At 36.5% G+C, this 140,261-nt stretch overlaps 2 protein-coding genes across 2 annotated transcripts; both read left to right on the top strand.

Annotated features, from left to right (window-relative positions):
• The first annotated feature begins 8,617 nt into the window (after positions 1-8,617).
• On the top strand, positions 8,618-10,017 carry LOC140147381 (uncharacterized). The gene is given in 4 exon segments (XM_072169158.1): positions 8,618-8,631; positions 9,162-9,612; positions 9,614-9,677; positions 9,680-10,017. Coding segments are annotated over 4 exon segments (867 nt in total).
• A 23,692-nt stretch (positions 10,018-33,709) lies between these two features.
• On the top strand, positions 33,710-134,136 carry LOC140147380 (uncharacterized). The gene is given in 25 exon segments (XM_072169156.1): positions 33,710-33,794; positions 43,299-43,386; positions 63,630-63,754; positions 81,387-81,435; positions 85,393-85,414; positions 89,351-89,413; positions 93,717-93,843; positions 93,876-95,286; positions 96,816-96,866; positions 98,026-98,125; positions 99,376-99,416; positions 101,812-101,839; positions 111,026-111,088; positions 111,815-112,009; positions 113,072-113,225; positions 113,227-113,872; positions 113,875-113,983; positions 116,169-116,270; positions 118,478-118,537; positions 121,254-121,316; positions 123,747-123,806; positions 125,240-125,395; positions 126,363-126,596; positions 127,676-127,770; positions 129,069-134,136. Coding segments are annotated over 25 exon segments (4,500 nt in total). The 5' UTR covers positions 33,710-33,746; the 3' UTR covers positions 129,479-134,136.
• Positions 134,137-140,261: the final 6,125 nt, after the last annotated feature.

Raw genomic sequence — 140,261 nt, 5'->3', positions numbered from 1 at the left:
AGGAGCTTAAAAACGGGGCTCTTAAAACTGGTACGTACTGAGAAGGTTTGAATGGTCCCCTTGGGGTCAAATGTTATAAACTTACGGTAAAACTACAACTGCGCGGATTCCTGGTTGTCCAACGAACTCATGCTGTTTCTTTGTGTAGGCCTACAGTAAGTTTATAACACATCATGCAGTTATTGTTAACTACATGTATGCACACAACACAGGGACACTCACAGTAGGCAATTGAACCCTACTGGTAGCGCTGTATCGTAGCTATTGGGGATGAACTAGTTAGTATCATATATCAAAAAGTATAAAAGCTATGATTTTAGTACTTTCTCTCTGTTTCAATTACTTATTCTTTTCCAAATATCTGAATCTTCAATCCGGTACAAGCTTTAATAACGGGGAACATACATTTTATTAAAAAGAAATCCTACCATCTATCCAAACTCGCCGTGTTATTCCAATGCACATTTTACTTCACCGGGCAGCCATTTTTTGATCGTATTTTGAAGATTGGCGTCATAAAACCGTCATAGGTACAAATTTAGTACTTTCTGTCAATCAATTATGGCTTATTCTTTAAGCTTTAAATAATTGGCATAGTCCTTATAATAACGGCACTCCGCCTTGATGAGTAAATGACAGCAAACAGCTGCAAACCAGTGAAAAATATCCCAAAACTCGGTCAGTGTGGCATGGGGCTCTGTTCGTACATGTCAATAGAGTCATTATCGATTGGATTAGTCGTCCGTAGCGGACAATTCGGTCGCTCATTGGATCAATATTATCAGGTGGTAATAAATTTGCATTGGAAAATAGATTACTAGGCCTATATAATGGTTTAGTACTGCATATATCGGTTTAATCTTCAACATGTTCAATAAGCGGGTTTATGGCTGGAAAGGTCACGGTGAATTCGCCGTGGACGTAAGTGCACTATGATTCGGCCCCAGGGTACCATTCAAACTTTCTGAGTGCGTACCACTTTTAAGAGCCATATTTTTGCTGAACCATGAAATGGTATCAGCCTATAAGAGTGTATGTTACTAGCTTACTTACTAGCTTACTTACTAGCTTGCTTACTTACTAGCTTACTTACTAAGTTACTAGCTTACTAACTAACCATTTGGTCTGAAATGGACATATCTCTAAATGCCACGAAGGTATGACCCCATGAGTGGTGTCATATGAAAGAGGAAAACATAAAGAATATAATAAAAATATTTCCAAACGTCGGAGGTCATCCAGGGGTCACAAAAAAAAAAAAAGGTCATTTTAACTGAAAATGCTCAGATTGAGCTTAAATTTAAATGTAATGATCCTTGTGACATTCTAAACATGTTTCAAACATTTAAAAATGTATTTAAGGTCATTAAGGGGTCATAAAGGGGTCAAAGGTCAAGGTTCTCAAAATGCTCCAATTGAGCTGAAATTTAAATGCAATGATCCTTATGATATTCTAAACATTTAAAAAATATTTTAAGATTCATTTAAAGTCATTAAGGGGGTCAAAGGTCAAGTTTTCCAAAATGCTCCGATTGAGCTGAAATTTAAACGCAATGATCCTTATGACATTCTAAACATGTTGAAAATATTTTCAAATTCATTTAAGGCCATTAAGGGGCAATAGAGGGGTCAAAGGTCAAGTTTTCAAAATGCCTCAATTGACCTGAAATTTAAATGCAATGATCTTTATGACATTCTTAACATGTTTTAAATATTTTAAAATTCATTTACGGTCATTAAGGGGGTCATACAGAGGTCAAAAGTCAAGTTTTCAAAATGCCAGCTTCTCACGATCAAGGTATATTAAAACGGCAATTAATGAAACAGTCTTATTAAAATTAATACTATCCTGCACAGTATTGCTGCTTGATCAGATCGTCACAGTCATCCGCCTATCTTACCTCGTGCCCTTGCAAAGGCACAGTTGCTCTAGTTTATTTTATATTCTTTACTTTTCCCAATTCATTAACACCATTCGGGTGGTCATACCTTCGTAGCATTTCGAGTTATGTCCATTACAGACTCCGGGTGACAGTGGTATAGGCCTACCACAATATACTGCCAAAGCCACATGGTTCAGCTATGGTGCGGTTATCGCTCTAGTTTAAAGCTCCTCCCACTTTCAAACTGGTAGATTACAAGTTCATTTCAGTTCTGACGAACACTTTTTGGTATTTAGGTTCAGTGAGTATCGCCTCAAACCACAATGAATTTGATAATATCAGAATAAAGTTGCTTAAATTAAGAATTTTACCCTCTGCAAAAATCAAATTCAGTCTTCTTAAATCCGCCATTTTAGGCTAATTCACTACGTTATGAGCGCATTTTCTGTTAAAGCAATTATTTTACACCATCTCCCGACACACCCCAATTAATATTTAACCCGTGCGGGTTATGCTTATGCAGACCCCTTCCAGACCAGTCTTGGAATTTTGCAAAAAGATATTCCATATTAAATGTCATGTCTGTAAAAAGCTGCGCTATGAGCGGTTGTAGCCTACTTGAAGATGAATAGTATTTAACTTTCAAATTTTTAACTTGAAGAGGCCATCAAAAAGCTTAAAAACAACAAAGCGTGTGGTTGGGATAAGATCTCAGCAGAAGTGTTGAAAGCAGGAGGACCCATGTTGAAACAAATGTTGTTGAAGATCATCAACACCGCCTGGGTTGAAGGAAAAATCCCTGAAGACTGAGTAAAGGTCTAATAACCCCTGTCATGCGCGTATTGGGGGGGCTTTGGGGGCACCAGCCCCCCCGGTCATAATAGGGGCGGCCAAAACGAAGGGGCGGCGGAAGAAGAAGGGGCGGCAAAAAGAGGGGCAGCGGAAGAAGAAGGGGCTGCAAAAAGAGTTAGTAAAGAATAAAGGGCGGAAAAATTTGAAAACGCATAAAAAAAACTGTGGAAAATGGTACTATGCATTGCTTTTAGGGCGCCAGCACCTAAAATCCTTCAGACTTCAAAGCAGCATTTGACACCATATGGAGGGAGGCCCTTTGGAAATGTCTGCGATCAGTAGGAGTAGACACCAAACTGGTGAACCTCATTGCAAAAATGTATAAGCAAACCAAAATGCTCAGTCGTGGTAAATGGAAAGATCACCGATTGGTTTGAATCCTAGTTGGTGTTAGACAGGGATGTCTTCTCTCACCATGCATCTTCAATCTATATCTGCAGTTTGTCATGAAGGACATCCAAAATCTAGGCTCAGGTGTGCAGATGGGTGACATGTGCAACAACATCCGATATGCAGATGACACCACACTCATGGATATGGACTTTGAGAACCTGCAAATATCCACTAATGAATTGGAAAAAGCACACAGCAGCTGGTGAATGAAAATTAACCCAACAAAATGCAAGATCATGTCTGACGATCCAAGAGATATCATGCTGAACCAAATGCCCATTGACAGAGTAAACAACTTTGTCTTTCTGGGTATAGTAGTGTGCCCTCAGTAGAAGAGGATATTAAACGTCGCACAAAGTTGGCAGCCTGGGCATTTGGTAGATTGAAAAATACCATCTGGTCTAACCATGACATCACCAGATCGCTGAAAGTAAGGATCTACCAGTCGCTCATCCTCCCTATTGCCACCTATGGATCAGAATCCTGGGCGTTACGTGAATCCGATATCGACACAGACTGGAGGTTTTTGAAATGCGATGCCTTAGGGCAATGCTTGGAGTTTCCCTACTTGACAAAATCGGGAACAATTCCATCAGACAGAGTCTCAACATCACTAGCTCCATCAATGATGTTATCTGCCGGAGACGTGTGAAATGGGCCGGGATGCCTCTACATCGGCTTCCCCACCAAGCCTACATTAATGACTTCAGCAAGAAAAGACCACCAGGTCGTCCACCAACCAGATGGAAGGACCAAATTCAAAGGGACTTGGGAATGACCCCACATGAAGTGAAGCAAAGATACAAGCAACAGACAGAACTGAATGGAGGAGGCTTTACTCGGCAGAGAGCAAAGGCCACAACGGCCTGTGCATAAGTCAAGTCAAATTGCCTTGTTCCCCTACTCGTAGATCCCTTTCCTTGTTTATGTACTCGTAGATTCTTTATCTTGCTTTTTTGTACTCGTAGATAATCCCTTGTCTTGTTTTATGTTCTCGTAGATCCCTTGTTTTTTGTACTCGTAGATCTCCTGTTTTTTTGTACTCGTAGATCCCTTGTTTTGTACTCATAGATCCATTATCTTGCTTTTTGTTCTCGGCGTAGATCAATTACCTTATTTTTGTACTCGTAGCCCTTACCTTGTTTTTGTACTCGTATATATCCCTTAATAGCCTCTTAATTGTGTAGTATACTCGTAGATTCCTTATCTTGGTTTTTGTTCTTATTAGATTCCTTGTTTTGTTGAACTCGTAAATCCCTGTTTTATTGTACTCGTAGATCCCATGACTCATAGATCCATTATCTTGCTTTTTTTGTACTCGTAGGTCATGCAATTATATTGTTTTTGTTTGTACTCGTAGATTTATTTTCTCGTAGATCCATTCTCTTGCTTTTTTCTGTACTCGTAGATCCCTTACCTTTTTGCACTCATAGCCTCCGTTATCTTGTTTTGCTTTGTGTGTTGTTCGGTTTTTGTGGGGTTTTTTTGGTACTCGTTGATCCTTACTTTTGTACTCGACGATCCCTTGTTTTTTGTACTCGAAGATCCCTTGTTTTTTGTACTCGTCTCGTAGATCCATTCTGTAGCCTTTTGGGTACTCGTAGATCCATTACCTTGTGTTTGTACTTGCAGATACGTTCTCTTGGGTTTTTTGTACTCGTAAATCCTTTGTTTTTGTACTCGTATAGATCCCTTATCTTGCTTTTTGTACTCGTAGATCCTTTATCCCTTAGGGGCTGTGCAATAATTATGAGCCCTGGGGAGGGTAAAATTGGGGGGGGGGGGGGGCAAGGGGCAAGCGATTTTTGGCACACATACTTGGGGCGCCTTTTAAATAAAACGCTCTAAAAAGGCTTAGGAAAACCGTACGGAAACGCTTTTTGTACTCGATTGTACTCGTAGATCTCTCACCTTGTTTTTGTACTCGTAGATCCCTTAATCTTGCTCTTTTGTACTCGTAGATCCCATACTTTTTTGTACTTGCAGATCATTTATCTTGTTTATTTACGTATTCGTGGATCCCTTATCTTGTTTTTTGTACTCGTATATCTTTGTTTTTGTACTCGTTGATCCCTTTTCATGTTTTTTGTACTCGTAGATCATTTATCTTGTTTTTTTGTACTCGTAGATTAAGTTACCTTGTTTTTGTACTCGAAGATCCTTTATCTTGTTTACGTACTCGTAGATCCCTTATCTTGTTTTTTATAGATCCCATGATTTTTGTACTCGTTTATCCCTTTTCTTGTTTGTTGTACTCTCACCTATGTTTTATTTCGGAATAAAGTTCATGGAACCCCTATTTTAATCAAAGATTGATTAAAGAGTACAATAAAATGGTGAACGACATTGCGTGGTGGCTGTCGAGCACTGATCATAAACAAATTTCCATCTACATTATTCAGATGTGTAGCCAGGAAGCCCAGGATAATACTGAATTACCATGACAGGCGATTTAGAGAGGTTTTGGAAGTTCTATACCATGTATGCAGATCGAACTTGTTTCGAATCTGGCAGCTCCGTGCAGTGTAAAATCATACACAGTGCACAGCAAAATAATACACATTTTGAGGAGGATCATGGAAGGCTTCAAGGAGTACCAACTTCCCTTAACAGTCACTTTTGTGGACTTCAAAAAGCCTTCGACTCCATCAACAGGTCCGTCATGTTTTCAGTGCTGCGGCATTATGGAATACCAAAGGTTGTGGTCAATGCCACCCAGGTGCTCTACAAAGACTCCAATAGTGCCGTTATGGTAGATGGCATTATCTCAGAGCCTTTCCAAGTAACAACTGGAGCATGATGCAGTCATGTCTACAGTAGAATTCACCACGACCTTTGCAGGACTTAAACCCCATTAAAAGCTATTAAACCAAGATAACACTCATTGAAAACAGCTCAACTGATTAAATCATATCTTCTCTGGTTAAATACACACAACATATGTTTCTGCTTTACATGTATAATGGAGCAATGAGCTGGTAATAAAGTTTCAGTTGGGTGAACGATTATAAAGCGAACGCTAGAGAACAATTCTGTGTAGGCTTTTGTTTACGAAATGTGACAAAACTCTGCTTATTGTTAACCAGCGTTCTTGAAAATGAGAAGCATGGTGGTTTGCAGACTTAACACGGTTTGGAAATAATTTCTTCATATTTTTGGTGTTATCTGTCGTTTACATATCCTTCCTAAAACACCAAAGTACGAATATTTCCAAACATCTAAATAAGCTAAAAATTTAGGACATGTTATAAAACTATATTTTCTAGAATTTTAGAAGAGTACTTTTAATATTGGCCGGTTATTTTTCACACAGCGACGTTAACTAGGCAATGTACTATTACCTATAACATACACTAAAACACCAACGTACGAATATTTCCAAACATCTAAATTAGCTAACAATTTAGGACATGTTACAAAACTATATTTTCTAGAATTTTAGAAGAGTACTTTTAATATTGGCCGGTTATTTTTCACACAGCGACGTTAACTAGGCAAATCCCCATACTTCTAACATACGCTATTTGTAGAGGTCACGCGTCAATGGTAAGAGCACTGTGTATTGTGTATAGGAAAACGGACAGTAACTGCAGTATGGTGCTTCAGGGTGATGTGTTGGCACCATTCCTGTTCATTATCCTGGTAGACTACCTTCTGATGAAATCAACTTCTGGAATTGACGCTGAAATTGTTACCTACCCACGTCGGTAAAGCAGGTATCATGCCAAGATGCTGAATGACCTGGATTTTGCTGATGACTTGCCCTGCTGGAATCTTCCATAGACCGGGCCCAGTCACAGCTTACTAGGACTACAACTGCAGCAGCAGATCTAGGCCTTGTCATCAGCGCACCTAAGACAGAATATATGACTGCAAACTGCGCCCAACAAGCACTTGAAGTCTGTGGTAGTACCATCAACCATGTCACAGACTTCAAGTATTTGGGTTCCAAGATGGGCTCTAGTGTTGGAGACCTAAAAAGAAGAAAAGCACTAGCCTGGGCAGCTTTCTGGAAACTGGAACGCCAAGCCCGTCCCTGCCAATCGAAACAAAAATCAAGCTGTTTCAGACAACGTGTGTTACTGTCTTTCTGTACGGGTGCGAGTCATGGGTAATTACCAAGGACATGGAAAACAAGATCAATGCATTTGCAACATCTTGCTACAGAGTCATGTTAAACATCAAGCGTGTGGATCGGATTCCAAATGAAACCATCTACAACCTGACCAACACCACTCCACTGGTTGCCAGAGTCAAGATTCATCAACTTAAATTTCTCGGCCATATACTGCGTCTTGAAGATGGCGAGCCTGTGAAAGAATATGCGCTTTATATTCCACCACATGGGAAGAGGAAACCGGGACGGCCGCGCACACTGTACTTACAGTATGTCCAGCACCTCCTGGGAGATACTAACTTTAGACCTGGTCTAACTCTTTCGTGCATACGGACCTTAATGACCTTTGACCCCAATTCTGTGAACGAGCCGATGCATATGTGTAAGTGAAAAGTGACGTCATTGTGCTATGTAATATGTGGTACCGGGGAGGCGGGGGACCAAATCCATGATGAGGGTAGGTGCGGGCGGCGCGACGCATCTTCCACCCCCATCGAATTCAGAGTAAAAAAATATCAAAGAAGGTCCAAAGTAAAAAAAAGAAACATTTATAAAGGGACCACTTTCATGCAAAACTGTTTAAAATAGCCCACAAAAGTTCATTTTAGATGGATTTAGTCCACTTGTCGAATTAAAGTGACTGAGTTTTTGTAGGGAAAAGGTCCACATTGGTTCTATATACAAAACCATTTTCTTGGCTAAAGAATCTATTTTTCTGTTCTGATGAAGGGTTACTTAATTAAAGGTTCTTCAAGTTTAAGGTTCACAAAAGAACCATTTTCTTGGCTAAAGAACCTTTTTTTTGTTCTGCAAAGAACACATGGAAAACCAACGGGGTTCTTTGTAGAACCAAAAAGGTTCACTAGCCAAGAAAATGGAGGCTTTGTAGAACCATGTGTGACAAGTAGTTTTTCACATCAAAGTTTTTGAAGGAATTTTGTTTGGTATAGCACCACCTCTTGTTTTTTAATTTGAGAACTAGTTCCAAAGTGTCACATTACCCTCTTCTGCTACGTGGATGGTCAGCCCAGGACAGTGCACACCCCACTTTCACTGTGCCAAGATGGTTGAACTTGACCATCAACAATATTATGGAAATAATTAAGTGTTTTGACGATGACGATGTGTTCTACCTTTGATATAATCAGGATATATTCAGCCTAAGTTGGGGTTTTATATTCCATGGTGAATTCCACTTTTGTACAACCAATAGCCGACAATAAACTGACATGTTTGAGACAAATAAACTCTTGCATCCCGTGTCCAAATCCTGTGTTACATTTTTGGCGTAGTCGGCAGGATTTTTATACAACCATTCACCAAACCCCCGGCTTGTTGGAAGGCTGAATTGAACTACTGAAGATACCAAACCATGGTTGGCGACTAGTAAGCTGGTTACAACAGAAAGATGTTGACGGGCAGACGAAGTACTACCACAACCTTTGCCATTGCCATGATTGTGCCACTCCCATGATAAGACAGGAAGATCAAGGAGCCTCAAGAGATGAACGAACTCTGTTACTCGAACTTGAATGTATATTAAACAATAAAAATTGATTATTTAATATACCTATATGATTATTTTATACCCGTGCGCATGATATGGTTTACCTGTGTGATATATCTTTTATGTACCTGTATGGCATTGTTTAATTATGCAGTTATGATCTTCATTATATTGACACCATTATGGTATGGTATAATGTAAAATATTATAGTTTATACATGTATTATGTAATGCCTACGGTTTTATCCAATGGCTAGTTTCGGTGATTGCACTGTGTAAGTAATTTAAGGTTCAAGTAAGTATGGAAGTTGATCAATTGAAACAACAATTGGCTGCTTTACAGCAAGCATTACAAGAAGAACATGACAAGGCTGCTGCTGATGCCAACAAGACAGTGATGAGGGCAAAGCCGAATTAAAGAAGACGGAAGAGAATTAAAGCTGAAAGAACTAACGAAGACAGGCGGTACAAAGCCAATCTACCTGGCACCTGGTCGACGCCTTGAAGTCTTCAAGGGCAAGGCAGTCAAAGCAACCGACCCCTCGATCTACGACTGGGTTGCTGATGTTCGAGCGCAGCTGGAACTGCGGTCTTTGACTAATACTGAGGCAGCGGCCTTCATAAAAGAGCATCTCTCTGGTGACGCCAGGAAGGAGATTTGTGGCCGGGGTGATACCATCAGCTCGAAGCCCGAAGTAATACTTCAGATATTAGTCAGAGTTTTCGGAGATGGAGACAATCTACCTCAGCTCCAGCAACGGTTTTTCAGTTACCGACAAGAACCGAACCAGGATCTTCTAAGCTGTTCCTTGGCATTAGTTCACTTGTACGACCGTATGTCATGCTTGGACGAGTCTTACAAAAGCAAGTCGGCAAATTTCACTGAAAGGGCAACTTGCAGAAGCAGTCCACGATGAGAATTTGAGACGGAGCTACGGCGCCTAAACATTGAATCACCATCATTGTCTTACTTCGATTTTCGGGATCGGGCAGTAAAGTGGTTAGGAAAATCGCCAAAGAAGACAAAGGATGTCTCTCTTAATGAGACAAGTACTGGTGAAGACAGTGTGTTGGCACTCCTGAAGAAGCAGGCAGAGCAACTGGATGCTCAACAGAAGCAGATAAATAAACTGCAGATAATGCTCCAGACGAAGAGAGAGCGCAGATGTTTCCGGTGCAACCAAGTTGGACACTTCAAGGCCAACTGCCCCAAGACGTCTAGTGAGACAACAAGGGACCAACAGCAACGTCCTTTAAACGCATAAAGCCTGCCATTTCGAGCCAAATGGTGGGCGGGTCAAACGATGGCTCCATCCTTCAAACGGCCATAGGGGACTGCCCGGAGACAGAGGTCACTGTGGGCAAGTCAAACTTACAGAGTCTGATTGACTCAGGTGCACAGGTCTCCACACTCACGGAATTATTTTACAGAGAGCACCTCGCTCACCTGGTGGAGACTGAAGACGTGTCAGAGTACCTAACTCTAACAGGAGCACAAGAACTGGAAATCCCCTATGTTGGCTATATCGGGTTGACCATGCAATATGCAGGACACACTTTTCCTGGAATGGGATTCTTCGTCGTGAAAGATCCAGCTAGCATTGCCATTGCTGTCAAGAAGGTCAGAGTACCAGGAGTCTTGGGATCCAACATTCTTCGGGACATGAAGAGGATCTTGATAGACCTGAAGTATGGTGACGAATATAGCAAGTATTTCGCCCCAATGATAAGCTAATACAGGCCTTGGCGTTATACGACAATGTGACAGCAGCGGAAGTGCATACAGATGTTTCACGCGACGAGTTGCAGGCACCAAACCAACTTTGATTCCTGCCCGAACTATAAATGGAACCACCAGACCTTCCAAGGGCATACACACTGCAATTATTGAGGGAAAACTTTGCCTATCAACTGCAAAACGGTCTAGTCGTGGCACCCACCTTCGTTAAACTAGATGAAAGTGGTGTTGTCCCTTTGCAGATTGCCAATTATTCCAACTTCGACATTTTTATTCCACCACGGACCCCTGTGGGCTTGATCACTGAGGCATGCTCGGATCAGCAAGTAGGTGTGGAAATGACATCTGATGCGATGCCAGTTGTGCAGGAGATAGCATTTCCAAGTGATACTCCCCAAGACGATTCTACAGCAGACCTGTTGTCTAAGATGGACCTTGGCACTGATTTGAAAAGCAACAAAGACAACAGTTGCAATCAGTTGTGCAAAACTACCAGTCAATATTCTCCAAGGATGATGATGACATAGGATACTGCGATGAGGTAAAGCACCGCATTATACTACAAGATGACAAACCTGTGAAGCTCCCTCATCGAAGAATTCCTCCGCCACATTGGCCAGAAGTTCGTGAACATTTGCAAAATTTAGTGCATCAGGGCATTATAAGACCGTCATCTAGTGCCTACGCTTCAGCGGTGGTCCTTGTACGAAAGAGAGATGGGAAACTAAGACTTTGTGTTGATTATAGAGCTCTCAACGCGAAGACCCACAAAGATGCGTACCCTTTGCCAAGGATCGAGGCCCGGGGGGTTCACTTCCAGTGTGGCCTGTACATCATCCGCGATAATCAACTTTTGAAAAGCACCCTAAACAAGGATTTAACCCTTGGCTAAAACGATACCCTAAACAGGGATTTTATTCCTTGCATCAAATTTCATACCATAAATTTCATTTCCGCGTATTAGCAATTGCAATTTTGATACCCTTTTTCCAATTTTTCATGTTTTTGACACCCTAAACACGTTACGCGCGTATCGTGCATATCCACGAAAAACTACCCTTTTACGCGTTTTCATTATCGCGGATGGTGTACAGGCCACAATGGGAGTGACCCCCCGGGGATCGAGGAAGCATTAGATGCACTTAAAGGCGCAAAATACTTCTGTAGCCTTGACCTTGCACACGGCTTCCACCAAGTACCCATGGCTGACGAAGACGTGGAGAAAACCGCTTTCTGGTGGACTGTACGAGTACGTACGTATGCCTTTTGGCTTATGTAATGCACCAGCGACCTTCATGCGACTGATGGATCGTGTCCTTGGGGACCAAAACTTCCAAAGTGTGCTGACCTATCTGGATGACATTCTGGTCTTTGGCTCAACCTTCGAGGAGACCTTAGAACGGTTACAAATGATGCTGGAGCGACTTACGACCTTCAAGCTGAAGGTCAAGCCCGAAAAATGCCATTTCTTCAAGTCGGAGATAAAATACCTTGGGCATATTGTTTCGGAAAGGGGAATCGCCCCCGATCCGGACAAGGTTGAAGCAGTGCTTGAATGGCAGATCCCGAAGACTGAGAAAGGACTCAGAGGCTTCCTTGGACTTTGTGGCTATTACAGACGTTTCGTCCCTGGATATGCCAAGATTGCTGGTCCACTACATGCCCTTCTTGGAGGTTCCAGCAAGAAGTCCAAAAAGAAAGCAGATCAGACGAAGCCACCAGTTGCGGAAGCCTGGACGGAAGTGCACCGAAGCAGTGGAAGCCTTAAAACAGAAGCTAACTACATCTCCTATCTTAGGCTTTCCAGACTTCACGCAGCCATACGTCCTTGAGCTAGCCACCACGGCCTTGGAGCTGTACTCTCCCATGACCAAGAAGGAAGACGGGTTGTGCTTGCGTATGCCAGCCGATCACTTAGAAGACACGAGCGCAATATGAACAACTACAGTAGCATGAAGTTTGAACTACTCGCTCTAAAGTGGGCTGTAACAGAGAAATTTCGCGACTTACTGATCTGATCTGCAAAGAGTTCACAGTCTTCACGGACAACAACCCGTTGACCTACATCAAGACCTCTGCAAAATTAGGAGCAACAGAGACTCGTTGGGTAGCGGACTTAGCACCTGTTAACTTCAACATTGTGTACCGTTCTGGCAAGTCTAATGCTAATGCGGATGCACTCAGCCGGAAGGAAGTCCATGGGCATGATCCCAGATCAGCAAGCTCTGAAGAGATTCTTCACGTAGAACCAGCACAGATCAGTAACTGTCAGCATCCACTCTAGTGCCACCTTCCTTGCGTCTTCTAATTGAGGAAGTGATATCCCTGAAAAACATCAAGGATGAAGAGCCAGATCCTAATCTTCAAGAGGCTACCCAGACAATCCCCACAATGGAGCTGGAGAAGCTACAACAAACAGATACCTCCATAGGGAGATTGCTTCATTTCTGGAGATCTGGAAAGCCAAGTTCTCGACGAAATGAAAGAATGTAAAGCTGTCAGGAAACTTCTTAAACAGTGGGATAGGCTTGCTAGTGAGAAAGGGATAATGTACAGGAAAGTTCAGCTCAATGGCGATGAAGTGAGCCAGTTGCTATTACCAGAAGCTCTACAGGCCGAAGTTCTCAAGGCAATGCATGATGATATCGGTCACCAATCTGCTCAGAAAACCCTAGAACTTATCCAACGCAGGTGCTTTTGGCCTGGAATGGCTGCTGACATCCAAGAGTATTACAACAAGTGTTCACGCTGCACCATTTCCAAAGCTGGCAAGAAAGTACATATCCTATACTGGGTTCATTTACAGCAACCAGACCATTGGAAGTTCTGGCAGTCGAGTTCACTGTCCTTGAGCCTGACAAGAACAACATCGATAATGTGCTTGTTCTCACTGACGTGTTTACAAAATATACACAAGCCATTCCCACGAAAGATCAAAAAGCCACTACTGTCGCTCGAGTACTGGTTCGTGACTGGTTTGTACGCTATGGAGTACCATGTCGCATCCACAGTGACCAAGGACGTAACTTCGAAAGCCAACTCATCAAGGAGTTATGTAATGTATATGGGATCACCAAGTCAAGAACAACACCCTATCACCCAGAAGGCAACGCCCAGTGCGAAAGGTTCAACAGAACAATGCATGATCGGCTTCGTACCTTACCACCCACAGTAAAGAGAAACTGGCCAGACTATTTACCGGAACTGGTTTATGCATACAATTGCACCCCCACTCAACAACCGGTTATGCTCCATATTATCTCTTCTTTGGTCGTGAACCGAGGCTCCCAATTGATAATGTATTGGGATTGAACATGGAATGTTGAGAAATAATGCAGGTATTCAATTGTCTAAATTAACGTCCCGTAATCAAGATATCGATAATTTCACAAACCAGCTTTTTCTCAAGCAAATTCTCCAAAATTTTCCCCCAAAACGGGCTTTTAAAATTTAATCGGTACTGTATTTGGTTCTTCCCCATGGCAACATTATTTCTTTGATCGATTTGTAGTACAATACGAAAAAGAAGAAAACAATCACTCGGCGTGGATTTATACGGGCGCACATTTGAAAAAACGTCATGGAACGTGTTTTTTGTCTTGTGAACATGGTGCGTAAAAATGCTTTAAACGAAGGATTTTCAAACTTATTCTAAAAATTTGTATATAACACACACAAAAATGTTAAGCTACATCCAATGCACCAACATTTCACTCGCTGCGATATTTGATTACTGAGAAAACTCTGTTTTAGAGAACAACTTTATACGTCTTTTATACGTTTTTTATACGTTTCTTCGTGTAACCTTAATAAAGAACCCTAAATGGTTCTAAGTAGAACAGCAAAAAGGGTTCTTTAGTCAAGAAAATTATTTTTAGGACCAAAAGGGTCAACACTCTTCACTTTTCTTAACTTTGCGATGAATTAACGAATTAGAACGTTCCTAGGCCTACGGTTCTTTATATAGCTTGTTAAGGTTCTTAATAGAACCTTAGTATTGCTTAGGGTGCTGTATACGGGACAAAAAGAAGCTTCTAGTTGCACCTTTTTTTTCCAAGAGTGAATAAAACGTTTTCATAACATTCAAAAACATTATATGATAACTTACCGCAATATATATTCTAACATATAATGTTATTTAGGGTTGAAAAATATTTGGCAAGAAATGTTTGCAAAATGTAGTTTACAATAACATTTTGAAAACATTTAAAAATATTGGTGCAGTGTGTTTTCATATAAAACGTTTTAAACCGTTTTCATGACATTTATATAACCCGACATTTAATGATTTCCGTCAATTTTTAAATGCTGAAATGATATTATAATAACTGCCGGGAAGGGGTTTTGTCCATTTCAGCTGCATGGTAAAGTGAAAGAAATCCCACTGGCTATTTTGGTCGTTTAACATGGAGTTCTATGGCGGACATAAAGTCATAATTATGACTTTATGTCAAAATTGCTCTGTTGACCTAGTACCTACGAACACAACAAATTTGGCTGATTCCATATATATATGTAAGTTGGGACATGTGTAAACATTACAAATATGCCAAAAAATTAGGTTTGAAAAAAAAAAAATTTCATATTATATAAGATCGTGCATTATGGCTTTAATGTAATTAAAATGTTTTTACCGAATCCATAACATAAACCCTAAATATAACCTGTTTTAAAGCGTTTAAAAACATTTTGCGTTTCCTCTCCTTCCTCCTTTCTCTTTTCCCCTGCACTATAAGTGGGGGGTGGGGGACAAATAGGCATTTTTTGCCAGGCAGCAATTGCCTCCCTTCCCTACGCCACTGTGTAAGAGGGGTTGTTGCTCTCCCCCTCTTGCCCCCTGTGGGATGCTGGTCGCCCTGATATGTGAGATTTTAACCCTCTTTTGTACTTTGTGGTCCACTGACGTTATTGCATGATTGATAGGCCCTTGTTTTGCAAAACAACAACAACACTTTTTAGCTCCCCTTGAGTAGTTAAAAATACCCCCCACCCCCTTCAAGAGGTCAAAACGTGTTTGGCTCCCGGCTCCCTACACCCCCACCAAGGTATTTCTGAATACTTCTTAAAATAGCCTAGTTTTTCTTTAAAGTTTTTCCAGTTTAAAGTATCCCAACTCTGCATGTAGAGCTCGTGTAAAAACTTTTCAAGTTTCAGATTGAGACACTAATTAGCAGATGACACGCGAACACCACTCGCAGACTGAAAGAGTTACTGCTGGCACAAACAAACATGTAGTTGAAATAGATAGCTACTTGAGAAATACTTTCACACCGTGTTCCGTTGAAAGGAGTTCACCCGGCACTCGCCTCTCAACTATGTAAACTATTTCCAGCTCACCCCGAACTTTTCCAAATAAGACCAGCCATGGTTAAATGTGAGTACGCCCACCCCACTTGGCGGGTGTGGAGGAGCCAGAGTCATCTGACCCCGCAGTTCACAAGTTTGGACGGAGCATCCTAAAAGTTCGTCGCGCGCCGATTATGACAAAAAGTTATCAACAAACTTTTTTTTAAAGTTCTGTAGATGTGGAAGCTGTCAAACGATGAGCATGCATCTGTTTGACACATTTCAGATTGCAATCTTTGAAATACTTGCGTATGATAAATCACGCGTAGTAATTGAATGATGGGGTTATTTTACATCTTATTTAGACAGTTAGATATGTGTAAGAATTTCTGTTTCTCTGTGTTCCGTTTCAAAAGATCGTAGCCTTTATATAGCTTTAACTACAAATGTATATACATAAATGGAATAACTGTTCAAAAGTATAAATTGCACATTGACTCTACAGTTAAAGTTTTTTCCTAATTTAACCATAGACTAGACCCGGTCTATAGACTTTCAAACGACATAAGTATTAAGGTTATATCAACTATTTTAAACTGTTGCGATTTGGTAGTTCAGAAGTTCACAGCATCTAGCATCTTGCGAATGATAGTGAGCTTTGCGAGTGTATAGAACAATTCAATTATCACAGATATACTTTTGTAGGTCCTGTGGTTCTTGAGTTATGGAAAGAGGGCTGAAACAACACTTTTGTAAAATGCTATCAACGTAACTCATTAACAAGTTCACAATAAATCAAGAAAATTTTCAAAGTATATGATTTGTAGAATGAACTTTTGCAAAACATCAAAGTGTTATTTTTCAATAATATTGATTTTGAAGAGAATAGCTTCAAAATAATGATAATAATAATAAATAATAAAAAAACATCCGTTCTATACCAAACTTCACAAAGTAAAAAAGAAATTAACAAAATAAAGATATGGCAATAACATTTTCTTTCAAACCCGTAATTGATGCATCTGATGCTGACAGTATTTTTACAATTTTATGTTTCTCATCAATCTGCAAGTCTACCTGCTGAGCGAGCAGACGAGTTGCTCAGGTATCACTTCTTCAAAAACTATTTCTGAATGGTTGAAATAACTTGGACTGACCCAGCTAACCCAAATGTACAACATTCAAACTTTTGAAACCGAAGTTTGAGTACATGCACATTTTGTGTGAATTTCCATTTTTTGATTAATTTACATTTATTGCTTTGACATCGTAGGCCGCCTGGGGTGTTTAATTTCTTCTTTGAACAAACGTGATAAAAAGGGAAAATCTGAAACAATTCTTTTCCTTAATTTATGATTACGATTAATTACATATTTTTGAATTTTGAATTCCACATAAATAGTTTTTAATGCTTATTTGCTTCATTGCTTGTTTGGTTAATATGTTTTGTTCGATTTTGTTCAGTTTTCGTTATTGAATTTATTTATTTATTTATTTATTTATTTATTTAAACTTACTATCTATTTTTCATTCAATTTATTCATTTATATATTAAATTACATTTATTTATTTGTGCATTCATTAATTTACTTACGTATTTATATATTTATTAACTTATTCATTCATTCATTTATTCATTCATTCATTCATTCATAATTTTGTCTCAAGTTGTGTTCAAATGTTTGTCTATGTACACCGTATACGCCTGTCACCTTTGCGCTATACTCACGGATACAGCTGCTAGCTCATGAGCTGTTTTAGTTTGATATATAAATACTCACCGAATAAAAGAAAAGAGAAAATGTCTGAAAAAATATTGGTAATTTTTTGCGGACAGTCCATTCCAAATAAAATATTTATTTCCCTTCCTTTTACTCGGGCTTTTACTCGATAAGAAAAAGTTTTATTTTAAAGTTTGGAACCTACCAGAAAGTTTCAGTTTCCAACCTGACAAAAAAGTTTGTATAAAACTTTACAGTGCGTGGTAATTGATTTGAGACTGCGCAGTAACTTCTGCTCCACATATTATGGGATGCATTGAACCGTGTTGTGAAAAGTTTCATATCGATCGACGTTTCGGGGTCATCGACGATCGTTACATGTAATGTACTCGGAACATATGAGGAAATAAAGTCATCAAAAACTTGTCTGATCAATCGTTCATGTTATACGAAGGTACGTAGCTATTATAAATACTATTAGGAATTGGTTTGTAAACTTTGGGGCATAGTAAGCTTATATAAAGTAGATTTTGAGTGGTGTGAAGTTGGTCGGTTTTGTTCCCCAAAACTTTTTGTTTGGCATTGGAAGTGTACAGTCATGTGAGGGATTTAGCGGTAAAAATGGTGTGGTCTCGATCTGCATAGATGCGAATAAAGTTGGATTTTGGGCAAGAACGAATTAGTGATTGAAAGATAACTTAATTGTGTGATAGTTGAAACATCATGGACCTATTTGGTATTAATATCTTGTGTTTGTTTGACTGATTTGTAACTTTAATTTGAGTGTAAAGTTCAACTAATTTTGTCACCAAGGCCATGAAACTTCTATGGCGATACATGTGCTACAAGTTTTAGGACGCTTCCATTTTCCGTGCAGGTAGGATAAAATGTTTATCAAAACTTTTGTTCATTATAAATTTGTATTGAGGCTGTAAATGCAGCCTAAATAAATACAGCATGTATTCTTTTGATATTTATTCAATATATGCATGCTTTTTTATCATTCTAAATTTAGAAATGAGAAATACAACACTTGTAAAAAAGTTTTGAAACTAATAATCTAGGTGTGGTACCCCACACGGACCAATCGATTAAACTTCAAACTTATACAGGCTGGGCTGGTATATCGCACACACTGTTGTTGTGGTATGATTGTGTGTACCTTTGTACATGAGCCATGTTCAAAGAAAAAGCATGGGGTTGTGCCATAGGCCATTGTGAGTTTATAATATAATACAACAGTTTCATTTCATCAATGTTTTATTAAACTTCTATACTTCCCTGTATGAACTAGGCCTACAGATGTGTTTTCCTGTAACTTTTTTTATACTAGGTTCAGGTTATAAAAATAAAATATTATTTTCCGAAGAAGGAAGTAAAACTTGTAAATTTGTATCAACTTTGTGGGCCGGGTAAAGTTTTTCGGAAAACATTTCATGATTATGACTTTTACTGTTGTCTATATGGAAATTTTGGTGAATTTTAGAGTCACTTGCGAAAAAAAAAGCAGCCAGACCGACCAACCCTACTTAAAAAGTCCGTCTGCTGGCAGTTTTTTCCCATCACATATTTAAAGTTAACTTGATGCTCTTGATTCTTGATCAGTTTCTGATCCATTGTGATTCACAAAAAGTTCAATGCGCCCTTGCAAACTAGTGCTGGAAAACTTTTTATATACCGTACATACTGGTACAGTGTATGTAGAACTGGTTCCAGTTCCTCGCACCCAGGAGAGGGCCTGTCATGGTCCACCAATGGTCCTGTCATGCTACATTTAACAGCCAAAAATACCGGCCCAGCCAAACGTGGAAGAATGCTAGACCTACCGTCTCTTTAGTTTTAGGGGACCGGACTATCATTTTACAAAAAGTCGGCGTCAATAAAATTGTGACCCCCTATTTTGGCAACAAAAATTTTATGATCCCCCACCTAAAATTGTATTGAAATCAGTCTATTTGAATAAAATAGACACACTATTTGAGGTCATCTTGTGACTCCCTACATTTTGGTCATTTAAAATTTTATGACACCCGTATTTTTCTTTCCAAAAATTTATGACCCCCTGGTATATTTGGGACCCTCCTTCCAAAGGAAGTGATAGCCCAGTCACCCTCTTGGGGGAGGGGGTTAATAGAGTTAACAAAGTGGTTTTTTTAAACTGAGCTTTGTTTTTTTTAACTGAGCAAGACTTATAATTTAAAGTTTGGATAATATTAGTGATAGGCTGTACAGCCCCCAAAAAAGGGTGATGTTTCAAAAAGCTTAGGGTACCAGCTGAATTGAAGCAGCTAATCCTCCTGAGCATTTTGACACCTTTTAAAAAAAAAATCGGTTGAAACATGAGACAGTGCCGGCCAAAAAACGATGCATACGGGGGATTTCTTGGGACCCCCCCTATTTTTCACTATTTTGACAATTATGGGCATTTTCTTTGCTGTTTGTTGGATTCTAATGATAATTTACATGATTTTGGGTCCCCTGGATATATTTATGCAATTTTTACACAAATCGTATGTTTCGATGCAAGTTTAAGAGCCAATTTAGGATGTGAGGGCGCTGTTCAGCCTAATAGCTGTTACGTATCCCCCCTACTAAAATTTTATCATTTCTTATTATCAAATCAAAGTTACTGATAAATAACATCTTCTGTCCAAATTTGAACTCTGAACCTTATTTCACTTGTGCGTGGTACCCATTTGAAAATGTGTAGAGACGCTTCCATCGACTTACATGTGATACAAAGTTCGTTGACCCCTGTATATTGCTATGGGCAGGTTACCCCTGTATTAAAAATTAGTGCCACGGCCACACCAAATGTGATAAATCATTAAATGGCTGAAAATTTCAGAATATGGATAATTGATGATTATCTCTAGTATGATTAAAGGCCCTTTCAGTGATTTCACAGGAACATTAAAAAAAATGGAAATTTGTCAGAGTTGCTTAGAAATAAAGAATAAGTCTACAGAATTTCATTAAACCACTTTTCCCCTGAATACATCGACAAATTAGTCAAAAAACAGAAGTTTTAGAAAGCTTTTCTACTTCAACTCAGATCGACTCGAGAAAATCGAGATTTTCGTACAGTGCGCCACCAATCGACTGGAAAAACTTCCTAGTCCAGTGTTTCTAACACAGGGAAGTAGAGTCTAAATTGATTTAAAACAGACGCTTAATTTTTGTAGTAGAAAACAAAATAAGCAATTAAAGGTCACCGAGGCAAACTAACGGTCAATTCAAATATGAAAACAGTTAAAATTGTGTATTTTGTTTAAAATAGTAGCTATACTGATGTAATACGTAGTAGAAACAATACGCAACGCGTGTTGGTACGGTGGAGAGTGATCTTCTTTCGATCTCGAGTCGGACTTTTTGTACTGTCAGTATCAAAAGTCCAGAATCATGCAAATGCTTTCTTTTGTCTAAAATACACGGCTTTCGACCGAACAACTAGCAGGCTATGTTAGCACATCTATGCCAATTACAAAGGTACCAAAATCTGAATTTTGATGATTTTTACGATCGTCCGGATGAGCAAATCACTGAATGGGCCTTTAACTTAAAAATCAAAAATGGTTGCGAAATGGGTCGCTAAAAGGTAAAGCGCCCTCACGGCCTAATTTTACCCAAAAATGTTAATTTTAAGGACACTAAAAAGTTTCATTTGACACAAACTGCAAAAATGACCTTCCTGGACCAAATAGATACCAAAATGCATTACATAATCCTTAATGTGATCAAATTCCCTTAAAACTAGAAAATAAGGGATAAATCTGCCCCCCCCTTGTGTGTCGTTATTTGGCCGGCACTGTCTCAATTTTTGGCCGATTTCAATGAAATTGGTGTCAAATTACTCAGAACACCAAGCTGCATCAAGTAAGCTGGTACCCTAAGCTGTTTGCAACTACACCCTTATACAGCCTATCACTAATAATATTGATAAAATTTGTGTGTTCATGTGATTGAAAATTTTAAGTCGAATTGCCATTTTGTAAATATAAAATCTTCCTCAAAATAAGTAAATAAATAAATAAGAAATTAAAGGTCCGTATAAACCAGGGGGCCACTCAAGTATGATAGTGTGTATGTTATATAGTATGACAAAATTTTTTGAAACACCCCCTAAATGAGTTTTACCCTACCAGCAAATTAGCTCCTGTAATTTAAAACAGTGTTCGAAATAAGCACTTATCCTCTTGTCCTCTTTTCCAAAAATCACTGGGGGCAACCACTATATTTTACCTCTTAAATATGACACATTTTGGTGACAACCAAAATGTTTTGAGGACAAGCAGAATTTATGCTTTAAATAGTTGTCCTCGGGACAACCTCCATATTTTCCTTATTTCGGACACTGCCCTCAAATGAGGTTTTTGCTAGTAAAATGAAAAAAAAAGTACCCTTTTGGACTGGCAATTTACAAAAAATTTATTCAGTTTCAGAAAAATACCCATATTCTTGAAAATCAGTGTTTTTTGGACCCTAAATGCGTCACACGCGTAACTTGCCTTGCCTAAAAGAACACCCCTTGTTACTTGCTTTGTTGGTCAGTTATATGGTCACGCATGCGTACAGACCATTTATATGAGTGCCCCTCAGATTAGTTCATAACATCTAAACAGAATATATTTTGGGCCTAAAATTTCATTGGGCTTATATGAGAAAAATATGAGTCAAAATCTCCATTTGAAAATGTGGGAGGATGAGGCTGTCGAGTATCAATCGGGTCAGCCTTCTTTTTAAAATTAAATCATTTTATAGTACATGTATGGACCAATGATGCGGGCATGGACGAAGAAAAAAAACAAAAAAAGGAGCAAAACAATAAAGCTAGACAATGATTTTGTACAGTATGCTCAAACTTGTAATTTCCAATTAAAAACTAGAAAATTATATTATAATTTATAATATATTGATAACTTTTAATTCAAAACTAGTGAAATTATAATATTCATAACTTGTAATTTCAAATTCAAATCTAGGGAATTATAGCAGCAAAATGTCAAAAAAATGTAACAATAGTGTCTGCATAACTTGTGAAACCAGGGCTTCAAAAATGCGGGGGCGATTCTCCCCCATATTTTCTAAAAATAGCCCTGGTTGAAATTATCATAGACTGTAAAAAGTACAGTCTATGAAATTATCAACACTCATGGAGGTGGTGGGTGATTTTTCAGAAGATAATTGATAACAATAGCCCCATAAATTTATTCTTTGAGGTCCCAAGTTACAATATGTGGAATATATTGAAACAGCTGTTACTGCAATTATCACTACTGGATACCTCCTTTGCTATTTTTTTTTTCAAGAATAAAGCTGAAATTCTTGTTTATTGTTGATCATAAAGTTTTACATCATTCTGTGAAAAAATATACAAATTTAATACATGTAGTACCCCAGTATATAATTATTTACATATTCATATTTTTTACAAGTGTGAACTTATGAAAATTTATTTAAAAAAATACACAGCTGATGATGTGCAAAACTAATAAATATCAAACTTGAAAAGCTGTTTATGAAGTAATTACTTTTGATGAAGTATAATTTTTAAAGGAAAAAATGTTGCCAGGGTTGTCATTTCGAAGCCTGATAATAATTTTCACCCAGTGAAAGTCATTGAAAATCATTGTTTGATTACCCAAATCAAAATGTAGTCTATTTTTATCATGATTATAGCATGACATTGAAGGAGTTGAGCAGTTTTCTGAATAATTAAGGCAATTTTGTCATCGATGTGTAATTAGTGCGCAGTTGAAGTGTTTCTCGTTGGACGGAGAAGCTGGCAACCTTCTTCTGTCGTACATGTGAAAACTCATTGAGATGAGCATGTATGACAGATGCATGGCGTAAGTCACGGTGGTTGCACTGCAGTACATGGAGTATCTAGAGGAGCTTTTGTTAGAACACACAACATCTGACTGGGAGCTCTCAGGCTTGGCTGATTAGAAAAAAAGAACCTAGTTGGTTCTTTGTTTGGGGTGACCCTGTGTGCACCCCTGAGTGTCTTTTTTGTTTGGGAAAACTTTTTATTGATAACAGTGGTTCTATATCGGACTGAATGGTGATTACGCTGCATAACCTTGCCGATTTCTTCCCATCTGCTTGTGGCAAAGTTTAAATTGTATGGTATGTTATATTTGTGTCTGACATAGTTGTTACTTTAGTTCGGATAGTTGTTTTGTTTGTTGCATGCAGTTGTCGTGCATGACCTTGAGTATATTTAAAAAGGAGATTTTGTACATTCTGAATTTGTATTTTATAAAATGTGTTATTTTTCAAAGTGGTTATTTTGAATAAGATTTGTTTGTGAAGTACATGTTGTTGGTGTAGTGAACTTGTAATTGACCTCCATCTTGGATTCTGTGTGTGTGCCTGTAATGACAGTGTGTTATTGAGGTACAATAATTAGCTCATGGACGTACGCACTTGTTTGATTTAGTCATCAGTGCTCATCTGTGGGAGGAGATGCTGCACTGTTTTAAATGATCAGATGATGATGGTAATAATTGTTTTGCTTTAAATGTCATGTCGATTGCCGATGAAGGTTGTTTTTTAGGTTGGGGAAAACATACTTTACCTACACAGTATAAAAAGTTATGAAAATGGGTATGTCCCATGGTGTGCTAGCTTGAATTGTTCATGCAAAAGTTCCTTTTCCAGTACTAGTGAGACTAGTCAGACTAACGTACTGATAATATTTTAATAGTACCGGTACCGGGTGTAATATTTTTTTTTTTGTACACGTATTGTCATGTTTTGTGATATTTGTGTTGTGTAACTGTAAAGTGTCGTTGGTTTTACTATACGCCCCAGGGGCCAGGACTTAAAAAAATCAAGTTTGAAAAATAAAGTCCATGTTAATTTAAATTATTGTTTCTGATCCTGGGTTTACACGTACCCTTCGCAATTTGAACCAAAATCCCTTCCCACATAATGTGCGTATTGTATAACAAAGGAGAGGGATTAACCTCCGAGCTGTATCTATTGTTATGCAATACGGTATGTACACCTTGTATGAAGGAATTTTGGTACAAATTGACTTCCATTACAGAAACCCAGGAGCAACAAATGGATTCTATTATCTGATCGCTTTTATCACTAATTGATTTGCCTGCTAATTCTAGGCTAATTTGATTTAATTTGCTTCAAATTAGGCCAGACTTGGGCAGGTAAAAATAATTTTAATGTACGGTATTGTGTTAGGGCTGTGCAATAATTATGAGCCCCCAGGCATGCCAGAAAATACTTCCCCCCCCCCCTCCCTCTAGGTCTCCCAAAAAATGCTTACCCCCTCACTCGGCCTGCCAAAGTATCCTTGCCCCCCCCTTGCACATGCCAAATTTTTGGGATCCCAATTTGCAAACCTTAAATGGAGTATTGCAGACCTGCCAACTGAACTGTCCCTCTTCGGGGTTTTCCAAAGTGAAAAAGAGGGACAGTCACTTCTTTCTGAAAAATTCAGGGGTTGCAAATTCAATGTAAGAACAGCAGAAAATAATGCAAATTTCACTTTTAAATTTTGCAAAACTTGGTCTGAATTTTGAAACTATCGCACACACGTACATGTACAGCCTTTTGGCCTCAATGTCCCTCTTTCTGACTTCGGTAGGTTGGCAGGTCTGATATTGCGAGCACAGTGAGTATGACAATTTGCATATTAAGCGTTTCTGGACTGTTTTTCCTTAGCCTTTTAAAAAAGGCAGTACCTGAATGTGTCGGAAATTGCCCCCCCGCTTTTGGCTGGCAAAAAACCTTTGCACCCCCCAATATGGAGTGCTATTATGCTATTTATAATTATTTCAAAATCAGGTATGGAAATTAATCCTAGATGATATGTACAGGACAGGTAAAAAAATTAGTGTCTGACCGATCAGGTCCCTATCTGAATCGGCCGATTGGCCGATCAATTCCCTCTTTGATCTGCCGATTCGATCACCGATTACCAATTCCCCAATTGTAAACAATGGCTGCCATCGCCATGAGTAAATTTCACCTGTATGTTGAAAGGGTACTTGTACGCAAAGTATTACCATAATTATGTATGCTCTGAGCACAAAACTACACTCCCGTGCTCATTTACAATACTTAATTTGACCATGATTATTCTAAGTTCAATTTACCTTTTCCCCTGATATCTGAGTCCGTCGAATCATTCGACGCCCATTTTAATATTGTGTTTACGCTCAAGTCAGTATTGAGTTTTGCACACGGCCCGTAGCTGACACGCACGTGTGTAACCCGGAAGTGTTGAGTTTTGCACGCGGCCCATAGCTCTCTCCAATCTGACACTGGCGCACGTGTGTAACCCGAAAGTATGCATGCGGGAAATTACCTGATTATCTCAGCTGCGTGCCTGAATCATGGTATGATTTTATTATATGTTTATCGCCTACAAAGCTTGTTCTTTTGCTAAATTTCGCTTGATTTAAAGAAAGAAATATACCAATAAATGAATACTTGTTAAGCTTCAACAATTACTTTCATGATATTGGGTGATCGGTGCATTACATCGGCGGATGAAGGAAAAATCGGCCGATGCAGATCACTACCGATAAGCTAATAATCGGCCCGATTAGGAAGCTCCCGATCTGATCGGTCAGTCTCTAAAAAATTTAATCAGGATTTGCACTTAAGGGGGTACTAACGCGGAATTGGTCAACCTGGGAGATTCATAGCGCCTCTTTTGTCGTCTAGCATTTGTTGATAGAAGAACAGCTTAGGCTAATAGAAATTAGTACTTTATTCGTGTTGGTGGTTTTTACAGACCAAACCATAATAACTTGTCCTTAAGCTTCCTTAAAACATGCACTCGGGCAAGGGTAATTCTTTGTTGGATTCTTTGTTGGATTTTTTTATCCTATTTGTGACCTCTTCTTATAATTTTTTATTTTATTTTTCTCACAAGTCTAAGACATAGAGCGCGGCTGCATGGGCTGTTCGCCGTGATGGCCGTGATATTTCTTATCAGCTTTATAATTTGAAGTAAATACGAAGAGAGTATGTTGTTTAGACGATGTTGAAAAAGACACTTCTGCTAGCGTAGAACGTAGAAATCACTGCTAAATTTATGAATGAACACTGTACTGGACTACTGTACAATGCATTTTGTTTACACTCGTCATGCACATCGCCAAAGCCGTCACGTCATTTGATACGGTCGACCTGGGTAAAAATCCTGGGCGTTTGCGGGCCGAATGTGGCAACACCCAAAATTTACGCTCGACCTGGGAGAAACCGATTTACGATAATTTAGGTGGTCTATCAGGTATCGATTTTTTCGATACGCTATTTTGGGTCGACCTGGGAGTTTTTTCTCCCAGCTTGACCCAAAACGCCCCTATCCAATTTTGTGCCTATTTTTGCAGTTTTCCCCAAAATTATAGCGCATTGGGGACAAGTAAGATATGTATATTATAGGGCAAGGACTACAACTACTGCACTGGAAATTTTATTTCAGCACAGACAACAGTTGTGGAGTTACAGTCAAAAATGAGGGAAAACCAATATTTGATCAATAAATCAATAACTACGTGCTTTGAGTTGCTTAATTTTCAGTACAGTAGTTGTAGTCCTTGCCCCTATAATATACATCAAACTTGTCACCAATGTGTTATAATATTTTAGTAAAATGCAAAAAATAGGCACAAAATTTGCCAGGGGTGTAGTACCTCCTTAATCCTAACAGGACCGTATACTACAAAATACTACTTGATATGCGTTGTTCGTGCGTGCATCACGTGGTGTGACTGATGGATAATCGCCTAAGTGATATATAGGCACGGTTTCGGTTTCGCTGGCCAGCAAAGCTCAAGACCCGTGGCAAAGTGTCGCTGACCCAGTGCTTGGCATACGAGGGGTCTCTCGAATCCCACCCAGAGCAAACAACTTCTTTCTTTGTTTTCTCTCTTTATTCCTTCCTTCTTTCCCTTCCCGTCGCCAAAAAGCCCTGAGGCGGTTAGGGTTAGGTTACCACTATCGAAACTCGGTATAGGCTTCCTTAACCCTAACAGGACCGTATACTATACAAAATACAACTTGATATATGCGCTGTTCGTGCGTGCATCCCACGTGGTGTGATGACGCAATCGCCCTAAGTGATATATAGGCACGGTTTCGCTGGCCAGCGAAGCCCAAGACCTGTGGCAAAGTGTCGCCGACCCAGTGCTTGGCATGCGAGGGGTCTCTGGTTCGAATCCCACCCAGAGCAAACAACTTCTTTCTTTGATTTCTCTCTTTAAATATTCCTTCCTTCTTTCCCTTCCCATCGCCAAAAAGCCCTGAGGCGGTTAGGGTTAATACATTGGCCCTTTATGTCATCTGTTTAATACACATTTACATGCTTTGAAGTTTGTACGATGTTTAGCACTTCTATAATCCGTCAACTCAGAAGTACAAAGCAAATAGACCTCGGAAACTGAATGTATGAGAATAATTATTTCAGTGCAATGTGTGCGCAAATGTCCTCTTTGGCGCACCAACTGCTGTACGAATGTACAAGTATGCATCACATTTTTTAACATGTAGTGCATGTGGTGCACAGCATCGACCCCCGATGCCACAGATTTGGTTTGAACTTCTAGGTTGAATCAGGGGTAGCGTTTTAAGGGGTCTTGGGGTCCAGGACTCCTTGATTTGGCAGGTCCCCTTAATTTTGTATGTCTGTGTAGAATTAGATGCCTGGACCCCTTTATTTGCCAATTTGGACCCCTGGACTCAGCAGGTCACCGCTAACCCTGGCAGTATAGTGACTGATTTTAATAAAAAGATAAAAACTATCCAGACGACTGAGTCCGAGGCAAACCATTTCGGTCAGTGTCCGAAATAAGGAAAATGTGGAGGTTATCCCGAGGATAACTAAAGCATAAATTCTGCTTGTCCTCAAAACATTTTGGTTGTCCCCAAAATGTGTCATACTTTCAGAGGTAAAATATAGTGGTTGTCCAGGGGATAAGTACATAGCTCAATATGGTTGTCCCCAGTGATTTTTGGACAAGAGGACAAGAGGATAAGTGCTTATTTCGAACACTGATTTTGGTGATGTGTAAGATTTATTCATTTCTTTTTCAAATGTTAGTTTCTGAATTGTTAGCCTAATTTTTACAACTCACTTTTCAATTTATTTTATGTCCCCCTCATTAGCACATTAGGGTGGATGGTGCAATAAATGGGCTCCTGGGGAGGGGGAAAATGTGGGCCAACCCAAGCCAAAGAGAGGGGAATCATTGTTGGTTCATAATATTAGAGCTTTAAAAGCACAGGAGGAAAACATGATTTTGGAAGCCAAAAAATGCACCTTGAGTGTTATGTAAGTGTTTTTGAACAGGAAATGAGTCAAGGAAGCCACAGCCCTCATTTATATAATATGTACCGTATTGCAGTTATTGAGAAATTATGACAAAATAATAATAGGCCAAAATGAAAGTTTTCGCTATTTCCCCCTCCCAGTAAAAATCATGCTCATGGGCGGGGGGAAGTAAAACCCATTAAAATGAGGTCCCAAAAAGATCAATTGTTTGGTTGTCCTCCACAACTTTTTTGGAGTAGGTGCAGGGCTACAGGCGGGTGGATTTTTTTTCTTTTCATAGATTTTAGAAGCTGCATGGAAATGGAATTATAGTCTCCTTATATCCCAATGAAGGTGCAAATAAATCTACTTTACCATTTCTTTTCATACAAATTTTAAACCAGTTTTAAAATGTAAACAAGACTTGACAACAACGCAAGATCAAAATTCTCAAAGAAAAAAACAACACTTGTTTTTGAATTCTGAAAATTAGGTGCGGTATACCGGGGCGGTATACTTTTGTACAGTAAAAACTTTTTTCCAGTTTCAAAAATTAAGGGCGGGCGGTGGAGGACAACCAAATAACTTTTTTATTTTGGGCCTGCGCCTCATCTCTAGTGGGATTCTTAATATTTGAGGAGAAACACCGCTGGCCTTTGACACTGCTCCGACTCGACTTAATTTTGTTCTCTGAAATCAGAGTAATTTAAACATATAGACCGTACAACTTTATCCAGCTTTGAAAAAAAATTATTAGCAGCTCAGTATGCTTTTCCAACCTATTTATATACCGTATATCGTCAAATAAACGCCCACCGGGGGCGTTACATTTTCCCAAGGGGCGTTTATTAGAGGTCATTTTTAGCACGACAATTCCCGTTAAAATCATTAGGTAAGCTTAAGGTGGTTCGAAAGGCAAGGTTTAGGGAAATCATGAATTCCAACATTTTTGCAAATATCTCCAAAACCTTTCATGATACAATCTCAAGTGAGTTATATGTTGGCCATGTTATGAAGGTAATAAAACCGTTGCCATGGTAACCAAGCAAAAGCTATTGGCTTCTGACCAATCACATTAAAGTTGGTTTTTCCTGTTTTTTATAAATCACTTCATTTTTCCCAATAGAAGTATACTCACATGTTGAGTCATGTTCTGCACACCTCCACTAATTTTCCCGTTAAAAAAATCCCAGTGGAGGGGGGGTCAAAGTGAAATTTTTGTTTTTTGGCCAAAAATTCCATATTACTTATAAACTTTTTACGGGAAAATCAGTGGAGGTGTGCAGGAACATGACTCAACATGTGAGTATACTTCTATTGGGAAAAATGAAGTGATTTGCGAAAAAACAGGAAAAAACCAACTTTGAATGTGATTGGTCAGAAGCCAATAGCGACTGCTTGGTTACCATGGCAACGGTTTTATTACCTTCATAACATGGCCAACATATCCCTACATAAGCACAACCTCACTTGAGATTGTATCATGAAAGGTTTTGAGATATTTGCAAAAATGTTGGAATTCATGATTTCCCTAAACCTTGCCTTTCGAACCACCTTAAAAGTCACGCTAAAATGACGAACTATGACCTTTTGACACTGACTTTTGGTTCACTTCCGGGTTTCGGATGCAGATTCTCGCCATTTATTGACGCTATTATGAACCATGTGAGCAACTTGGTAAGCTTACTACACAAGATAGCATGGAAATATCGGAATGTTTGAAACATCTTGGTAGAAAAAAGTGGTGGGGCGTTTATTTGAGGGGGGGGGCGACTATTTGACGAAATACGGTAGGGTGTAAAACTTTTTTATTCTGAAAATAAAAATAAACATTTAAAATTTTGCACTCAAAAAACCAGCAATTGCAGTTGCGAATGCAGCGATTGCATTTTCCTCCTGTGTTAGTTAGTGTCATAAGTTAGAAACACTTTTTTATATCAACCCGTTCCCCTCACAATCCCTCAAAAATTACAAGCTGGGTGCCGGCTCCACTGGGATCATGGGGTAGCGAGTAACAGACCGACCCTGCTATGTGGGATTGTGGGTTTATACAATGTAGGGTAATCAGAAGCTCTGGAAGATTTTGAATGTTGGGGAGCCCATCAATATGAGACGGATGAGACCTTCTTGGCCACACAAAATGCTGATGGGGTGGGTGAAATGCATACATTTAAAAAAAATTGTACCTTAAATTATGAAATTTACCCCAAAATTATGAATTTTACCTAATAATAAAAAATTACGAATTTTACCATAAAATTCGTAATTTTACCCTAAAATTAGGCATTTTTAATTAATACCTTTAAATTAGGAATGTTACCCTAAAATTAGGATTTTACCCTAAAATTAGGAATTATACCTTAAATTATTGTGGGCCTTAGGGTACTTTATTACCCCCCAAAAAAAAAATTGGGTGCAGCCCCAGGCATCCTGGTTCCGGAGCCACTGGTTATAATTCATGTCAGATGTCACAGATAAAAACCATTGCCTAATATATCCGTCCCACACTTCCTGATGAGGTTGTATAATTTGTGCAAAACTTATTCAGTGTCCCAGTTTTTAGTAAGAAGAGCTTTACCCCATAAAGTGATGGTAGATCACTTTGTTTGTGGTGAGGAACACATGCATTGAATTTCTTACATTCTTATATGAAGTGCAGTGCATTTAAATGGCAGTTGGTATTTCGGATATTTTCTTGTATAATGTAGTAGTACTAAAGAATAGATGTGATTCAACAGTACACATAAGAAGGGGACATCATTCGATGGGGCTATTGGGACCGGGCTGGTTACTTGCAAGTGTGATTTATTGGTTGCTTTTAGCCCAAACTTTCAGCACATAGATGTGATACAAATAATAATAAATGTGCGAGCCTTGCGAGGAGATCTGAAACGTTTACTAGGCAAATTTTTAAAATGACTATCAAATCAAATGTATAGTGTGGAGGGAGACTTCCCCTTCATAACAATATATATGTGTGAAATTACCAAGGATGGAAAATATAATTTAATGTAAAATCACTCCCTTTTCTCAGGAAAAATCAGGCTGGTTTTATATGAGTAAAGATAGTGGCATAGCTAGGACTTTTTTTTTTTGGGGGGGGAATAAAGGCAACTCTTTCAATAAGTGCAGCTGACAAAAATGGGTACAAGGCCTAAATTTAAAAAAAAAACCCCAGAACTACTTAACTACCAGGGCAGACAGCATGCCAAATGGTTGGTTAGTGCTCAGTTTTGGAAAAAAATATACCGTAAGCATGATTTTCACCTAAATTTGGTCTGAAGTGGGTCAAAATTTAAAAAATAAAATAAAAACAAAAACTGAAATCATATGTTGCTAAAATCATGCTTTATGTTTTTCTCCAAAACTGAGCATTTTTAAAATTTATCTGACATCTCAGTCAAATAATTAACTTTTGCCAATCAAAATATATAGAGTATATATTCAAAATATATAGAGCTCAGCTGTAATTAGGCCCAGAAGGGTTGATACTGGTGGGGGTGGGGGCTTGAGTATAATGATGTGCACTGTATGTTTACCAAAACAATGCCTGTGATACATTTTCATGAAAAAGGGTGGCTTTTATAGGGAACCTTTTTGTCCACTTTTTGTATCAGCTGCCACTCCAATTTTAAAAGAAGTTCCTCTTCCAAGAGATGTGAAACCTGACGTGCGCACATCAAGGTTACCAATATGTTCATTAGTCGCGTTACCAAAGAGGTCTACACTATCCGCCACCCCACCAGTTGTACGTATGTAGATCAATTAATACTATGGATCTACTTAATTGAATGTAACAGATACGGACAGTCTCAGGTAATGACATCAGACAGCGTATATGAACAACCATCTAAGATGCACTCATATACGAGGGGGTATCCAAAAGTTTTTGACATCACCCAGAAGGAAAAGAGCTATATCAATGAAATTTGGTCAGTGTAATTACTGGTCCTTATGTACATTATGGTCCAAAAATGGTCTCATAAGTATGTTTACTTTCTTCACAGGTGGCACTAGATGGGCAGTAGGCGCATAACCTGCAAGATGGTGAAAATTGAGGCACGCAGCATGATTAAGTTCCTGCATTTGGAGGCTTAGGCCTACAATGCTCAGAAAATCTACGATGAAATGAAAGCAATCTACGGTAATGATTGCCCATCATATGGCACTGTTGCTTTTTGAAAAAGGAATTTCCAAACTGGCCACATGTCCCTCACAGATGAGCCAAGAAGTGGACGTCAATCATTTACCGATGATGCGGCCACAGTGAAGAAACTCAAGAAAGTGGAGGATCTTAATCATGAATAGGTTATGCGCCTACTGCCCATCTAAGCGCACCTGTAAAGAAAGTAAACATACTTATGAGACCATTTTTGGACCATAATGTACATAAGGACCAGTAATTACACTGACAAAATGTCATCAATATAGCTCTTTTCCTTCTGGGTGATGTCAAAAACTTTAGGATACCCCCTCGTAAAAGTGCTCTTGTCACCTTGACAAACCGATTGCCTTCCATTTTCCATACCCCCAACAATAATAACATACTGTGAATGATTTCTGACTTTATTGAATGTATCATGGGCAAGTAATCCAAGTTCCGTTGTACATCTTCAGTGATTGTGGATCATTATTACAGTCTGACTCTTGGATTAAACATCCCCCCAAATAATTTAATAACTCTTGTTTTTCTTTTCATTTTTTGACACCTTGGATTTTATATTCTGTTTTGTGTGTGGTTATTTTCTTGTTTTCATTTTCTGTTCCTTTATTTTGGGAAACAAACTTTCCCTCCAAATGGTAAAATTCCCTCCAATGTCTGGATTTTACATTTTTCCAGGCATGCTGGAAAATACCTGGCTGATCAGCAATTTTCTTGATTCATTTATTTCAGGTACTATGAACAGTGTGGCGGAGTACGATGAAGACCGTGCCAGGGTCGCGGGGTCATCGGAACTAACTATGTCACCAAAGCGTAACACACGCAATAGTCCAGTCACACGCAAGAAGGTGAGTTGTGCCCTGAAGTGGGAAATATCTACATAGATCATTTGAAGTTTGATCTAGACCATTTGAAGTTGACAAATTAAGAACCCAAAAATTTGGCATGTGCAGGAGGGGCCTAAGATTTTTTGGTAGGATCTCCTTTAGTTAGAGCACTTTTGCACTTGTGTTTTAAATCTAAGCACTGGAGGAAACCGTGATCACTGTATTCGCGGCTGCAGTTGCATTTTTGGGTCAATTGCATTTGAACAAAATATTTTGAAAAAAGTTGACCCTAACTTACTTCTTATTGTTTCTATTGAACAGCCAGGGACACATTGAATTAGCATGCATTGCTAGCTGTTCAATAGAAGCAAAAGAAGATTGTGTGGTTATCATTTTGGGGCACCCTGTAAGAGATCATGAGTTGCCAGTCAAGGCTTCCAGGGGTTCTTGGTAGGCTGACCTATTTGTCATGACACATAGATGAGTGGTAATCATTTTGGGACACCCTGTAAGAGATCATGAGTTGCCTGGCAAGGCTTACAGGGTTAGTAGGCTGACCTATTTTTCATGGCACATATAGATGAGGCTGACCTATTTGTCATGACACATAGATGAGTGGTAATCATTTTGGGACACCCTGTAAGAGATCATGAGTTGCCTGGCAAGGCTTACAGGGTAGGCTGACCTATTTTTCATGGCACATATAGATGAGGCTGACCTATTTGTCATGACACATAGATGAGTGGTAATTATTTTCGGACACCCTGTAAGAGATCATGAGTTGCCTGGCAAGGCTTACAGGGTTAGTAGGATGACCTATTTTTCATGGCACATATAGATGAGGCTGACCTATTTGTCATGACACATAGATGAGTGGTAATCATTTTGGGACACCCTGTAAGAGATCATGAGTTGCCTGGCAAGGCTTACAGGGTAGGCTGACTTATTTTTCATGGCACATATAGATGAGGCTGACCTATTTGTCATGACACATAGATGAGTGGTAATCATTTTGGGACACCCTGTAAGAGATCACGAGTTGCCTGGCAAGGCTTACAGGGTTAGTAGGCTGACCTATTTGTCATGGCACATATAGATGAGTGGTAATCATTTTGGGACACCCTGTAAGAGATCCTGAGTTGCCTGGCAAGGCTTACAGGGTTAGTAGGCTGACCTATTTGTCATGGCACATAGATGAGTGGTTATCATTTTGGGACACCCTGTAAGAGATCCTGAGTTGCCTGGCAAGGCTTACAGGGTTAGTAGGCTGACCTATTTGTCATGGCACATAGATGAGTGGTTATCATTTTTGGGACACCCTGTAAGAGATCACGAGTTGCCTGGCAAGGCTTACAGGGTTAGTAGGCTGACCTATTTGTCATGGCACATATACCAGTGGTAATCATTTTGGGACACCCTGTAAGAGATCATGAGTTGCCAGTCAAGGCTTACAGGGGTTCTTGATTAGTTGACCTATAAGTCATGTTGTTGGTGAAAACAGTCAATGTATTTTATTGAAAAGTAGTTCACTCACCTGATGGTATCAAACATTTCATGGAACTGAAATATTTGGCTATTCTTTTGAAAATCCACACTCCCTAGGGTTGAGAGCTACACTAACATTCATGTATGCACATGTACAGTAGCTCTGTGTAAGGAAGGTAGGTAAGCAAAAAAAGAAGAGATCCAGTTGAGAATTTTATAAAAGAAAGGAAACACATTCCTTTTATGTTTGTTCACTTTTCCCCCTCCCACTGATTATAAATTACCTCATCCCCCTTGCCTGAACATATATTGTGGCACATGCTTCCTCTACATGCGGCATCAGTAATATGTTTAAACTTACTTTTTTCAGATGGGTATTGTCACAGCGCAAGCTTGTAGGGGGGGCTTGAAAATGACCATCTCTGCAACCTATCCGCAAATCCCTGATCAGTGAAAAGATTTACTGTACAATTTTCTTTAAAAAGTCTTAAATGTTCGTAATTTTAGCAACTAAAACTACATGTAAGGCAGTTTCTGATGCATTACCCCAGTCGTAGCGTAGTTAACACAGTTGCCTTTTTGATATTGCTAAATATGAATGATTGTTATTTGCCACATATATAGTGTCGCTCTAACTGGCAGCTTGAATACCAGTTCAGAATTAAAGTCTGTGGATTGCTGGGGATGGGTGGTTTAACCAGGGAAGTGCCACTAGGCCTACACTGTAGTGGCACTTCCCTTCCTAGTGCCTAGTGGGTCTTCCCTAGCTGGTTCAACTAAGGATTAGATTACACGAAATAATTACATGAAGGATCGACCAACTGGTTTTTGGATAAATAAACCCCTGTCCCTGATGCACAAAGTTAATTTCTCCACAAAGTTTGAAGGTAATTTTTTGGCTCTTAGCGGAGCTAGTGAGCCTTAGTCATTGTAGTCAGTGAGGACTGTATTTTTGCTACAAATTTTGGCCACTTGCGTTCTTGCTTTTTATGCTAAGGTTTCTTTTGTTAATGATATTTGGCTTTGAAATTACATTCCAAGGTTTGCTTAGTTATTTAGCAATCGATTGCACTCCTTTAGAAGTGAATTTGGGGTGGGGAAAGTACTTATTTTGAAGTGAGAAAAGTCAAAAGTCGTCATGAGAAACAAGTCATTTCTATCGTTTTGCTTGGTTCCCTGTATGCGCTAGAGATTATTTTGGTCTGAGTAATTTAAGTTGTGAGATCATGGGGAATTGACGGATTGCACTATTTTTCTTTGGGAAAGTGACCTTTTATCATGAATTTTTGCGGTGATCTCACATGGATAGAAACGTGATTGGATGATTCCTTTGTCCAGATTGTTTATTGCGTTCTCGGGCGTTTTGTTACCATGGGACAACACTTCAAAATATTTAGAGCCCAGCTGCTTAGTAATTTAATTAAATGAACGCTAAATAACCAGGGTTGCCAAAAAATTCAGCCCGAATCGCAGGTCAAATAATCGAAAAAGTCGCCCAATTTTTTTTTTTTCTTTACCCTTTGTATTCTATGGGGCAGGAAATTGTCCCCGGGAAAATCTTCAAAAGTCGCCTAATTGGGTTACCAAATCGCGGGTTTGACAACCCTGAAAACAACGTCTCGACAGCGAAGGTCACATCTGGCTATTCATTATCATTGTTTGTCTGGCACGCTTTCTACAGCGTGGGTTGGGAATTCTGAAAATCTGTAAAATTACAATTTTATGGAATATAGGGTGGGTTTCTAAAAAGCGTGTGAGCAATATATAATTATAAAGCGTAGGGGTAACGCTACCAATTGAAAAAAAAATACAATAAAGTAATTTGATGATCTGTTGAAAAACATTCATATTTTCTTCATAAATCTGGAAAGAAAATGTCAAAAATTAATTTGCTGATGTTTTCAATTCATACGACGTCACCTGTAGTAGAATCGACGCAGCGCCGTGAGTTTTATGAATGAATATAATTTTCAGTCTCTACATCAGCCGCTTTGGCCCGCTCGCTCACACTAGAAGTGGAGCGATCCGAACCACAGCGGCCGTGTAGAGAGTATAGACTGACGTATTCATGTATTCAGGATCTCACAGGTATCTCAGCCTTTTGCCCATTTGCCCATGTGTTACTTTATGATAAACAATCTAAAGTCGTATCTTTTCGATGCAGTTGCAGTGATGCAGTTTTGCCAACATTTAATATGTCGCAAATGTTTCAGATGAATAAGAAAATCATGAGTGTTTGATAGATGAGGATAAATTCTGCATCAATTCGGATTCTGAAATGGATTGATGGCGCAGATAATGATAAAATGGACCCGAAGTGACTGTATGAAACGCCGATGTTCAGTCTTCCGAATTTGATAAAGTAATGCTGTAAACAATCTAAAGTCGTATCTTTTCGAAAGATGATTGCAGTTTTGCCAATAATATGTCGCAAATGTTTCAGATGAATAAGAAAATCATGAGTGTTTGATAGATGAGGATAAATTCTGCATCAATTTGGATTCTGAAATGGATTGATGGCGCAGATAGTGATAAAATGGACCCGGAAGTGACTGTATAAAACGGCGATAGCGCCGATGTTCAGTCTTCGAATTTGATAAAGTAATGCTGTAAGCTTTGGTCACAAACACTGCATAAGGGTGGGGGTTCAATTTTTGATAAAAAGGGTGTCTGTCTAAAAAGTGTGGGGAAATATAAATGGAGGGGTTTGACCCCTGACAAACGCTCGAAATTTGTAGCTGCTACAAGTGATCATCACTATTTAATTCACTAGAATCTGTTTGTTTGTCTGTGTCTGCCTCTTCTCTCAGAGACTAGTGTAGTAGTAGCTCGTTCACGTAGTGATTCCGTTGTCCCACTGGCCTACAAAACTTAGATTGCATGGCGATCGGAGTGTTATCGTCAGAGCACTAGCATAGTAGGGGAAGCATGTTCCTCAAACTTGGTGGGTGGATGCATCTTTAGTACAACAAGTCACACATACAATATTTTCTCAATTCGAATTTTATCCTTTCTGGGTATGACCATACCTATCTGATTCCAACTATAGCACTGAGAGGACACTCAATGAGATACTTGATTCCCTTCGCCAGGACAGTTGTGTACCGGCAGTCATTCTTTCCGGACACCATTAGGCTATGGAATAACCTGCCTCAAGATCTCATCAACTGCACATCCGTAGCTGGATTCAAGCAAGGTGTGCAGACCATCAACTCCGTTAAGCCAGCCTGGTTTTTATCGCACAGTAGTTTGTAGAACCTTATCACCTGCACTGTATATATCTTCACTTGGCATGCACACAGCCATCACAGTACGTGATACGCCAGAGGCGGACTGTACTTTACGGAAGAGAGAGAGAGAGAGAGACTGATTTTGTTACCGTAAAATTTGTGTCAATTCCCGATATCACATAATAGTACCGTACACTATAAATGCACCACATTTTGTAGGCTCCAATTGCTGATTACATAAATGAGAACAACTGGTAACCAGCGGCACTGTGCAGTACCGGTCTGTTATTCAATTGCGTTGTGTGTGGGTTATGTGTATTTTATGTGTAAAATGCCTATCTTGCGCGGTGATCCACCCAAAAACAAAATCATCGTATAGATCCCTGGTACTAGGTGCATCTTGACCCCAGCATAAGTTTGTATTGGTTAGTGGGTCAAGGTCACCTGAGGTCATCCAGGGGTCATCTGAGGTCAAATTTGCAAAAACTGTTGTAGGGGCATGAAACCGTGGGTACAGTCAACATTTGGAGTCAAATTTCGGGAAGGTCATCCGGGGTCACCAGGGGTCATCTGAGGTCAAATTACTAAAAACTCGTATGGGCATGAAACTTGGTGGGTACAGTCAACATTTAAAGTCAAATTTTGGGAAGATACTAAAAATTGTCGTATGGGCATGAAACTAGGTGGGTACAGTCAACATTTGGAGTCAAATTTTGGGAAGGTCATTTTGAGGTCATCCGGGGTCACCTGAGGTCAAATTACTAAAACTGTCGTATGGACATGAAACTTGGTGGGTACAGTCAACATTTGGAATCAACATTTTGGGAAGGTCATTTTGGGGTCACCCAGGGGTCATCTGAGGTCATATTACTAAAAACTGTTGTATGAACATGAAACTGGATACAGTCAACATTTGGAGCCAAATTTTGTGGGGTCGCATGTTCCTCGAACTTGGTGGGTGCATCTTGACCCCAGGCAGAACAAGTTTGTATTGGTTAGTGGGTCAAGGTCACCTGAGGTCATCCAGGGTCATCTGAGGTCAAATTAGCAAAACTGTCATATGGGCATGAAACTTGGTGGGTACAGTCAACATTTGGAGTCAAATTTTTGGAAGGTCATTTCAGGGTCAACCGGTGTCACCCAGGGGACATCTGAGGTAACATTGCTCAAATTGTAGTATGGGCATTGGTGGGCACGGCCAACATTTGGAGCCTAATTTTGTAGGGTCGCACAGAACAAGTTTGTATTGGATAGTGGGTCACGGTCACCAGAGGTCATCCAGGGGTCATCTGAAGTCAAATTAGCAAAAACTGTCGTATGGGCATGAAACTTGGTGGGTACAGTCAACATTTAGAACCAAATTTTTGGAAGCTCATTTCGGAGTCAGCCAGGGGTCACCTGAGGTCAAATTACTAAAACTGTCGTATGGGCATGAAACTTGGTGGGTACAGTCAACATTTGAAGTCAAATTTTTATAATGTTTTTTCGGGGTCATCTGAGGTCACCATTTAGTGCAAAATTTTTGGGTGGTCATTTCGGGGTCGTCTGAGGTCAATTTAGATGAATTCTAATAGTTGCCAAGGCTTTCTATAGTTATTGAAAGCTTCAAATTCTAAAAAAAGGGATTTTAAAATTTTGCAGAACAAATTATTCTTGCTGGTTCAGTAGTAATTTGCACAATAATGAATTATTTTCAGATTTTGCAACTAATAGTAATGCGACAAAAAAATAATAATGCGGAGGAGGAAGATTGACCACCGCATCGAGTTTCAAGGACCGTATTGAATATTTGTGGGGAATTTTTCAAACTGAAGGTTTAAAAAATTGACCGACCTACCAACCTGTTGCGCATTCGACTCCAAGAACAATTGCTTTCCCAAAAAAAGCGTGAGAGCCACAGCGCCATTGGTGCTCTTGTTTTGTTCATGACATACATACATACATACATACATACATTAAATTCTTAAAGGCGCAATATCCAGTATGATCAAGGCGCCATACAAAATACAACAAATAATACCACATGAAATATAATACAAAGCAAAAACACAAATTCAGATTAAAACAAATGAGTTTTCAAGAGTTTTTTGAAAAAGACCCTAGGTTTAAAATTTTTAAGAGACTCCCTGTTTGTATTCACTATTGCTTTTTGGCCCATTCAGTGATTATTTGCTCATTCGGATGATCGTATATATATCATCACAATTCAGATGTTGGCACTCTTTTAGTGTCATAGACATGCTAACGTAGCCTGCTACTTAAGTGGAAAGCCAAAAGCCATAAAGACAAAATAAGACATTTTACATGAATCTGTAAATTTCTCTACTAAAATGATAAATTATAATTAGCTTCATGTATTTGAATAATGGGACTTCAACTTTGTCAATACTGCTGTTTTGCTTGTTTTTTGCCAAATTTTTTGTTTCAAAAATACCTAATGACAATTTTAATGACTTATCCTTCATTTTAAAGCAATTTATAAACTATTTCATAATTTATAAACAAAAACAAGATATGATGAAGAGGCTATGTCTTTGTAATGTTGCTTTTGTTCAATGTGTTTATCAGCACAATTTTCATGTAACTACCCAACAATAGATGCAACCATTTTTCCAGTACATTTGTATGTGTGGGGGAAACTTACAGATCTAAATTTAGTACAATTTTCCAATAATTCATGTTATTGCAAAATGCAGACGTGTTTTAAATGTCAAAGTGTCAAGCAAGAAGGTGGAGCAAGAAGGGAAATCCCCATATTTTCAGAACAATGCTAAAAATAAGCATTCTGTAAGTGTTTCAGAAATACACATACAGTAGAAGCGATAAATCAGTGGCAAGTGTGTGTACTACTTGGTATTAAATGAAGCCCTTGTGACCTGACTTTATATCACATCATGTTTATGTCCTCCGAATGAAAAGACCTTGTGGTATCATGAGTCAAGTGTCTGTGCGTTTGAGTGTGTTCCACCAACAAATTTGATCTCATATGAACAGCTGTAATCCTATTGCAACCATTATTATGTTTTGATGAATCCATGTGTGTGAAAATATTGGATCCAACACATAATAATGATAAAATTGTATGCTTTACGCCCAAGATTTATTGGTCTCGCTATGCGTTTTAAAATATTCCCAATATTTTTAAAACTCATAGCTCGACCAATGAATATGGGCTCAATCGATCCAATTTTATATCAAACTGTAATGGTGGTGTTCAATGTCACACAATGAGGTCAAAGTTCTTTTGAGGTCAACTTGGCTGAAAATATAAAAAAAAGAGTTTCACAAAAATATATTACGGTACACAAATATTTACTATGCATGGTGTTCACTACCCATATCTTCGGACTTTTGGTTCTATTTTTAGGGGCTGTGCAATAATTAAATGAGCTCCGGAATGTAAAATTTCCAAACATGGTGCCAAAAATTGGTCCCACCTGTATGCCAAAAAAAAAACTAAAAGCACCGGTCTTTGCTCTAGAGGCAAAAACAAACAAACAAACAACAATCAACAAAAAACAGTAGATAGAGCTTTTAAAAGAGAAAACAATGATTTCAGAAGTTGCTTTTAAAAAATATATAGAAAAGTAAATCATAGTGGTAATTTGCTGACAGACACCCCAACCAATATTTTACATGTATAGTATCTGAGCTGCTAGAAAAACAGAAGTGAGCCCTCTCTAGTTGAGATGTAGCCAGTGTCAACAAAGCTACCTGGTACAAGAGACAAGCCATCCATCAAAAGAAATGTTGTCAGTGTATTATGTACTGTCCATAATAAAAATTAAAGTACCGTACATATCTATAGGAAAGCCCAGAGGATGAAAATATGATATCACATTAGCAGACTCGACTGCTGAGGGACACCAATTAGAATCAACTTGCAATGCATCGGTAGCTTTTAGAGATGTACTTGCATAGCAAAATAGATCCTTGGTAATTACCCAGGTTCTTATAACATACATGTACATGTAAAAATTTATAAAAGTGTATGTGAATATGAGCCACCTTTCAAGCTCTACATAGTTAATAATCAAATAATGATACTATTATTTTGTTTGATGTTCATATCTGTGGTGTTACAAAAAGGATGGACTTGTAAATATGGAGTTGACTTAATTTCCATTTTCCCAAAAGGCCACCCCCTAAAAAAAATAAGCAAAGAAAACAAATATTTTTAGCCAATTCAACTACAATGCATGGTAAAATATGGTCATTCCTATCCTTAATCACAAATAACAACAGGACAAAAAGTTGATTGCAATTAATGACATACATATATTAGTTCTTTGTTCATTTTAGTATTTTACACATATACACTCAAACATTAATTCCATGTATGACATGGACAAATTGAGATGAAGGCAAAAATAAGGAGGGAGGGGAAAAAAAAATCCGTAAGAAAATAGACATCACAAAACTTCTTCTGAACCAAGTATGATTGACATTTGGTGTTTTCAATTTTGCCTCCTTTGGCCTGCATGGACCAGATTGTTAGGTGAATCTATAGAATCCTCTTTGTGTATGCTCAGTCAGATACTTGGTGGGCTTGCAGCTCACCCAGATTGGGGGGGGGGAACAGAGTGGCTGAAAAGTTCCCAAAAATAGCTAGGCTGATAAAATGTTTTTGAGCACTAACTGTAGACTTAAAACATCGTGAGAGCAAAATATTGTAAAAAGGTTTTATGGCACTATTACTAAATTAGGAGGTAATAAGGTCCAGGATTCATAGATTTTCTCAATTAATCACCCACAATTTGATATGATTTTCTAACCAATTTTCAAAAAATGTTTTGTTTTGTGTGTGTAGGCATCAGATGGGATTCCGATGGATGCTAGAGCTATGCGAGCTGCGGCCAGGTTAAACTTGCAGGAGACAAGTGCTACCATTACTAAAGGTAAGAATAATATGGTACATGCAGTATCAGTATGAGCTGAACCAAAATAACCTGTCTCAGACCTGCCAACTGTCCCGCATTTTGCGGGACAGTCCCGCATTCTCGCATTTCCGTCCATTGAAAAAAATCATTAAAAAACCAACAAATTGTCCGATATCGTCTGGCACGAAAAGAATTGCGGCGGCGCTATACCTATTTAAATGCATTGAAAATGTGGTGGCGCTATTAAAAGCCTGATTATGCGTGCTTGCGTGTTAAATTCACGTTGCCCATTGTAATACATTGGATATGTATGAACGTTGCCATTAAAAGGAGGCTATTATTTTCGCCTCATCGCTCGGTGCATGGTTCATTGATGCAACATTGTATAACCGATGAATTGCGTATCTTTTCGGATTGGTGAAGAGGTTATTTTCAGCTTTTCACTGTGTCAATGTTTCCGAATTCGGAAGGTTCGTCGTAATTTCGTTGGAATTTTGGAAGATTTTTTAGTGTCCCGCATTTGGACTTTCAGGGGTTGGCAGGTCTGCTGTCTACTGATCCGATATTGGTGATCCTATAGGCAAAATAAGATAATATCTACTTCTCGATCATGAGAGCCAACTTGGGAACGCACAGATATTTGCATCAAGCGTACTACGTAAAGACCACACGCTTATGGCGCAATCACAGCTTTTGAGAATTGACCAATCACTGTTTTCGAATTTTGTTGTTTGTTGCTAAGCAATTTCAAGGTCCAATCATGTAGGTCTTGTGATTGTGTTATTCCACAAAAGTGCGCTGCCGCAGAAGGTACATCCTCTCATGATTGAGAATTAGATATTTTGCCTACAATATCAGCCAATATCCGATCCGATCCGATATTCTAAAAGAATTAAACAAATTTAAATTACAAAAATTGAAAAAAAGGAAGAAGTTATAAACCCTAAACTACTTGTTATTCAAGGTTGGAAAGCAGAGTAATACTGCCATACTCGGCAGTGGGGTTTGACCCCACCCTTTTTATTTTACCCCACCCTTTTTACTGAGGCACCCTTTATACTGAAAATTCCTGACCCCCACGCTTTTTACTGAGGCACCCTTTATACTGAAAATTCCTGACCCCACCACTTTTTGTATCCATTGATGAAGTCACACGCAATTCGAAGTAAATCAAGTATGCCGAATTCTGCACCTATTTCACACATGCAAGTCCGATGTTTTTCTCTCCATGAAGTTGATACATTTATGTGAACAATGCAAATTTTATGTGAAAAGCTACTACTGTACTGTACAATAAACATTTTAATGTATAACTGTGCTTTTTTGGCGTCCAAATGTTGTTCTTGTCATGAACTGATTCGTATCTCGCGTGCGCTGTGTTCAGTGACTTATATCCTACCCTTCTTCGCTCAATCAATTATGCATGATTAATGACGTCACTGATACGTACGATCGATGTAAAGAATTAACTACCACACATCGTAACACGTCATGAAAAAAATAGGACATTTGCATATCACGGAAGGGCTTCCGGGGAGGATATTGTGCTGGTCTGGACTCACGTAAACAGGCGCTGGGCCTGCATCAAATGGAATTTTATCTTCCGCAGGTTTGGCGATTTTTCTTGGAATTATGATTGTTTAACATTCAATAAAAATATACTGTAAGCTGAAACAAGCCCACGCTTTTTATTTTATTCCCACGCTTTATACCATTCCACGCTTTTTACCCAAAAAGTTTAAACCTCCACGCTTTTACCAATTTTCAGAATTTCGAACCGGCACACATTAAAAAGCGTGGACTGCCGAGTATGACTGCTAATACAAAAAAAATATTTTGAAATTATTTTTGTCAAAGCTGGGTAAAATTGTGTATTTTAATTATTTTTGCTAAATACTATTGAACAGAGCTCTTTTGCATTTTTGTCTGTAGTACAGTATGTCTCTGCTTGCGATTTTTTACCAATCCGATATTTTATCGATGACGCGCATATTGGTATCGATCCGATAATCAGTCCAGCCCTAATTATCTGAGTTCTCACATACTTAATCAGAGCCCTTGTGATTTGATGTAAGTCCAGTCTAGTGACTAGGGCACAAACCATGCACAAACCCTCTGATAACCAGACTGATCACCACAGGTCCTGAGACTGCACCTCTCCTCTGATCACACAATATTTTGTAACCACTGCCAGCCGAGGTGATCTAGAACAGCTCAGAGCGTGTAGGTCATGGTTTTCACATTTTGTTTTTAACATGACAACTTTATTGAGGACTCATATCAAGGCTCTGAGCTATTGAAAAGTAATGGAATGTTTAAGTTTAAAAAAATATCCCGGTTTTTGGTAGGGTCTGCAATGAATACCGTAATATGTATATTTTTAGACAGTTCCTTCTGAAAGTTGCGCGCAAAAGTTTGGGATTTTATATTTTGACCCATGTGAATTTTGGTGTGAAACAGGCCACACAGAAGATGCACCGATGAGCAATTTGTGAGCGCTTCTGTCTTTTTCCCTTCCCTTTCATTTTCTTTTCCTTTTTTCTTGTTTCCCCTTTTCTTTTCTTTCTTACCACCCTGATTTTCAAATTTTTTTTTTGTCGGGGGGGCTCTTATGCCACTGACTTTCAAAGCATTTGGTGAAGGGAGCTTCATGGTTTTAAGTAGACTAAATTTGATATATAATTGGTCACTCAACCCTACCTATTTGTAAGTTTCTGTAACACAAATGTTTACTAACTTTGAAAATACATGTACGCTGATATCTACTGAAATTTTTTAGATTTAAAATATCTGAACAAAAGTGGTCAAAAATTTGGTTTTTTAAGTAGACTATAAATTTGATATATAATGAAAGTTTTTTCCTCGCCTACTTCAGGAAAAAAACATAAGCAAACAAACAAACAGACAAACATGTGTTCACATCAGTACAATAGAACCCTATTGGATTGTGTTACAATTTGAAGTTGGCTTTAGAATCATACATTTAAAAATAAATTATGTGATGTTTTGTTTTATTTGAGTACGGTAATTCGTGTTTTAAAAGCGCACCATATTGTGCACAGGTTTTTCATAAATTGTCCAAACATTTGAGCCTCCAGGGAAATTCATTGTTATCGCTTGATTTGCTTTTGCATCTTTGATCGTGACTAGAGGCTTGTTTAAGATGAGAACTCAACTACGGTGAACTACCTGGCTGGAGCCTGCGCCTGGCTGCCTGGCTGCTTGACACAAGCTTGTGTGTGTGTGTGTTTTTTTTCTGGTTGTGTACCATGCAAGTTTTACACGCTTTGATAAATCTGACATTTCAAGCTGAAATACGGGAAAATTAGTTTTGCCCATTATACTGGAAAAATTGAATTTATAATTTACTAAATTGTAAATATTTATATAGATAGAAGTGAAAATCTATGAAAATATTGTGAGCAGTATAGAGAAATTGTATATTAGTTTTTGTTCTGAAGTTGTGTTGCATTTAATATACTTTATGCTTTTGGTTTGTTTGTTTGTTAAATTGTTTGTTTTATGTTTGAATTTTTTTATAAATGATCACATTTTATATTTGAAATCGGTCAACTATTTCTGCATTTTTGGTGTTTGCATGATGTCAAATTTTGTCTCAATTTATTTATTTTGATTGAATTAATTTACATCCTTCATAATACTTTACAATGTTTCATTACAATTTGACTTGAAAACATCTGCAATTAACAATTTAATTAGAAGATAAACAAGTGTGCAAATGTCAAGTTTCTAAACTATGAAGGTATACTTTTAAAAATTCATTGGCAGAAAGCATTTAAAAAGGAAATTGCATCGTATAAAAAGAGATGGAGAGAAAGAGAACTTTATGACGTCGCTTAGTGAGTACTCACATTGAGAACTTAATATTCACAGATTGTTGGCTTGCGTTGGAAAGGCCAAAGGTTGTCTAAGCTGGTATTTGCCACAGGTATATAATAAGACTGGGTGCTACTACATTGTACATGTATATAAGTGACATTGTTTTGTAAATTCTTGTGTTTCATGACCTGTGATTAATTAAATTAAAGAGAGGGGGGGGGGGGGGGTAATGGAGTGGGTCTGAATCAGTGGTTGCAAGTTCATGCATTGATACATTGTAAAAGGAATGGATGTATTAAAGGGACAATAGGTTTTCGTGTAAAAAAAAAGTTGCTTTTAAACTGTTTCACAAAATGATCCACAAGCATAAATAGGTCAGTTTAATCCCCTGGTTTGATCATTTTTAAGAATATAAAGCCCTCACAATAAATATGCCTATAGCTTCAGATCGATTACCGTACTGACTCGAGTATAGTCCCACCCCGTTTTTAGGTGAACATTTTTCAAAATTGGGGGTGGGACTATACTCGAATTTCAAAAAAAAAAAAATTAAATTGAATTTATGTGCATTTTGATATCATTAATAGAGTGTGACATACAAACAATCATGCAATTTTTTTTCTTTAGTAACTCAATCATGAATGATCCTAGCATATATAGCTGTAGGTCCAGGGACACTACAAAACCGAAAAAATAAATAAAATATTTTTTTTACAATTTCTGAAATTTTTCGAAAACTTGGGGGTGGGACTTTACTCGAAGGTGGGACTATACTTGCGTCAGTACGGTATTTACAATAGAAAGAAAGGTGGTTTAATGTTAAAATATTGTGAATATGATTAATAGTTCTGAAGCTATAGGCATTTATTAACAGCTGTGTTTCTTTTTGTGAGGTCTTTATGTCATGTTTATTACGCAAAGTTGTGCAAGAATTTGTTTTCTTTTAAAACATTGATTGCTTATATCTTTGTACATGCATGTACATGGTTGCTGAATTTGACACTTGTACTAGAATATATTTAAAGTACCCGGTATGCCACTTTTATTTTTTCTGTTGGTCTAAAATGATGCACAAGTACTGGGATCCCCTTTTATAACTCATACCATTCCTCTTGTGTGTCAGCTTTATTTGTCTCAATATTTGAGTGAAAACACCGCCTTAAATTTGTGGGTACTTCATTTTACAAAAATCCAACAGTGAATTTTTGTAAAGTGCAAATTCCAAACTGATCAAATGCTGATATTATGATGCATGTTCAAACCTTGAGTTATTCACAAAAAGTACTTTGGTAGTTAAATTAAAAAATGCCAAAATACTTTCAAGCCTAGAATCCCTGTCAACAAGTAACTTGAAAAACAATTGATCAAAATGGGCTATTCCAGTTAAAATCCACACTACCCCTGTGGAAGATTTTAGAAATATCTTCCACAGAGGGAGTATGCTTTTCAAATGTAATTGGTCAGGGTTAATCATTCTAAAACCCATACTCCCCCTATCATAGCTTTACCTATATCTTCCACAACTGGAGTTAGTACTTCAATTGGAAGTTACCCAACTGTCTATTCTATTTGAAACTCATACTCCCTCTGTGGAAGACTTTAGTTAAAATCTTCCACAGGGGTAGTATGTATGGATTTTAAATGGAATAGCCCAATGTGTTATATTTTTGTCTAACATAAAAATGAAATTATAATTTGCACACACACACCCCCACACACACACACAAAATTGTTTAAAAATAAAGTATGAGGTCCACTTGATTCAACTACTTAGCCCCCATATCGCATCACTTCATCATCCATCTAAGTACCACACTTTTCGTTTCAATTCATCATTGTCCAGCCCATTCATCCATTCATTCATCCCATAATAATAGCAGAAAAATATAATAAAAATGAATGTGATTACCATGGCGACCTGCCTTCACGCAATAATGAACACCGCATGACCTTGTTCTAACCACACGGCTCACAAAGACGGATCAATACTTTATTTCTGCAAACTTCATACAGTTACAGATCTATATCATTCAATTCTTCAGAGGAAATTTGTTCCTCGTAATTATCAGTGGTGTTTTGGCTCGTTGATAATTTGAAGTGCGTCAACGATATGACAGAGATCTTCATTTAGCGTAGATAATGCAAATTGTTAAAAATAGAAATAAATTACTTTACATATCCATATTCGTGGTGGCAAAAATTATTAATAAACTTTTTCTTTTTTGTGTAGCTTGTTTTCTGCTTGAAACAAATTTTCATTAAAAATATTTATAAATTATTGATTTGTAATTTTTGTATTGTAATTAATATTTATGATTTAAATTTATTAATTTTGTTATCTTATATTTATTTATTACCATTTATTTATGCAAAACAAATTGATTCTCTGGATGTTTGAAATAAATATTTAACATTATTTTCCAGCAAAATTGTTGCAATTGAAGCCATATTGTAGCATTTCCATAAAAATAGATAGTATTTCTTTTCCATAAAATGTTAGCTTTTACTCTCAGATATGTCCTCTTTTAATTTTGAGCCGAACAGCTGAGGTCAAGCAAAGAAAATTTGAATTTACTACCATCGCCAATGTGTGTTACATCGACCGTTGGTTGTGCTATGTTACTAACATTTCCATCGTAAAGACGGTTTATTCAAAATCTCAATTTTGACAAAACTACACCAGCTTAAGTCTTGATTTTTGTAGGTATTATATATTTTGTAGTTACTGAAGTACATTACAATCATGTACAAAACAGAATTTTATAAAATATTGAGGTCATCCTCCATCAGCAAATGTTACAACATTTTTAAATAATATTTCCAAGCACAATTATTGCATCTGTAATTAACTTTAAAGATGCATATTCCCTTATTACAATTTTGTGAATAATTAGTTTTATTATTTTCCACTTTTTACAACAGAAATAGTACTCCGTTTTTGGATCCAAAAATGTTATGTTTTTTTTTCCGCATGTTATTGTTAATAAATAGTTGGCATTATTTTAATCGAAGGTTTTACATATGGCCCATTCCATGTCAACTCAGGGATGTGCACGCAGCACCTCTTCAATTTTTTTTTTCTGTGTGGTGGTAGATATTTGAGAAAGTAAAATCCGAAAATTTGAGCTTCATACTCCATTTCGTTTTTCGTGGCATCAATTTGAAATTTAGAGGTCAGCGTAAAACAACTTTGAGTATAGCAAAGGCGATGTTGGACTCTCCTTTACTTTAAAGATATCCATGAATGAATGTCCAAAAGGGAACCATTTACAACTTTTATGTATCCTGGGGAACTTATAAAATGTGAATTCAAACTCTGGCATCAGAATGTCATATAATAACTCCTTTATCAAAAAATGTGTAACTCTATGGAGAATGCAAAATACTGATGTGTTGAAAAGTCCCAAAGCCAATATCTCTCAGAAATGTTGTCCAAGGACATATCTTCAACATACCTGAAGTTGATGGTGGGGCAAAATGTCTGACATTGGTTTTCAGGGGGTCAAATGTACAAAAATGTACAATTGGGGTTTTGTATGGGTAAAAAAAAAAAAAAAAATATTCTAATAGGCTCAATATTGGATAAGAGTAATGTCCTACCAAAGGGCTCTGACTGGCAAAAAAAAATGGATTATAAAATTATTTTTACTTTGGAGTTTTGACCCCCCAAAGTTGGTCCTGGATGGACGAAGTTGCATTTTGAGGGCCCTATATCTTTTAAAGTTAAGGAGTTACAAGTTTTCTGATGCCAGATTTTAATTCTACACAAATAAGTACCCCAGGATACATACTTTTCAAAGTTGTAAATGGTTCCTTTATACATTTATGGACCTCCAACGTTGTTCAAGGCTATGACACATTTTTACGCTGACCCCTAAATTTCAAATTGATGCCACGGGAAAACGAAATGGAGTATGAAGCTCAAATTTTCGAATTTTACTTTTCATCAATATCTACCACACACAGAAAAGAAAAAATTGAAGAGGTGCTGTGTACATCCCTGGAGTTGACATGGAATGGGTCATATATATTTGATTACTCCATTATTGGATCTGTCAACTTGAAATGATCAAAATTCTCCAATCTCCATATGATTCGTCTCAGATCTCCATTGCATACATTTTTGTGAATATTAATTTCCCACTTAATTTTCTCTTTCAATTAATAATAAATTAAATTTAAGCACACAGCCGCCTGGTTTTGGATCAGAAAACTTTATTGCTTGATTGACATTTGCTAAATATTAAAACAGTTGAGTGGTTATGAACTGGACAAAGAAAAGTTTTGGAAGAAGATCAATGGAGTTTTAGTGTGCCAGGACCAGCCACAATGGGCTTTGTTCAGCTGCAGGCAACTTTTCTTTGTTGCAAAGTTGGCTGGCCATACATCTCTTTGTGTTATCTTAGGGGAAGTAGCTATTGCATATTCATAAGTTTTTGAAAGTTATTAAAAAGTTAATAAAGAACAGGTTTCTGGGTTTAAATATGAAATGACATATGTTGTAGTTGTTAGTTGTGAAAGGTGATCATTGAGGATACATGTATGCAACATACTTGGAATGAAACAAGAAGAATGTGTGGCAATGGTAAGTTGACTTGTTCTTTCATCTTGATGTTACTCTTTTGAAATGAATATATTGTTTATTTTATGTATTTAGCCAACTCTAAGTATTAGGTACTTATTTTTTTTATTAGTTTCCTTTTATTTCATTCTATCTTAAATAATATTTAAATTACTTCAGGCTAATATATTTTAGTAAAATAGAAGTAAAAATAGGATTATAGGAAAGTTACTATACAAATTACAATGTTATTTGTATAGATTTTTATTTAATTTTGTTCAGTTGTACCTGGTATGTTATTTTATTGCATTTATTTTTTAATTTTATTTGTTTACTCATTTGTTTATTTATTTATTAAATCGAAGCAAATAGTAAGTCGTGACTGTTGTTTTAAATCTACTGTACTATAAAAAATGGGTGTTATTTTTTTCCTTATTTTTTCCTTAATCAAATAGCCCTTCAGAGCTTGTAATTCGGATGCATTACATGCATTTGTTCTCATTGCTAATAAAAACACATTTTGCCAAGGCCAAAAAAAAATTTATATTTTAACGAAATTTGGCTGAAAATCGGCTGTAAAATCAATGTTCAATTTTGTTTCTGATCGCACCGCAACTCCGAAATTGGCATTGTTCAATTTATAAAAGATATTAAAAACCGCATACCGCATTCGATTTCAAACTCCCATGGGACATGAGACAAATCTTTTTTTGGGGGAGGGGGCCTAAACATAAATTTGTAAGGCATCAAAATCAAATGAGTCTTTTGGTGAATATCTTAGATTATGAGAAACATTTTCTAGATGCCATTTCTGTTCAATTTCACCCCATTTTACAGCTTGGCAACCACTAAAACAGTTTTCCGTGACCCACTTTATAATTAACCACACAACAATTCATTGTGGAGTTGATATTAAAAATTGACCAAAATTCTTCATCTATCTCTTCAAATTTAGAATTTTTAAGCTAGAAACACTGTTATGTACAGCAATATGAAATTTAGACATTTTGTCTTTCTGCATTATAGTTATACAAATATTACATTTTCCAATGAATGACTAGGACCTCATTACTTAGCTTGGGCTTCAAACAAACAAAAATGTATTTTCAAAGTGTGGGGGGGAGGAAGAACAAAACAAAATAAAACACATCATGTCTCCCTCAGTGGTCAGTCAGTGAGTGGAAGTGATGCAAATTAACCAAGCAGACTCCTTGTAATTAGTGGATCACATCAAAGAATTTATAATGAGGGAGGATGAAGTTTACTTTGTTGTCCATCGTGCATATTTAATGAGCTTAAGTGGTAATCTCCATGTAATTGATTAATTAATATTAGTCATCATCTGGATTCATTAATAAGAAGTTGAAATAAAGTAAAAGAAATCTGTATTAATATTAAAGTGTATGTGTGCATGGATTAAAATGTAGTGCAGAGTGCAAACCCTTTTTCTACCCCCGATTCGTTAAATTCTTTATGATTGATTCTTTCAATATTTTTTGCACTTAAATTAAGTATGTACTTCCTATTGTAAAACTAGCTCTGAAGGCTTTTACATTTAGAGTACAATGAAAACAGACAATTTCCTCGGCCGGGATTTTCCCCTTCAAGTTTGATAGACCAGTTTGAAATTTAGTACAGAGATATAGAACACTAGATACATTTATCAGAGACTGTCCGTCTGTCACTATCTGGTTTTAACATGTAGCATCACCATTTAGGCTGTATAAAATTTATTTTGGTTTCTTTTTTAAAATTTTCAAGTATAACTTAAACTTTTGTTTAAAAAAAAGTTAATTTGAAGTTTTTGAAGTATTCTTCTACCCCTTGGGACCTTCAAATAAAAGGCACCACATTGTTGTCCAATATTGTGTTAAAAAAAGGATTGCAATAGTTAGCAATGGCAATTTGTATTAAAAATTAATGTACATATTAAAAATATTAATAAGCTCATTTGCATATTTGCAGCTTAAATGCAATCACTGATCCCGGGGGGGGGGGGGTGCCCAAGTTTGGTTTTGGTAGGGACGTGCGCTGAGAATTTGAAAGTGGACCCATAAATATACCAATTTTTCAAGAAATTTGGACCCATTGATATACCAAAAGTCAAAATTTTCGCTGAATTTAACCCAAATTGTCTTAGTTTTTACAAATTTTCCCAAAATTTTGGGAAAATTTTGGCTAGATTAAGGAAAAATTGGCCTATTTTTCGAAAAAATTGAGAAAATTTTGAAAAAGGACCCATTCATATACCAAAATATGCTTTGAAAAAGGGGTCATTGATATACCAAGAGGCTGAAAATGCTACCCATATTTGCGTGCACGTCCCGTATGGTCATTTGTACTGAGTACCCCCGGTCACTGATCAACTTCAAACTTGGTTTTGTGCTGGTATTCTTTATATTTACCAACCTTTGTTGTGGGGGCCACCTTAATTACGAACCGCGTTATTCTAGTTTTTATATAATAATTTTTTCTTGATTTATTAGAGATACATTTGCAAACCGTACAATGATAAATGTGATATCAATTTCATCTTGAAGGATAATAAGAGTAAGAGGCTTTTATCAGTTGACTTTTAACCTTGCATGACAGATGGCATTAAATAAATATGTTACAGACCTAATTAGTGAAAACAAAACTGAATCATTTCCTATGCATGAATAATATGTTGGATGATAAATTACTTTTTTTCCATGTTGTGCACATAATTACGTTTACCGTACTTCAACTTTGTTTTAGTATGGTATGTCAGATATTACACCTATTAAAAACTAAATATTTTAGCATAATAGCATAAAAGAGTGTAAATTTTGCATTAAATTTATGCAAACAAGTAACGTACACCCACTTCAGTGTACATTTGTGGTCCACCATTTAAACCTGATCTGGGACATGGTCACTGTGCCAGAGGCATCTTTGTCCTATTTAAAATTATATTAAGAATTGAAGAATCATTGTTTTTGCTGATACATGTATTTTAAATTTTCACAAAGAATCAAACATTTGAACTAAAATCTAGTAAAAACATTTTTGAACATTATCAATTCTGACGAAAATGCCTTTGATGTTGCTTCCATGACCAAAAGTACATTGTAAATTGCAATATTTACATAAAAATATGTTACAATGGCTAACTGGGCATATTTGTACTGTTCAAAACAAAAATGAATTGCAAACAAATTTAAATAATGTTTGCATGCTGTGTGCGCGCATTAACAGTTGGACGCGGTTTATGGTTTTACTCTCCAAATGTGTACTCGCCCTATATACAAGCAACTGCAGTTATTAGCCAAACTGTGTTCTTGTGGTGTTTATAGTCTAGAAAATTAGAAATACTTGATCTAGGAAAAGTGGACATCCACGGTTCCTGTGCATCCACTGTTGTACAGAGATTTCTCTTGTGTGTCCGTGTTTACGAGTAACCCCCCACCCACCCACCCCCACACACATGTGTACAAACAGCAGTGTCAATCTGTCTTGAAAGGGGGGGGGGCAATGCATTTTGCCTAAATTGTCAAAAAGAACAAAATTTCCCAAAAGGGGGGAGGGTCACGTCACCATGTCCCCCTAGGATTGATGCCCATGCCTACTAAACAAACTTTGCTGTATGAAGTGTGCTCTCCTTTCTTGTATCTATCTCTTCAGAGTACTAATAGGATAGTGTCACTCAGTGAATATAAGAGCAGTGAGTTAATCCCTGCCACCTGCTTGTCTTGTCACCACTTCTTTGTATTATTGTTTCTTAGTTAGAGGTCCTCTTTATATTGTCTTCCTATGATGAGCTAATAACGAAAATCTATAGAAGATAATATCAGAGATAACATGGTTTGTCTTCAGTTGTATCGAGGTAAAAATGCGATGTGTTATATGGTGATGAGTAATTTATCGTTCAATAGGCATCTACATGTATTTATTGTTCAATTTCAAGTGAGTTTCTCATATTTTAGAGAAATCAACTAAATATTTATGAGTGAAAAACTTGTTATTCTGAATTCCACAAAAGTAAAGTTCTATTTATACGGTGACCAAAACCTCAGTGTAAGACGCTGATGGACCTTTCAAGTAGAATCGGTTTGCCATGGCAATTTGTCTTTGTTGTGTTTGCAAGAGACCCTTAAAAATTACAAAAATCTCAAAACACAAATTCTGGGTTAGTTGAGCCCGTAGAACAGAGTTTGTTATCACCTGAGGAAAAAAGTATAAGTCAAGCAATGAACAAGAACTGTTCTTAAAACCTCCCCACATGTACTTATTTAGTGATCAAATTCTTCAGTTCAGTGGTCCAGTGGTCATCTCTATATCCTATGATAGTTCTATATAATTAACTGACCATATGGTAACTTGTAGAAGATGTATTGCAATCAGTAACAACAGCCATTATAAAAACACATTATACTTCCACTTAATGACACAAGTATGCAAATTCTCTTTGTTTTCGATTTATTACAAACATTGAATGCATATTTTGGCAAGATCATAATTTAGGTTTATTTTCAAGTTTCTTTTTTGGTTACTTTTTTTTGTATTGAGTACAACTTTATTTTCCAGAAACCATAAAGAGTAATTTACGAATTGCAATTTTGATTTTTGAACATGGTCAAAGAATAATGCTTGCAAAAGTTATAACCTGCACAAATAAAGAAATAATGACATCTGAACATTTTAATATTGTAATATAGAAGAGAAAACCAATGAATTGGTTATTTCAACATGATGGTCAAAATGTTTTCAAAAGTTGTAATAATTATGCAGAAATAAAGTTACATCTGTCTGAACATTATAATATTATAATACAACAAGAGAAAAACCAATGAATTGGTTATTTCAACATGGTGGTCAAAATGCTTTCAAAAGTTATAACCTTCACAAATAAAGTTAAAAGTTGCGATGGGCATCTGTTTTATTTTTTAACAAAAAAAGTAATTTTAAAATCTTTATAATATTGTGCAATCAAAATGATAACTTCTTCAAATCCATCATTAATTAACGTAAGTCCGTTTTGTGTTGGGAAAGAAACATTTTTTTAGATAGTGGTATAACATTCTAAGGGTAAAGTTTAAAAAAAACTAAATCATATATTTGTTAACAAGTATTTACTGTTGTACAGTCTTCATGGACAGTTATTAATATTATAATAATTGATGTTGTGAAATATCATAGGGCTGAAATATGAATATTCATAAGCAATTCAGTCATAATGTAAAACCAAGAATTGATTGATGCTGTGTGTGCAAACTGATTAAAAATTGTGTTGAAGAAAGGACCATATGCAAATTGCATTAAGAGCTTATGGATCCAGTCTTAATGAGTTGGTGGAATATTAAATTTTAATAACTGGACAATGGCATATGATTGAATTTATTTCAAAGAAATTTTTGAAAAATAAGTTTATCTAATTCCATGTAGGATTTTTAATTCAGACTGCATGTATTTTTATCTTTATATATTTTAAGTGAACTTTAAATTCACCGTTGTGTAATGGTAAATGCTTTTAGAAAATTAAGTGGTCCTAGGTAATAATCACCCATGATGACCCATCCTTGTGATGCCCACCCCTCTCAGTCACAGTGAGGAAGCCCACTGTATGTTATTGCCAAGTTATTATCTGGCCAATTCTTTCTACCGCAGAGGGGATTTTTTTTTTCATTTTATTATTATTGCCAACATCAGTGGGTCATTGGAATAATAATGAGCTGAGCTTCTTTGTCGAGTTGTGGGAGGGTGGCGTACTAATGAATGCAAGAGAGAGAGAGTGAGGAGGAGAAAAAAAAAAGATCATCCAAGGTTAGAGAGAAACTCAAAGTTGTCAGCGTAACGGGAGCAAGTGCAATATTTTAGTCCCCGCTGCCGGGCAGTGCAATTTTTGGAATATTATGTATATATTTTTGTAATTTTCATCAGTGCAATATTTACAGGATATTTTATCTAGGACTAGGACTGATAACAAGGTAAGATGGTTATTTGTTCTGATTAAGTTTACTTATGTGACGGTAAAAAATTTGTTCTCACTTAGTTACACTTGCTGGCATAGGAAAGTTGTTGTTGGCATACACTGGTTTAGTTAGTATTTTCTTGATGTGACCTTTTCATATTGTCTGTGAATGTATTATTCCGGCTAGTATCGTGTGTGTCATGCATTGTGAGTCTGTGGATGATTATTTTATGGATGAGAGTGGCACAGATGGAGCGAGATATAGTGAGAGCCTGACGGCATCGGCAGGTGGCAGATCCACTTAGCGGTGCTGGGCAGCCATTTTGGATGCTTTAACTCACAAACTTTAGATAGCGACGGCAGCCAAATCCGACCAAATGCTCCATTTCCGAGCACTGAAACTCGCTCAAATTCCCTGAGGGTCTGGTGGGGTATTGTACATGTGCTATAGTTGGGTTTTCAATAGAATTTAGTGGTGGTTAAGTCTAGTTTGCAAGTGGAATCAGAGTTTATTTTCAAGTTTTCAATATGGCTGCTGATAGTTTCGACTAGGGCTGACAAGTAGCACTTTACATACTTGGCAATATGGTGACGGCAACTACTGCGAGCCGGTGGCTTATCAAATATGCAATAACCACAGCAGGGCTTGCACACAACAAATTATGTAGCATCCATATTGGGATGAAGTAACTTAGTGGAGTAGGTGAATCTAACATAACATTTGAGTTTTAGGTCAGCTGCTATTATTGCTTTTTGGTGTACGGACTTTTATATGTTATGTGCAGTGGAGCATCTTTTATCGAGAGTGATAATCATTTGCATAATCACCTTGCGACACGACGTAGTCGGTCGTGATAGCATCTATATTTCTCTGCAAACTATTTGGCTTGTTTACATAGTTTTATGGTTGTGATGATGGGAGATGCCTGCACTGATGCGAGTGTGAGATGGGGCTAGATTTTAATAGCAGTGTTGTTACGCCCTGGTTTGGCTTTGTTTCAGTGGAGTACTTATTAGTGGTGCAGCTTAAAATTTTTTAATTAGCAGTGGTAGAGGAATGGATGGCTAATTGCTCGAGCTGGCTGGAGTTATGAGTCACTCTTGGATCAGACATCCGTTTCACTTCATCATCACAGCGAAAAAAAAAATTTGCAACTAGTTTTGAGGCTGCTTGAGTAATGCATGATGTCTAACACAGTTGAGATGATTGTTTTTTTAATCAGGTAGATTGGATTTATGCTGATCGGAGTTGGTCATTTGATTCAATTTCAAAATGATAATTATTATTCCCTATGCCTAATTGAAACATAAAAAATGAAGGAGTAAAATACTTCTTTTTTAATATTGATAGTTTTATTTAAAATTCATTTTGTAGAAACTAAACTTATATTTGATGAAAGGGAAACGCCTCAACTTTTATTTTTCCTTTTTTTTTGTAATTAAAAATAATCTAATAGTACTTTCCATCTTTAAAATAAATTGTATATTTTTTAAAGAGTGCTCTTCCTTGAATTTTAGAAATGAGTAGTTTTTTATGCCATCATGCTACCAAATAATGCACCCTGAAAATAGTCTCCCTCAGTTAAATGCACTGTAACAAAAAGGGGGGGGATGATTCTGTGAATTATATTTACTTCATAATTACATGTGTGGGTGAATTTATCAAAACAAAGAGCAATTATTCTGAAAACTACATTTTACAAGATTTCCAAAGCTGTTGATGAAAAAAAGATGAATAGTTTCCTCCTTATTGTTATATTGTCTACTTGGCCACCTTGCAGTCAGGATTGCCAAAACATTTGAAGCCCAAAATTGGGGGTCAAATCATCTAAACGTCTGCAAATTTTCTCTTAGCCATTGGGTTCTATGGGACGGGAAAGTTGTGGAAGCTATTGTCAAAAAGCTGCCTAATTATTTTCTTAGCAGTTGGTTTCTATGGGACAGGACACAGTAAAAAATCCTGTGGATAATCAACAAAAGTAGCCCAATTGGGCTACTTAGTGAGGGGTTTGGCAACCCTGCTTGTAGTCTGCTTTCAGCTGTTATCAGCCAAATGGCACAAGCCTGGTATTTATTCATCAATTGCAGTGTTTGTTTTCAAAACAAAGGGTCAAGCCATAACACTTCCACTTTTATTGGAGTAAAACAAATGCGAGATTTGCATAGTGTCTTTATCTCAGCCCACTACATTTAGTGTAGTATTTTGTATGTTACATGTATACACTGACAATTTTTGAAAAGAAAAGTTATATATCGATTTGAGAAATCTTAAAATTACATTTGTAATTTAGAACAAGATGCTTGGGGAAGATCAAAGGTTTACTTGCCATGTGACAGTGTCCATCATTTATTCACCATATTATGGGGTGTTGGAGTTGGTTGGAAAAAGTTACAATAGTGAGTGATGTACTGACTGGGTTCGAGAGTTAAATACTGGACACGATTTGCAAAAATGTTTAACATGCTTGTTCATTTTGGCATATTTCAGCCCCAAAATAACCTAATTTTGGCCCATTTAGTATTGCAAAAAGTACATTTTGGCACACTCCAAATGCATTTCTGCCACGAAAGTTGTCATGGGGGGGCTAATGTTGGCAGGATGACTTTGCAATTTTGCCCCCCTCCCTATGAAATGTTGTCCATTATGCCACTGGTTTTATCACAAGTTGAAAGCTTTTCTTGTCTACCATTCTAGTCTGTAATTACAATTATCATATTCCAAATGAGTGAAAATCAATTTACATATGCTAATGAGCTAGACAACCCCTGTTAGGCTAAGATATTTTATTTAGTCAACTAATTGCACTTTATCTTGGAAGTCTTTGTTACAGGTCCAATTACTGAAGCCAATACATTGACAATACACTCATTTGAGTGATTGGATAAAATGTATTGATCACCATATGTGCGTGTACAGTACAGTGTACAAATTGTTGGAATACTAATAACGTTAAGAGGGTCAGTGGTTAAGGTGGGCCGATTCATTAAATTTCAAATCCGGAAGAAATTGTAATAAAAGTTACTGAATTTTTTATGTTTTTGACTGCAAGAGTAGACTAAAAGCATGCTACAAAAGTATTTAGTAATAAATTATTAGGTACTCAGTTTATTGATAGTCGCTAAATTTATGATCAGCAAGTTCACTGAGGATGCAATATATTTTTAGTGTTGGTACACTTAGCTTATATTATAATGGTTTCAATATCTTACCGACATCAGTGTATTGTAACATTAAAGAGAGTGTGGAAAGGAGGAAAACTGTATTACTTACAGTGCGTAAAAACGTTTGATTAGATTGACAAATTTGTCTGTTTTTTCACTCATAAAATGATATCATGTATGCTCCCTTTTAATTTTGACCCATACTAATGAGATCAATGAAAGAAAATAGAAAAATAGAATTATTAACAAATTTAAGATTTTGCCAAAAGTACCTGTAGCACTTTGCTTTTTGCAGGGTATTTCAGTTCATCAAAGTACATTACTTGTAGTACTTGTAGTCTCCTTGAGCAAATTTCATTTTAAGAAGTTTTAAAAGACTTAGAAATTTGAAGGCTAAATTGCAGTATTGGCACCAAAGTGTTTATTTTGATTTATTATTTTGTGAAGAATTCTTCGAATTGAACAAACTAAGTGTCTTTCTATCATATTAATTGATCAATTTATAGATGTAAAATTAAATAACAAAACATTTCTGTCAGCAAGTTGTCTTTTATTGCATGTAATCAACTTGATGTATATGGCAGCTATCTTCAGAAGATAGCATTCCTTGAAACAAAGAAGTAGAAAAAATGTACATTTATCATAATTTGTAAACCACCATCTCAATTTGTCAAATGTGTGCGTTTAAAGTTAATTGAGGAAACTGTAGAAAAATTCCACGAATTCTTGGTTGTTTGTGTTTTTTCATCACAAGCAAAGTATTGAAAACATGTAGGTGTAGTGATGTCAATACATGTTGTACATGTATGCTGTGTGACTGTTGTGTGTTCAAGTAAATCGGTACGAGATAGGTTTTCCAGAAATGAACACCATCATGTTTGGCATCTTTATGGGGTAGCTGTTAAAATGTGGGCCCCATTTATACATGCGTATGTATGGGGTGTGTGTAAAGGGGGTGGGTCATGTGTATATTTGTTCATTTGAGATACATGCATTGTATTGAATTCCATATATAGTAGAACTATTACAACTTTAGAATCTGAGACAAGAATGCCATTGATGTAGACAACTTTCTAGGCCTGGTTTGTCTACCAACCCACATACGGTAGGGGTGTGTGTGGGGGTTGGGGGAGGTGTCCTGGGTATATTTGTTCATTTGAGATAATGCATTATAATGAATAGTAGAACTATTACATCTTAGAATCCGAGACAGAGATGCCACGGATATAGACACCTTTCTAGGCCTGGTTTGTCTACCAACCCACATACTTTTGTTGGGTCAAGAAAGGAAAACTGAAAAACAAAAGAAGCATAATTGCTCAGTCAAAAAACAATTACAATGAGGCCTACTCTTGTAGCTTATTTCTTTGTGAGATAATTCATGCAAATATTCTTCTACTTAAAAAAACTGGGTCACCCAGGCTAATTATTGTGTTCGCTTACATGAATAGTACAGTGACTTTTTTGGATGTAAGATGTGCAAATTAACATGTCTGATGAATAGACTAAGAGGATGTTTTTTGAAGTTTATTTTTAGGATATTAGGATTAATAAAAAAATAAGAAGATATGGTTTCCAACATTTCTCCCAGTCCCTTTTAAATAGACTATAAATCTATACTTTATTACTGGAAAGAAACAATTTTTCATTTACAAGAAAAGATATTAATACTGTACTTATTATTATTAATTATTACTGTTCTTGTTTATTTAATAATAATTATTATTATTTTAAAATAATAATATCATCATTGTTTTCAAAGGGTTAGATTAAAAAGAGAGGTCACTTGAGCCTGTAACTTTTAAAATTGAAATTCTTTGGTAAATTGACCAAATGGGGGCAAATTATCATCAAACATTAACACTCAGTTCTTAATTTTTCTTGAAACATTTCCCACCCACATAACATTGATCTGTAGTCACATAACTAATGGTCAACAAAATGCTTGTGGAAACTCCTACATGTAGAACAACTTGATTGAGACAAAAAGAGTTATGAGCACTTGAAAGTGTGTACGTGTTTGTGTGGTTGGCATTTAAGATATTATTTAAGCGTATATGGCTCTTTTTGATGAACAAAGATGATGCGTTTCAGTTTAAATACCATTTGTGACATGTGTGTTTGGAGAAGTTCAGTTTGATGCTTTACAAGGGAAAGCATGTTCTCTCTATGAAACTAAATAAAAAGTATTTGGGGGTTGTGAATCCATCCATACTCCACAGGTTTGAAGGTGAAGTGGGGTGTGGGATGACCATGTCAGTCAAGACTTGGCCACATCTATGCATTGGGCGACATTATATACTCTCGTGATGCGAGAGGAACATCCAAATTCAAATTTCAACCCTTTAAACTCTCTACCCCTCGTTGGTTGTGAATGTCTGGTTATTTTACCATTTGGACCTATGAATATGCAGAATCGGAAGATCAGAGATGCAATATGAATGAGGAGGGTAGAGAAAGTTATCGACCAAGATGTAGGGTATATATCTTGATTGCTTTTTTCTGACCCACAGCGTAAGTCAACACGGACTGGAAATGAGATGGTTTCTAATTTTGTTTTGATCTCATGGTCCCCGTGTTAAGATATTTATGTTTAACTATTTCTTAGATCACAAAATGTCATAGATCGATGCTAACCATTGTAGCTATAGACGTTCATTTTGGAAGTAGGTCACTTTGTGACCATCATCATCGGCATACATTTTGTATTTTCCCTCTGCTAACCAGCGCTTTCTTTCTATTTTTTTAAAACAATTTTGTCAACAGATGATTTGAAGAATCTTACGGACAGTCCAACACGCTCTACCAGAAGCGGTAAAATTACAAGCAATAACAATCACGAATCAAGCAAACAACCCGCAAGCAAAGAGGACACGGCAGACATGGTCAGGGTAAGTAATACTGTGTGTAAAGCATAAAATGGGCTATTCCAGTTAAAATCCACACTACCCCTGTGGAAGATTTTGGAAATATCTTCTACAGGGGGAGTATGTTTTTCCAATGTAATTGGTCAGGGTTAATCCTTTTAAAATCCATACTCCCCCTGTATTATGGCTTTACCTTTATCTTCCACAACTGGAGTGAGTATTTCAAATGGAAGTTACCCATTTGTCTATTCTATTCAAAACTCATACTCCCTTTGTGGAAGACTTAAGCTAAATCTTCCACAGGGGTAGTGTGGATTTTAAATGGAATAGCCCAATATTCATGTGCATGAAAATTTTCAAGCACACAAATATTTTTAAGGAAATATACAAATGCACAAAAATTTCATGTTGCAGTAAGATGGATTCTCTCCAAAATGTGAAATTTTAATGCCACAAAATTATCATGTTTTACAAGTTCTTGGCTTCAGGAAAGTGTGGGTGCTGTGACTGCTGTCTGAGAAGGAAATTGCTAAAACTCAAGGCACTTCTAAAATCCTTTGAATTGATGCTAGTGAGATAAACTGAGATGTACGGTAATGCATAGGACTTTTTAGGGACATGTACTGTAAAATGTGACATTTATTTTGGTATATTTATTATTTTCACCCCTTTTTGTGCTCCCAAAAACAATAACAATACATGCAAATGTATTTGTTTTATGTCAGGGGAGGTATGCAAAAATAATCACATTAAAATTTCTACTTTTTATGGTAGTGTTTTAAGGTAACAAAACACAAACCCTGTTCTATTGGCATGACCAACCCAGATATTGTGTTTTTTTGGCTAAAGTGGATTAATTTTGACTGTCATGTTTTGAAATTCTGAAATTTTGAAAATATTCAAATTTTTCAACCTTTCTGTGATTTTTGACGGTCATTTTAGCCTCTTCCAGAAATAAATTTAGATCAACCAACCAACCCTACTTGGCAAGTCTGTACACCCATAGCATCAACATTTCATGCAGGTAATTGGGATGAATTCAGATTTGATTATTAAAGGGGCATTTCAGCCTCATCCCCCCAGTTTTCACAAAAAAAGTTGAGATTTTTATACCACTGGAAACCTCTGGCTACACAATGCTTATGTACAAAAAAATTCTTGCTGATTAATTTGTTTAGCAAATGTTTAGCAAAAATATCGCCAAATTTGAATTACGTTCTGGTATGGTAAATGTCAGATCGTTTAAGTTTGTAGAATTGCACATGAAGTAAAAATAAAAATACACTCTTACCAATTGAAACTATACACATGTTGTACATCATATGGTATAGCTGCCTGAAGCCATTTGTGAATTAGCATATTAATTATATCATGGATAATGGTCAACTTTGAATTGGTCAAGTGCAGCAGCTGGAATGACTTAATGGAAGAATTTTATTATGCTGGTTGAACAATTTAACCCCATGAGAACTACCTGCCGATTGGCTAAAATGAATATTGTGTCCAATTTGGAACCAATCAAGAAGGGTATTAATAAGATCATCTGCAAATTATGTAAGTTTGACCATAAATAGTTTTTAAAGCCTTGTCATAATTGGCAATTGAAATGATAATGTCAAGTTATCAACCAATCAGAAATGCTGTTAGATGACCAGTAGTGTCCAGGGGGTTAAGTGAAGCTTCATTTGTTTCTTTACATTGTACATGTGTTTTTGTTGCTGATGGATTGCACATTAACAGGGTTCTCACATAGTCTGAAAAACATTTTTTAAGCTGTAAATTTCATTTGATAAAGGCTTTGGAACTTTTTTCTTCTTCTTTTTTTAAATTTATTTATTTTAATTAAAATTTTTTAATTTTACTATTTTTTTGGCAAAAAAAAAGTCAGGGCAGAGCCTACTTTTAGGGTCGGTCGGGCTACGCCAATCAAACAATTTTTTTAGGCCTAAGTAGAATGTTCAAAACATACCAGCTTGACCAGGCAGGAATTGCACAATTGTTTAAGACTGTTTCACATAAAATTTAGCTGAAGTTTCATGCAACATTGAATTATATATGACATGATCAAGAGGAATAAGTCGGATGTTGCAAATATTGTTTTTGAGATATTGGCAAAGAAAGTGTTAAAATTCTTTTGTTTTATATTGTTTTCAGCGATTGATAAATTCATTTTCAACCAGGGTCGACATGTGACTCATTCCCCTTGATCATGTCACATATATGTCTGTATACCTTGTCATAAATAAGTCACATGTTTGCAGATCTAACAATAATTTATTTTTTGTTCAAATTTACTAAAAGTTGTCAGTGACAAACGTTCTTTTACTCTGGGAGAAAAATAAAATTAAAAAAAACATTGCAAGAAAGCTTGAATTTTCCATGTAGCAAGCTTGGCTAGAAAGTGTAAGCCTAGTAAGTAGAAGATGGTAGCATTTCTTGCTGGGAGCCTGACCGGTATTGCAGTCGTCTCGCCTGCCAATATTTGACTTTATTATTCCATGTGAGGTTAAGTTCTCTTTTGCTGGGAGTCTAATTTACAATTTCTTGTAGTCATGAGGTTATGAAAGGTTGAAAATTGTGCAACCAATACTCGCAAACTGTGGAATATATGTCTACATGTACTGCAATAAACTATTGAGATATGTGTGCAATACATGTTTCTCCATGAACTCTCATAATTTTTCATTGAGTAAGGTAGTCTTTCTCAAAGCTCTGAAGTATTTCATTATTAAAAAAAACATGTGGTGCTTCATGCTTTTACTTGACCCCTCTCTAAAATTGCTATCTTCTGAAGATAGCTGAAAATAATTTCTGTAATGGTAATCATTCTTTTTCGTGATTGTTGTGATAGCCAATCATTAGGAACTATCTCATAGTGACTAATCACGCATTACGTAATTGGATCGTGCATGCGCAAATATCACTACGCCTACCAGATATCAATCACCTAAATGCTAACCTGATAAGTTGTCATTAAAGTGTATATTTGAACCATACCTACCGTGTCTGACTATTACATCATGGTGGCTAGCTGTGCTAGTGATAACCAGGACCACGCTAGACAAGACTGAACTGCATCGATGCCATATTTGAGTGATAAATCGCCTCAAAAGACTGTATTTTCAACATTTCCTGCACACGTGTAGCGTGCGTAGCAACATTTCGGCGCTGTACTAAGCGCCATAACCTGGGAGGAGTAGGCACGCGACGATTGCCAAATTCAGCTGTACCACAGTGAATCCTTCGTGCGTGAGTCAAATAAAGGTGCCATAAAACCCTTGTAAACAAACATATCTGAGTACCTACCCGACTTTTAAGGCCAAATCATCGTAGTTGATTGTTTTCTGACTGTACCTACGTCTAGTCTGCAACTGAAACTACAGCAAGTAAGATTTACTGGCCCACTGCAATTGTGTAAGTCGAACCAGAACTACTCCAGGTGATCATCATAAATTCTATTGCATGCCAAGCAATGAAAAACATTCATCCATTGATCTGAATGTAAATAAACTAAGTGAAACTGTGCAAATCTACCTGCACTTACCTGCTTAAAACTTAATTTAGTCTGTCAATATCCTCACAGACTATCGCCCATCGCCCTGTACCAGTCACTGCTGAGCATTGATAGCAGTACCCCCCCCTTCCCCCGACAGTGGTACTACAAGCACCAGTTCTGCATGTCGAAAGGCCAAGAACTTTCTTCAACTGTGACCAATCGTCCAGACAATCTGCCGTCTGTTATGAACTGTTACCAGTACCCGTTTTGGGACAACAATTTGCAAGTCAACGTGTCGCCCGTGTTGTGAAATCGCAAGTTTCAGGAGAGCAAGTGTTACAGAAGCAAGACTTAATTGCCGTGACTTTATCTCAAGAGCACTCAACTACCAGTGGCAACTGAACTTTAATTTTCAAACAATATTTAAATCTGTGTCTTAAAGCCTGCGCGATAAAGCTTGCGCAATATTAAAGTTTTGCTGATAAATATTACGCGATTATTTTTCTGAAAGGTCGAGTTCAAAAAAAAAATAGTGTTTCCTAATCATAATTGTATTTTAATGTTTTTTTGATACTGAAAGAAAAGTATAACTGACTAATCTCTTTTGCTTTTTTCAAAAAAAAAAAAAAAAAAAGCAAATTGTTTTTTAATATTTGTTACCATTGCACACAACACACAAATTCAAGCAAAACACAACATACAAATTACAAGACGGTTTCTAGCACACACATTCCTAATCTCAGAGTTTGTTTACCACAAATCACCACTGTTTACAAGTACAATCTACATTATTACAAGTAATTTACAACATACATTGCATAGCACACAGTTAGGTAACAACAACAACACACTGTTTACAATACATTCACATGCATACATGTTCATGTAGCCCAGTCACAACAAAATTGACACAAAATATACAACACGCACAACGCACAGTACTTTTTAAGTTCAATGCCACAAATTTTTATCACACCATATTCTGTACATCACACACTTGCATAGTATATCACACCGTCCTTGATCACACCCAATTCATTGTTTTTTCTCCCAAGTAACAAGGTTGGTGGTTACTTCTGTACCCTGTGTAGCACCCTCCCTGACCGTGTAGCCGACAACATCGCAACATGGCAGACTACAAGATGTATAAATACCCAACCTTGAATTGGTCCATCACAGACATCGGCGATGAATTTAAAATCTTCAAACAAAGAATGAATCTTTGTCTACTGGACAACAACGTCACCGACAAGGCGAAGCAGGCGGTGAAAATAACATTGGCATTGGGCACTGAAGGTTTGAGAAAAATCAACGCCTCTGGAATGTCCGAGGATGATCAAAAGGACCCTGACAAACTTTGGAAGCTTTTTGAAGACCAGCTGAAGCTCAGCGTCAATTTCCGCATTCACCGACTCGAGTTAATGTGCTTCCGCCAAAAACAATCTGAAACATTGGACGAGTTTGTGAACAGGTGCCGCATCAAGGCGCGTGAATGCGATTTTAGTGAAGCGGAGTTGACCGAGCGAATCATAGAACTTGTTATAAGCGTCAACCCCAAATGAGAAATTACAAAAGACTCTCTTAGAACAGGAGAAAGGATTTACCTTACCAGAACTGCTCAAAGAAGGAAGGAAACATGAAGCAATTAAGGCTGGCAAGAAGCACCTTAAAGACTTATCGTCCGGTGTTAGCGCAAATATCAGCGGCATCACTACCGGAAGCCAGAGCAGTTACAAGAAGTGCGGGAACTGTGCCCGCAGACACCAGCCCAGAGCATGCCCAGCATATACCTCCACATGCAACGCTTGCCAAGCCAAGGGGCACTGGGCCAGCTGCTGCAGAAAAACACGCAGGCAGCAGGGTAAACCCACAGCGGACACTAGTGCAAAGAGAGACAAAAGCTGGGACAAAAGCAGACACAGAAGAGGAAGGCGCAGAGACAGACCAGCAAATAGGGGACCAAAGGTGAATGCTATACAGACAGATGAGGAAACAACAGACAACTCGGATGCAGACCACACATTTTACGGTATACACATACGAGTATCTGATATGTGCCTGCAAGAGGATACAAGAACCGAGGTGTTTACGACTCTTGACATAGTATTACCTGAGAAAACAGGACAGCACCACCTGAAACTCAAATTGGACACAGGTGCGGTGGAAACACCATACCCCTTAGCATCATAAAGAAGATGTACCCTCGCAACAGATGGAAAACTGTGATGAAGCGTACAAGTGATAAGCTTACAGCTTATAACAACACAAAGATACCATGCCTAGGTTACATACGTATAGTATGCAAGTATAGCCAGATGCCTTGGTCAACACACAAGTTCTACATTGTGGATGTTCCAGGTCCATCAGTTGTTGGACTACCTACATGCGAACGAATGAAGCTAATTACCATCAATGTGGTGCCCGAGACACGATACCTGAGAATGACACTACAAGTTATTGTGCCATCGCAGTCAACTCTGTAACAGACTTGAAGGATCGGTTCCCAGAACAATTTGACACCATTGGTAACTTCAGGCACAAAGCTACACTACACCTCAAAGACAATGCGACTCCAAGCATTGGCACTCACGCAAAGTGCAGCGTGCACCTGCGAGAGACAAAATAAAAGCTGAACTCCATAAAATGGAGGAACTAGGCATCATCAGGAAAATCACCCACCACACAGACTGGTGCAGCTCACTCACTACGACCATCAAGAAGACGGGTCGATAAGGGTTTGCCTAGACCCCAAGCGCTTAAACTCTAACTTGAAGAGGTGCCAACACAAGATCCCCACATTGGAGGAGATCAACCCGCAGATGTCCAAGGCAAAGTTTTTCTCCAAACTTGACGCCAAGGCAGGTTATTGGTCGATAACCCTGGAAGAGGAATCACAGGAATTAACAACATTCCGCACACCCTTCGGCCGATGGTGCTTCATGAGATTGCCATTTGGACTATCAGTTAGTCAGGACATCTTCCAGCAAGAAATGGACCGCATCACCGAACAGGTGGATGGGTGTGTGAGCATCGCCGATGACATTGTGATATTTGGCAAAACTGAGGAGGAGCATGACAAAAACCTCACCCAGTTGATGGAGGTAGCCAAACAAGAAGGACTGGTATTCAACAGTAGTAAGTGTGCTATCAAGAAGAGTAGCATAAACTTCTACGGATCTCTGTATACAGCAGATGGAATCAAACCGGATCCCCAGAAAATAGAGGACCTCCAAGCAATGCCTACACCACAGAACAAAGACGAACTACAGCGGTTCTTGGGATTTGTTACATACCTAGCAACATATGTCCCAAACTTTGCAGCCAAAGCCAGTCCACTGAGAGATCTTCTGAAGAAAGACACCCCATTTGTCTGGCATGATGACCACCAGAAGATCTATGAAGACCTGAAGAAGTCCATGTCAGAAGATACCTGTCTTCAGTTTTATGACCCTAGCAAGCCAACGATGCTGGAAGTCGACGCTTCACAAAAAGGCCTTGGAGCATGCTTGTTCCAGGAAGAAAAGCCTGTAGCCTTCGCATCGAAGTCCCTATCCTGTTCACAAAGCAACTACTCTAACATAGAGCGAGAGACATTGGCACTAGTATTCGGCGTAACCAGGTTCCATACATACCTATTTGGGAAGAACTTCACTACCTTAAGTGATCATAAACCATTGGAGATGATATGGAAGAACCCCCTGACCAGTGCTCCACCAAGACTACAGAGACTCTTAGTGAAGTTACAGGGGTATGACATGGATGTCACATACAAACCAGGAAAAACAATGATCCTATCAGACACGCTGAGTAGACTCCCAAACCCCAAAGACATGGAAGACATTCCACTGGACATACAAGTGGAGAACATACAAGTGGACCTAATGAACTTTGGTCAGAGCAAGCAAGATGCCATCCAAGAAGAAACAACCAAAGATCCAATCCTGAGGGCACTGTCACAAGTTATATATGAAGGATGGCCAGATAACCTCAAAGAATTGCCTCAGGATCTCAGACAGTATTGGTGCTGTAGAGATGAACTCGGAATCTCCAGCGGAACTGTATTCAAAGGAAGACAAGTCGTAGTGCCAGAATCACTCCGTGGAGACATTCTGGAGCAGCTCCACATCGGACACCAAGGAGTGGAGAAAACTAGAAGGCTAGCACGTGAATCTGTTTACTGGCCTGGAATCTACAAGGACATCGAGAAACAGGTGAAAGCCTGTGATGTATGCCAAGAATACCAGCCAAAACAACACAAAGAGCCACTCCAACCACATGAAGTACCCTCATATCCATGGACGAAGCTAGCAAGCGATCTGTTTGCACTGGATGGAGAGGACTTCCTCCTAGTGACAGACTACTACTCCAAGTACCCGATACTGCATAAGCTACCCAACACAAGAAGTGAGACAATCGCCAAAGCAAAATCCGGAATCTTCAGCCTACTAGGACCACCCAGAGAGATCGGCAGCGACAAGGGACCCCAGTACGCAGGCGAAGCATTCCAGCAGATGTGTAAGAAATGGGGAATTACACATACCACATCTTCACCAAGATACCCGCAGTCTAACGGAATGGCAGAACGGATGGTGAGAACCGTCAAGACCATGATCAAGAAATGCAAGAAAACCAAGCAGGATCTCCATCTAGCCATGTTAAACCTGCGAGCAACACCGGTGGACACTGGAATACCGTCCCCAGCTGAATTGCTGTTAGGAAGACCAGTCAAGCACTACATTGCCCAGCTTCCATTTAGCAGACAAGACTCACGAGAGAGATGGAGCAAATGAGAAGCTGAAGGAGAAGCAGAGAAAGATGAAACAGGACTATGACAAGCATGCAGGAATGGACCTTGACCCTCTATATGATGGACAAAGAGTCAGAGTGCTGAACTCTGATAGCAAAGTCTGGCAACCAGCAGTGGTTACTGGAGTACAGCAAGAACCAAGATCATATGAAGTAACCACACCAAATGGATCTGTGCTGAGAAGAAACCGCGCACACATCAGGGGAATGCCTCAGAGTGAAACAAACAAGACCCAGCCAAGAAAGGTCCGGTTTGAAGACAAACCAATCAGCTCACCAAGTCCCAAAGAAACCAGTATCGAGAAGCAGCAACCAGTAGACCCAGGACATGGAAAGGATGTTACGACTACCCGGTCTGGGAGAGTAAGCCGAATGCCAACTCGATACAGGGATGAGTTGTAACCTGCCAACCTGTTACTTGTGATCATGTGTTTTTATAGCACATAGCCAATTGTTTTATAAAATTTATGTGTTCAAGGATGTGTACATACATACACGCTGACATACAAAAATGTGACACCAACAAAATAATACATAGCCAAAATTACAAACTTTTGTCAAATTTCATAAGTTTTTTATTGAAACTCACTTTTGGCATGAATTGCATTGTAACATTGCAGTGTTGCACATTGTATACCAAATATACATGTGGTCGCACTCAACACGCAAGAACCGGGCAAATTGAAAAACCCATGTACATTTGCCAGCCAAGGTGAAGACTCATGTGTATGTATTGACATTGTCAGTTTTCAAATACATACATGAAAAACACCTGTAAACTTTATTATGTGATACAATGTTTGCTAAAGTAAACACCCCTTCCTGGACTTGTGAACTTTTATCAAACTTTTGGAAAGAAGGGGATGTTGTGATAGCCAATCATTAGGAACTATCTCATAGTGACTAATCACGCATTACGTAATTGGATCGTGCATGCGCAAATATCACTACGCCTACCAGATATCAATCACCTAAATGCTAACCTGATAAGTTGTCATTAAAGTGTATATTTGAACCATACCTACCGTGTCTGACTATTACATCAGTGATTACTTCCATAAATTGATTCAAGATAGCTTGAAAACAGTTGCGACTTGACTCCAATATTATTTCATTCTTGTTCTTCATTTCTCCCCGAAATTGCTATCTTCTAATCTGTAGTTAGGTTGATATCATTATAACCACTATAACCATGTTCATCATTCTTGTTCTTGATCTCTTTCCATATTTTCATAGGTACATAGTTTGAAATCATATCATTTGTGAATATGCCTTTTCCAAATGTACTATTGTACTATCTTGGGAAGATAGCTTGAAATGATTTTCCACTACATTGGTGTATCATTTTTGATTGATTATCAAAATTGCTATCTTACGTCTACAGACAGTTTCAAAACCAGTTTCTCTTGCATAAGTCTAAAGTTGCACCACTATGAGGGTGTCATTCTTTCTCTTGAACCCCATCCCAACTCTTCCCTGCAGGGGATAGTTTAAGTGCTACTGTCAGTAGTACTGTAACCACTCTGGTATAAGCCCACCCCCACTAGATGGCAGATTTCACTTCAAAAATGGGGGTGGGCTTATAATCGGGGAAGGGATAGTGCTTGAATTTAAAAATAAGAACAATCACACCCCATTTGTATAATGCCCAATGTACCAGTAATTTCTATCATCTATGTCAATTTCTTAAAATTATAAGTGTGGAATGTTAATTATCAACTGATATTTTTTTATATTTGTTCTTAAATATGAGAGCAAAGCATTGATTTGATTTAAGAACTTGTCCAAAATTTAATACTGGGCTTATATCTGAGTGCACCCTTGTTCCTAGAATGTTTCGAAAAATAGGAGGTGGGCTTTCCAAAATTACCTTCTGAGGTAGATAGCTTGAAATAATTTACCACATTTTGGTGTACCATTCATGTTCTATGTGGATTTTCAAAATTGCTATCTTCAGTAGATAGATAACTTGAAATAATTTACCACATTTTGGTATCAAAATTGCTGTTTTCAGCAGATAACATGAAATAATTTGCCACATTTTGGTGTATCATTCGTGTTCTACATGGATTTTCAAAATTGATATCTTCAGCAGAATGAAATAATTTGCCACATTTTGGTGTACCATTCATGTTCTATGTGGATTTTTAAATTGCTGTCTTCAGTAGATAGCTTGAAATCATTTGCTACTTAATTGCCAGTATTTCATCATTAATATTGTTATCTTCCAAGTGTAATCTGGAAATATTTTGCCCCTACACTACAGTCCTATTTGATAGCATCATTCTTTTTCTTGACCCTAGCCATCTTTGCTATCTTCAGTAGATAGCTAGAAATACACCACATCATGTCTCATTCTTGTTCCTATTCCCTTTCTAAAATGACTCTCCAGTACATAACTTGAAAATATTTGTTACTTGATTGCCGAATCATTCTTTTTCTTTTCTTTACCCATCCAAGCTCGCATCTTCAGTCTGGTTTCTGATTCCTTTCCTATCTTCAGTAGATAGCTTTAAAAACATGATTTATAACTTTACTGTAGCATCATTATTTTTCTCTACCCATCCCAGACTCAAATCTTCAGTAGGTAGCAACTATAGATAGTCTCATTCTGGTGACTGATTCCTTTTCAATATGACTATTGTCATAGCTTGAAAACAATGTGTTTCTTAACTGCAGCATCATTACTTTTCTCTATCCCAACACAAACCATATCTTCAGTAGATAGCCACTACATTTTGGTTTCGTTCTTCTTTCTGATTCCTTTCCAAAATGGCTATCTTCAGTAGATAGCTTGAAAACATTTGTTACTTGACTGCTGCATCACTCTGTTTCTGTATCCCATTCCAAACATATCTTCAGTAGATAGCAATAAGAATGTGTTTGATTCTGTTCCAAATTGCTATCTTCTGTAGATAGCATGGAAGCATTAGCACTACAGTGGTTTGCAATATATTCTTTTTGATTCTGATCCAAATTCCTTTCTTCTAAAACATGTTTGTCACAACATCAATAGCCATCTTGTTCTTCTTCTAGGTTGCTATCATTTGTGAAATCATAAATTAACCCAGTACAATTATGTTAATTTTGTTATGTATACATTTCATTGATTGTTTACAGTGGTTTCTAATTAGTATTTCATCAATATTACGTATAGCTACAACAACATTGTAAAGGAGTTCCTTTGGGTGCAGGTCAAGTGGCTCTCTTGAAGAATACACAGGATCACTGATATAAGTAGTTTCATATGGTGTGGCAGTTAGTTTTCCAAGGATTCAATGTACCTCAACCAAAATGGTTTACTTTTCACACAAATTATTAAAATATTGCTCATCTGTATTGGTGGAGCTTTTAATTAGAGCTGAACTGCAACATCACGTTTAAGTTTTCTTTTGTAAATTGTGTTTTGAATGTTAAAGTCATTCATAATTAAAATTTCAAACACAATATTTCCAAGATATTTTCAAGTCAAGTTTTTATGGAGAACGGTGTAAAGCAGTTTGCAAATATTATGTTTTGTTGCATCAGGAAGACATATACCAAGTATATTATTTTCAAGTAATTTGCCACATATGCTTGCACTCACAATACGTTGCACACCTCATGTATGCTATAAAGGTGACTTTTTACTCTGAGAGTGTTTCAACAACTTAAGCACAAGAGTAGCACACCATGGCAACAACAACCATCTGTTTGTTATTAAAAGCAGTTTAATATTGAGCCTTTAAACGTGCATGTACAATGTACGACTGAATTGTGTCAAAGCGAGTATATTGCAATTTAGCATTAGTTGAAATTAATTTATTAAGTGGAGAACGTTAGCTCGATGAAAAGTAAAAGTTAACTTCGTACTCAGAAGCGAAGCGAGTCTGTGATGCTATTCATCACTCTGTTGTGCATAATTGATGGCCATACACACCCGTGCATGACGTGACATTCACTAGTTAGTTTGATAAAAGCTTCAAACAAAACACTGTAACCTTGACCTCGGGGGCCTTTGTAATTACTTTGCTTCATTAAATTTCTCATCAAAAAGTATTAGAAGCCCTTCAGATTCTTATTCCAGTAACTTAAGTTAGTGGCAGAAAGAAAATATCGACTGATTTGTATCAAAAATTTATAAACACTTGCTGGTACGTTGCATGGTGAATGTTTTGTTTTGTTAAGTGCAGTTTCATCTATGAAATATATTTTGTTCCTTGCATACAACAGCAATTATTTACTACTTAATAATTTTGTTTTACTTGCTTTTACTAAGATGGTAAAGTTTGCAACCTACATTATACTTTTAACATTTGTGCAAAAATGGAAATGACAAATTCAATTTGTATTTGAATATATTCAACAAAGAAATCATAATTTAATAACTTTTTACATATCCACAGTGAAATTTGAACTGCACATATTTCTTCATTTCCAGTTAGATTGGAAGGACTCAAATTTAATCGCTAACATGCGCATTCATATCATACATGCATAGGTAAACATAATATGGCATTATTAATCATTGTCAGAAGAAGAAACAAATTGTGGTAAGAGCGGCGTGGCAAACTCGTGCTTGGTCATGGTCCGTCATTATTGCAGACGTCAAAAGCAATGGTCTAAAGTAACTTCAAATTACAATGAAACTCTGATGCATCGAGCGATCCCTCAATGTGGTGGAAATTGTCATTGACACAATATGTTTGTAGTGCCAGGCACTAGAGGCTTAACCCTTACGACAAAATACTGGGCCAGTTCAAATCGCTACATAATAATCTTGACATTTTGTAAATTGCTTAGTTTATTGTAAAGTTCAAAAATGGAAAACCTGTGGATGTATCATCCATTACTTTCAAAATTGTGACCATTGGATCTTTGTAAATCTGTTTGGTTTGCCCCCAGAGGGCTAAACGGAAGAGGATAATTTATTTTAAACTAGACAAGAGAGAAAAAAGTATGGCGGTATGAGATGGCAGAGTTAAGAAAGCACAGTTTCTTTTCTGATGAGTATTTGAAATGCAAGCTTGTTGTGTGAATCAAGTTTCCGGCTGCCCTGAACACGAATGCAATTTTGGCACGCCGGCAGCAAACAATATTTAGCTCATACATTTTGATTGCAACAAATACATTGCTAACAAAACTGGGTGTGTGTATTGAGGAGAGTGTTGCTTGTTGCTCCTTGTTGGGGTGGTAATTTTCACATACAGAATTTTTGTGATTTCTGACAAGGAGGACCTGTGTGCATGTTGATACTTGTGTGAAATTCATGCTGTAACAATGTACGTCAAACAATTATTATTATTATGATAAAAGTTCATATTCACATGTTGTTAAATTTGTGTCCTAACATCTTGGCAGAATTTGCATTTTAATTTCAGAAAGTCAGTGTATAGTCACTATAAGTTTACAGTGTAAACATAATTATTTCATGTTCAAGTATGTATTGTATTTTACTTATATTATACTCTGTATGAATACCCTTTAAGGGTACACGATGTATTGTTTGTTGAAGCAGCAAAAAAAAATTGATTTTCATTATCTTAATATATTATTGAAAAATAACACTTGGATGTTTTGCAATAGTTTTTCTACAAATCATATACTTTGAAAACTTGCTTCATTTAATATTGTTGTTAATGAGTTATGAACGTTTTACAAAAGTGTTGTTGTTTCAGCCCTCTTTACAACATACCTCAAGAACCACAGGACCTACAAAACTATATCTGTGATATTTGAATTCTTCTACACACTCGCTATGAAATGATCAATGCAATTTTTTGCTAAAGCTTACTATCATTCGCAAGATGCTGTGAACTACCAAATCGCAACAGTTTAAAATAGTTGCTAACCTTAGGTTGTATTTAATTTGTAAATGTGTGGCTCTTGCAGGACCCCCAGGAAGATCAGTGTATCATTGATGGGATTACCTTGCTAAAAGAAATAATAAATAAATAAATGATGGAAGATGACATGCAAAATTTCAAAAAAAAATAAAATAGAGCAAGGAAAGTTTACTTTATGACAGGAAATAGTGAGTTTTCTTTCTTTGAAGAAAGAAAAGCATTTCTATGTATTTTGTACATGTAACAATGGCAAAGATTCGCAGCAGGAGTAGGAAACATGATTTTAAGTTTCTAGCACTTAAATACATAAGTGTAACTGAGATATTTATCAATTTAAGATGACACTTTTGGGATTAATATAGAACTGCAAAAATGAATCAAATGCATACAGCATTTTGTTGGTTCAATATTCTATCTACTGAAGATGTAACTTAATTTCAAAATTTCTTGAATTTGCTATCTACTGAAGATGTGAAAGGTGATTATAAGTTTGTAGCACTTAAATACAAGTGTGAGACACTTGTCAATTTAAGATGACACTTTGTGATTAATTTAGAACTGCAAAAATGAATCAAATGCATACAGCATTTGTTGGTTCAATTTTCTATCTACTGAAGATGTTCCTTAATTTTGTAATTTCTTGAATTTGCTATCTACTGAAGATGGTGCTGAATTTTTTACTTGAATTGCAATCTACTGAAAATATTCCTGAATTTTTAAGGCTCCTTGAATTTACTATCTACTGAAGATGTTCCTGAATTGTATAGGTTCATTGTTATTGAAACTAACAAACACTCCAGCAAACAAACACACAAATTTGAACAAATGAAAAGGGAAAAAATAAAAACATTGGAAAAATCCATAAAGATACCAAGAAGTTTTCAAGTGACAAAAAAAAAATTCTCCTTCACATAATTGCACTGAGTTTGAATTATGTTGATAACACCATTGAGGTATCTCAGTGATAACACCACTTCATAAATAGAGGCAGCCACTTGTGAAGCATTGCGGGCTAGCAAAAAATGGATGTAAATGGACTTGGTGGTGGATGGAGAACAGGCCAGCGATGAAACATACCAACACTGTAACTTCCAACCGGTGGTGATTCATCTATAGTAGTCGTAACAAATGAATGAGAGACAGCTAGGCCAAGCCAAGCTTACTCTCTCCACCAAGAGTGAGAGCTAGAGAGAGTCAGGAGGAAAGTAAATTAGATTCACTTGCTAGATTATACCATTCATAAGCAGGGGGAGAAAATACTGGTTTTAAACTGATGGGTGGAAACCATTATGTAGTTCAGATGCTGCACTGGGATTCATTAAAAGTGAAAATAATGGTAGAAACTCAACGAGACATGTGTGAAGTGTATTTTCATTTGGAAGTAGATAGTTATAGTGGAAGGACTAGTTTATATTTAAATATTTTAAGCCACCTTTCATTCATTGTTGGGTTAAGCTGGTGGAAAGTAAATTTGCACGATTGAGTGATTCTCTATATTGTGGTATTATTAGGAGGCACTTGTCTTTCATTTTCACGATCCATTCATTGGGAGGTGGTATTACAATAGAGTAATTTTGTTGGTGGATGCCGGCTCAAGTAGCAAATAAGCTTATAAATGAAGGCTGGATGAAGCATACATTCCTGTATGTGGTGTTACTGTGAAATAACATCAGGAGTTGGAGTCTGAGGTATGTCTATTCTGTGATTTGGCACATTTATATCTAAAGTTTGAGGTAAGTGATGTAGATCTTTGCATCACAAGCACTTTGTTAGTTTAGAGTTCTTCATTTTGATAGTTGATGCTTCATAATGGTATATATTAAACATATAAATAAAGTTGTAGGCATCATATGTTGCATTGTATACTGATTTTTGATCATGATGGGGTTTTCAATTTTGATCATGATGGGGTAGAAAATTTCTCGGTAAATCTCAGACATCCGCCTGGGCTTGATATGCTGGCGTAGAAAATTTCTTGGTAAATTTGGGACATCCGTCTAGACTTGGTATGATAAAAAAATAATGGTGAACAGGAAGTTGTTTTTTTATTGATATTCTAGGGATGAAGACACAAATTTGATATATGTCTGTGCCAACTTGTTTTGAAACAAGAGTATGTCATTGTTTTTAATAGCTCAGTGCCATTATACTGCCGTTGGAAATCAAATACCCACTTTTTGGTGTAAATTATGCTGGTAATATTATGATAATTATCTACACCAGCATTTTTATAACTTGAGGGACGGGATTCAGGTGTGAGTCATAGTTGGTGAATGACATCAAGACTTTGATCCTCTATAGTCAGTGTTTTGTGCCTGGTAGATTGGTATAGGGAGGGGTGGAGGTGCATGGTTGCCAAACCTGCGATTTAGTAGCCCAATTGGGGGACGTTTAAAGATTTTCTCCACGACTTTTATAAATTTCCTGTCCCATAGAAGCAATGGTTAAAATTGGGTGACTTTTCAACATTTGCTCCCTGCCCCAATTGGGTGACTTTCCAACATTGGCTCCCTGCCCCATAGAAACCAATGGTTAAGAGAAAAATTGGGTGACTTTTCGATTATTTGACCCATGATTTGGGCTGAAATTTTTGGTAACCCTAATGCAAGTATTTCACAAGCTCATCTGTCAGGACACAGTTTGTTAACCCCAATATGTTTGTGTAGTCATAGAATGAACTTTGAATGTGTTGGGTACAAAAAAATCGTATCATGCAACTCAAGCTGAAATTTGCAAGCAATGGTGGTTGACTGGGGTTTAACAAACTATGCATTTAGCTAGTATGAGACGCATTTTGGCTCATTGTAGGGATAAGCTTATGATCAGTGCTTGTTTGACTCTATTTCGGTTACATATCTTTGCTATTGGGCTCATTTAATAATACAATATTATCAGTTTGTCAAGTATACTTAATTTATGAAGTACTGGTATAAGTGGTAATTTTCACGTACAGTTATTTTCGCGATTTGGAGTGAGAGACATTTTCGCAAATGTTATTTTCGCGATTGCCCTGTCCTTCCCTATACTTGTAATACTAATATATTATTGCACATTCATGAAAATTACCACTTATACAGTACCATGGTGCTACACTCAACTTATCGTTAAGATGGATAAAATAATGTGTGGATAAATAAAAGAGGATAAAATGAGTGGATGAATAAAACTGAACTTTATGGCGTGGGATCCAGCGGTCAAGCGCCACTTGGCTTACGTTGATGCACCACAAGTGGCACGTGCACAGCCAGTTGTGAATCCCTGGTTTAAACTTAGTTTGAATTTAACTAGGTATCTGAAATATGCAAATAATGTTCATGTCAACCAACCAATCGCCAATCAGATGTGCTTGTCAAATTAATTGCATTAAAAATGCATTTGAGTACACAATGGTATCAGTACAGTATGTTTACAAGCATATTTCTATATATGAGTACGAATGATTTATTGGTGTAATATGCATGCATGTAATATTAATGAAGTGTGTACTTCATTTCTAATTAGTGTTACAATTTCTGGTGATTCATTTCAGGATAGCGGAGATGCTAGACTGACTAGAACAAGAGCTAAAGGACCACCAGGTAAATATATGGTTTATATCCATGTCTCATCTCAAGTTGAATGCCATGTTAGATGTTGTTATAGTGGCAGATCCTAAGTGGTGCGTTTACGTGGTCGGTTGCGTCACATGCGTATGGACAAATCCACCTTATACGCATGGGTATAAGCTCTGACTCCAGATTAGGTTAGATCACGATTCGTATCTGCCGCTGTGAAATCCAAAATGGTGTTACTCTCAACTTGAAAACAGAGTACATGTAGAGTAGTTTGTTGTTGGTTGAAAAAATAGTGTGTGTCAAGTGTTTTTGTCTTCTTTTTTTTAGGATGTGCCAGGCTACGCCAATCAAACAATGCTATTTTATGCTTTTTTTTTTTTATTGTTATGGGTAATTTTTTGTTTTTCTTTCTTTATTTATTTTTTCATCAGACATTCATTCTGCTCTTGATTCATTAAAGAATTCAAGGGTAGAAAAGTGCATTAAACTATAGATGTGTAAATTTGCATAAAAATCAACCAATGTGAAAATTAAAAAAAATACATTGTGGTCAAAACAATTCTAATCGCAACTTTTATGTCTGATTCAATAGATATAAAATCTTGCTTCACAACAATTTGCATCCTTTTATGCAGATCAGAAAAAAAGTTTTTGTGTCTATTCTTTTGTGGACATATGTTCAAAACAGCTGGACATGTTTGAAATTGATGTAGTTAAGAATGATATCCCATAATGCAATTCAATCCAGTGACTCATGTATTAATGGTGTAATAATAATGATGGTTACTGGTCCATCCGTCGTAAAGCAATCTTGCAGCAGCTTTATTGTTTAAATAATTGTTCAGAACTTGTTTTGTTTGTTGTATTGTTTGTTATTTTTCCTTTTCAGTTCATTTCTTCTCAAAGTGCCTTGTTATATTCTTTTTTTGTATTTAAAATATGTAGTAATTTTGATACAATTTCTGCATTTTTATTTAGTTTATAATATAAAAACCTATAATTTTATGCATTATACTGTGACTTGTAAAATTACAGCTTTTGTAAAAATATAGTAATTTTGATACAATTTCTGAATTTTTAGGTAGTATAGAGCCATAAATTTTCTGTGATACGGAAAACGGACGGATTTCATTGAATCCGAGGTAGAAACAGAAAACAGGATTTAATGTAGTAATTTAATGAAATAATTGAAAAAAGTGAATTAAATACAGAGAAAAAAATCTAAAAATGTGTGTCTGTTGCTGTTTTCAATAAAATAAACATGTAGAAAGTGTGATAAATAATACTCCTACCAACCTCCACATCGCTGCCAAAGCACATCTACTCATGCTGTATTTCAACAGAGATGGGGAGAATCGGCTCACCTAGTTACTAGAATAGACTATTTGTTAATAATGGTACGTTACAAGTTACAACACACATAGTTTATTTTATTAAACTTCTTGTAGAAGGGACAAAACATGGCAAAACACAGAAAGCCACAAGAAAATGGGGAAAAAACCAGAAAGTGACATTTGATAAAACAGAATTTTAAAAGTAGAAAACGGAAAACTTATGGCTCTAAGGTAGTATAAAACTTACAAACAAGAAGCATGTACTATGATATAACTTGCAAGATTAAAAGCTAATCATGTTGCTTTTACCCCTGACCCCTCTACAGCCTTTCATTATTTTCATTAATTTTTGTGAAGAATTGGATGTTTTTTGGATGAATTGTGGGATATTGATGTGGATCTAATCAGATGGAAGCAGTGTTGTTATTTTGCATGTGTCTCCAACTTGAGCTAACAATTGATGTAGCAATGGGAATCAATGAAATTGTTTCCTCCTTGGGGCTATAGGCTGTTCCATTTGAAATCCATACACCCGCTGTGGAAGACATGACCTTAATCGCCCGTGCACAGGGGGGTGTAGACATCAATAAATGGGGGTCAACCATTCAGGTAACTTAATTTAAAATACATACTCCCTTTGCGAAAGATTCAGGTTAAGGCTTCCATGGGTGGGGGGTATGAATTTCAAATGGAACAGCCAATACTAACTTTGTAACTGCTGCGATGGTATCTTATTTTCAAGAGCACTTTAATTTCAGGACAGCTTTTGTTTGCAAAATTAAACTCTCATTTGCTTCAATAAAATAAAAAACACCTTTTCTATGCTGCTAAAGGGTAGGCCTTTATGTGCATGTGAGATATTGTGAAAATAATGTGTTGGACTCAACATTTCTGTTGCCATATTTAGCTGTTTTGTGTAGAGTTTGTTATACGGTTGAAAGTAATGAAATATATCGATGGGGAGTGCAAAAAATAGACGAAGATAACAGCTTCTTTATTAATATTTTTTTCATAGTGTGTGAAAGATCAACATTGTAAGGAAGTACATCAAAAATCCGTCTCTCTTTTGCTCTTTTAAAAGTTCATCTAAACAGACAATGTCTGAATAGCTCAAAATTTGTCGCCATGGTGACTCCTTGATGAGATGGGGATTCAAAAGTTGCACTAAAGAGCTGCAACTTTTGAATCTTCATCTTTTTCATTCAAAGGGCAGAGATGCCACTTTTAAGGTTTATTGCGAGTCCAAATTTCTGTGTTTTTATTTACTCTCAGCCAGGGTTGTCACTAGACTGAATTTAGTGCCGGCTAAATTTCCATGATATTTGTCCAAAATACTCTCATGGATCATTTTACAGCTGTTTTAAGGGTAAAAAGTACAATTTCTCTATTTTAGTGCCGGTTGGCAAGTCCTCATATTCCCTCGAGTGGCGGTTGGTCAGCCTGAGTGCTGGTTACTACCGACCAGCACCGACCAGTGTAGTGACAACCCTGCTCTCAGCCCATTTTGAGGCTTTTCGCCTGCATTCATGCGCTTTCAAGTTTTTTTTTTCACCAGTTACATGTTTTTGAGTAGACCTGAGTGGCATCTCTAAAAGGTTCGCCATGGCGACACATACTGGGCTATAAGACAATTGATGCATTACAGTTGGCAGAACAAGATTGGGCTTCTTTTTGGTATTTTTAAAAATCGGATTTTTAAAATCGGATGCATAGATATCATAGTGGCTATTGAATTACTTATGTCACTCTTCTGACAATAAAGGATGTTCTTTACATCCCGATGCAGGTTGTTTTTCATTAAATGTAAAATGTATCCGGTAATAAATTCATTTTAGGATATGTCGGCTATTGGCTATTTCTGTCATTTCTGTATACCTGTCCTGTTGATTTAAACAATGACTCCATACATTGTATGCTGATCAGGCCTGTGTGTAGGATTTTTTTTTTTTTTTTTTTGGAGGAGGGAGGTGCAGGACTTACCAAAAAGTGATCTTTTTAAATGAAACATGCACTTTCGCAGATTTTATTGTAAAAGTGGATCTAAATGCCCCAAAAGTGTCCCTTTTTGGACTATTTGAATGCCTCACCAACAGGGATGTGTCTCCGACTTATCCGCTTTTAGACTTTTTAGAAAAAATAGCAAAAAGTGGACTTAAGTGGATTTAGGTGGTTTTTTTTTGGGGGGGGGTGAAGTAACTTAAGATCTTTGGAAGTGAAAAACTCTTAATGCATTTGGTTACAAGTTGGCAATGTATGGGTGGGAGTCTGCATATTCAGGGGTGTAGGAGTTCAAATAAAAATCTGAATTCAGACTTATTGATCTTGATTTTATCTCTTTTTCTGCACTTCCTCTGTACAAAAGTATAGGAGCTTTCCAAATTTCAGACTTTTTTTTATCTGTGGGTCACTCACACCCCTGGTATTATATTATGTTTCCTTGTAGTAAAAACATGGAATAACACACTCCTACTTTTTACTCAGAAAGGTTGAATACTCAGCAGAGGGAGTGCTCAACGGAAGGGAAGTACTTTACTGGGAATTTCTGTCATTTATTTTATTAGCACCGAACTTTTGCAAAAAGTACACATGTCAAATTAATAATTTTCTGTGCTTATCTTTTCTTATTTCTTTTCACGACTTCCTGCAGAGCCTGTTGCCGAGCATTCTGGGTAAGTGTTTCACGTGTATCCGTTTTATGATAATGTATGCAAAAAGATTGCATATAAGTGAAAGAAAGTGGATCTGATAAGACTGATTTTGCTGACAGGTTGATGAGTTAGGGTGGTGTTGGCTGGAGTGGATTTTGAAGTAAGTTGAGATAACAGTGTGTACATTTGTCTGCATCACTTTTACGGTTACTGCTCAGTGCTGAGTAAGGCAGGTAGGGTTTTCATTCAGTCATTCTGTGTGTTTCTACTGGGGAAATGTTGCGGTTTAGTTGAGAGTGTTACTGGTTAATGTGCTCAGTAGAAACAGATCTGTGTGGCCACCCGGTTAAAAGTCTGTTAACCACTATGTGAGGTGACACCTGTATGTTTTTCAGTAGAAACACAATGGTGTATGTTTTGTGGGTGTTGTACTTCATGTATATTTTGAGTATCCAATCGTGACTGTAGAAAGCGTCTTGCTTGCGTGGGTCAGGAAAACATAAAAGCAGCTTGCGTGTGGGTGAGGAAAACATTTTAGTATATATACTTTCAGCATCTACCTCAACCCTTATTTTAATGAGTAGAAACATGCTGGTTGGTGGTGAATTGGAATGTGGGTTACCCGGTAGTACTAGGTAACCGGATAGAATGCCCAGTATAAACACACAGATTGTGTTCATAGAATTAAGTGCTTTATCTGTCCAGAAGTAAAGGTCTTTGTAGTTATACATGTATGTGCTGTCCTACAATCGGAACTTTTTGATTGTTCTATAATTTTTCGTAAACGTATATGTACGTCATTCATTTTGTGACTGGGGAGGACTTTTACGTCGTAAATGATTCAAAATGGCTTTTTCATATGAATTCTTGTGGTGAAATAGTTTGAAACAAACTTTAAGGTCAGGAATTACCAAGAAATAGTTGATTGTTTGATGTAAAGAAAAAGACCACAAGGAGATTCACAATCATTTTTTTCTCTTAAAAGAACCGTATGCAAGTTGATTGGATTTCAGTTTTATTTCGCATTTGAGCAAGATACAAGGTTTGAAACATTTAGGACATTTGAAAGAAACAAAATGTATGCTTTTGTGCCGTGCACGAAACACGTTCACAACCTCAATTCACTGACATGCATAAAGATTTAAAAATAAAACTGTTATTGAATCCACTAACATACATAAAGTTGTTTTTTTTAATGTTATTGAATCTACCTCCTCAAGTTGCAGATATGACAAATACATGTATGTAATTAGACTTTTTTGCTCTTTGTACTCCTAATGATATTGAGCCTTTGGTTTGTTTCCTAAAATGTGTGTAATAAACATACTTGAAGAGTGTCATAGCTACTTGAAGAGTGTAGCTTGAAATAATGTTATTCATACTTTATTTGTTATGTGTGAAAGTAACACTGATAAACATTTTTCTTTTGATATTGTTTTAAAAACGCATACTTTGTATCATGTTTTCTTGGGTTTAATTTCGTTTTGGCAAAAATAAACCTAAAAGTTCCACAATACAAATTTTGTGGAACTTTTAGGTTTATTTTTGCCAAAACGAAATTAAACCCAAGAAAACATGATACAAAGTATGCGTTTTTAAAACAATATCAAAAGAAAAATGTTTATCCGTTGAAAAAAAATTATTTCCATGGAAGTCTCCTGCACTTTTATTGTTGAAAGAAATTTTAATTTTTTTCCAGGAATCATTTTTATAAAGTAAACAAAATATATGGCAATTGAAATAAACCCTCCGAAATACATTACTTTTATGTTCTTTATTATTCACCCTGAAAACTTTAATATGTGAAATTTATTATCTGCTACTTCTACCTGGAAAAGTTCTCATTGTTTCGAAGCTTTTCAATGGAAATCTATGTAGTATATTCCAGATTGTAGTAAACAGGTTAATACTGACTGTGTGTTATGATAGTTAAAATTTTGGATCTATCAATCCAAAATATGACAGTCATTCTGTGTCTCTTTGTTGTATGCTGAAAAAAAACCCCTTTTTTGAACTGGTTTGACCATGTTGTATTTTAAACACAGTTATCATATTAAACTTCGGCTACACTTTTTTATCAATTTCTAAAGTCCATAGTAGATAGAAGTGGGTAAGTCCCTCCTTGAACTGATAATGAACATAACTAAAGTCAACAAAAACTTTCCAGCTATCAAAAAAGTTGAGATAAAAAGTTATCAAGTGGGCCGGCATTGTGAAATCAGCACCTGTAATATATGGAACTTCTTTTTTTTTGGATTTGAAAAATTGTTGTATGATTGATTGTTCTAAGAGTACTTTGTATACATTGACCATATGTTGTACAGGTGAGTATTGTGTGCCACAGTTCTTTGTTAGCATTTTACATTACCCAGCAAAAATATTACAATTTTGATGAAATCATTAGCATGACATGTGTGGGTCCCGGTAAAAAAAGTTTTTGATTGCAATAGTGGTTCGTATTCTTGTTTACAATATTATTATGAGAGTTGCACCAGCTGTTGTGTGTGTGGCATTTAAGTTAGGGAGTTCATGTTGATGCTTTTTGTGTTGTGTGGGTTTTCAATAATTTGAGAGTGAGAAAATATTTAGATTAAAAAAATTATCATAACAGTTTACTTTCTGTTTTAGAAGACTATCCCAGTCATGATTTTATGTTTTTAAACCAGTAGGACTAAACAGTGATCTGTTCCAAGATTTGTATTGTTTTGCTTCAAATATAAAACAAAGTCACTTCTTTTTTGTTTTTAGCTAACAGTTTTATGTTGTCATGAAAGTGAATGTAATAATATGTGATACGATCCGATCCAATCAAACTTAAGTTGGAAATAATGAAATTGAGATATAGGCAAAAATAAGGCAAACAACATCATAATTTGGCAACCACAATAAATTTATGTGGGATTTCTACACCAGTAGGTAGTTTTATTTAGCATGTTAGGAGTAGTAATAACTCAATTTTCAGAATTTTTTACTTTGATGTGCACAGATCAGATTGTGTCAAGTTGATACTTTTTTTTACTGCTAGCAATTCAATGTTGTCGTCATCAAACTGAAATACATTGATTTTTTATTGCTTGGATTTTTTATTATGACGATATAAATGAACTGTAAGGTGAGTATCTTGTGGTTATTGACATTACACGATGCGACCTGACAGAACATCGGTGCTATAGTAGGATTAGTTTTGAACAAGCAAAAACTTTGTGATTATTGCTTGAATATTTTGCATATATAGAGGTGTTACGGATGTTTTTTATTTCAATATCATTAATATCTGTATACAATAGATAGAGAGTTGTTAATCAGTTACTTTTTTACAAAATACTGTTATTTAAATCATTTAACGCTGTAGTAGGATCATCATTTATGACATAGACATGGCACAATAAACATGCCTCAAGCCAATGATATTGTGCAATTGTCAAATATTTTAATGTACATGAACAAGCAGTGGCGGCGCTACATTGCCCCCCCCCCCCATATTTTTCTTCCCATCCCCCCACTTTTGAGGCAAAAAAACCCAAATTATGTAAATTTCCACTTTTTGCCACGACCCCCAAAAAAAATTCTTGGTGTTGCCACTGTGGACAAATTTTTCATATTTATAACCAATTTTTGATTGATATGCATTGTCGTCAGGCATTGTCATTGCCTTGTATTAAATGTCGATAAAATTGAGACATTTTATGGTAAAATGCTAATAATGAATATTGTTTTATAGTTGTTTATAACCAGTGATCCGTTGTAATCCAACTCCAGTTGAAAGTAGAACTAATACAATTGTTGTAAGGTGTATGATCCTGAGTAATATTTTCAGTTTTAAAGTTAAAGTGGTTCATAACATTAAAAATGGTTCTTTATTTAGAATCATGGTGCTTGCTTTGGCCAATTTATTGTTTCTTGAATTGAATTTGAACATTGAATGAGTTTTTGTTTTTGTGTGTATTTGAATTACAGATGCCCTACACCAGGCTGTGATGGTTCAGGACACACCAATGGCAAGTTCACAAGACACAGAAGGTAGGATGTCGTTACATTGTTCATTTTTTCATCCTGAGCTTGATTCATTTTATTTGAAACCAATCCTCTTGCATCCCATGCAGTACCATTTATACCTCTCCCACTGCAATATATATTCCTTGTATATTCTTTGTTTACTATGCTAATGTTAATTGTTTTCAAGAGTAAATGTTATCCAAATAGTTACATTTCAGGCTGTTTCAGCACATCACATCAAAGCTCCCATTGGGCACAACATTCTTTTTTAAAAGGAATTTTTATTTATCTATGCTGAAAGACAGTTATCGGTGATCCTAGCAAACTAAAAACTATTTGAAATTCACATAAAATTGAAGTGATAAGTCTATGAAATTCTTGTGTTTTTCTTGACAAAGAAGAAAGAGACAGAAGGGCTGAAATAATGTGCAGCTCCATTCAAATACATGGCAAAGTGTCCGTATACTGACAGAAACCGCCAACATGGACTAAATTGTCAATATTTATGTTTATTTTAGGTAGCATTTGATCTTGCATCTATATCACTTCACACATAAACTTCATACAACGATTCAAGAGTCTGATATATTTTGATGATTTGTTAAATTTTTGGATTATTGAATCGCTGATTATGCCTTCATGGATATACTTAATGGGTTATTCCATTTAAAATCCCCACTACCCATGTGGAAGATTTTGGAAATATGTTCCACAGAGAGAGTATGAATTTCAATTGGAATGAACACATTATCGCTCTATTTGAAATTCATCCTCAGTGCGAGATTCAGGTTGAATCTTTCTCAGAGGGTTTATGAAATTCAAATAGAGCTGCTTAATATGCTCATTCCATTTGAAATTCATACTCCCCCTGTGGAAGATATTTCCAAAATCTTCCACAGGGGTAGTGTGGATTTTAAATGGAATAGCCCAATGAATCTTGGAATGGCACTGCTATTCATGATCCACACCATCCTCATACATAACGGCACAACTTACTGACCTGTCTTTATACTGATTTGTTTATCATTTTGGGACACCCTGTATAAAATCTCCATTTTGGACACCCTGTATATAAAATCTCCATTTTAGCTACTTAAGTGCAGGTGTATCAATCAATGAACTTTAAGTGCAATAATGTTGAAAAACAACAACTTAATCTTTTTTGTCAATGTAATGTTCAAAAGTTTCTATCTAGTAGTACCGCACAGAAATTTAATTAACCAATCGGACATTGAACTCAATTTATTGCATTTACATTAATATAGGGAAGAGTTTGATGTATTTTACTATACAATGTGTATGTCTGCATGACTGTCCACTGTGATCTGACCACAGTCGATGAATTTGACACTCAAATTGATTTATAAAATATGTTTGAAAAGGTTAAGAACTTATCTACTGCCAAGATGAACATTTCTGCTGGCCCTAATGTTGCAGGATCTGGTAGAAAGTGGCCTATATGTTGCCTGCCCTCATCCCTGCCCGGGGAGGTAGGCACAGAGTTGTAGCTTTTGTTACTGGCTCTCAGTAGGGTTAAGGTTAATACAGGCAGAAAAGTCCAGCGTCATTACGCATGTATGTATTTTTTTATTTTTTTATGCAAGTGATTACTATCAACTTAAAGGTAAGCCCTTATGCTTACATAACTCTTACAAAATTGCAAATTAATTTCTTGATTCAAAACAAGCTATAAATATCTGTTGTTTGTCCTTTTTGTTTGACATCATCAAGTGTGTTCATAAGGCATAAAAAATATTGTTTGATTGGTGTAAAAAAAAGTTGGGGCCACTGGTCTAGCTAGACTGTCTTGTTTCTAATGGAATCAATGTTTCGGCTGTGTTCTATAAAGAATGTGCTAAAAAACACATCGGTACTGAATTTTCCAGATAATACTAAAATTAAAATCTTATTCCTGTTTGGAAAAAAAATACAATCAGGTCAGACTAAATATTTTCCCGCCTAATTACAGAAGCGCAGGAATGGAAAACCAATGCAAGTTTACCGCTCATTACGTACAAGCTTTGCAAAACAATTTCATTTCTAATGGCATAGATCAAAGTAACCTTCATAGCTCAAAAGATTACCTCAAAATATGGAGTACCCAAAACAATGAGAGGTTAATGTGTGAGCATGCAAGCATATTTGAGGTTATGAACTGTGTCCTTACAGATTGGCCTGTTTTAGATCCTCCCTAAACTGTGATATGATCAATTGATAATGTTATATAGACTAGTCTGATGCTGTAGGCTGATTGTTGTTGAAATGTGTCATGAATAATTAAACAATTCATTTCATCGGTTGTACGTGGTGTGTTTGGGGTGGACAAAATGTTATTGTGCTTTGTCACATGCATAATAGAATGCTTTTCTGCATTAGTGTTTTGTTGTAAACAATTTCTTAGAAAACACCAATTAAATGAGCTATTTTTAAATTCAAAGATAATTTATACATGTAATTATTTTTTTAAAGCCCTCAATGCATTGAATAAAGTGTAGATCTTATGATATGCTTCATTCTATGTTGATAGAAATGTTTGACTGTTGTGAACACATATGTGATGAGATCAAGCAAAATCAGTCGGAAGTCGGAAATATTGATTTTCAGATATAGTCAAACAAAGGAAATAATTTCTTTTGTTTTAATGTTGCCTATTGTTTTGGAAACACTTCAGCTGCTCATATCTTTGGAACTAAATGTTCCATTTCTATTGGGTTTTCTGCAAAATGTAGCTTTGCAAATGATTGATGCAATCATAGAGAAAACTGAAAATTAAATATGCCCGACTTGCTTGATTACACCACATAATGTTTATGTGATCAAGTAAAATCAGTCTGAAGTCAGGCATTTTTAAGTTTCATTTGTCTAGTTTGATGTAAAGCATTTGTTAAGTTACATTTTGCAGAAAACCCAATTGAAATTGGACAAATTGTTCCAAAGATATGAGCAGTTATATTTTTGCCAATATCTCAATTTCTTTTTTGCCGACTTTGGTCTAATTGGATCAGATCGTGTCACAGAACATACCGATAATTGATGATGACAAAATACTCAATGCTATGTGCCTAATGAATTGCCATGCATACATATGAAGTTAATGGATGTGTAAATTTGGCTATTCCGTTTAAAATCCACACTACCCCTGTGGAAGATTTTGGAAATATCTTCCACAGCGGGAGTATGAATTTCAAATGGCATTAGCACATTAAGCAACTCTATTTGAAACTCACCCTCCCTCTGTGGAAGATTCGTGTTAAATCTTTCTCTTTATGAAATCATGCCTAATATGTTTATTTCATATGAAATTCATACTCCCCTGTGGAAGATATATCCAAAATCTTCCACAGGGGTAGTGTGGATTTTAAATGGAATAGCCCAGTGCCATGTCATTCATATTTCGCATTCATATTTAATGACATCCATGGCTATGTTTATTCGTTATCAGCTTTCTTCGAATTAGACATGGTATGCGGTACCTGGAAAGATTAAAAACCTCTGTTTCAGTACATTTAAAATATGAAACCTTTTTGATTGAAGAGGTTCACTAGGTCTGTTAATTAATCTTGCTATTTTTGAGTTGCCAAGACCAGGTGAAAAACCTTCATTTCCTTCAACGCTTTGAGAAAGCCAGAAGGTTTCTGGTGGAACTGTCAGCAGACAAACGTGCAAGTTCTTCATTTGGTCTTGACAACTGAACTCAAAAATAGATAAAACTGTTTGGGTTTTGAACTGAACTAAAGTCCAAATTTAAGAAAGGAAAGTACATGTAATTGCTTTGAAATGTTAGTATTGGGAAGTTTCACGCCTATTACTAGAAAAAAAAAAAAAAAAACATATTTGTTTCCTGTAGCAGCTCTAAAAAGTCAAATGCGAAATCGTTTTTTATTTTTATTTTTTTTAAAATCCATACCTTGAAATGAAAAAAAACCCACTTTTTTAAATGCGAATTGGAATGGGAATTTACAGTGGGTTTCTCCGACACTCACAAAATATTTCTTCATATTCAAGAATAATTTTATGATCCCCTTTCAACCTGCAAATTAAAAAAGGTATTTAAAAAAAATGTGTGATGTTTTCTCCGGTAGTTTTTCACTACACACGTTTGTGTAATGTGTAAATCTTTTCTTATTTATTTTATTTTTGTGTGATTTTCTGGGTTTTTTTTTGTTTTTTCCCTTTTTAAGCAAAAAAAAAAATCAAATGAGAAAAATAAGCCCTCAAAAAGCGAAATGCACGTGCTACAGGAAACAAACTTGTTTTTTTTTTTTGCCTTATGTGTATTTTTATACCTCCATGTGTAGTAATAAATCTTGATCTTTTCTTGTTCCAGTGTTTATGGGTGTCCTGTGGCAAATAAGAAAAGAAAAGCAGAGCAGGAACCTACTCCAGCACCAGAGCCTGTGAAAAACTCAAGAGATCTCCAAGAAGAAGAGGGCTGTACCTGCAAAGGCCGAAGCTGATGCAGAAGAAACAGCGGTAGCAACAGCGCGCAACAACAGCAGCCACAGTGGCGACCACGGTGACAGCAACAGTGACAGCCACAGCAAAAACTACAACAACAGAAGAAACTGCAGAAACAGCCGCTGCAGAAGCCGCCAGTCAGAGCGGAAGTCAAAATGACACAGATGATGCAACTTCAATTTCGTCCCAGCACGACGATCTTCAAGCAAAATACAGTCGACGTGCAATAGTTAACCTTCAGAAACTCATTGATAATGTGACAGCTGAAATTGGACTTGAGAAACAAGAGGAAGAGAGCAAGGAAGCTAAGAAGGAGGACAGTACTGACGAGGGAAAAGAATCTGCCCCAAAAGAGAAAACAAAAGTAGAAAAGACCAAGACACAAGAGAAGAAAGACAGTGTGCAGAAAAAGCCTGAAATGGAGAAACCTGCGAAAGCTCCAAAGAACTTGCCCCATTTTGATTTTAAAAATATGAATGATGATGAAATGGATACAGATCCAGAGGTCTGTTCACCGCCAAAACTTCACAAGGAGTTGGCGTTCTTGAACCAGGAGATGCCCATTTTGGACACGGCACCGGAAATGGAACGAGCCGTCCCTATGGTAACCGAATCCAGCAGTGGTGCACCCCAGAATGGTCCGTCTAACAACAAGACGGCCGCCGATAGGACAGATAATAATGCAGATGTGGACATGGATGATGATGCTCCCCCACTTGTGGTAGACGAGCGTGCGAGTGTTGGACATAAACAATCGCGAGAGGAAGAAGACGAGTCATTGGCAATGCCGCATCTCCCCCAACACCTACAAGAAGTCAGCAAGCAATTTGAAGAGGAATTGGAGGAGTCCACCAAGAAGCAACAAGAACAGTCTACTGAATTACCATCATCTGAATCTCCACAACCTAAGGTAGAGGAGAGTGCAGTCAGTCTTCGACTAAGCAACCTGAAGAAGAACCTACCCCACCGAACCTGTGACAAGCAGTATGAAAGTGCTACTCCGCCACCGATTCCCGCAGCAGCAGAGCCCATGGACACGTCGTCATCAGTTCGCGAAGCAGAAATTAGCAATACCACAAGTAAGGCGTTGTCGGCGCTAGAGGCTATCAAAGAGAACATTGATGCGCTGAATCAGGCAAGCGCGCAAGCACAAGAAAGCAACAGCGGCATCAACTCCCCTTGGATCGAAATCAAGAAAGAGCCGTTATCAGAGAACAGTCGAGAAGATCAGCTGCCCAAACCTAGTCCGCAACTTATCCCCCCTGCACCTGATAGCACAAAACCGCTTCTTGCTGTGATACCTACTGCAGACAATATGAAACCCCTGGGACTTGCTGCGGGTTTGCTTACGAGTATGGCGACTCAGTCGGTGGCGCATTCTGCAATAACGACAATCACGTCAGCTATGGGACCAATACCTACCACAACTACAGTGAGAGGTGAGTGACACACAGTATTATGTGCATAATAGTCAAATAAATTTAATTTATAGGAATAATGCTGGCATCTAGGTAGGTGTAAATGTACACCATAAAAGTAACATATTTTACATTGCATTTTGAAGCAAATTGATTGTAAAGTTCACGTAAAAATTCAAATATTTCAAGAATGTGTTACCGTATACTAGTTTGTGTGTTTTGGGTGTGTGTGTTAGTTAGTTTTGTTATTTTAACATGAGATATTTCACATGCTTTGACGACAAAACAAACAAAAGAAGCATGTGGCACTACAATTTCAATGCTTTTTCCACACCTGTTTAAATTTGGCCGAGATAGGTTCTATACTAATTTGCCTTCATATCATTCTTCATGTGTATACTTCACAGGGGAGGATTTTAAATAAATGAAAATTCTGTGGAATGGAACTAAAAAAAAAGACATAATTATTAATTCTCTCTTAATTCATGGCAGACAGAGTTGAGTGAACTGCAAAAGAATACTTAGTTGTCCTTGAAAGTTTTATTAGTATTTATGGAATTGTCTTTGGGGCTTTGTATTAATGTTGTACGATGAATACGAGGACACGTGTCCAACCCAACTGATACAATAGATTTTAGCGTTTACAGCAAGAACAGACTCTGCACAAACTAATTAGTTTGTATTGTGTGTTGACGTATGTGGTAGATAGCAAATGAAGTATTGCAAAGTCGATATCTTTCATCTAGTTGTGGGCAATAATAACGAAAGGTGTCCAACTATATTTAACTTGAGTTGGAAGAAGTAAATTACTTCTTGCCTGTTTAGATGAAGAAGTTAAAGTTAATTTGTTTTTAAGATATTTCCATCTCAGTTTGAAAGTGTAATCGTGTATTTTGGTTGTTGGGTGTACTTTCACTGCATTGAAGTAAACTTGTATTTGACTAGTGTACGACAATTGCAATCATCCATTTTCACATTTAAAGCCATGATGTGTGATTTTCTCAAGGCGACGCCCTCAATTTTTCTTGAATTTCTACTTTTTGCACAATTATAATACCAGTATTTGTGTTGTGTAGTTTAATTGTAACACTTACAGGTTAGCAAACAGTTCTTTCTTTCTTTCTGATTAATTATATTCAGTTTCCTTTTGTAGCGAGCAATCGTTCCCCATTGTGTTTATTTGTTCTTGTGCAGGATGCGTATCCCCATTACCTACTTTACCCTATGATGTACTTAAATACTGTGTGAAAGACTAAACCTGAAATGCTTTTATTATAGTAAAATTAGGAATTTTTGTAATAAAACCAGGATCGTGGTGTAATTTGCAAATACATTGTAAATTGATACACACAGTGGACAATATAGAGAGGCTGTATTAATGAAATAGCATTTTTCTCTGTTTTACCCGATTTGTTCAGCCTGAAATTAACAGACAACATCACTGATAGTGAAAACTAACAATATTTGGGAAAAATAAAAATCTATGTTTAATGCAAATTGCACATTATTGCTTTAAAATGATATACTCCTTCCTTGCCTCATCCTCATAGGAGAAGCCAAGACTGATTACGTACCTGGCCTTATCTCTATCTTGCCGCAAGGTATTATTTTGATGTATTATTGTTTGATGTGATATTGGAATAAATCTTGAATTTGAATTTCTTTGCTGCAACCCACACCAAAAAAAAAGAGAAGACATTCAACTTAAGGGTAGATGCGGTATTGTTGGTCGAAGCAGCCAAAACAAATTGATTTTCATTATCTTAATCAATATATTATTGAAAAATAACACTTTGATGTTTTGCAAAAGTTCATTCTACAAATCATATAGTTTGAAAACTTGCTTGATTTATTGTTGATAATGAGTTATGTACACTTTACAAAAGTGTTGTTGTTTCAGCCCTCCTTACAACATAACTCAAGAACCACAGGACCTACAAAAGTATATCTGTGACATTTGAATTCTTCTAAACACTCGCTATGAAATGATCAATGCAATTTTTGCCAAAGCTCACTACCATTCACAAGATGCTGCGAACTACCAAATCATAACAGTTTAAAATAGTTGCTAACCTTCAACTATTATTTCTATATCACATCAATACACTATCTAAATACTAACACTAACAGAGTGAAAATGGATGGAGGAGAGTATTAAAGCCCCTAAAGACCTCACCACTAATTTAATACTGCCCCTCTGGAAGATTTAGGAAATTATCTTCCACAGAGGGAGTATGAATTTCAAATTGGATTAGCACATTAAGCAGACTCAGTACACCGGTCGATCTTACCGTTTCCGATGTTGATTAAGATACTTCTTGCATCGATCCCGAGATGCAAGAAGTATCTTAATCAACATCGGAAAGGTAAGATCGCACCGGTTATGAGTCTACCAAACATTTTTGTTTGGGACTAATTCTATTTTAAACTCGCCCTCCCTCTATGGAAGATCACACTTAACAGGGTTTTTTCACACCCATTATCTTTACAAAACTCTAGAAATCAGGTTTTTGGTGATTTTTTAAATAGATTTTCTGATTTAGTGACGCACTGATAGCGCCTTCAACTATACAAAAATGTACTTTAAGAAAGTAAATAAAGTGACCTTGTTCATCAACTTTTTGAAGAAAGTCAGAAATAACCACTTCACATGTCCACGATTTGGTTGGAATTATAGCGGAGTAAAGGCAGCACAGCAATGATCAGTGTCATATTCCGCGATAAACATTGACTGTTTTGATATCTTTTTAAATCTCACAGAGATGCTGGCCTACCCGCCAGGTGAAGGGACAGGCAAATGCCCTACCCCTGGGTGCGACGGCACAGGTCATGTCACTGGATTGTACCATCATCACCGCAGGTATGTAACTACCCAATAACAAGTGTGTACCCAAAATGAGCAAGTACTGAAAGTTCAGAGAATAGGGGATTTTTTATTTACCGGTATTTATTTTTATTTTTTATCTTTCATCTTTCATCTTTTATTATTTTATCTTTAATTTAATTTCATTTCATTTCATTTCAATTTTATTTATATTTATTTCAATAATTGTGGGCCGCCATTTAAATGATTCATTCATAACCAAAAAAAACCCAATTTTGTTTAAACAATGCCTGATTACATTTGATCATTTCTTATTTTAGTACGAGAAATTGAAAGTAAATGAAAATAAGTTAACCCTTAATTCAAAAGCTAGCCACCATGAATCCTGACATTATACTCTAGTAGAAGTAGAGCCAGAATCGGCCAGCTCTTGTCACGTAACTTGACCCCATTAGTGTTCACATGATCAGTCAATCTGATACCCCCAGTATCACTGATTACTGTTGATGTTGCAGATTTTTTTGCGGCACAGGACTTTTCATGCACAGTTTACATTGCGGGGCTATGCCGTTACATTGCTTGGCGAAAGTAAAAATACTTGAAAATATTTTTTATGTGTGAAGTCTGTGTGAAAAAAAAAGCGAAAACTGAAATATTGCCGGGATGTGGATGATAATGTGATTAAGAATTACCCTTACTTTTTGTTTGTGGCATATTTTGCAAATTTGCACATGCAGCAAAATAGGTATGTCTTGAATTTGTGTGGAGTGTAATTATATCTTTATGTCATTGGCTCTTATAATTAGTGTAAAATATTCTCAGGTTTAATTTTTTTTTGTTTAAATGAATGAATACTGCTAACATGCTGATTTGGATTTAAAAATGTTTCCATTGCATTCTAAAATCTATTTAACCCCATAAGAACTACCTGCCGATTGGCCAAAAAGAAGTTTTCATTATCAATTGGACCAATCGGCAACATTGTTAGAATGATTTCACCACACACAAAAATTGGGGTGAATTATTTAAGCTCCATTCTGATTGGTGATTAAAGTGAAGATATCATGTAATTGACCAATCAGTGGCAATGTTAGATCGGCAGGTAGTGCTCGGGGGTTAAATGTAATTATAATAGATTACAAAGCAAATTGATTTGATATTTATGAGAATTCTTTCAAATTGCTGCTGTGGTATTCCATAATAGCTTTTGAATTTATTGCCAACTGATTTGTTATTGTGTGTAGACGTTACCAAATAACTATGTTTTATCTCTTTTTTCCACTTAGCTTATCCGGATGTCCACACAAAGATAAAATAACCCAACAATGTAAGTACTCTTTTCAATCATTAATAGGGATTATGTAGGTATTGAGACTTGCATTACTGCAAAACATTTTAAAAATAGAATTACAGCATTAAAATTTTGATTTTTCTTCTACTAGCTCTTCCCCGAGCTCATCTTAATAAGATTGTGATGGTTTAAAGGAACTTGTTTATTACTGTTTGGTTTTTTAAAACGCTTGTATCACTTTTATAATTTTAATTTTGACAATGTTGTGCAAAGTTTGTCAAGTCACACCGAGCGAACAAATGGAGGTTTAAAGACAATTTAACTGTCACAACTTGATGGAATCCATTTTTTTTGTTACATAAATTGACAATAAATTGACACTTCTTTGATGGAATTTTGATTCAGTAACAATTTGTGAGTAACTAAGTAATGGGGGAAGAAAGAAAAGGAAAATAAGTATGTCAGAAATCAAATTGAATGCCTTTCAATCAGCAATGGTCGAATAAAAGCAAATTTCTCTCGCCACTATTCTACGGAGGAACTGTAGCGAAATGTTTTAGCATTGTGCGTGTTATTGCAGTAAATTGCACACACACTGCATTGTGTTGAGTAAGTTTTACCCACCAGGGCATAATTGTTCTAAGTAGTAAGAAAAGAATTACACTAAGCAAAAGCAGTGGGCTATTTTACAGCATAATTGCTAGGCGAGACACGTATAAAGGTTAAGTGAGGGATGCCAAGTTGGTGAAAGAAATAATTCTGTTTTCCAACGCAAGTAATATCTTGGCATTATTGTAGAACAGAAAACAATTGTAATCGCCAGAGAGGTCATCTTTAATGCAAAATTAATGGGTAAATTTGCTTATTGTTGTTGGTGATGTTTCACAATACGACTTGACTTCAATGGTCGTGATGAGTGGACTAATTTCTTTTATTGGATTTGAACAAAAAATGAATCTTGAGTGAATTTCATAAGTGCTTTATTTTCACTTTTATTCATCTGTGATTTAATATGTTTCCTGTCCGTACACACAATGGTAGACTCGGTATACAAGATTCTATTATCAATTTTATGAAGTATGCATCAAAGAAAAAAATATTAATCAACTTTTAAAAAAAAAATTGCCCACAATAGTAGGCTCGGTTAAGTTCTCCAATATGAAAATATTAATAAAATTAAATACACAGACTTGAAACTTTTCCTCTTTTTAGCAGATTTCAGATTTTAATGTTGATCAAATTTCTTTTATTTTCAGCCAAATTTTACGTTGTTTTTCAGCATTTTTAGCTTTTTTCCTTATTTTTCACTAAAGGTTAGTTTCAGGTCTCAATACATCTTGGTGAAATTATTTTGGGTTCCCGAACTTTTGATTTTTTTTCTTAATAAAAAGCAAGTGAAATTTTACTCGCCAACTGATATATTATCCATCTGGTCAGAGGGCTTCATCAGAATTGGTCATCTGAGCCACTTTCCCAGGAACCTGGTTTCCTGTTGTGGTTAGACTCTCGTCCAGACTTTCAAAGTGGCGCGTGATGTATATGACTCGGCAAATAGGATTATTATTGCACCCCTCTCCATTAATTTCCATAGCTTCACATGTTTCCTCTAGATTTTCAATTATCATTTTACTAGTAATGGGTTAAAGACATTTTAAATTTATATTTTGATTTGACCAATTTGATTATTTATCACTTTTTTATTTAAGTTACCTTTATGGTCATGGTATGTACTTGCGAGAGCTTTTATACAGATTACATTCTAACTGCTGACAGTTCTCACGAAGATCCTGATCTAGGGAGCGGATTCGGGTTTCAGGAAATCAGTGTACGGAAAAAGAGGAAATACAAGTGTAGAGGGAATAAAAAGGAAAAATGTGGGCCTCTTGCAGGGTTACAGATGCCATGTTCTTTTGGGGTTGTCTAACATTTTGGTAAAAGTCAAGTATGTTTTATATTGTACAGGGTGAATGTTATCAAACTCCCTGTTTAATGAAGTTAAATTGGGTGCTTGATTTGTGTTCTTTGTACAGAGACACTGATGAAATTAATGTGCCGTTCTAATCAAATCTGAGCCTACTTTTCTGATTTGATTGCTATTTACCGCCATCCATTGACGACTCATCTTAGTCGTAAATTAGGCTATTCTGGTTGAAATCGTACACCCTTTAGATGGAAGGCATGACCTTAATCTCACACATAGGGGGGTGGTTTCCCCCATTCAGGTAACCCCATTTGAAATTTTCACTTTCTGTGTGGAAGATTAAGTCATATCTTCCATAGGGGTGTATGGATTTTATCTGGAATAGCCCATTGCCGGAGTTTGAAGTTGTTATACAATATGGCCACGAAATCATGACCACTCACCGTGCCATTATGATGTGAAATTTATTGTATTCTGTTTGTTTCTTTTTTTATTGATTTCCTGTAACAGTATTGCAGCAACATGAACATGTTTTAAAGTAAGAGTCATTCTTTTGTCTATAAATAGCCTTAAGTAGAAGTGTGTATACCTGGTGTGATGTAGAAGATAATAGTAGATAGATAGATAATCCACTCACCATTGCATGTAGTGCACTTCCATAATATCCCACCACATGTACATGCAGGGGCGGATCCAGGAGGAGCTCCCCCCCCATAAAAAAGGGGAAAGGGGATATAATTTATTGATTTGTATACAGAAAGTTAGATCATGTATAGTGAAAATTGGCAATTTTAACCCTCACCCCCTCCCATATTAAAAAAAGAAGTGGGGAAACCTTGCACCTTGGACTGAGGATCAGACTCTCCTCAGAATGGTACATAGATTTGTATTTGCCATACAATTTGGACGAGCAAAACAAGCCCAAAAATATTTCATTTCCGCCCCCCCCCCTTTTCAAAAGCTGGATCTGCTCCTGGGTGTATGTGTGGTGTGTAAAGTTTATAGAACATGTGGTGCACATTGCAACAGAAATAGCCAAGTTGCTTCCAAAATAAACCTGTTACATAATCTTAAAATAGAAGTTATTTACTTGATTACCTGGATTGATAAGTGATATACATCAAGGAGATCTTCATTTTAGAATATTACGACACACAACAATTATGTAACACCTGTCGATCAAAAAGTGAGATGTCACTGTTTGCAAGTCAAATTTAGGGCATCTCTGTCCAATCTGGTGAATTTTGTGACTACTTGTCGCTGTTTTGAGCCAATTTACAGAATTAAAAAAGGAATCATGTTGATCTTGTTATCGTTTAAAGAAACAGAAATGCAGTGACTATTCATGAGCGTGCAGTGACTATTTTTGAGCATGCAGTGACTATTTCTGAGCATACAGTGACTATTTCTGAGCATACAGTGACTATTTCTGAGAATGCAGTGGCTATTTCTGACCAGTGTGCACTTAATCTAAAACAATGATCCTATATCCAAAAATAAATTGGTGTTGGCTTTTACAGACCAACTTTCCCCATCAAAAAAGAAAAAAAACTAACAAAAAACATTTTTGATGAATTGAATGTGTTTTCTGATATTATGGCAAATGTACCCAAAATAGACAATTTGGACAAGATCCTGACTGATGACACAATCTTTTCATTAAAGGCAGCACAACATATTTGTACATTTTGCTCTGCATTCACCCTCTCTTAGTAGTATACATGTGTACAAGTATAATTTTATAGTGTTTCATACTTCATTACATAACACTATTATATTCTAGCCTTAGGCTAAAAACAAGTTTGTTTCCTGTTGGCGGTGTGAAAACTAAAATATGACATGTGTTTTTGTTTTTTTAATTTAAGAGTTGGAATGTATGGTAAATTATGCTTGAAATAACAAATATTTATTACCATATCACTCCATTGGTTGGATATGAAAGTGATAAAAATGGCTCCCCAAAATTAAATGAGCGCGGACTACAGGAAACAAACTTTTTTTAAAGCCATACTCCCATGAAAGCAAAAGAGCAAAATGCATGCAATCCCAGTGATTATTAATATCAGCATAGTGTGTGATCATAATAGCAGTGTAAAGTGCCAAATGAGTGACTTCCAAATATAATAGAGGATACATTCTAAAAGACCAAATAATGATCTGATACTATATCCCATGTATATAACATGCCAAGACTAAAGGCTAAGGATCTAATGTAACATGTCACATAAAGCATGGGTCCTCAATGGGCCAGATGGATCCACTGACCGGACGAGTTTGTCTCTGAACAGTACAGTAAACATATAGCAAAACAAGGTGTGTTTGGCTCTCAAACACAGATTTTTGAATTGTGTTTTTCCCTCTGTGGTCTGCAAGCAAATGTAATTGAGCACCCCTGACCAGGAAAGTCAACTATCCTGTCCTGGCATAAGTTAATACTGTAGTCTCTCTAATAAATGCCCCTTCTAATGAATGCCCCTTACCATTTTTTCTTTTCACTGAAAATCCTGAAAATACCATTTTAGAGGGTGAGTAATATCAAGTTTCCTGTTAAATTGAACAGAATGGGATTTATTCACTTCTACTGAGTCATTATTATCCATGGAATTGGCAGTTTTGATTGAAAAATTATGCTTATAAGCATACCTCAAATGAACATTCTTTTCTCGAACATATTGCAATGCCTCTGGGGCATTTATTAGGGAGAATATGGTACTGAATAACGGTCACATTTATTCTAGACACTAACAACTACTTTTATGTTGCTCCATACATAATAACTATATATCTTACTCATAATAAAATCAATGCTCCATGCCATGATCATACTGACATCTGTCTGAAGTAAATGAACTTTGACCTCGGGTTCCATTGTAGTGAATTTGTGAACATGACAATGTAGTGAAATTATTGTTTGTGGTGTAATTTTTGTGTATCAGTGTCAGCTTATCATTTATATTTTTATAGCGTTGTGTAAGGAATTAATAATGTCAGAACTGTAGTAAAACTTATATGTGTGCATGTTTAAGTTGTCAGGGGTTCACATTCATGAGTGTCATCGCTTTTTTTTATCCCTCTTGCTCATTTGTATGGCCGATTTGATCAAGAACACTCCATTGTAACATTGAGGTTATGATTAGGGTGATGGTTTGAGGTGACGGTGAGCCATGCACAAATTTACTGAACTTGGAATTCTGTATGTATTGTGAACCACTGATTTGATGACATCACCTATCACTAGGATCCACAACATGTTCATCTATCAAGACACAGTTCTTCAACACCAATACATTTGTGCATTCATTGAATGACCTTTTGAAAATTTGGGTACAAAAACTCATCCTGTGCAACTAGAGGTCAAATTTTGCACTATGATTGTTTAATTGAGGTTATTGAACTATGCAATTGGGATGAGGTCATTGTGGCCCATAGTGTATTCTAATTGTGTGTGTAGTCTGCTGTGATAGATGAAGTTCAAAAACGAATCTTGGATCCATCAGTGTAAATTAAAATGAAGCGGCCTAGGTGTGAAGCGTAAACTGTGAGAGATTAGATGAGACAAAAAGTACTAGCAGATGGGTCAACTGTTTTGATTATTATAAACAGGGATAACCGGTGAACCATTTAATTGTTTGCCCTGATTGCAACAATGAATGATAATTATTAACTCTTTATTATGTTAAAACAAGTAAAAAGTACCATGACCTTTCAGTATGCATTCAGATTATTTGAGAAAGTGGGACTAATCATATTCAAGAAGCCAAAGCACTTTTTGTGTGTGTGAAAATACTGTAGATTTAAATAAGCTTGGGGAGGTACTAGTGTATAATAACTCTCTTGGTTATAAAATTTTGGACCAGGTGCCTACCAGGTAAAAAAAGTTAATTGAATAATATTGCTTGCATTTTAGGAATGAATCGGAAATATTGGATCCTCTTAAAATGAGCATAGGTATATAGTTTTATACAGTGTCTGCAAATTAAGTTGATCTAATATTAAATTTTGATGTGGCATAATTACTGGAAACTTACGGATATCAATCATTTTGATACACCCTGTACTAGTTGACCCAATTGCTACATCTTTCTTTAATCATGCAGTTTATGGAAATTATTTTAACAGCTTAAAAGTAAGTTGATATATAAAAAAATCATGTTAGTGTTGTAGACAGGATGACATTTAAGTTTGTTTTTTTATTGTGTACTTACGGATTAAGTCTGAAAGCTCCGGTTGCAGGATGCGAAAAATATATTTGGAATTACTTTACATTCAATATTAGTGATGCACTTGTAATCAAAAAAATTCTTCTTTTCTATTTGGGGGCAAAATTGCCATGAAAGTGACATTTTTAAAACATTGGGAAATTTTGTTAACACAGGCATGAGAATGTATGTGGGTCGGGGTGTTCGCTTCACTCAAAATGCTTAATTTAATAGTCAAGAGCCCTCCATTGTGGCAAGTTATACAATACGTTATTGCAGTAGAGACTGAATTTGGCAATAGCTGCCACTTGGGATTTTCATCACCTGTTTTATTGTGTCAAGTTCTTTGGGCAGTGGTTCTTGATACATTTGGTTTATCTGTCTTGCTGCTTCTCCAGATGAGTCTTTATAAGAGTCTACTAGTACAGTGGTGCAACATCAGGGAGACTCTATATCATTGAAATCTTAAGCAAGATCTCACGAGGCAGCCATCCCGGATTGTCTTAAAGTACACGGCTATAAATGGTACGATCTGAGCACTTGTGTTTTTGTTAGCACAATGTTTCAACATGGCAGCCAGACACAACAGAGAAATGATGTTCATTATATGTATAGATGTAATACAATTAAACTTAATGGGATTGCTGATATATCTATGCATATTGTGTGGACACCCATTATAGGACAACTAAACTACATACTCCTATGTATACACACACACACAGACTTCAGTAATGTTTAACATCACAAGTGGGCATGAGTCATAATATCTATACTTGGTCTATCCACTTATTAGTTATATTTTGTGTAACTAATTTGAATTGAAGTATAGTTAAAGTATGGTTAACATATGGTTTGACTAGTCAAATATTTTATATTTGGAGTTAATTTCACATACATTACACTATGGAGTTTTATACAAGCATGCACACAAAACTTGTATTATTAATTTAATTTTGCACATGCATTCTAGCAAATAATGCCACATTTGTGGAACTTAGGTATAGTTGTAAAATTATCAGTTTTTCATTTAAAAAGTCACAAGACCATAAAAATAATACTATCAACACGAAACAATTTTAAAATCAACTCAAAATAATATGAAGTTAAATTTTCATTTGAAAGATCTTATAAAAGTTGAGGCAATAGGGGAATGCAATATAACGGCAGCTTTACATTAGAATGCTGTGTCACCTCAAATCAATTCACCCGAAGAGACCTTTGATATACGATCGATGCACATGCATTTTTTTTTTTTCATTTTCAAATATTTGTTTTGTATTCCGATTACTTGTAAGAATATTAGAGAGAGAAACTGGGCTCCAACCTATAATTTAGCTAGTTTTTGAGATTCCGTCATGAAAGACGAAAATTAATATCATTCAAATGATTAGATTAAAATCAACTTCATTACGAGTGCGTTTCCATCTTCAAATATCAGTCGTGTCAGAATAAATCCATCAGAAAATATGTCGAAAAGATTTGTCTATATTATACTTAACTCCCACTATAAGCTTACCACTTGTCATAATAGCCCAGAGGGTGGCAGGCAGGGAATTGTGTTGATTTGCCATCGTACAACAAGGGGTTCATCATTTACTACGCCGAGAGGAGAAAACACACAAGTCTCAGCTCATTTCTAGATGGTAAAATTTGTGTGTGTTTGTTTTTAAAAATCTAGCAAGTCTAATGATATTTCATCAAATGTCAACTACCTAAACCGTGTACTTGGCTATATCTATATATAATGCACAAATTGAAATGACCAAATCAATCGAGTTAAAGTAATTTCAAGATGAATCGGAAGAAGTTTCTTTTGCTTCTTTTCCGGTGTGCTTTTAATAATCAAATTTATAAGATGCAAAATTTAGTAAAGTGAATTATTCTCTTTTAACAAGTTGCAATGTTGCTCTTGAGTAAGGTATAACGGCATACCATCTGCCGATGTTGTTATTAATAAACAAGTCATTAGTAGCTTGTATTGTGCATTTATTCTTGTGTGTAGGTAGGGAGGTGCATTCAACTATTCATATCCGCAACTTTCAATGTTGCTATGGAGTTGTTCGGTTTTATATTATTATTATTTCGACACGATGACTTCTGATTGTTTCTCACATAATGAATAGGTGGGAAGAATGATGGAATTGGTAAAGAAATAAAGAGGAGATGAGGAAAGTGATTAATTTTGAAATTGTTTAGCTTAAAGTGAAATGCATTGCAAGATGGAGCAGGTTATTGTGCGCATCAGTTTGAGCAGGAAGTTTCCATTATTGATTAATTGTTATGTTATACAGGAGCCATGCAAGACGTTTACAACGGAAAAGGTCATTGAACAGATTGATCTCGTGTTCAAACCGTTATAAGCCGATTTACCTGTGTTTTTAATTTAAACCAAAATGTCAGACGATTTTAGTTAAACTTTTTAATATCACTGCTCAGTCTTGTGTTTGTGTGTGTGTATATATTATTGATTGGTACCGTACAAATGAATTGGGATTTTTTATAAATTGATAATGTCATTGTTTAATACCAAGTTGTTTTTGTTACAAAATATTTCAAATTAAGAAGGATTTAAAATGAAAACTGATCTTCTCAGTGTTAGAGAGAAATCAGGCTGTATAAAATAATTAATTTTTTGGTTCTTGTTCTTGCCCGCATTGTTTTCTGGCGTTTTTTTTTTTTTGCTTATACAATTTTCGAGTATAACTTTTGATTTAAAAGCTCCAGCAATTCAGTATGATGATAAAAGAAAGTTAATGAAGCAACATTTTATCCATGAGAACTACCTGCCGATTGGCCAAAAAGAAGTTATCAATTGGCCCAATCAGCAACATTGTTAGAATAATTTCACCACAAAAAAAATTGGGATGAATTATTTGCAAAGCTCCATTCTGATTGGTGATGAAAGTGAAAATATCATGTCATTGACCAGTCAGAAGCAATGTTAGATCAGCAGGTAGTGCTCAGGGGGTTAAAGAATGCATTGAAAAAAGATTACAAATGCTAGCAGTGCCAATTTTGTATTACAAAAAGTGGAGGAAAAACCTCCCGCCCTCGTCAATTCATGCTCTTCCGGACAAGAACCAAAAAAATTACTTTTGCGACCTTTTAAGGAATTATAGGTATGACTTAATGCATCATGTATGTAAATCTGAGCATTATTATAAAGCAAGTTTTCATTGGAAGTGTAAAATTAATATATGCATGTGCAGATTATAAGAATCATTTTGTGCATGTTGGCAGGCATCATGGTACCATCATCAGCGACTAGTTTACAGATGCTTCTAGAATTGAGTGAAACATGGTCATGGTTAACAGATTGTTATGAAAGGTATCCCATTCCATCGATTGGATGGAACCAGCTTTAAACATTAATTATGTTATTTCAATTAACTGATTTTGGTATCAAATAAGTTAGTTTTATTTCTAATTTGATTTGCTTCTGGTTCAACAATTTGCTAGAATTTTGAAATATTTTGATGTATTTTTTCATCAAATTACTAGTATTAAGCTCCTTCAAATTTGATAATAAAATATTACATTTTTGTTCTGTAGTTTGAATTTTGAACCAAGGTTATCGGAAGTACAGCAGCTTAGTATGATGTAAGAGCTATATGTTGGCATGCGAAGGCAAGAACATCTTATGTGCACAGTACACACAGACAAGCAATAGCTGCCGTGTGCATATCACAATATAAAATCAACTCCAAAAGGTCCTAAAGAATGCATTTGACATGAAGCAGCTATTCAACTTTAAATTCAGATGTTCCTGCACATGCATGGCGATATGTGGTTACCAAATCTCTTGACATCAATCAAGCTGTATTGTCTTACAGTGCTCCAAGGTTCAAATTATAATTCCCGATTTATTTTTTCAAGCCAGGACTCCCAATGCCCTTGTCCGATTGAAAAACAAAGCATATTGCCGTACAAACAACATGCATTTATGTTGCTTATTATGAAGAGCTAGGAAGATTTATCATCTAAACATTTTGCAGAATATTGTTTTGAAAGTTTATGATAGCAGTGTATTGTTTGTGCAGTATGTTATGTGATGTAAAATTGTAGCTTTGTGAATTCCTTACATTCATACTAACCACTTGCATGTAGTCATACTAATACTTTCTGCATATGCCTGTTTATATTGCCAATCTGTTTTGGCCCTAGCGTAGCTATGACCATCGGGCAAAAATCTTTCAAAAATCAATAGTTTCCAAAGACTTCTGCCCACATGGTGCAAGCTGTATTATAATAATAGCACTAACAATTACCATAGCACTCAATAAGGGGCTATTCCAGTAGAAATCCATACACCCCCTATGGAAGACATGATATTAAATCTTCCACACAGGGAGTGTGAATTTCAACTGGGATTACCTGAATGGGCGACTCCATTTGAAATCATCACCCCCTGTGTGAGAGTTTAAAGTCATGTCCTCCATAGGGGGTGTAGGGATTTCAACTGGGATTGCCTAATCTTGCATGGAGTTTAATTAGTTTAACCTTTACCATCATGCTCATACGAGGTATTTTTGTTTGTTTCCTGCATTCACAAAAGAAGCAAAACAAAGGAAGTAACTATTGCTGCGGGAACTTGCGTCACGACCAACGGCAAAATGTCTCCGCTTGGTTTTTTGAATTAAATATTTTATTCTTGAGGGAAGAAGCATGACGAGGTGGAAAAAACTTGATGCAATATTTATTTCCTGATATTCTCTTTATAGATTCACAATACTAATAACTAATAAATTGTTTTGATATATACAACGTTTCAGTCTTTATTTACCTTGTGAAAAAGTTGATGTTATGAGTTTTGATTTGATTGACACCCGGGGATTGACACCATACCATAAGTTGGTAACCATTTCATGAGAGGGGGGATACTTTGGTTATACCAATATATGACTGATGTGCCCTAAAGCCAAAATATGGAAATTGCAGAATAATGAATTCAACTTGTGCCACAACATGAGTCATGCTGGGGCAATTGAATAGGACATTGTGTATATGCACCTATGTACCAATGGCATTTCTCTCTGCTTTGTGAGAGGGAATTAAATGGATGGAGAAAGGAAGAGTTGATTCTCATCATCTCTGACTTGATTACTGGTAGAAATGGTACAAGAAGCTATAATTATAATTATTATAATTATATTATTATATATATTATTCTAAAAATATAATTTATTTACGTTTTGAGGCAGGTTTGAGTGAAGTGGCAGTTTTACAAGTCCAGTTTCACGAAGATCTTGCTAAAAAACTTGGCAAGATATATGCCAGAATAGGGTGATATGGGGTAAATTTGTTAAATAGGGGAATCAAATTCTGTTTGTTTTTTCAGGGAAAGTGGAAACCAAAAATATTTTGGGTGTTAAATAGGAGGAACCCAAATTAAATTTTTAAACATTTTAAGAAAAAAGAGGGTAAATGCATTCCTCAGAGATCATGTACTGTAGGGCACATGTCCCATGGATCTACTATGACAGGTTGCTTATTATTTATTGACTTTTCTTTGCCCATGTCAGGTGTCCTACTCTTGGTTGCACTGGTCGAGGACATGTCAACAGCAACAGAAATTCACATAGAAGGTGAGTGTAGTGAGAGTGCCCTAGAAATGTAATGTTGTATACAGTCTAATGTATTTTAATTGTCTTTAAAGGTTTTTATTCCAAAATATGTTTGGCATTTTACTTTAGGTTTATGCATTCAAAGATTAACTATGACAGTGTATGCACCAAGACACATGCATAAACAAGGATGGGCTAGAAGTTTGTCGCAGTGTTTGAGAAGAATTGTGATTTTTGCAACAGATTTGTGTGTGAATCAGTTGTAACTTGTATCTTACTAAGATTATTGAGAATCAACTTTGATTCACAAATCTTTTTACGAGAAGCAGTTATACTGAAATTCTATTATTCTAACCCTGATGGAAATTTCAAGCATACATCATACACTCTTAGAACCACATAACCAATAAAGATTGTACAATTGCAATAGCGCACAGTTTTGTGCAGGACTGATTCATATTTCTTGAAAGTGAGTGCATTGATATTGATCAAATTGACCAACACTTTTGGTATCTTGATTGTTCTAAATAATACCAGAAATTACAGGTATTTTTCATCGGGTATGAATTAGGTTAATAAATGCAGATCCCTCGAGAGATTGGACACAATAACGCACTTGTGCTGAATGTTGATGTGTCCATTCTCCCCTGTGGGGCTCAAGCAGTGGACATATCAACATCCAATTTGTCTCCCAACAAGTGATAAGCATTTATTGACCTATAAATACACACATTTCTCTCTTTTCAGTCTGTCTGGCTGTCCCATCGCTGCAGCAGAGAAAGCCAGCCGGAAATCTGGAGGAGACCCTGTCGCTGCAGCTGCGGCTGCTGCAGCCGCTGTAAATATGCAAACGGACGAAGGCTCACCTGCACCATCATTGGGATCAGCAGCAGCCTCGGCAAACAATGGGCCACCTGTACCTAGTAATGATAGAATGCTCAGGTAGGCTGGGAGAATCATTTGAGTGGACTTTGTCAGACAGTTCACATAATGATGTATCATGACTCTATTTACGTGCATTGTTATGTGAAATTGATGGATGACTACAAGATTTTACTTTGCTTAGTTTTTGATAGAAAGCTGAGTTGGGGTGAAGAAGTTGTGTGTGAAATATGTAGTTCCTTCCTTGTGTTGCAAGACTTTGTTTGTAAGAGATGTGGGCTTGCATTCTCAACAATGTTCCCCAGCATACCTAGAAAGTATTGAAAAAAACTTTGTGGGACTACAAAGTGTTTCAATTGGCCTCACATTAGGTGTTGCACCAAGTTAATTGGTATTATATATTTTTGACTTGTAGGGTTAAATGTGTAGGACATTTGAACGAATGATTATAAAAAAAACTGCAAATTTGGCCCAAAAAAATAGTACTACTATAATATCCCACAATACTGTTCTTGAAGAAACATCTTAACACACAAGCAAAAAAGTGAAAAGTGGAGTAAATTATTTTGCTGACTTTGCTTGTTTGGCTTAATTGTGAGAACCTTGAAGCTCCTTTTGTTTGTGAATCTTTTGAATGTGTCTCATACGTAATATGTGGAGCCATATTTATGTGCATGGAAAGTCATTTGATTACACCATTGTGATCTATTTGCCCAAAGATGGGGAAAAGAGAGAGTTTTCGATGAAGGTTTTAAGATCCTTACAGTTATAAAAATATATGTGACATAAGATTAAGCTTCTTAATAGGCTTCCATTTTTGGCAGGTCCTGGTAGCATCGTGCAAATGCAAAGAAACAATGGGGCTATATAAATAGGCAAATGCAGAAAGATCTTAAAACAACAACTAACAATGGATGTGTGGGCAGTGTCCAGCCTTGTATTTTAAGTGCTTCATTGTTGTACTTAATATTAAGCAAAGCAGTTCATTTTACAGTGATGTTTTGTTTCATGGGGATGTCCTTCGCCAGAAATTAGGTAGAGAGACAGAGGCTCTTAAAACTTGCAGTCCTTGGAGAGTAATAACAACCACATTTTTTGCTGTTCTTTTTTTTCTTCCTCCAGACCAATGTGTTACGTCAAACAACTCGACATGCCCTCATCTGGTTTTTCCAGCGTCATGCATGCCACGCCCAGATCCAACCTGAGTCGGGAGATTGAGAAACACGGCAAGCGGAAATTGTGCCCTTTGATCGTCAACCGTAACCGCTCAAATGCTTGCAGCAAGTCACAAGAGAATTGCACCGAAGATCATCACAGCAGGCGAACTGGTGGCTAAAAAAATGGCCCTTGACAAGCATGATGGCACCATCGATAATAATGCTGCCCGTATCGCTGCAGCCGCTATCAACTTGTCGTTGAAAGTGCCGCCACAAGTACCAATTCCAGTGCACGCTCAACCTTTGACCTCCCCTTCCATTATTTCAACTCATAATCAGCCTATGTTAAGTACACCTCAGCATCAGCCAGTGTTGAATACGTCACAGCATCAGCCGTTACATGTGTCGCACTTGTCACACTTGTCACACCACCCTCTGGAACTGGTCAAAGTGGACAGCAACGGTACGCTAGATCTCAGCATGAAATCGGCTAAGTCACCCGAGGCGCTGTATCGGCGGCAATGTCCAATCTTGGCGGCAATGTCCAATGCAGCACCATCACCCAGCTTAATCGCGCTGAGCGTGCCGCAACCTATGGTTCAGAATCCGGTGACGACGTTCAGCACCGTATCACCCATCCAAACTACACCAACTATCCTTCAGATTCCTCGCAGCTATGAGCAAGCAGTGGATTACACTAAATCCAAATCTGTCACAAGTACATCAGGACTTTCCTTGCAGCAGCCATTAATCTTACTAGTTCAGTGACAGCTGCAGCCATGAATCTGACTATTCCTACAGCCATACCCAGTACTAGCATGAATCAGGTGATGCTCAGTGAAGCAAGTCACTCACCAAGAGACGAAGAAGGGGCAAGGTAAGTTTGCAGTAGATGGCGCTCTACAGATTTGCCTGAAACTTGTCTTTGCATTTCAACAGCATTATTCCATGCCTGCATAGCAATGTAGATATATGCGGTTGATGTGTGCATAAAACTTGTCATCATGAATACTAACATAACAAAATAAAATCTGCATAAGCTGTTCTTCGCTTAAATGCAATAACATTTTTAATAGAGAACGTAGCAACTATCTTCAGTAGATAGCATTGTAATAATCATAATTGATAGCATATCCACTTCAGGTATAAAGACAGTAAAATTGCTATCTTCATTGTGTTTCTACAATCTTTTCTTTAGATTGGGTTAGTCCAGTTGAAATCCATACTGGATGGAAGACATGACCTTAATCTCTCAAAAAGGGGGTGTAGATTTCAAATAGAGTAACCTTTACAGGTTGTCCCATTTGAAATTCCCACTCACTGTGTGGAAAATTAAGGTCACGTCTTCCACAGAGAATGTATGGATTTCAACTGGTATAGCCCATTAGATGCTATATCCTAATCAGATTACTAACAGAAGTTCTCAATATAGATCATACTTGCTGTCTTCAGTAGATAGCAAAAGTACACTTGCTGTCTTCAGTAGATAGCAAAAGTACACTTGCTGTCTTCAGTAGATAGCAGTAGATAAAAGTACACTTGCTGTCTTCAGTAGATAGCAAAAGTACACTTGCTGTCTTCAGTAGATAGCAAAAGTGCACTTGCTGTCTTCAGTAGATAGCAAAAGTGCACTTGCTGTCTTCAGTAGATAGCAAAAGTACACTTGCTGTCTTCAGTAGATAGCAAAAGTGCACTTGCTGTCTTCAGTAGATAGCATAAGTACACTTGCTGTCTTCAGTAGATATCAAAAGTACACTTGCTGTCTTCAGTAGATAGCAAAAGTACACTTGCTGTCTTCAGTAGATAGCAAAAGTACACTTGCTGTCTTCAGTAGATAGCAAAAGTATACTTGCTGTCTTCAGTAGATAGCAAAAGTGCACATGCTGTCTTCAGTAGATAGCAAAAGTACACTTGCTGTCTTCAGTAGATAGCAAAAGTAGTATAATAATCAAATGTGCATTTTAGAAACTAACCCATGAAACCACTTTACTATTTGCAATCTTAAGGCATGAATAACTTATATCTGTAGCTCACTTAGGGATACACCATAACAAACATGTAGTGTACCAGCCATAATATTGAACAATAATTTTAACATATGATAACTAGTACTTGTGATAACAATCATTCTAACACTCTTTCCAACACTCAACACACACCACATGAGGCAGTCAAATAGGCAGTGATTTCTTGCTGAAGACATGTCTGTTATAGGCATGCTTTTTCATCTAGACTGTTCATCAGCAAGTTATCATTGTCCTTTGTCCATGCTCCACATAAATTAACAATGATGACCAATCATATAGATATGCTATTAACTTATCATTGCAATTAACATGTATTTCAACCATATAACATGCGCAGCAAATCATAAGGTGGTTGGAATATCATGTAAAGTTGGTATACTTGTGGTAACTTGTCAAGTGTCAGTGCACAGAATTAGTCTTGAGCTAAAGAGTCTTCAAAGATTTTGGTAACATAAAGTTGCAACTGACAAAAGTTAGTTCAAATCGTACCAAATGGTGTTGAAAGTTATACTGATTAAACCAAAATTCATGCAAATATTGGAATAGTGAAATTGAAATGAGCAGCAGATCACTCTCCGATGTGAGATTCTGTCTTGCTGCTTTTTACCAGGTTTAAGTCTGACACAAAGAATAAGTTACATCAAGTATGCCTCCTTTTATTCACAAGTCCATTGGGCTTAATTCAAGTAGGTAAAGTAAATTTCCTAATTGTTCAGAGTTCTGTGATGGTAATCGCGTACAGGAGGTGAACTCTCCGCCCCTTCTACTTACTCAATGACCAACAGGTCAACCGTTGCGTTGACATGATTGTTGATCAGCCAATCAGCGTGATTGTTTATCACGTCTGCTTTCACGCTCGACAGTCGCCTGTGTATGCTCGACACACGGCACATAGCTCTGAACAATTACGAAATTTACTTACGTATTCTCATCAACTAACCAGTGTGCATTTCTAACCTTCACTCAATATGTTTGCTCATTCGCTCACTCATTCACTCACTCAATCGCTGGCATACATTGGGAAAACCATTCTAGCAGCATTTACAGCAAGCCATACAAAAGCCTTCCTCCTCTACCGCCAATTCCAATGCCTCGTAAAAAGTTTGGCACCTTTGACAGCAAACGTGAACTGCTGACGTAAGTTGCGGTGCATAACTCACTCGTAATGTCTGTGTTTTCAATATTGATGTAGTTGTGATGTGTGGTAATTAAACTTGTACCTGTATCGCTAAGGCCCGGCAAAAAACGCAATTGCGCTTTTCACGGTGCAAAACGCGCATTTTGGTTGCAATCTCGCTTTTGGACATTTTTTTTTTCCGCATTTGGAGAGTCCCTTTTTTGGCGGGAAATCATGTTTTTTCTCTGATTTTGAAGAATCAAGGTGTGTTTTTTGGCTTTAAAAAATTGTGTTTTTTGCCAGGCCTTATGTATCGCTGTTGTTGTCAAATCAACTCAATTAATTGAGTCATATTTTCATAAGCCTATTATTGCTTTATTACAATATATGTTATTTGGGTAGGTACCTGCATGTTTCATTCTTCGAATTGCTGCCATCAGAACTACTTTTGGCAAGTAAGCGTATTTGCCAACCATTTAGAATTTATTGACTGTTTAAATAGCCAGACATAGTGAAGTAATAGACCATACAAGACTCACACATGTTAGCATCATTTCAACCTCTAAATCCAAAACAAGACTTTAGAGACTTTCCCTACTTAAGAAAAAAGAAAATAAGATTTGTTTTCAAAAGTGGATGCACTGGGAATCGATCCTGTAACCTCTGTATTGCAAACTCTATGAGTTGCGATGGTTGTCATTCTCATCATACCTATGCTTTACGGAATAAAGTGATATTAGCATTATATCGGTACGCTTCACTACTCCTGTGTCTGGCTAATGTAAACACTCTTGGGTTAAATAGCCGTATACGGCTACGCAAACACTTGAAAATCTGAATGCTTAGATTTTTTCCCCAATTGCTCGAAGAACAAAAGCAGTAAAACTAGAGTCAACAGGCGCTGATACAAGCCGCAATTTGCCCCCTATAACTTGGCCCCTGGGTTACGGATGGGGTGAACTGCTCTTGCGTTGTGCTTAGGAGGTCATAAGAAATATTCCTGGTGAATTTCAGCTTAATCGGAACTTATACATGGATTTTGATTTTTTGAAAATTTTGATTGACCTTTTGACCCCCTTAATGACCTTTGACCTCAATGAAAAAAAAACCTTGTGTACACCGACAAAATGCATTGTTCTAATTTTAATTAAAAAATTCTAACATGTTTAGTTCTTGAGATAAAAATTCTTAAAGTTATTCAGCTAAAAACAGGAAGTGACCCCTTAATGACCTTTGACCCCCAAAATAAAAATACCATGCATACATCAGGGAACACTTATTCATGTATGATGGTTATATTACTCTGGTCTGTTTACATTTTGAGATAAAAATTTTTTGAATATTTGGTTTTTGACGGAAGTAACCCTATAATGACCTTTGACCCCAAAACTGTAGGCATCCTAAAGACCCTGGCTAGTAGCGATGCATGTGTGCTAAAGGCGACTCTCTGCTGTATAATTTGTAAAGACAGTGATTTTTTGAATATTTTTAGCTTTCAGACGGAAATGACCCCCTTAATGACCTTTGACCTCAACTCTTTTTAGCAAGGTATAAGCACTGCTACATGTTGATTCATATGCATGAGTCACATGATCATTGCATGTAATTTGTGGAAGGAGTAGCATTTTTTGTGAAATCAACATTTTTGACCATAAGGTCAAGGTCAAAGGTCACAGTCAGGTCAAAGTCAAATGTAAGGTTTGGCCTAGTCCAGTGGTCATTTGGCTCAAGTATGGTTGAAATCTGTCGAAGCACAAGAGAGCTAGGGCTTAAAGCGTGGCAAGTCACGCATAAAATGTCACGAGGTTGCCAGAAGAAAGAAAGAAAGAAAGAAGAATTAGAAGAAGACAGAACAAGCCGACATCCGTCGTCGGCTTGTAAGTAGTGATTAACAGCAATATAAACAGTCTAATTTGAAATCATTGAAATAAAGTAACTATTTAGTCTGAACATAGCCTTTCTTGAATCTTCTGAAAATATCACAAACTGTGATATTTTTGCCTGTAGACTCCTGCCAGCACTCTGGATGTTCAGAATTTTGATTTTTCAATAGAGGTCCTGCATGCGTTTATTAATTGACTTCAAAGGATTCAAACTAGTGTCCCATGTCATGATGCAGTCTATTCAATCAATCAAGCTGTTAGGATCAATCTATGGTGCACATTTTACATTTCCTGTGGATTAAACTGGTTTATATTAGAGATATTGTTATGCTTCTGTTGAATAGTGCTGAGCATTTGGCCATGATTGGGGGTAACTACAACACATGCAGGACCTCTATTGGCAGGTATGAGAGCTAGCGTTCGTTTGGTGTAGTAATTATAGTAGAAAGTCTGTGGGGGTGTTGAAGGTCTCTCTATCACACTTGACCTGTCTCGATAGCCTGTCTCGAAAAATGAACCCAAGTATGCATGTCCATGTAATCCCTATGCTGTTAAACATATGCCAAATTTTACTTGTGTCTGGATTTATTGTATTATATATCATATAGCCTCTTCTTTTCTGCAATACGTCTTTGACTAGATTCAAATTTAATACTTGTGATTCTCATAAATCATTGTTATCTCCCGTCTGAACTGGGTATAATTTATGACAGTAATATTGAATGACTGCATTTATGTTAAATTCCAAGTATCAAAAGTGCACAATTAAATCTATGACAATTTTCAATTAACTGAAATCAAATACGGCCATCAAATTACACAGTTTACATTGTATGATAATGACAATTAGGGGAAGATAATGTATTTGGTATTAATTAGGAATGAAAACATAAAACAATGAAATGATGCGATAGATGAGCGGAATCATTCTTTTCTTTGAATACAAAGCAATTAGAAGTTCGGGTTACAAACACACATGCATTTGGGTAGGGCTGCCTATCAAACAATTTCTGCCTGTATTGTTGGTCAAATAATTGAATGAAAGGCGCCCATATTTTTCTCTATAATCCATTGGTTTCTATAGAACAGGAAACTATCCAAAGTTACAGGAGCCAAAGAAAAGTCACCCAATTTTGTTCCCAACCATTGGTTTCTATGAGACAGTAATTGTCAAAAGTTGCAGGGAAAATCTTCAAAAGTCACCTAATTGGGCCACCAAATCGCAGGTTTGGCAACCCTGCACACAGGTGCTATTTGCAGCTGTTGCTAGGCAGCTAACAACGGTAGAAAATTAATTTTTCAAGTTCATTAACTTTTGTGTTTGCCTCTTCTAATGCTTGTGTCAAATTTACAATTAAACATGAACAGATTATAAGTGTGTTTATCTGAATAATAAACTTGAAATCGGTAAAAAGTTAGAAAACATATGAACATGATAGAAGTTCTTGAAAATTAAAAAGATTGCTTGCATAGAAATTTCTGAATTTACAGTTGTCGAGTTGCTATGGCATTGACTTCCATTGTTCATACCATTTGCGGAAAGAATGAAAAAAAAATTGAAAAGGCCTTTTTACTCCCATTTTTCTGTTAGATTGTTGTTTTTGATGTGTTTTGATGGTAAATATTTCAGTCTAATCAGAAGTATAAGATACATCAAGAGCATTATGTAGTATTTGTCACAGCATGTTTGTACAATCTTATTTCAAACTCTGGAAATGGATTTGATGATGATGAATGCAAATGGGGAAAAAAGTTATTGATCAAATGTCTTTTGGAAGCATGTTGACTTGCATTAGTCTTTGACAGGTTTGATGTCAGTGGGAATTTATATATGGACTTGTGTTAGTTGTTTACCTCTCATGTGCAATTGTTAATATCTGTGTCATGCATGCAACTTTGTTAGATGTATTATTATGTTAGTGAAGTTGTTGTTTTCAAGGTTTTTGACAAATTTGATCATTTATGTGGATTTGAAGCTGCACAATGACAGAATTGTCAGAAAACATACATATTCAGATTTGCATTTTTGGAATAAGCATACTTTGGCATTTGTGTGTAGAAACACCTTTTTTGATATGACAAAGGCAAAAGGAACCAATATTACGGTATAATGAAAGTGAAATTAAACATTTCTTCTTTATAAATAATATGAAATGATTATTTCTTTGAACACTCGGTGCAGTTGATTTGCTTTAAACAAGGCTACAAGAAAGAAAGGAATCGTTAAAGTGACCCTTCTTGACATTTACTTCTCGATCTAGACATGCATTGATACAATAAAATGTGTGTACCTTATCATCAATCTTGTAAGCTGTATGTCAGTTTGCAATTAGGAGTTTGTATACAAAGTAAGGTTTGAAGTTAGAAATAACATCACTGAATTGATGCAGTATAATGATGCAGTATTAAATTTGGTGATAGTACAGATGTTAATACCAAAAATGCCTAGTGGCGCCTATAACATCCGACGACGCGTAACCAGCTTGGGCGTTCCAAGGGGGACAAAAGCCCAGTCACTGAGAATTTTGTCCTAGTTTAAGGGGAAGGAGCATAAAAAATTATGACTCTATGTCGAACTTTACTCTGTTGACCTATGACCTACAAACACAACAAATTTGGCTGATTCCATTTAGGTGCAAGTTGGGACATGTGTAAACATCACAAATATGCCAAAAAATCAAGTTTGAAAAAAATTAACCAATTTCATGTTACAAGATTTTACATTATGGCTTTAAATTAGATGCTTGAGGCTGCTATTGGAACAACTTGATTCCATTCACAGAATTTTTTTATTGTAGGTTATAAATGTCAAGTTGACTGCACTTTATTGGTTACTGACTGGGTTGATGAAATAGCGCACCTGGAGTAGTAAAATTGATTTCAGGAATTATAAGAATAATAGGTTCTTGCATATAATATTTTATGTGTTTGTGTCGTTTGTAATGTTTCCAAATGTTTAATGGTTGTTGTTGTTTCATCTGTATGACATGATAATTGCATCAGTAATATTGCATGCATAATATTTATTCCATTTACTTAACAATTAACAAACATCGTCATCTAACATATTATTATTTCCATTTTGCCGTTCCATTTTTTTTTTGCCGACCATTTTTGTAGCTGCCCAACACCGGGTTGTGACGGATCAGGTCATGCGACCGGCAATTATGCGTCGCATAGGAGGTATGCATTTTGTAGCGTAACAAGGACTAACTCATTAATACCAATTAACTGTGCATGCAAGCAAGCAAACACCTCCGATAACGAACTATGTCAATACTTTCCATAATGCAAACTATGTCAGTTGGTAAACTGGTTGCTTTGTAGGCTTCACTTAAAAGCTATTTTTAGTTAGAGAGAGTTGTTGAAATGTTTGATTTCAGACTAGTTTAACAAGAAACCTACTCTGACATAATTTGCATTAATACACATTAAGAGAAAAATGAACAAGAAATATGGGCTGCATCATTGTTGATATTGAAAGCATCAATTAAATGATGAGTGCCATTTATGTTGCGTGGTGGACACATGTGTGGTAATATTTGTTGAGCCACACCTTTTTTCCTCATTTTTATGTTGGCTTGAATGACTATAGGTGAAAGTTGCTTGCATCACAGTTACTTGTACATGTGAAAGAGATTGGTAAAATATTTTAAACTTCAAATATTATATTATCTTATTATCATTTTAAACCAACTGAATCATCATCTGTGATTGTATTTAAAATTTCATTTACTTAAACCTCCTTATTATGAGGATAGTTCTACTGTAAGTCTTCTAATATTTCACCACATGAAAAATTATGCACAATTTCAAATCATCTTCTAAAATTATCATTTTTTGCTGCCTCAGGAACTGCTGAAACTAAAATTTATCATGCATTTTTTCATTTAGAATTTAGGTACACTTGTGATTTCTTCACATTCTTACATTTTGGGTTTATAATTTTAATATTTTGAGCCGTTGAGTGAAGCCTACTCTGCAAGTTTGTAGAGTTTCGGGGTAAAAAAGTGTATAAAATTTAGTTTCAAAATCATCACTATGGACCACAATGGCCTCATCTCAATGGCATAGTTCAATAACCTCAATCAAACAATCATAGTACAAAATTTGACCTCAAGTTACAGAGTAAGTTTTTGTACCCAAATTTTCTACGGTCATTCAATTAATGTACAAATGTATTGGAGTTGAAGAACTGTGCCCTGATAAATGAGCATGTTGTGGATCTTAGTGCATGTCATGCACCCATAAACACACCTATAATACCAGCATATAATTTGCTAGGCAGTATGAATATTCCCTCAATTTTTGTTTTGTTGTTTTCCACGACTCTGGATCATTATGTGCTTCATTAAATCTGTTTGCCAGCCGTATCTCGCATCATTAAATTAATGTTAATGAGTACTTGGATGTGAAACAATGATATTGCATACCCCATATGTCTTGATGACTTTGTGTGTTTATGATACAAGAAAACTCTGCCAAGATTGATAATGGCGTAGTTATCACATGCTTAATGGTGGATGGCAATTCTAGTGTATATATTTCAATTATTATAAGTAGTTGAGAGTTGCAGTGGGCTGTTCCTTTTGAAATCCATACACCCCCTATGAAAAACAGGAAATTAATAGTCGCCCATTCAGGTAACCCCATTTAGAATCTACACCCCCTGTATGGGGGATTAAGGTCATTTCTTCAGGTGGTGTATGTATTTCAACTGGAATAGCCCATTGCATACAAATTGCATTGGGCTGTTCCATTTGAAATCCATACACCCCTATGGAAAACATGACCTTAATCTCTCACACAGGCGGTGTAGATTTCAAATGGAGCCAACCATTCAGGTAACCCCATTTACACCCCCTGTGTGTGAGATTAATGTCATTTCTTAGGGGTATATGGATTTCAACTGAAATAGTCCATTGCATGCAAATGGCTACAGCAGTTCTTGTGTGTATCAAATTATCACATGCAAAAGATCAATATTATCTGTAGATTTAAGAACAACACTTTTTTTGGCATCAATTAATAGCTACCATGCATGACTAACAAATTAATTCACTTAATTTTATGTTGCCAGACAATTTAGGCAACATTTTTATGTGCGACTTTCTGTGAGCATCAAACATGAACCGGCAATCTTGATTGGTTTATGAACGAAAGAATGATGGTGATGATGGCTGTGATGTATCATGTTCACATTGCATGAGGATAATAACATTTACTTAACATGATAATGCAGAGAACAATGACTGATGTGCCTTTTGGAATTTTTGAAATATCTTTTGATTCCAATCATGTTGTGTTATAATTCCTATTATTTAATACAAATTTGTTAAGGTTTACTTTTTGATATATTTGGCATTTCACATTGGTTGAGATAATTGTACATGATATTTGTATCCTTATTCTGTTTTAATTTGGCATTAAAAGGGGTTTAATTTCAAGCAATTTTTCTTCTGTTTTAATGAAATGGAATTTTGAATTTAATTTAATAAAAGCTAAATATTAATGAAATGTATTTTGAGAAGTTGTGGAATAATTTGTTCGGAATTTTTAAAACAATTTTTTATGTGACTAACTAAATATTGCTGCTGTTTGTTATGCTTTCAGTTTATCCGGTTGTCCCAATGCAGACAAGTCACAAATCATACAAGGAAGCCAAGAATTGAGGTAAGGCCAGTGAGTTAGAATCAAATAGAACCGACTCCACCATGTTTGTGTGTCGCTCATGGAGGCCATTTAATGTAAAACAAGAATGTAAGTTTTCAGGCTTTTGCCTGAACTCAGCTGGGCTTTCTTGTTTTCCAGATTTACGCAGGGCCATTCTGGTCATTTTTACACTGTGTTTCAGGATTTTTCTCAGAAGTGGAATTCATCCATGGAACCTCCGGATTATTTCGCTTTGCGCCCAGCAAACTTTTAAGTCTTAAAAATTTCAATTGTGAGGTTGTGTGTGTAACGCGTTGTGTCAAAAACTTGTGCTGAGTGATTCATGCACAAATGTTTGAAATACTCAAGCTAAAAGACACATATTAGGCCGTCTAAATTTAATAGTTAATCTCCAGTTGAAAACCTAATGCAGGATGCGCTTGCAACTTAGGCTGTTTTCGCATCTGACGATACCAGACGTGAGATTTTGTGTGGTGAATTTAGCGGAAAAGAGCAGGAATAAATTAATTTTACTCAATCCGGCAGGAATAATGCAAAAAAAGCAGATGATTTTACTAATGCGCACGAGGGCATTAAGAGGCAAATTCAATCAATCTTTATTTCATTCAAAATACAACAATACAATAACAGCAAAACAACACATTTGAATGAGGAGATGCTCAGAAGGCCAAAAAGGCCTGAACAAGCACCCCCTTAACCTTAGCCTAAGTTTCTTAATTTGTCTAATAAAATACAATTACATACATACAAACACCCCCCACCCTCTTTCATACATTCATGTAGAACGAACTAAGCAGGAAAAAAAATGATGAATAAAGAACATGCAGAATATAAGTGTAAGACAAATTAGGATTTCATAACATTTGCTCACGTATATCGCACAAGAAAGCTGACATTTTGTGAATATAGTATAAATGCTAAGAGATCAGTTAATTTTAATAGATTTTTTGTTTTAAAAGGGAGAAAAATAAAAATAAGTAAATCCAAACTAAGAGGTATTAAGTGTTCATTTCTATAAGGTTTGTTTTAATTTTGGATCTAAAGAGTTTTACTGATGTAGCCGTTTTGGCGCATCTGTCAATCGAATGCCATTTTCTTAAATTTAAAAATTATTAAATTTTGATATCGATTTTGGGCTCTTGTTGATAAATGCCTGAGGTACATAAATTGGCCTTCATGAGCAACAAACCAAGATGGCAGCTTTGCCATAGCGTTATGTAGGTGCAGTTTTGAGTTGCTAATCTTTGAGTATATGTTATCTTTTGGTAAATCATGTTTTTAAGAAAATTGGAAAAGTTCTGACCAATCGACAACACACTTTGACGGGCACTCACCTCAGGCGAAGGCTAAGCAAGATTATGCCGCATGATCTGATTGAATTTGCAATTTTGTAATTCTTTTTTTTTTTTTCATGTTTTTTGTCTCCATCATAGGTGCCCCACTCCAGGTTGTGATGGTTCTGGTCATATCACTGGTAACTACTCGTCACATCGGAGTCTATCAGGATGCCCACGAGCTAAGAAAAAGTACCAGTCACCAAAGAAAGATGGTGGTGCTGAACTTGATGAAAATGGAGAACCTCTTTTGAAGTAAGTTTGTTTAGGGTGCTTGAAAAGTGCTATGATCATGCAATATCATGAGGTCTCTTGTTGACAGTGCTTAAAAAAGCGCAGTGCACAAAAAAGCGCTGTGCACATGTACAACGCTTAAACATTGATCCACAAGCCTCGGCACACTTTACAGGTTGTTGCGGACCACTAACAGCTCCATATCATTCCATAAACCATTTCGTATGGGTTGTTACAACAAGACAAGTAGCAGGAAGTTCCTTGTCCAGGGGAATTTCAAGCTAATTCAATTTTTCCATGAGAGCATAATAAACCACCACCACCACCAGGGTTCGAACCCGCAATCTCTCACACCATAGTCGAATGCCTTATCAATAGGGCGAACTTGACTGCTAATAAGCACCAGCTTATTGACAGGACTTAAAAAAACAGGTAGTCCAGCCATAACCAGACAGTGCACCAACTGATAAAGTCCAGAATCTTCTGTTGATAGGGGCGATTGTTCCATGAAGTGCTAGAGACAAAAATGCTGTGCTCACTCTGCACCTGTTATTGCATATTTGTCAAAGTGCAGCCCTGATATCTATCATGTAATCGCATAGGCACACAACACTGTGTGTGATATGTTAGACACTGGTGATAGAATGGTCAGCCCTTGTGAATATGCAAGAAATCTCATTATATGCAAACCACAGGGACTTGCTTGTTGGGGCACTATCTGTACCAGCAGTGATTAGTGGGCTATTCCAGTTGAAATCCATACACCCCCTATTGAAGACATCACCTTTATCTCCTACACAAAGGGTGTAGATTTTACATGGCACCATCCATTCAGGTAACTCCAATTAAAATTCACACTCCCTGTGTGAGAGATTAAGGTCATGTCTTCCAAAGGAGGTATATGGAATTGTCCAATTACTGCTTTTTCCGGCAAATTGAATTTCAATTTAAATATTTACATTGGTTTACTTGCTATCTTTTTTGTTAGATGCCCAATCGTTGGTTGTGACGGGTCTGGTCACATAACCGGCAAGTACTCATCTCATCGTAGCGCCTCGGGATGCCCAAGAGCCACAAAAGCTGCCTCGGCACAATCCTACTGCAACTCGTTACAAAGTATGCTGAAAAGAGACAGTATTTTAGACAGCAAAGATCACCAAATGCCCCTGGGTTTAGTTATCAAGCACAGTCAGATGTCTCTGAAACCAGCAGCAAGCCCACCGTACGTATTTACTTTTGACTCCCTAGCATACAGAATAAAACACAACTGTTACAATAGTGAAAAGCTTTACTCTGTGACTTACATGACTTCATAGACTGTGTCTCATCTCAAGTTGAGAGTAATGCCATGTTGGATTTCGTAGTGGCAGATTCAAATCATGTGCGCTAACCTAATCCCGGGTGGCGTATACACACGCGTAGAAGGGCGATGCATATGATGGCGAAGCAACCGCGTAAACGCACTGATTCGAGTCTGCAACTACAAAATCCAACATGGCGCTACTCTCAACTTGAGACAGATACAGTATAGTATAAGATAAGATTACACTGCCGCCAACATAATATAATACATGTCGTGTCTGGCCATATCAAAAATATCCACAAGTCGGCTCTGATATATTCAGTGATTTCAACTTCTAACAAAACAAATGAAGATAAAAAAGAAATCGTTCACAATTTTTCATTACAAAAAGAAAAATTCTGTGTGCCATTGTTACAAAGTTGGGTGTCATATCAATGTATTATAATTTCAACAATTCTGTCATTTATGTGCAAAATCTCAAAGTCACCGTCTTGATACGGCTATAATAGACACAATTGTACACAAACAACATATGCCAATGCTTCCCATATCGGTACAATTTGGTAATTACAGAGGTTATATATAGAAATCAATGAAGTTGTACAATCTTACCAGAGTCTGTATACAGTTCCTGCACACTAGGAATAATTAATTTCACCATATATATTTTACACTGCAACCCTATCAATCTCTTCCCTAACCTTAAAGGTATAACCTTTACCATACCTTGAAACAAATGTATACTGCAAAACTGCAATTTGACTGCTCAGCGCCAGAAGTGGGTAAGTGCAATAGCTGCCCTGTGAACATTTGGCAATTTACACACAATATATTGCACTCATCTACACATGGCAGTTATTGCTCTTACCCACTTCTGGCACTAAGCAGTCAAATTATGTATTGCTTTATAATAGTGATAGAGACAAACTAACACGTTCAAACAGTTTCTGTTTGTAGCCCGGTACACCTATTGAATTTTGTGTATGATTTATTTGCAGTGTATCACCGGCATCCCTTATGGCACCACTAGAGATGAAGAAAATGAACCTGAATGGACATGACATGGCAGAGATCTCACATAAAGCTGCTAATGGTGAGTACGATTCACACATTTGGGGGGGAACAGTGTGGTCTTCGTAAAAATCCTTTTGGAGGGTTCCAAGTATTTTACATGTTCAGTGGCATATTAAGGTCAGTTGTCTGAGGGGGCAAAGACAAAAAATCCCTGGTAGGCATCGTTTTGGCCCTTTGTTACTCAGGCCTTGCCGTTTGAGGCGAGCGATCGCTCTCGCTCGCCCAAACTCGACTTCTAGTGAGCGATTTTCCACTCGCCATGGACACTAAATATCACTCGCTGCAAATCGCACAAAATCAGCCAACGAATCAGCAAATTCAGTATTTAATCAATTTTGTATCCCTCAAAGCGAAGAAAGGTACAAATTTTAGCGCGCATTTGCATTTGAATGTGAATACCATTTTAAAACCAAAGCTCTAATTGATTATACCCCAATAAGTGCATTGTGAAAATTCAACCACTCGCCTAGCATCATGCTAGCAAGGCCTGGTTACTGTTATAATTTTGCGCAAAGCGCAACATTTTTTCAATTGTACACTATTTTAGCTCAAAATGAAGGTGAAATTTTGTGTTTACCAAGCCAATGTTCGATTTCATACTGGTCCTGTGTCACAACCTGGGGTACCTTTGTGTTACATAGTAAAAAAATGAAATGGTTCAAACATTTTACCTACACATCTCATTTGAAGTGGTTTATCCTTCTGAGCATTTTGACACCTTTTTATGGAAATCGGTTAAAAAATGAGAGAGTGCGGGCAAAAACAATCACAAAGTAGGGAGGATGTAACCCCAACTCTTTTTTCCACATTTACAATCATTCTGAGCAAGTATTGGTCTTTTAAATGAACTTCTGTATTTATTTACTTGGTTTAGATGTCTGGGAGTTCATTTAGACATTTTTTACTAGATTCAAATTTTTAAAGTGGGTTTTTAAATCAAATTTACAATATGAATCCCTCCCCCTAATCCTCCTCCCCTAATCCTCAGCCACCCTTGGTACATTTCATGCCAAACGTCATAAGAAAATAATTGAAAAATATTTTTAAACAGGATAAAAACATGAGTAATATAGAATAAATTAGGCTCAATTTAAGACCTAATTGAATCTTCTAAGTGAAGGAATACTCGAGAGACAGTGTTTTGAAATCCAAACTGCACATCAAAATGTAACAAAGCCACCTTTTTGGGTACCCCAGTATATGGCACAGGATCTACTATGTCTGCCCAAAATAAATGTTATAAATTTTGTGTTTAACAGGCAAATTTTCATGTTACACTATTTTTGTTTATACCAGTTTCTGAACTTGTTCTTTCAGGTATTGAGAACGACGAGGACATGAAGCAACTAGACAGTGAGATCATTGAGCTGCAGTCTAACAACAACCAGATGGAAGGTCAAATGATCAGATTACGCACACAAATCAGCACCATGGAAGGCAAACTGCGCTTTGCGAAGCGCTTGAACACGAATCCATGGAAGAAAACACCGACGCTAACTCAGCAACTGGACGAGTTGAGAAGCACGCTGGTAAAACACCTGTCCGACGTGAAAGGGTCGGAGGAGGCAAAGAGAGGACCGAGCAGGGAGAACGTTGAGGCGTTCTTGCAAAGCTTAAAAGGCATCGAGGAATCTAGTTCACCGCTGACACCACCCCCAACTGCTGATAAAGATATCTATGAATCGGTGAAACAGACTATTTCAAATATTGCAGTGTCGGCTACATAGCTGACAGGGAGAATGCTGTTAAGGGCATAAAAATTTTCGCATGTTTGAAATTTTCACAAATAATACAATTTGAATATTATGATACCTAGAAATGTGCCAGAGATTTGCCTTGTCATCCTTAATGCAAGTGACTTTAACAATTCACATAGTGAAAAATTGCACTCTTACTTTATTGGTGCAAGTTTTTGTCAATTTTGTGAAAATTTTATGCGGCAAAAATTTGTTTGCTTTTTACAGTGTATGTACAGCTGCAGTCTTGGTTAGGATTAGACCATTTACAATTAGGAATCGGCTGTAAACAATATCATTATATTCAAAAAAAAAAAAAAATTATTGTTACTCAATTCTGTGAAGAGAAGGATGTATTTTTTTTAATTGAGTATTATTATTCCTAAACATTCCAAGTTGATTAGTGAGTTGGTGTGAATAATTTTGTAGACATTTCTCATTGTATATGTTGAAAAATATCGCAACAAAATCAAAAGGCACAATGGTTTCCAGATGTGGGAGAAATCTACCCTACCAAGATAAAAGAGCGCAGCTGACATTTTTAATTGCTTGTTCCGTTTGATGACTACAAGATGAGGGGTTTCTATATAATTTACAGAATAATCTGAAACTGCTTAGATTTTAAATTTCAAACCGTAAATCCAACCTTTTTAATATTCGTATGCAATCCAAACTCTGTCTTTGGCCATTATTTGTACGTAATCAATGGACTATTCCAGTTAAAATCCATCACCCCCCTATGGAAGACATGACCTAATCTTCCACACAGGGAGTGTGAATTTCAAATGGGGTTACCTGAATGGGTGACTCCATTTGAAATCTACACTCCCTGTATGTGAGATTAAGGTCATGTCTTTCATAGGGGTGTAGGGATTTCAACTGCAATAGCCCAATATGTCAGTTGTGTCCTTTTGTTGTGGTAGGGGAAAGAAAAAACTTCTGGATATTTGGAGCCAAATTTCCAAGCTGTTCTTAATCATCTTAGACCATGTCAAACAAATATCTTATTAATAACCTGTCTTGACCAAGTATGTGGCCATAATCTTAACTTATCGGTACGTCCAAACATGTAGTTATTTATTTCAGGCATTCCTCAGAAATCTTTAAGCCGAGTGGAATATATAGGGAAGCCTTTCAAATCTTAACCCCCTAAGCATTACCTGCCGATCTAACATTGCATCTGATTGGTCAATTACATGATATCTTCACTTGAATCGCATATCAGAATTTTTTTGCGTGGTGAAATTATTCTAACCATGTTGCTGATTGGTCCAATTGATAATGAAAACTTCTTTTTGGCCAATCGGCAGGTAGTTCTCATGGGGTTAAAGATCTTAATTATAGGATATATGTCATTGAACCCATCAGTATTTCAGAAATCCTTTTCATGATTATTTTTGTGTGTGTGAATATCATTTTCATTTTAGCCCAATATTTGAAAATCATAAAATGAATCGGTGTGCATTTAAAAATGACATGTATTAATAAATTTTACATGTCACAATTTTGCAATTGTTTTTAGAACAAACAAGTCAATTCTGAATGTTTATTTCGATGTTTTCAATGTTTAGAATTGAAGGTAGCTAGCCTACATTTATACTCACAAACATACTGATTTGATCAGAAAGCTACAATAATGATAGAAGAATAATATTGTTGTTATTAGAACTTATCATGTGATCATAGCAGTATATTTTGTTGATCATGAAACTATGAAATGTTATTCAAAAGAAATTATCATATCCATGTAGAAGTGTGGTCCCAGATTCAATACACCTGATCATTTGGACGTTTATTACAGAGAAAGAAGATACTTATGTTTGTAACATGTTGTGAGATATTTACCAAATTGTTCAAGTAGTAGTAAAATCACAACTTCATTGAAGACATCTGCTGTCTTTCAGAGGAAATGCAAAAACACCGTAATTGGATGGATGATGTTTGCTGCAAAGAGGGTGATATTTTGTAGTAAATATCTAGAAATACGAAAAGCTTGTTTATAATACATTCATCTTCAGTGCTCCTTAACAATATTTTCAAATTACATTTTAAATTAGATTAGAAAAGAGATCCCTTTTCTAATAATTGTGTTGTGTATCGTTACCACTGTATGCAGCTAGACTGCGGACCGAGCAGGAGTATTCATTTAGCAATATAGCTTAATTTAATGTCTGCTATAATTAGATTAGATTTTGTTATTTGCCTTGTGCAAACATTTCTTTCCACAAAGCTTAATTAATGCTTTCTATATGTGCAGAGGACCCAAGTGATGATGCGGGTGTTTACGTTTATTTGTTTGTTTTTTTGCAAGAGAAAGCAAATTCCAGTAGCAACAACTCAAAATTAAGCCAAATATTTTTTTTTTTGGTCATCTAGTTTGTAAATCTCAAATTGTTTGTATTTGTATAGTCCTATTTTTTCCCTTTTTATTATTGATTATTATAACTAATCCTAAGAATGTGAATAGAATAGTACTATTTTTCCAAAGGATTTTCACCTAGTCACAAGTAGAAACAGTGTTTACTAACAAAGCTGTATTTATTATGAATCTGCAGATTTAAGCAAGGCTCAGAACAAAGGCTATAGCTACAAACAAACACAAATTCGCAATTATCTTTCTCCACATTTGTGTGAAGACAGATCTGTGAATCTTTGTTGGAAGCTAGTGCCTACCTGGAAGCCTGGTTTAATTTAACATATAGGTCCAACTAACTGGTGAAATTTCTTTCAGATAATTCTTTCATGACCAAAATGCATATTTGGTTCTCAAATTACTTTGCAGAAGAACCAATGACTTTCAATGTGAGTCTTAATTTCTAAACTGTAAAACAATGATATTTTGATAATTTAATAACTCATTTGTAATTTTTTTGAGATTTTGTATAAAGATTAAGTTGTTACAGCTTTGTGTAGTGAACACTGCGATATAAGACTTATATTTTATTAAGAGACCAAATCACTGATGACTAGGGGTAAATATTAAACCACTAATTAACCATGCAAAGAAATCACTTCATGTAGATTTTATCACAATGAAACTTAACTTGTTTCAAATAAAAGTACTAGTTTTTGTATATCTTCCTGTAAACTATTTTTGTGTGCATAATGGTATATTTAGCCATAAAACAGACGAGATGTTTTATGTGTATTCAAATGCTTTCAGAAGACGATGATAATGATGGATTTTTTTCCTTGATGTAACTGTTATAACTATTATAAATCATGACCTACATGTATTTGTATCTCCTCATACATACAGTTTTAGTCTTTTACTAGTTTACGATGCAAAGATTGCAGGTCCAAAGAGAACAAGTAATATGCGCACCTTTTGTTACCTTAGCTATACACTAAATTCTTCCAGTTTGTTAACAAAGAGTTATTGTGTAGATAAGAATGTGACATTTCATAGAAACTTAAATTGAATCATATATTATTATTTTTTTCATAACATTGCTGCCAAGTACAGGGCTAGATTTGTGGGAAAATGGGAAGAATCACTTCTGTCTGATTTCTTGGTGTTTCTGGCCATGTGCAGTGTAGTGACTTCAGTGTGATATAAAATTGGATCAATTGAGCTCATATTTTAAAACTCATAGTGAGATCAATAAATATTGGGCGTAAAGCATCAAATTTTATCATTATTATGTGTTGGATGCAATATTTTAACACTTGGATTCATCAAAGCATAATAATGAATATTATTGGGTGCAGCTTCAAAGTGGGAGAATTCCCTCTCGGTGCTGATGTACACACACACGTTCACACCACATGAATGCGAAGCAACTGCCTTGATGTGTTGATGACACTAACTGCACTTGGTCAAAATCACTACTGACAAGTTTTTGTTATTTTACCACATGCATTTGGAGAGAATGAGATTATCAAAAAAATTCACATCAAATTTGTGTCGAGGAATTCTGAAGTGATTCTTGCATTTTTACATCACAACTTTCTACCCATGTGATTATGAAACTACTTTTCAAGTGGAAATTTTCATGATATATTAATTTTTTTTACACTTCCACATTTTGTGTAAATTGAAACAATACACATTTTGGTAATGTTTAGGCCAAATCATTCATTTCAAAAGTGAAAAATTTTTAAGTGTAAAAAGAAAAATTATTGCTTGAAAATTGACCACTTAGTGGGAGATAAGCAAACTTTCCATGTAGATGTGCCTGTTGGATATAACTAACAACTTGAAATTTGTCGTCAGCATCACATACTGTCCTTTCTCAAAAGGCTGCCGTGTGTTATTTTATTATCACTGTTGAATTTCAGTGTAATTTTATAATAATTCAGCATGCTTCTTTCATTTGTTAATGGACTGTAATATTGTGATAATACCTCAAAATTAATTATAAAATTAATTTTACAGGGCATCATAATACTATTAAATGACACTAATAAAAAAAAATCACACAAGGCAGCCTTTTGAGATATGACAGTATGTGAAGCAGACGACGAATTGATGACTTCAATTCTATAATTATTAGATGTGATCACCTTGTAAAGGAAACTAACTGTGGATGGATGGGTATTGTGCAATATTTCTTTTGTTTCTTTTGTGCTGTTGTATTTTGTGACTTATTTATTTAACACCAAGTTGACAAGATGGTTTGTCCAATAAACTTCTTGAAGAAAATGAATGACAATTTGTGACGGTGGTGTTTTTTATGAAGTATACTACAAGATTCCTATTCACTCGGTCGGACATCCGGGAACATTGTCCCCTTCGTCCCCTTTGCACAAGTGCGCGCATAGCAACCAGCTCGAGAAAGGGGAACTGCACATGCGCACACTGGTTTTACAAGGCTATTTCCCCTTTGTGACGTCAGCCCGACCAAGAGAATTGTAGCCAGTAATTCTTAAAGGGACATTCAGGGATCAATCACTCCCACCCAAATATGAATAAGTTAGAAAATGCAATTTCATGTCTGATTGTCAAGAAAAATGAAATTTTAGATTCTTGGTCACCATAGACAACTTGCATGCAAATCGAAAATTAAATTTCTTTGTACTGATACAAGTCATATTCATAATATGCCTTAAAAGGTCGGATCGACAGCATCATCCCCCCGATTTTTCTCATGGATGAATTTTTGGTATCATTTAAAAGATCATATTTTTCTCATTAGCCTACCATCCTGAAATTTGACACTCCAAATCGATGTATTTTCGAAGAAATCTGGACAAAACAGGTGAATTGTGGTTACCAAGTTTTATACGCCCAGGAATTCTGAATAAGCAGAACAAAAACGGTGAATTGGAGACTCCACTACCAATTTGCCAGATTAAATAAATCTAAATATATAGAGGGTGCTATGATATACTCTTAAAAATAAAGAACTACATAAGGGACAAAATAAATTAAAAAACATGACCTTATCTTGTCAAGCATGATATGAGGAACACGAAAAAAAAAAAAAAGAGAACCCCCACTAAAATTAATTAAATATATTATAAAACAAGAGTCATTCCATGTCAACTCCAGGGATGTGCACCGCAGCACCTCTTCAATTTTTTTTTTTTCTGTGTGGTGGTAGATATTGATGAGAAAGTAAAATCCTGAAAATTTGAGCTTCACACTCTATTTCGTTTTCCCGTGGCATCAATTTGAAATTTAGGGGGTCAGCGTAAAAATGTGTCGCAAGCGAAAAGACGATGTTTGGAGGTCCATAAATGTATAAAGGGAAACCACTACAACTTTGAAAAGAATGTATCCTGTGGTTCTTTTTGTGTAGAATTCAAATCTGGCATCAGAAAACTTATAACTCCTTTACTTTAAAAGATATAGGGCCCTCAAAATGCAGCTCGTCCATCCAGGACCAACCGAGGTCAGAACTCCAAAAGTAAAAATAATTTTACTGTCCATTTTTGCCAGTCAGAGTCCTTTGGTAGGACATTACTCTTATCCCATATTGAGCCAATTAGAATATTTTTAGCTGAGATATTACCCATGCAAAACTCCAATTGTACATTTTTTGTACATTTTGACCCCCCTGAAAACCAATGTCAGACATTTTGCCACTCAAATTTTGCTGAAAATCATTTCTAGCATACTTCTATGAGCATAATAAACACATGGAAAAAATGAATGCTCAAATCCAAGCTTTTTTGGAGATATGGCTTTTCAAAATTTGGCCCAGATCCTCACTTTTTGCTCACTCGAGTCACGTCGTTGAATTAGTAGCATTTTGGGACATTCATATTTTGACTTTGCAAAAAAGATATTATACTGGAAAGTACTAACTGGGGTGACTTTTACCCAGAAAGACAGAATCTGGCCTCAGAAACATTGTATCCTATCTACTGAAGAAGTTATGGGTCTCTCAAAACCTCTTTTCGTTTCGTTTTTGACAAATAAAATTTTCACAAAATGAAACAAGGTTTTGAGAGACCCATAACTTTTTAAGTAGATAAGATACAATGTTTCTGAGGCAAGATTATGTTTTTCTGGGTAAAAGTCACCCCAGTTAGTACTTTTCAGCATAATATCATTTTTCAAAGTCAAAATATGAATGTCCCAAAACGCTACTAATTCAACGACATGACTCGAGAGAGCAAAAAGTGGGGGTCTGGGCCAAATTTTGACAAGCCATATCTCCACAACCGCTCGGAGTTGAGCATTCATTTTTTTCCATGTGACCATCATGCTCATAGAGGTATGCTAGAAACGATTTTCAGCAAAATTTGAGGGGATGACCACTGACCAACCAACCCTTTTTGTTGATGTGGCTGGAATGACTCATATGTGAGTAGGCAAGCCTAACTGATGTTTTAAAAGCAAAGTCATCAAGACCCCAAGCCACTATTTCTCAGAAATGTTGTCCAAGAACATATATTTTCAACATACCTAAAGTTGATGGTGGGGCAAAATGTCTGATATTGGTTTTCAGGAGCTTTCAGGGGGGTTCAAAATGTACTATTGGAGTTTTGCATGGGTATAAATATCTCAGCTAAAAGTATTCTAATTGACTCAATATGGGATAAGAGTAATGTCATACCAAAGGGCTCTGACTGGCAAAAAAATGGGCAGTAAAATTATTTTTACTTATGGAGTTCTGACCTCCCGAAGTTGGTCCTGGGTGGACAAAGTTGCATTTTGAGGGCCCTATATCTTTTTAAGTAAAGGAGTTACAAGTTTTCTGATGCCAGATTTGAACTCTACACAATTAAGTACCCCAGGATACATACTTTTCAAAGTTGTAGGGGGTTCCCTTTACACATTTATGGACCTCCAAACATCGTCTTTCGGCGTATGCGACACATTTTTACACTGATCCCCTAAATTTCAAATTGATGCCACGGAAAACGAAATAGAGTATGAAGCTCAAATTTTTAGGATTTTACTTTCTCATCAATATCTACCACCGCACAGAAAAGGGAACTAGAGCAACTGTGCCCTTTGCAAGGGCACGAGGTAAGTTAGGCGGATGACTGTGACGATCTGATGAAGCAGCAATACTGTGCTGGATAAGATTAATTTTAAGACTGTTTCATTAATTGCCGTTTAAATATCAAAACTTGACCTTTGACCTCTGTATGACCCCCTTAATGACCTTAAATAAATTTTAAAATATTTAAAACATGATAAGAATGTCATAAGGATCATTGCATTTAAATTTCAGCTCAATTGAAGCATTTTGAAAACTTGACCTTTGACCCCTGTATTGCACCTTAATGACCTTAAATGAATTTTAAAACATTTGTAAAATGTTAAGAATGTCATAAGGATCATTGCATTTAAATTTCAGCTCAATTGGAGCATTTTGAAAAATGTGACCTTTGACCCCTTTATGACCCCTAAATGAACTTAAATAAATTTTAAAATATTTTAAACATGTTTAGAATGTCAAAACTTTGGCACACAGTGTTGTTTCAGAATGCCGGACCAGAATGCAATGCACAAGTACCATCGTATTGGCTTACTATTATGCTAATTACTCACATTTACACCGAAAATGTTTTTGTTTTCTCACATAGATGCATGACGGGGACCATATTTGAAATTGTAAGTTTATAAGTTTGAAGACAATCCATATTCTAAATTAATCCTTTAAGTTTCTTTGAAATAGAAATGCCACACACACACATTTTTATTGTAAATTTCCAGTTTCCATGCAGCGATGGGATTCAAGAAACAAGTATCACAATAACAACCATATTTTTGTTCATACTGCCGTAACAAAATATAATGCAGGCCTAACATTTCCCTGGGGTTATGAGCTTTCATCGGATACCAAAATCTGCATTTTGATCATTTGATGGGGTAAAAAAAATTTGATCCCCCACTCATAAAAATCTATAGGGTGTCATCAAACTTTTTGTTTATTCCCTAACATTCAGCTATAGTATTGAAAAGATTCCAAGGAAGTCAAATTTTGCAGTTTCACCTGGTGTTGTAAAAAATGCCTGGTTCTCTTGACTGGAAAGAACCACAAATCCAAATTTGTATTCCTTAATAATAATTTCCCTAGCTATATAGCCATCTGCTTGTCCTTTTATGACATTGTGAGTACTTGGGATATGTGAACTTCTCCTTTTGTTGACAAGAATTCTGTAATCTCATTGGTCAAACACCACTTGGATAAAAATCTGTATTACCTACGAGCAGGGGCTATTTTAACGTGCCTCACCGTCACGTTCGTGCAATGAGATAAAAGTGTTGATGAAGTAGAGTGCGTTTCAAAAAAAAAAAAAATTGACATTTTTAACTGAATGTGACCGTAAGAAAGGCTCTACCATTGTCTACTATTAAAGCATATCTACACGGATGGTTAATTGTCACTGCACGAATATTTATCTCGTCACGTACGTGACAGTGAGGCACGTTAAAATAGCCCCTGCCTACGAGTACCTTATTAATATACAGGCAGGGAATATTTCCTGTATTACCTGCAAAGTCCTAACATGCGCCTGTTTGCATAACATGTCTCGCGCGATATCCTAAGACTCGTGCGCATGGCTTCACTGTTAAAGAGCAAGAAACTAGCCTACTTTTCAGTAAGATTATCAAACTAAATTCCTTCAGCAAAGTTTAAATACAAGTCGGAAGATAGTAAAATTCATGTTCACTAAAGGATAAAATCGTTATTCGTTACCCCCTGCTTGTTCTCACAAAATACGGGAATATATATACGGTCTGGTGCCGTATTCCATTCGGCCTTCAGCTTCATGGAATACGGCACCAGATCGTAGATATTTTCCCATATTTCATGAACAAACGGGGTAACTAATAGTAGACCATAAATGGGCTGTAATATCGGCGTTTTCACTTTTCAGATATTGAGTAAGCGACGATATATAACAAGTCCTTATTGCTTGATTAAAAGGGATTAAAAAATAAATAAATAAATAAATTATGAAAGTCTATGTTTTCTATTGTTTTTTTCAATGGACCACATCACCACCCCTTTGTGGAGGATGGTCATATAGTAGAAAGTATAGTATTATACCCTGATAAGCATAGACAGGTTTCTATGTGTTAATTAAGTACCTGTGTCCATTTGGAAGCTGACGTTGGAGTCTAACTTTAGCAAAGTTACTATTGGCTATATACTGTGGTTGGCAGCATTCCTTTTTGGGTGGGTGCGGCGTGCCGCACCCACCCTGTATTCTCTGACTATTGACCTACTTTTTCACTTGCCGCAGTGTTGAGAAAATATTCGTGCCGGTATCTCACAAACACCCACAGAGGTGATAGTTTACTTGTAGTTTTGTAATTATTACTTGATTTTGATATGTAAGTAATACGATAAAGTCGTCATAGGCAGTAATATGTTTGTATTAAAAGAAATAACAAAAATAATTATTTAAGTAATAGAAATACTATTTGGAAATTGCAGCAAGATTTGCAGATGTTTTTATTTGAACAGTACCAGTTCACCAGTTTTGCTAGTTTTCCTAATCTTTGGGCTAAATTAATAGCATCGTGAAGGTCATATATATCATTTTATACTGACAGCTTCGCATGTACTTGAATACAGCTTGTATGTTCAGTGTGTACATAGGCTATTTACTTTTCAAATCTTGTGACAAATAGTGTTTGCTGATGCTTGTATAAGGTATTATAGACAAATTATTAGAATGCATGTGCACCAGTACAAATGGCCCAGGTTGAATAAAATAAATAAACATATGAATGAATATTTTATTCCCTGGATTATTTTTGTTGGGACAAAATAATGATAATAGTTTGACGCTTTGAAATACAGTTATGTTAATCATAATAAAGTTACAAAGTTAAAAAATAATATCGAAATATTGTAAAATCAAACATTTCCCCTCATAAGTTGCAATACAACATATTGAGGAAATTGATATGACACATTTTAAAACTTTGATATGGAAAGATACCCCAGCCCTGTTGTCTCACCAGAGAAGATGAGCAGAAGTCTTTCTATCTGATGATAAAAAAAACCTCTAGGTATGATTACGAAAATGTTTTAAATAAGTATAATATCTACAAAAGTTTTATAACCATGTTTTATATAAAATGTTAACATAAAACGTCTTGTGTTATGATGTGAAGGGTTAATAAAAAAACAGGGAAAATCTGTTCCAACTGACCAGCAGAGAACAAAGGATAAGCAATAGATCAGATTAAAATCAGGAAAATATGACACAACTTCCAATGGGGAATAACAAACGATAAAGTTAAACACTCTTTTAACTTTGTTTATACGTTTTGTGTTATTCCCCTATTGGAAATCGATGTTGTGTCATATTTTCCCTGTTTTTAATTGTGAACTTGACTTACTCATTCTATCAT

This window comes from Amphiura filiformis, chromosome 3 (genome assembly GCF_039555335.1).
Source record: "Amphiura filiformis chromosome 3, Afil_fr2py, whole genome shotgun sequence".
Lineage (NCBI taxonomy): Eukaryota > Metazoa > Echinodermata > Ophiuroidea > Amphilepidida > Amphiuridae > Amphiura > Amphiura filiformis.
This window is presented reverse-complemented; position numbering and strand designations above follow the sequence as displayed.